General features: G+C 32.8%; 10 protein-coding genes and 2 pseudogenes across 13 annotated transcripts; 5 read left to right on the forward strand and 7 right to left on the reverse strand.

Annotated features, from left to right (window-relative positions):
- The first annotated feature begins 20,034 nt into the window (after window positions 1-20,034).
- On the forward strand, window positions 20,035-23,625 carry LOC133702850 (protein DETOXIFICATION 18-like). The gene is made up of 7 exons (XM_062127172.1): window positions 20,035-20,586; window positions 21,603-22,147; window positions 22,237-22,323; window positions 22,433-22,489; window positions 22,582-22,820; window positions 23,193-23,311; window positions 23,388-23,625. Exons 1-7 carry the CDS (start codon window positions 20,308-20,310, stop codon window positions 23,517-23,519), a joined length of 1,458 nt encoding a protein of 485 aa, XP_061983156.1. The 5' UTR covers window positions 20,035-20,307; the 3' UTR covers window positions 23,520-23,625.
- Window positions 23,626-29,436: 5,811 nt separating this feature from the next.
- LOC133702770 (protein DETOXIFICATION 18-like) lies at window positions 29,437-31,583 on the reverse strand (annotated as a pseudogene).
- Window positions 31,584-41,195: 9,612 nt separating this feature from the next.
- On the forward strand, window positions 41,196-45,031 carry LOC133702851 (protein DETOXIFICATION 19-like). 3 transcript variants are annotated; one of them, XR_009843792.1, is made up of 8 exons: window positions 41,197-41,693; window positions 42,640-43,184; window positions 43,274-43,360; window positions 43,474-43,530; window positions 43,623-43,861; window positions 44,238-44,356; window positions 44,443-44,643; window positions 44,767-45,031. XR_009843792.1 is itself a non-coding variant. In XM_062127173.1 (7 exons), the coding sequence occupies exons 1-7, from the start codon at window positions 41,415-41,417 to the stop codon at window positions 44,572-44,574; spliced, it is 1,458 nt and encodes a 485-aa protein (XP_061983157.1). In that variant the 5' UTR covers window positions 41,196-41,414; the 3' UTR covers window positions 44,575-44,728. The 3 variants fall into 3 exon arrangements, 1 of the variants encoding a protein (XP_061983157.1); XR_009843793.1 differs by lacking the exon at window positions 41,197-41,693 and adding an exon at window positions 41,723-42,157; XM_062127173.1 differs by lacking the exon at window positions 44,767-45,031 and having other exon boundaries at window positions 41,196-41,693; window positions 44,443-44,728.
- A 5,738-nt stretch (window positions 45,032-50,769) lies between these two features.
- LOC133702771 (protein DETOXIFICATION 18-like) lies at window positions 50,770-53,292 on the reverse strand. Its single transcript, XM_062127090.1, has 7 exons — window positions 52,931-53,292; window positions 52,084-52,628; window positions 51,912-51,998; window positions 51,744-51,800; window positions 51,393-51,631; window positions 51,160-51,278; window positions 50,770-50,907 (listed from the first exon to the last, which is right to left on the reverse strand). Exons 1-7 carry the CDS (start codon window positions 53,210-53,212, stop codon window positions 50,770-50,772), a joined length of 1,467 nt encoding a protein of 488 aa, XP_061983074.1. The 5' UTR covers window positions 53,213-53,292.
- Window positions 53,293-62,498: 9,206 nt separating this feature from the next.
- On the reverse strand, window positions 62,499-64,160 carry LOC133703828 (protein CDI-like). The gene is made up of 2 exons (XM_062128525.1): window positions 64,000-64,160; window positions 62,499-63,471 (listed from the first exon to the last, which is right to left on the reverse strand). The coding sequence occupies exon 2, from the start codon at window positions 63,458-63,460 to the stop codon at window positions 62,693-62,695; it is 768 nt and encodes a 255-aa protein (XP_061984509.1). The 5' UTR covers window positions 63,461-63,471; window positions 64,000-64,160; the 3' UTR covers window positions 62,499-62,692.
- A 3,187-nt stretch (window positions 64,161-67,347) lies between these two features.
- On the reverse strand, window positions 67,348-70,155 carry LOC133703173 (cytochrome P450 CYP72A616-like). Its single transcript, XM_062127623.1, has 5 exons — window positions 69,763-70,155; window positions 69,421-69,641; window positions 68,637-68,881; window positions 68,137-68,500; window positions 67,348-68,027 (listed from the first exon to the last, which is right to left on the reverse strand). Exons 1-5 carry the CDS (start codon window positions 70,037-70,039, stop codon window positions 67,602-67,604), a joined length of 1,533 nt encoding a protein of 510 aa, XP_061983607.1. The 5' UTR covers window positions 70,040-70,155; the 3' UTR covers window positions 67,348-67,601.
- A 4,890-nt stretch (window positions 70,156-75,045) lies between these two features.
- LOC133703195 (cytochrome P450 CYP72A616-like) lies at window positions 75,046-77,754 on the reverse strand. The gene is made up of 5 exons (XM_062127653.1): window positions 77,435-77,754; window positions 77,093-77,313; window positions 76,330-76,574; window positions 75,835-76,198; window positions 75,046-75,725 (listed from the first exon to the last, which is right to left on the reverse strand). Exons 1-5 carry the CDS (start codon window positions 77,709-77,711, stop codon window positions 75,300-75,302), a joined length of 1,533 nt encoding a protein of 510 aa, XP_061983637.1. The 5' UTR covers window positions 77,712-77,754; the 3' UTR covers window positions 75,046-75,299.
- A 7,038-nt stretch (window positions 77,755-84,792) lies between these two features.
- LOC133703278 (uncharacterized) lies at window positions 84,793-87,181 on the forward strand (the record flags this gene model as incomplete). The annotated part of the gene is given in 7 exon segments (XM_062127740.1): window positions 84,793-84,881; window positions 85,014-85,161; window positions 85,163-85,174; window positions 85,359-85,535; window positions 85,625-85,708; window positions 86,260-86,341; window positions 86,453-87,181. Coding segments are annotated over 7 exon segments (1,032 nt in total), but the record flags the coding sequence as incomplete, so codon positions are not given.
- A 15,294-nt stretch (window positions 87,182-102,475) lies between these two features.
- LOC133703090 (early nodulin-like protein 1) lies at window positions 102,476-103,732 on the forward strand. The gene is made up of 2 exons (XM_062127506.1): window positions 102,476-102,741; window positions 102,844-103,732. The coding sequence occupies exons 1-2, from the start codon at window positions 102,564-102,566 to the stop codon at window positions 103,572-103,574; spliced, it is 909 nt and encodes a 302-aa protein (XP_061983490.1). The 5' UTR covers window positions 102,476-102,563; the 3' UTR covers window positions 103,575-103,732.
- Window positions 103,733-111,585: 7,853 nt separating this feature from the next.
- Window positions 111,586-123,715, reverse strand: LOC133703953 (uncharacterized). Its single transcript, XM_062128705.1, has 12 exons — window positions 123,375-123,715; window positions 122,461-122,525; window positions 121,344-121,442; window positions 120,440-120,572; window positions 120,033-120,092; window positions 119,224-119,283; window positions 118,024-118,146; window positions 117,408-117,479; window positions 115,966-116,103; window positions 113,733-113,888; window positions 112,566-112,670; window positions 111,586-111,946 (listed from the first exon to the last, which is right to left on the reverse strand). Exons 1-12 carry the CDS (start codon window positions 123,597-123,599, stop codon window positions 111,917-111,919), a joined length of 1,266 nt encoding a protein of 421 aa, XP_061984689.1. The 5' UTR covers window positions 123,600-123,715; the 3' UTR covers window positions 111,586-111,916.
- Window positions 123,716-129,996: 6,281 nt separating this feature from the next.
- LOC133703382 (probable bifunctional methylthioribulose-1-phosphate dehydratase/enolase-phosphatase E1) lies at window positions 129,997-137,976 on the forward strand (annotated as a pseudogene).
- A 2,303-nt stretch (window positions 137,977-140,279) lies between these two features.
- On the reverse strand, window positions 140,280-142,826 carry LOC133703381 (VQ motif-containing protein 4-like). Of its 2 annotated transcripts, XM_062127862.1 has the most exons (3): window positions 141,572-142,826; window positions 141,392-141,445; window positions 140,280-140,619 (listed from the first exon to the last, which is right to left on the reverse strand). In XM_062127862.1, the coding sequence occupies exon 1, from the start codon at window positions 142,334-142,336 to the stop codon at window positions 141,626-141,628; it is 711 nt and encodes a 236-aa protein (XP_061983846.1). In that variant the 5' UTR covers window positions 142,337-142,826; the 3' UTR covers window positions 140,280-140,619; window positions 141,392-141,445; window positions 141,572-141,625. The 2 variants fall into 2 exon arrangements, with proteins under 2 accessions (XP_061983846.1, XP_061983845.1); XM_062127861.1 differs by lacking the exon at window positions 141,392-141,445.
- Window positions 142,827-144,179: the final 1,353 nt, after the last annotated feature.

A 144,179-nucleotide genomic window follows, 5' to 3' on the forward strand; every position in this document is an offset into this window, starting at 1 on the left:
TAAAAAGCTCTCTCAAATCTTGGATCAAACTAAATCCATGAAGGCATGAACTCTTCCCAAATACCAAAAAGGACGCAAAAATTGTTGATACTGCATTGACTAGTTAGAAGCAATAGAGCTCGTAGGATGTTGATTTGTTTTTAGCCATCACACTTGAGCTCAGGCCATGCATAGGATTTGATTTGATCCACCATAATGGATTAAGATTTTAGTACTCATGAATCCTGATGAGTTTTCAAAACGACTTGAGCCTGGGTGTGGATACATAGAGTAGGCCTCCTAGCTAGCCCATTATCACCCATATATTTTTAATGATTAGTCTCCATCTGTAACCTCTGTATTATTATTGTTGTTTCTTTTATATATATATATATATATATATATATATATATATATATATATATAAATTTATTCTAAGTTTTTTTTTACTTTGGGTTTTTTTTTAAAAAAACCATTCATATCTAGATTTATGTATTAAAAAAATATTCCAATGACTTCTCCTTTAATTCAAATCCTAAATAATAATGTGAAAAAATTATTGATTTACCGATCAGATTAGATTTTTTTAAGAATTTCGTATTATTATAAATATTCTATTATGTCATAAATAGAGTATATCAGTGGGCTGCTACTGTTTAAACAATTTTCAGCAAATAACAATATTTGTTAATACTTCCTCGATTTAGAAGGTTTTTTTAACTGTAAATATTGTTTTTTAAAAATTTATTTTTAACATAGCATATTAAAACATAATAAAAAATAAAAAAATAATTTTTTTTAAAAAAACTGTCCTAACAGCAGCTCTAAACACCCCTTCACCTTCTCACTCTAAAATTTAAAACCTCAAGCAAGTATTCATGACTTACTGAGCATATGGTACTACCGAGTCAAAATTATAATTAAATACAAACATATATGATAATTATGATAGTTCAATTATCTAACGAAAGGGAAAAAAAAAATAAAATTTATTGACTATAATTTAAGAAGAAGAAAAATCCTTGTCGGCTTGGCCCTTACACGTTTCTCTCAGTTCTGCTTTAAAATAATTTCATAGATTGAAAATCTTTGAATTGTTTTTCTCGAGGAAAGATTTTAGGTCACAAACTCAAAATCACGCTAAAGACATCACAAAATTATCAATAAATGTTGCTGCTAACCATCTAGAAGATGTTTCAATAATAAAAAGTTTTGGTCAACTAAAGTTTAGAATTAAAAAATTTATTTTTTATATGATTTCAGATTCGAGCCATATAATTACTTATATGATGGTCACTGAAGACTTATATAGTCGTTAACTTCAAGGCTCGTGGAATTAGTCGAGATGCGCGCAAACTAACTTGGACACCCACATTAAACTAAAAGTAATAAAAAGCTTGGAATTAAAAAATTTATTTTCCTTATGGTTTGAAGTTCAAATCCTACAGTTGTTAATATAATAATTACTGAAAATTTATATGGTTATTAACTTTAAAACCAATAAAATTAATCAAGATATACACAAACTCATTCGAAAACTTATATTAATAATTAAAAATAAAACTGCTGGTCTTATTTATTGGTTGCATGTGCTCCAATAAATGAATGACTTGAGGAATTGATGGTTGACGTTACTCTCTCAATAATTTTAATGTTATTATAATTTTTTTATTACTGCTATTTAAATTTCTCCACTCGATGTTCATATTATGTTTTACCCTATAATATTGTTGTTGACTTTCTATTTCTATATATCTAGGCCACCATTTAAATTATAGAGTAATTCTTGACAATTATATCACAAAATAGGAACAAGGAAATAAAAAATATAAAAAAACGTTAAAGAGGATGGTTTATGGAGAGAGGCTTTTACTTTAAGGAAGAACTCTGTGATGGTTTTTTTCACTTATCATACAAATTCAATTAATCTATGCACATTTATTTTTAGTAATGGTTTTTTTTTTCAATTTTCCTAAAACATTTAATATAAAATATAAAATTGAAGGAAACATGTTTGTTAATATAAATCGAAACTATTTTTTCAAAACATGTATTTTCTATTTCTTTAATTCTCTAGAAAATTTGAAAAACACTAGAAGGTAATTCACTTCACTTGACTGTAGAATATCATATCTGAACATGATGATTGGAATTGATTTTCTATTATAATTAAATTTAATTAATAAATAAATTGAATTTATATATTTGAAAGAAATATAATTCAATTATATATATATATATATATATATATATATATATATATATATATATATATATATATATATATATATTACCATCATTATCTTTATCTTATTCCTTCAAAAGTTTCTTAAAAAATAGAGATGGATATGTAAATATTTTGAGGAAGCTAATTTTAACATTGATTTTTTTCCTTTTAGTGTAGTAAATTAGAGGGGTTGACCTTTAATTTACTTTTATATTATTTTTAGATATTAAATCTCATTTGAAATTTAATTATTCATGCTTAAAATGATATTTCATTAAAATCTTTAAATTAAATTCAATGCAGAGAGTTTTAAATAGTTTGTAAATGAGATAATGAGCTTGCAATTAGTTTAATAAATATTAATGCTAAAATTATATTAATTAATTTTGATAAGTGATTTTTTTATTATAACCATATTTGATAGATATGTGAGATAAGGAGTCTATTTTCATAAAAAAAAAACATGTGAAGATAATTAAGAGTTAAAAGAGAAAAACAATTTTCTTCATCATATTACATTTATGATTTTCATTCTCTCAAAGGGCTTTCTATGGATTAAAGTATGCTTTTTTTAAATAATTGTTTTGAAAATGAAAATCAGGAAGTTGAACATTATGAGTTATTTTTGTTTAAAAATTAAAATAATTATTTGCATGTAGTATCAAAGTATTAAAATTAAAAACTTATATTTTTTTTCATTCAAAGATTACTATTTATCTGAATTTTATTAATCTTAGGTTTTAATTGAAGAATTTCATTTTATTTTTCTAGCCTATTATAATAGTAAAAAAAGAAAATCTTGTGGTGGCTTAAGATTGCTAATTACATGTTGTCGTATACATAAACAAACTGGTATGTGAAGAGTGGATTTAAGGTATTAATCTGCAATAGAGTTCAAGATTATAGTAAATCAAGAGTTTGCGAAGTTGGATCGTTTTGATGGAACAAATTTTATACGTTGGAAAGACAAGATGATGTTCTTGTTGATTGCTTTAAAGATCTCCTACATCTTTGATCTGAATCTGCCTAAAATTCCTACATCTACATTTGAAAATAATGATTAGTTGAAGGCAGAGTGTAAGAAACGAGATGAAGATGAATTGTTGTGCAAAAGTCACATCCTCAATAATCTATCAGATCATCTGTATGATCTTTTCACATCCATAAAGTCTTTAAAGGAAATCTGGAAGTTATTGGAATACAAATATTACATAGAAAAACAAAGTGTGGACAAATTCCTTATTATGAAATATTTTGAATTTTTAATGATTGATAATGTTTATGTTAGGGATCAAGTCTATAAGTTACAAGTCCTAATTCTAAACTTAAAGACTTGAAAGTGGAAGTCCTTGAAGCATTACAAGTAGGAGGAATAATTGTGAAACTTCCTCCTAATTGGAATAAGTACAGGAAGAAGTTATTACATACCACAAAAGAATTTTCTCTTGAATAGATTCAAAAATACTTGTGGATTGAAGAGGAAACAAGAATTCATGTAAAGAAATTCACCATTGAATCTGGAAAAAAAGTAAATTATGTGGAAGAAAATCAAAATGTTCAAAAGATAAGGAAATTTTCTGAAGTAGCAAAAAACTTCAAAAATCCAGGCAACCCAAACAGTTTAAAGAAATGAAACACCTGTTATAATTTTTTAAATTATGTTTAAGACTTTATTGTATCTTGAAGGCATATTGTTTTAATTATGCAACAAATATAATGGGAGTAATTAATACCTTAAAGATAATGGTTTTCATGTCTCAAAACTCATTTGATATACCCCGTGTCATTACATGGAAACGAACACTAGACATATAATTGAGTGAAGATGAAACCAATGAGTATATGAGAACTGTTTCTTTGTATAAAGACGAGTAAATAAGAGATGAGCTTGCCATGAGTAAAGTAGTGGGTTAAGCATTTAATTTTTAACCCGCATGCTTGTGTTTGGCTTGAAGGGCCAAGTTCTTTTGGTAAATTATAAATTTTATATCCAAGTGTTTCATATAGTTGGCAAGGCTTCATTACATGACAGAAAGCCGACACATATATGATTCAGGGGATGCATTCTTTCTTTCTTTCTTTCTCTAAATAATTGAAATATTTCTTTCAATGTTGCAAGTAAATAGTTTAGATCAAACTAGTTTATTACCATCACTATGCTACGAGATGTGTAAACTTAAAAATTAATTGAAGCAATACATTATTGTGTTTGTAATTTAAATAGAAACTAATCTCATACATGTAGTGTGCCAATATTTATAAAAGATATGTAACTATTATACATTTCTTTTAACACTCAAATAAATATTTTTGTAAGGCACTAGCACATTAATTAATTGAAATATATATATATATATATAGAAAATGCATTTCTATGTATGCATGAAAACATAAAAAAATCAATCTCATTTACATTTTTATCGATTACTATAACCTAAGATGATAGATAAAACAAAACCATGGAAAATACAACTCGCACGAATCAAAGATAAATAATGATAAATTGATATTAAGTTCAACTCAAGTCTAAAAAAAAATTTAAAGATCATGGGAGCACAATCTAGGCATGACTCTTGATTTTTATCCTTATGGTCATTAGTTTTTAATTTGCAACAATCATTGTTGTTAGAAAAATTCTCAATGAATAATAAATTCAGTAAAATAAAAATAAAAAAAACTCAAAAGTTTAAAATTTCTTACACTAAAGTAATGGATCCATTTTGCATTAACGAACATTCTAACAAGCTTTCAATTCTGTGGTGATTAGTTAAGCTACTACAATTCTAGTGAAGAATTTGATTTTTTTTTTAAAAAGACAGTGTCTCACATGCCCAAAACATTTTCTCCAAAACAATCCTTAACAGGCAAGGGAATTAGATGCATGGAGTAGCTCAAATGGTCGAGTTCTATTGAGACTAAATTATAGTAAGGGAAATGGATGAATATGATACGTTCCTTCACAAATTCCACTAAAATACGAGGGTTTTTGGGTATATTTATAAGAAAGACCTTTCATTTTGTTGCTTGAATTCCAAATTCAAGAAGACTGGTAAAGAAGTGTTTGGTCCAACTATAAAGCCATACCATGAACAAAAAGCAAGAAACACTTTTAACAATAAAACCAACATTTAAAAAAAATTAATGATGGCCAACAAATCTCCTATTTAAGGGAAAAAGCATAGGAAATAATTATAAAGAAAAAAATGGAAAGTCTAGAAGAGAAGACATGCAAAGAGTCGTATGAAAAAAACATAAAGCAAAACTAGCATGATTTTTTCTCCCTTTGCATTTTACCATTAACTTTAACCGCACAAGGAAAAAAGGATGCATACCTTGAACCAAATTAAGAAGGATACACAAATGTAGTAGTAATCTTGTGATAACAATTGAAAACAAAATAAAATGTAAAAAAGGAATGAAAAAATTAATAATAGTTCGGCTTAAGCTCTAAACACATTGAAGGCAAACTTAAACAGTATCATGCACTCTCACCAAGTACCACTCCTTACCAATAAGTGCTCCAATACCAATTTTTACTAAGTTTAATAGAAAATCTAGATTTGGATTGGAAATACATATCTATAAAAGAACCCAACAGCTAGAAAGCTCAAAGGCTCTTTAGAAAGCATTAGTATTTAGCATAACTTCACTATTGTTGTTAAATTAATATAATATAAATCATATCTTGAACTTTCATTTAACTATTTAAGTTTTTGAGTTGAGATGGTTTTTTAACATTGTATCAAAGTATTGTTGATCAAACGGTTATGAGTTTAAATCTTACCACTATTATTTTATTTGATAAAATTAAGCACAAGGTAATGATGAGTTTATATAAGTTTAAAGTCTAAAAAACTTTCAATTGAACGAGTGAGTTGGAGAATAATATAAATTATATATTATGACTTTACTTAATAGTTTAAGCTTTTAGGTTTAGATAGTTATTTAACATGGTATTAGAGTTTTGTTGACTATAAGTGATAATGAATTTAAATCTCATCATCCCCTTTCTATTTAATAAAATTAAGCACAAGATAGTGGTTGGTCTATGCATGTTTCAAGCCTAGAAGGCTTTACTTGATGTGGGTATGTTAGAGTATAATATAAATCATATCTTGGACCTTCACATAACAACTGAGATTTTTAGGTTTTAATTGTTTTTTGATAATCACAACATTATTCACCTATACATAATTCAAATTTTCTTATAATGCACTTAAAAATTCAATTGTTTAACAAATTACAAGACTTATAATCGAACATATGTGTTATCCTAACAATATATCAAGTTTTCCTAACATGGTCTTAAGGATTAAACCAAATAAGCAATGGTATCATGTTTAACCACATCTAGCTGATAAAAAATTATAAGATCATCAAAGATGACAAAGTTTTTTAGCTTTTAAATAGCTTTAAAGCCCCCTTTTCATATCTTTGATTGTCAAAACCATAACAATCCATGAGAAGTCAACTGCCTACATATTTTTAACCTAATCCCTTTATTTGCTCCTATCATAATTGTATAAATAAGACAAATTAAGAATGTGTGGTTAGTTAAGGGACTTAAAAGTATGATAAAATTTAAAGCAATGCCTGACAATGAAAAGGTAAAGCCACCGAATCATGTAAATTCATATCAAATTGTGAAAGAAAATAAAAAAATCAGCAATGATTGCTACAAAAACCTATATTCTATACAGCTTAAAAAAAGATCTAAAAAATTGGTTTAGGTTACCTTTGAATTTTCCATGACCACACCATTTCCATAAAGTTGTTGTAATGATGTTATGTAGTGATTGACAACTACTTTGGTGGGAAAACTTAGAGGCATTATAGTAAAAAAGAGTAGGTTGTGTATTGATTGCCTTGGAGAAAAAATATTGTGAATGGATTATTAAACTGATGATAAGACACTTATTGAGAAATTAATGGTACTTTGACACCATGAAGTTTGATGGTTCTCGTACCATGCATGAGCATGGCATTAATATGATAAATATTACAACAAGACTTGAGTTTATGGGAAAGATGTGGATGAGAATTCATTTTTACAGTTTATCATCAACTCATTACCTTCTATATATGGTCCTTTATAAATGATCTATAATACTACGGAGGGCAAATAAAATATGCATAAACTATATAATATACTTATTCAGGAAAAAAAATAAGACTTACTAATAAAAGAATTCATTTACTACATTTTTTAAGTAATGAATGGACTAGAAAGAAAGTTGAGAAGAAGCATAAAAAGGTAAGAATGGACCATTTAAAATAAATGAATATTTTTCCAAGTTCAAGGAAAAATAGAAGAGTGATAAGAGTCATTTCTATGGAAAACGTGATCATTTTCAGAAAGCTTGCCTAAAATATAAAGCATGGTTCAGAAAAGAAAAAAAAAGGTAAGCACAATGTTATTGTATGTCAAGAATTAAATTTAGATGAAGTTCCTTATAATACTTGATAGATTGATTTATATTGCAACTTCTTTAAACTATACACAGTGATATACATTGATCCTTTAATGTTACTTTTTTTAGTAATGAAAAATATTTTATCACCTTTATTGATGACTACTCACATTATAGGTTTGCCTATTTATTGCATGAGGAATCTCAATTGATAACCCTAGAGGTGTTTATTAATGAGGTTGAAAGAAAAAAATAATATATAAAGGTAAAAGTTGTCAGGTTAGATAGAAGTTATGAATATTATGAAATATATATAATAAAATTGGACAACACTAAATCCACTTGCTAAATTCCTTAAGAAACATGACATTTATGTTAAACACACGATGTTAGGTACATCATAACAAAATGATGTAACAAATAAGTAAAATAATGTTTTATTAGATATGATTAAGAGAATGTTAAGTTATTCATTTTACCAACATTATTGTGGATGTATGTATTAAAAAATGTCATGTATTTTTTAAACATGGTCCGTAGTAAATTAGTTTCGAAACACTTTATAAATTATGGACCAGTCAAAAACCTTGTTTAAAATACTTGTATATGTAGGGTTCCCTAACAGAAATAAAAATTTATATTTCACATAAAAAAATGGATTCAAGAACAATAAATAATTTTTTTATTGGTAATCAAGAAAGATCTAAAAGAGATTTTATATATATATATATATATATATATATATATATATATATATATATATATTATCCATTCATAACACAAGAATTAGTGAAACTAGTATTACTAGGAGTTAATGAGAGTGAAGCACCATGTAATTACATCTTTTAAAGTTGTTGTTTCTTTAATTGTATAAAATTTAACAATAACCAAGAAAAACAAATGAATGATTACCCTTAAAATGAAGATATTATTGTTAAGATAAAAGAAATAGCATTAAGAAGGTCTTAAAAACAAAACAAAATTTTTATTAAGAATAATGTGGTATATCTATAAGAGTCAAAATTTTACTTAAGAATTAATAATGATTTTGTTTATTTTCACAAGCCACTAATATTGGTAATTTTGATAAATGAGTTGATGACATAAAAGATAAACTGAAGTATATAGAACAAAATAACATTTAGAACCTTGTTGAAATACCTTAAGGTTAACAAATAGTTAGATGTAAATGGGTTCTCAAGACCAAATGAGACTCAAATGGTAATATTGAACAATACGAAGCTAAACTTATTGCTAAAAGTTTTACTCAGAAAGATGGCATTGACTATAAAGAGATCTTTTCACCAGTATCTAGAAACGACACTTAGAATTATCATAGCTTTGGTAGCTTATTATGGCTTAGATTTACATCAAATGAATGTGAAAACTACCCCTCTAAATGAGAATTTAGAAGAATAAGTCTGTATGGATCAATTAGAAGGGTTTTTAGTTGAAGGAAAGGAGCATATGGTACGTAAACTTAAGAACTCAATATACAAAGTTAAACAAGCATCCAAACAATGGTATTTAAAGTTTAATGATATTATTATTTCCTTTGAATTTAAAGAAAACAATGTTGTCTGGTGTATAAATTCAAAGGTCAGTGGGAGCAAGTTCATATTCTTGATTCTTTATGTTGATGGAATTTTATTTGTATCTAATAATCTTGATTTACTATACAGGAATTAGAAAATCCTCTCTAATAAATTTGAGATGAATTACATAACATAGACAACTTATGTGATTGTGATAGAAATATTCAGAAATAAATCACAATGATTGTTAGGGTTTTTTAACAAAACACATATTTATAAAGTTTTATTGAGATTTAGAATGGATAAATGCTTAACAAATATGGTTCCAATTCTGAAATGAAATAAATTTAGTTTCTTACAATGCCCATAGAACGAATTAAAACACAAATAAATGGAAAGAATTCCTTATGCATCAATTATTAGCGGCTTGATGAATACTCAAACATGTATCAAGCCAGATATTAATTTTGCTATTGAAATGCTAGGGAGGTGTCAAAGTTACCTGGGGTTGGATCATTAGAAGGCTAAAAAGAAAGTATTGAGATAATTGAAAAGAATAAAAGTTTATATGCTTATTTATAAAAAAACTAAATCATATTGAGATGGTTAAATATTTAGATTCAAATTTTGCTAGTGTGTGGAGACAAGAAAAGAAAATCCATGTTTGGGTATTTGTTCCTTTTAGTTAAAGAAGAAAACTCATGGAAGAGTGTGAAGGGTTTATTGTTGTTGTATCCACCATGAAAGTTGAATTTGTGGCATGTTTTGAGGCCGCAACTCAAGAAAATTGGTTGTGGAACTTCTTTTCAAGATTTAAAATAGTCGACGGTATCACCAAGCCATTAAAATTTATCATGATAATTCCAGAACTATCTTTTCTCTAAAAACAACAAGTATTTAGAGGGTGCAAACATATGGAATTGAATACATTATTGTTAAAAAGAAGTTCATAAACAAAGAGTACCAATTGAAAACATAGCACCAATCTTATGATTGTCGATTCATTAATAAGATAATTGCTGCCTAAAAGCTATCATGTTGAAAGAATGAGTATTATTGATATTACATCATGATTTTTTATGATGCTTGTATATTTAACACTCAAAGGTGATCTACATACATGTTTATGATATTTTTTGTTTTCTAATTGGATTATATGCTTGAATTAGTATGATGATAATATGAATTATCTTTGATAATGACATTATTGTTGGATCAAGTACATGCTTCTCATTTATATGTCATATTAAGTAAAGACTAATACTTTATAGTACATAGAAAATACTATGTTGAATCGGCAATGCACAACCATCATAACTCTTATTAGTTCTTTGACTTAATTATAATATATAATGTGATCAATATATATAAAATTTTATTGTTACTCTATGCAGATTATGTTAATATATTTATTAAACCAAGAAGAAAAATAATAACATGTTAGTCATGTGAGAGAATGTAAAATGTGGTCTATATAGATGAGATAATGGGCTCTTAAATAGTTTAATAAATATTAATGCTAAAATCCTATTAGTTAATTTTGATAAGTGGTTTTCTATTATAACCATATTAAATTAATGGATGTACGAGATTAAAAGTTTATTAAGAAAATTGATTATTTTTCTATTCTATAATTGTATGTTTTCTTCCATAGAAGAACATATATGAAAATAATAGAGGGTTAGAAACTAATATAATTTGTTTTTTCATCAAATTTTTATTCTCTCAAAAGACTTGCTATGTTTCAAGGTACCACCACCAGAAATTTGCTAAATAGCAACGGATTTACCGACAAAATATTTCTTTCGGTAATTTAAGGTCGAAATTATCGACGGATAATATTCCATCCGTAATTCAGTCGGTAACTATCGACGGCAAATTTCTGTCGGTAGTTATCAACTGAATTATCGACGAAAAATTTTTCATCGTAAAAAAAGGCGGGTCGCAGATGTGGAGGTTTTGGTGGGTTATTTTTTCAGACGAAATCACCAACGGATTCAAAAAGATAGCCCGTACAGTGACAACCATTTATATTGCCAACGGAATCACCGACGGATTTGAAATGGTAGATCCGTACGGTGACGTGTTGATTGTTCCTTCAGAATCATCGACGGTTTCACCGACGGAGTGACCGTCGGTGAAACCGTCGGGAAAAGTTAATATATGTTCGATCTGCCGACCCTCTCCTCCCATATTTCTCCTTCTTCTTCCTAATCCCAACTCTCCCCATCTGCAAACAACTAGCCCCCCCTCCCCCCAAAAAAAAATCTCCCTCATATCAGCACAACAAGTTATATTTCTTGAAGTTTTGTGGTCACAACATCCGTGTTCTGATTTACCGACGGATTTTATCAATTTTTGTAAGTAATTCTATCTTTTTAAATTTTAACATTTAATTAAATGTCAATTTTATTGTTTTTTTAGTATATGTATTTTGTTAGTAGATGTACATGTTTTATTGTTATTTCTCAAACAAACTTGTAGTATATGAACGTATAATTCTATACCTGTTATGGTTTGTTTTAGATTTTATAAGATTGTATTTGTTTGTAAATTGTTAAAACTTTATGGAACTACTGAAGTACATGTGCTGTTTTGAAATAGTTAATAGCTTGCTTAATGGGTCCATTTAAAGTTTTATCAATGGTATTGCGGAGTGGTAATTTCCGTAAATTTATATATTTTAATTTATATGGACGTTGATAAATGATAATGAATATTTAATATTTATAAGAAGTTGTGATTGGTTTGTTGGATAATCTCGAGGTAAAGTAATATTTTTGCAAGTTTAATTACCTAACTTAGTTAATTAATACATGATGTCATCATAATTTTATAGAGGTTCGATATAAATCATGGATGATCGTTCATGGATGTATCGAGATTCACCCCAAGGATTGCGGAGGATGGATTATTGTAACGGGGTTCAGGGTTTTATTAATTTCGCAACATCTATTCCTATAAATTTTATTAGAGGCGGTATTAGGTGTCCATGCAGGAAGTGTCAAAATAAAAAGTATCTGCATCCAGATGTTGTAATGATGCACCTTCTACACAAAGGGTTTATAGAGAATTACCAGTGTTGGTATGCACATGGAGAAGTATTTGTTAGTGAGAGGAGAATGGAAGAAATAGTGGTTGGGTCTATTTTTAGTGCTAGCAACGTGCATGAAGCGGCAAATGACAACACTAATCCTTACAGAAATATGGTTATGGATGAAATGAGAATGAATCAAGGTAATGTCAGTCAATGTCCAATCGTAGAAGAAGAACCTAATGTAGGTTTTTTTAATTTGTTGAAAGATTCTGACGAACCATTATGGGATGGCTGCACGAACCACAGTAAATTATCGGCCGTAGCACAGATGTTCACCATCAAGTCAGATAACGGGTTGAGTGAGGCCGGGTATGACAAGATTATTGAATGGGCAAGAAGCATTTTACCTGAAGAGAACAGGTTGACAGAGAACTTCTATGCTGCGAAGTCCATGATGAAACCCCTCAGTTTAGGATACCAGAAAATTGACATGTGCCCTAACTTCTGCATGTTATTCTACCTTGAAAATGCTGAGATGACCAAGTGCATGACATGCGGGCATTCCCGTTACAAACCTAGAACTGGCAGGGGAAAGACTCTAACGGCATATAAAAAATTTAGATACTTCCCTATCACACCTAAACTGCAGAGGTTATTCATGTCACCAAGGACTGCTGAGCACATGACATGGCACCAAGCACACCATACGGTTGATGGAGTGATGGTTCATCCTTCTGATGGCGAAGCGTGGAAACGCTTTAACAGTGTTCATCCTCACTTTTCAGTTGAATCAATGAATGTGCGTCTTGGGTTGTGTACAGACGGATTCAACCCATTTAGGTCATTTGCTGCTCCTTATTCTTGTTGGCCGGTCATACTCACAGTTTTTTTAACTGTCACTGTCGCTTCTTGCCACTTAATCACAAGTACAGAAAGAACAGAAAAGATTTCTTTGTTGGTAGAGTTGAAAAAGATGTTGCATCCTCGCGTCTTTCTGGTGAAAAATTGCATGATGTTGTCTCAGAGTACGATGACATTGTGTTTGGCCTTCAATTAGGTAAGCAAAAGTTTCCTGGTTTTGGTTTAACCTATAATTGGGTAAAGCGAAGTATCTTTTGAGAGCTTCCTTATTGGAAGACCAATCTGCTCTGCCATAACCTTGACGTCATGCACATCGAAAAGAACATGTTTAAGAAAATTTTCGACACCGCCATGGATGTGAAAGGGAAGACAAAGGACAACATCAAGGCTAGATTAGATATAGCTTTATACTGTAACCGTAAAAATATGAAGTTGGTTTATGATGAGTCACGGGTCGCAAAACCAAGAGCAAGCCTTGTGTTAGAGAAAAACGCACAACTGTTAGTCTACAAATGGCTTAAGAGTCTGTGTTTTCTGGATGGACATGCATCGAACATATCAAGGCTGGTTAATATAGAGGATTGCAGATTGTATGGAATGAAGAGTCATGACTGCCATGTGTTTATGCAAACACTCATCCCATTAGCTTTTCATGATTTGTTGCCAAAAGAAATATGGGATGCACTCACGAAGATCAGTCATTTCTTCAGAGATATATGCTCCAGCAAGTTGAATGTTGATCACATTGAGATGCTTCAAACGAATATCGTCGAGACACTATGCAAACTTGAGATGATATTCCCTCCATCATTTTTTGACTCAATGGAGCATCTCCTTGTACATCTACCGTTCGAGGCAAAAACTGGAGGACTGGTCCAATATAGATGGATGTACCTATTCGAATGGTTAGATATTACAGTTGCAATGTAATTCATATATAAAAGTACTTTATATGTTTTTCTTAATTGAAAATACTTGATTAATATTTCAATGCAGGTACTTGTTTAATCTCAAGAAAAAGGTTAAGAACAAAGCGCATGTTGAGGTTTCGATATGTGAGGCCTATATTGTTGAGCAGATCTCAACATTTATCTCGTACTATTTCGAACCTCATCTGAGAACGAGAATCAATCGCGTTCCACGACATAATGATGGTGGTGAAGTGCCTTCCAGTGGAAACTTATCAATATTCTCCAATACTAGACGACCCACACCTAAAAATGTCATAAGAGGAAGATATTTGTCGGAAATAGAGTTCAAACAAGCACACAACTATGTTCTATTTAACTGTGATGAGTTGAGACCTTTTATTCAGTAAGTTTACACTAATTCAACTTTGTTAGTAATATACTATTAATTATATATTGTAATATCATACACTCATCATCACTTGTAGGCAACATCGACAATAGTTGCTCTCCAATAACTCACAGCTGATCGAATCCCAGATCTTTCAATTACAAGATGAACAGTTTGCCACGTGGTTCAGAACACATGTAAGCACTATCACAAACTCATTCTAGCTTGCAAAATTACTGTACGTATGTATGTCATTACGAGATTCTCGTTCATTTACTGTTTATTGATGTACATTACATACAAGGTTTATCAAATGGGAAGGAGTGCGCCTAAGTCATTGTCTTCACTAAGCCTGGGGTCTGAAAGAAAATGAAAGTGCTACAACGAGTATTTTATCAATGGATATGTTTTCCATACTGAAGAATACAGGCAAGGAAGAAAAACATACAACAACGGTGTTTGTGTTAAAGGATCCACTAGTAGTGAGTTAGAAGTTGACTACTATGGTAGATTAGAAGAGGTCGTCGAACTGCAATATCATAACGAACAAAATAGAGTGTTTTTATTCAAATGTTATTGGTATGACACGACTGACAGAGGAATTAGAGTTTATCTGCACTATGGTCTGGTCGAAATCAACTCAAAAGCTAGACTCCGCAACATAAACGATGTCTTTGTTTTCGCAAGGCAATGTCAACAAGTTTATTACACATACACCCCTTCATTTAGAAAGGATCGATCAAGAGTGGATTGGTTGTCCGTTTTAAAAACGAAACCCCGGGGTCGTGTCGAGGTTGTTCAGGATGAGAACGAAGACACAAGTGTGCGAGATGAAGTCTTTCAAGTTAGTGAGCTGGTTGAACCATATCGAGTTGCTCCTTCGATTGAATTGGAAGAAAATTCAAATTTTCATGTTTTAGATGATAATCTTGTTTATGTTGACGCAGAGGAGTTGAATGTCGTTTTGAGCTCTAGCGGACAAGCAAATGTGGATGAAGAAGACGATATCCATATTAAAGATTGCGATGAGGGTGATGACAATTCAATTGATGACGAAGAAAAAGAAAATTCTGACTAACAATCAAATTTAAGCCCTGTGTAAAACCCTTTCTTTCATGTAATTTAGATTATGGATGATATATTTTGTAACACGAAATATTTATTACTTGAAATGCCACAATCACGAAATAATTACTTGAAATAATTATAGATCATGGATGATATATTTTGTAACACGAAAATAATTACTTGAAATGCCACAATCACCGACGTCCATACCGACAGATATATGTTCGTCAGCATTTCACAGAGTTTGAAAATAATTACTTGAAATGCCACAATCACCGACGTCCATACTGATGGCCTAAGCCGTCGACGTTTCACAGAGAGTTCAAAAATAATTACTTGAAATGCCACAATCACCGACATCGATACCGACGATATAAGTCCGTCGGCGTTCCATAGAGAGTTCGAAAATAATTACTTGAAATGCCACATTCATCGTCGTGCATACCGACGGATTAAGTCCGTCAGCATCTCACAGAGAGTTCGAAAATAATTACTTGAAATGCCACAATCATCGACGACCATACCGACGGATATAAGTACGTCGGCAAGTTACCGGCAGGTACCGACGGACCGTGCAAATTCCAAAGGGTTGTGCATTAAATACATCTCTGACCGCGTCAGCTCGCCGATGGAATTACCGACGGACCACGAAAAATATGAAGGGTCATTAAAACTTTTGGCGCAAAATTCAAAATTTACCGACGGATTTTGGACACTTCACCGATGGAATAAATTAAAATAATAATTAATTTTATATCCGTCGGTGAATCCGTCGATAAAACTGCCATATATGTCCCCCCATCCGCCGCTTCAGTTCATTTTTTCTTCTCCTCAGTTTTTCACCGATTTTCTCCTCAGTTTTTCACCGATTCTTTTCCTCTCTGTTCTTCAAAGGTTTCACCAGCAATCTCTAGCAATTTTTCTGGTGAATCTCCATCAGTTTAAAAGGTATGTATGTTTTTTTGCTTTAAGGGTTTTTTTTTGCTATTTTTTTTGGTATGTTTTTTGTTTTGGTGTATTTTTTGTAATGTAGATAAAGTCTATAGTTTTTTTTGCATAATTCATTGCTAAAGTCTATAGTTTTTTTTTTAATTTATTGAATATTTTTTATTGTTGTATTGGCATAATTATTATTAGTTAATTTGTTGAATATTTATTGTTAATGTTAAATTTACCATATAATTAGTGATTGAATATGTTTGAATAATTATTAATTTTACTCTATTATTGCTTGATTTGTGTTTAATGTTTTGCATTTATTTTGATTGTTATTATAGAGTTTTTTTTTTAATTTATTGTTTTGTTGTATTGGTATAATTATTGAATATTTTTTTGAATTGTAATTGTTAATGTTAAATTTACCTTAGTATTAGTAATTGAATATTTTAGAATAATTGTTAATTTTACTCTATTATTGCATGATTTATGTTTAATTTTTTCAATTAATTTTAATTGTTAGTCTACAGTTTTTTTTTATTGAATATATTTTATTGTTGTATTGGCATAATTATTGAATAATTTGTTGAATTGTAATTCTTAATGTTAAATTTACCTTAGGATTAGTAATTGAATATGTTGGAATAATTAGTATAGATTGGGTCAATTGGTTGTGGTTATTGTTAATATGTGCATGTTTGTGGATTTGGGTAGTATCCGGTATAGGGGAGTAGTATCCGGTATAGGGGAGGTGTTGTCGGATTTTTTTTTAACATTTGAATTTAATTATATAATTATTTGTATAAAATTTTGGAGATGCGTAGAATGAAAACAGAGCTGATCGCTCACGTACGGTCGTAGCTAGTTCGTCTAGCAGCGATGATGATATTTCCTTAGGTGCCTCTCAAGAAGAGGCACTTACACCACCTGCGCCGTCAACCGATGCTGCCTCTTCTAGCGGTACTTCACAGCGCAGAGGCGGCGTGCCTTCGCAGCGGAATCAATTTACCCGCAAGTACAAGGCACAGTGGAAAGACGACCTTTCAATGTAAGTTTATTAAGGTTTAATTTTTTTTTAAAAAAAAATTACAACATAATTTATGAAGTAATCACTATTTAATTTATTTCATTTATTTTCAGGTTCACAAACATTGAGGCCGCCCGAGTAATATCATCGGCGTTTAAATCGTCGATGGAGATTCCATTGTTTCAATGGAGTTAGATATTCAAGCATCCTGAATGGATGCCTCAAATCAATGCATGGTTTGACAGATTTCAGGTTGGTGTTAATTTATTATTTTCAGCTTATTTCTAATAAATTATTAATATAATTGTAAATAAATTATTGTTTTTATTTAAACTTGTTTAATATTTATACACTGCACAAATTCTGCTGGGACAGTGAGCATAACACTGTTGTGAGGAGGGTGTGGGAAAATCACGCGGCAACTAGGTAAGATCGAAAAAAATACAAGAATTTTTTTAGACTAAAATTTATTTTCAAAATGTAATTTTTGGTTGCGTGAAGTAGGTTAGTGATTTTTGGTATGAAGCATAGAAAAGGGCAAAAAAAAACCGCGAGGGATAGGGGTTTCCAAGGCTGGAACGATGTTGTGGTTTGGAGGGATTTCAAACCGATATACATCCCGGAAGATATATGGCCGCACTATATTGAGCACGTGACATCTGAGCGGTTCACACGACGCTCACAGTCCGGTGCTGGCAACCGGAATCGGCCAATCCATGGCTCGGTGACAACACACACTGACGGCTCCATTCCGTTTGCTGCACATGCGAACGGATGGTAAGATTAATTTAAATGAAATATATTGTTAAATTAAGTTGTTGTTAATATATCTTTTTTTCATTATAGGCTGCGTCTCTTGGACGTGAGTCGAGCCCGATGGAGCTGTTTGTGGAGACACACGTGCGGAGTCAAGACCGCCAAAAGGGGGTGCAACAATTCGTTGACCGTGCTCAACATTTTGTGGTATATTTGTTCGACCATTTTATTTTGTAAGTTATTATGTTTATTGAATTGAATATGATGATTATTTTTTTTTTATTTTCAGGAGACCTATAATAATTGGTTGAGGGAGAGATACGGGGACGATATTTTGACCCATGCACAATAGAGAGCGGAGTCTGAGCAAATCAAAGCGTCTCAAGCACAACAAAAAGCGGAGTATGAATAACAAAAAACGGCTTATGAACAACTAAAAACGGCTTATGAATAGCTTCGCGAAATGGTTATGAACATGGCAAATAGTGGAACATGTGCGCCTAATCCTTTTTGGCTGTATAACGACCAGCCTCCTCCTCCAGGATCTCCTCCTCCTTCTCCAGCTCCACCTTTATATTAATTTGTAATAAACATTATTTACCTTTAAAACTTCATTTAATATTTTTTTTGAAACATATTCAGTTTGTAATGAATATTATTTAACTTTGTTTTTTTTTTATGTTTAATATAAATTTTATTTGCATAATTGGTTTGTATTACAATTAATTTATATAGTTTTATATTATATATCCTAAATAATTTTTTAAAAACAAATTTAGAAAAAACTATTACCAAGGATTTTACCGACGGATTCATTATGTCGGTATTTTAAACACTCACCGACAGACTTACCGACGGAATTAATCCATCGGCATTTAACAGTAGCTGCCACACTTACTGATGAATTTACAGAAGGATATATTCGGTCGGTATTTCATACACTCACCGACAGCTTTACTGACGGTAAGTAGCCGTCGGTAAATCACGATATCACCGACGGACTAAAAATTCATCGGTATATTTCAAGCGGGAATCTTTTTTTTGGCGTGCAAATTCCGTCTGTAAAACCATTAGCAAATGGTTTTTTTGTTTTGCCGACCAATATAGCGACGGAATGGGGAATCACCGACGAAAGGAAAGCCGATGGACGTAATCCGTCGGTGATGATATCGGTAAAAAAATCACCAACGAACTTCTAATCACACACCGACAGAATTTTTTCATCGGTAAAACTGTGAAATCTTGTAGTGTACATTTTCTTTTAATAACTATTTGAATGTGAAAATTTATAAGATTTATATTTGATTGTTTTTGTTTAATAATTCAAGAAAGGGATTATATATTTGTAATACAAAGAGCACTTGCAAAAAGCTCACACAAAGCAGCTTACTCAATTTTCTCTCACACTTGGATTACACAGCTCTCACTCACACTTTTCTAATGCACACAGCACAGGGAGCCGGGAGGGATCTTGAAAACACGAAGAAGAACACACTACAACACTCACTTACACAGCATAAGTCGATTTATATGTCCCGCTTACGAGCAAGTTCTAGAGAAAATTCTCCTCTGCGCTCATTGGCTGCAACTTGAATACTAAGATGGCTGCTTTGTCGTGACCCAGGTGGTTTGTTTCCTGTGCTACTGGTTTGAAGCTTGGTTCACAAGCTAGCATTTTATGACATCTCACCCATCTGGCATTCATGTTTGTTGGGTAAGGAGATTGAGTGTATATTAATTAGATTGATCACACATGTAGTAAATAATTTACTTATGTCTCAAGTACGAGGTCATGAACTAAAATCGGTTGATCTAATGTCTCTCACAAGACCTTGCTTTAAATAAATATCGTCCTTATGTCTCAAGTATGCGAGGACACGACCATGGAGCCCTAACCCTTCTCCTTACTGCTTCGACCCATAACCTTCAAATAAATATGTGTGAGGTCATCTGAAATCAAACGACTCTTCCTACACCATAAATGTATCAAAATATTAATTAAAAAAACCTTACCCTTTAAAATATAAAATAAAAGGAACATAACAGGACTGATTCAATACATATAAATCTCCATCATTTTCACCTTTTGTTTAATGAAAAAAGAACTATCAACATAGTTTAAGTTTGAAGATAGACGAGAAGGCTGGAGAAGGCAGGCAAAGATCAAAGAAATGTTATCGAACACAAGTTTTGAAGCTGCCCCTTTGTTGGAGCGTAGCAATAGTAGTGTAGAAGAAGGTGAAAACAAGAGGCTGCGGTGGAAGAAGGTGTTAGATGTAGAAGAGGCCAAGAACCAAATCTTGTTTTCACTGCCCATGATTCTCACTAATGTTTTCTACTACTTGATAACTTTGGTCTCTGTCATGTTCGCTGGTCATCTCGGAGAGCTTGAGCTTGCTGGAGCCACCCTGGCTAACTCATGGGCTACGGTCACTGGTTTTGCCTTCATGGTAACGCAACCTCGCACTTCTTTTCATGATTTTTTCCAAGTAATAAGTCGGGCTCATATCTTAGTTCTTGCCTTGTATTTCTTCCTTAATTCCATCTTCATCCCATTTTTTACTTCTGTTTCTAGAATTGTTTAAAACCGACAAGATGTGTCTCAGTGTCCGCCAGAATTGAAATGTGAGATATTGTCAAGATTTTTGTGCTCCACATGTTGCTGTGTATGATAAAGATAGACCAATTAAAAAACAACAAACGGAGAGCTAGCCTTTATTGCCAAATCAAGACTAGGACTCCATAATATTCGCTTACAATTCTATTGTGGTATGGTCATCATCATTAATTTGTCATGGCAATAATGAATTTGGCAGCACGTTATCATTGGCTTTAGAAAAACAACATGTAAAAGCCCAGCACATTAGCTACATCAAGGATACATGATTTATCGGGCTGGGCTGAGTTTTATTTAGATCGTTGATTGTATAGCCTCTAGAGCAGTAGAAGAAGCCTGTTGGAATGGCAAGAGTCCAGGTGGGTTGCATGTTTGTTCCCAGATCACCCAGTAAATTAAGGACAGAGTTTCCATAGGCACTAGGCAGGTGGTGGTGATCAGAATTCAAATGGTGTTGTAATTGAAGAATTGGTAGTGCATGATTGTGTCAAAACACTGTACAGATCATGATCATATTAGTATAATTAGCTAAAAAAACTATTATACGCTTCATTCAATCATAAGTTGTCCTCCTTTTTTTAATGATCAAGGTATCTTTGGACAAGCTTTAGCTTTTGTATCTTAAAGTTAAGTCTTTTCTCTTTCTGTTCTTGGACTGGTCATCCACATTAGAATTGGTGCATTTACCAGATATTTTTTTTCTGGCAGACTCAGTTTTGATTCCAACTACTTACAACCCTTAATTTAGGTTTTATTTTCATGGTCTCGGTGTCCTTTGAAAGCCTCTTTTGAGACGATGATATTTTGTTGATTCTCGTTTTACCCTCTCCTGTTGTTTTGTTTTTCCAGGTAGGGTTGAGTGGAGCACTTGAAACACTATGTGGTCAAGGATTTGGTGCAAAGATGTACAGAATGCTAGGAATTTATCTTCAAGCATCCTGCATTATATCATTCATCTTCTGTATTACCATATCGGTTATATGGTTCTATACAGAGCCAATTCTATTATTACTCCATCAAGATGCTCACGTTTCTATGACTGCTGCTCTCTACATGAAGTATCTCATTCCTGGATTGTTCGCATATGGCATTATGCAGAACATCCTGAGGTTTCTTCAGACACAATCTGTAGTAATGCCCCCTGTGGTATTCTCATTAGTACCACTGTGCATTCATATCGGTATTGCTTATGCTTTGGTTCACTATACAGCTCTTGGGTTCAAGGGAGCTCCACTGGCAGCATCAATTTCACTATGGATATCAGTCCTAATGTTGGCCATTTATGTGATTTGTGCAAAGAAATTTGAGCATACATGGGGTGGGTTTTCATTTGAGTCATTTCATTACATTCTTCATGACTTGAAACTAGCCCTGCCTTCTGCTGCAATGGTATGGTAAGTGAAAGTGTACAGGATTCCGTTCAGTTCTTGATCCTGACTAATAAAATCTCACTAGCAATCCACTTCCCAAAATGTTTTGCCAGCTTAGAGTATTGGGCCTTTGAGATTCTGGTGTTCCTAGCAGGACTGATGCCAAGCTCAGAAATAAGCACCTCATTGATCGCAATATGGTACGTTCAATTACTATTGTCTGTCTTTACCATCTCTTGAAATAAAATTTCTGTTTTGACGCTAGTTTCTCGTTCTTACTCTGGTTGTCCCTTTTTTTTGAATATTCAGTGTAAACACAGAAACTGTGGCCTACATGTTAACCTATGGTCTCAGTGCCGCTGCAAGGTTTGCTGATAATGTGAATTAAAATTTCGTTTGTTTTGTTATTGTTTCATTTTTCCGTTTTAGATATTGAAATTAATAACTTCATGTAACAGCACAAGGGTGTCAAATGAATTAGGAGAGGGCAATCCAGATAGAGCTAAGAATGCTATGGCTGTGACTCTCAAGCTCTCTGTCCTTCTTGCTCTTCTTGTTGTTCTGGCTCTAGCATTTGGTCACAACATCTGGGCTGGACTTTTCAGTAGCAGCCCTACAATAGCAAAGGAATTTGCATCAATGGCTCCCTTTCTTGCAATCTCGATTACTCTTGATTCTGTGCAAGGTGTCTTATCAGGTTCGAAACATGCACTTTTCTGTAGATATGGGAAGTTAATTATTTGAGGATTATTTTCAATATTTCTCATATTTGCCATCAATGAAAGGGAATCAGATACACTCTTTCTGATTAGAGGACTAATCACAATTTCCTTGATCATTCTTTTCTCAGAATCAATTTGCATAGATTTTAGAAATGGTTTATAGAGTAAAGTTATCATAATTTTTATTTGTTTTTGAAGAATACAAGGCCCTGGAGGGAATATCCTTCAATGATGTGCTTCTTCTATTTTACTAAATTCAGAAGCTCCTTATCATCTGTACACAAACCTTTCCTATCAAATTGAAAACAAAAAATCTTTTTTTACAAAATGCATTGGACATACTGCAGGGGTGGCCAGGGGTTGTGGCTGGCAGCACTTGGCTGTTTATGCGAACTTGGCAACATTCTACTGCATTGGCATGCCTGTAGCTTGTGTTCTTGGATTCAAGTTAAAGCTATATGTTAAGGTATTGTCAAAGAAATGTAACAAGGCTGGAGCCTGTACTAACTTTTATGAATTCTGATGTATTTACTTTGGTGCAGGGTTTATGGATTGGCTTAATCAGTGGCCTTTGTTGCCAAGCCGGTACCCTCTTGATAATCACAATAAGGACCAATTGGACTACAACAGATCTGTCTATAACCAAAGATAAAGAGAACCCCATTGCCGTCTAACAGTATCTTCTCCATTAATTGTCGACAGACAGCTTAGCTGAACTGCAAGTTACTAGCAAGTAGCAAAATGTTAGTCATGAAATCAATATGCGTTTGGTAGAAACAAGCTTTGTCTTATGAGGCAGTGGCTTTCTATAAAGAAATATGTAGATTTTCTATTCACAGACCAAGAACAATGACTCTGTCAAAATTTCAGGCTGGAGAGAGCATTTGAACTTCAGTTGCATGCACGAGGTTAAGCTCAGACGTTTATGCACTTGGTTGGGATTTGTTTCAACTAAATTGCTCCCTCGAATTCTGTCATGGTTGTGATTCAGATTAAAAAAAGTCGGCAAAAACCTACAATCAATTTCTCACTTTTGATGTCCCACGAATCTCGTTGCTTACACCTTCAGAGGGATTTTACCCCAAAAAAGACATAATCTGAACCATTTCAACATATAATTCAAGGACTTATCTGTTGAGACTTGCCAGTGTTTCTTCAGAACTCGTATGTTGAGACATGCTGTGTATTTGTTTTTCCCTTTGTTTCAATGAAAAATTACGCATATAATAAGAAAAAGAAGGTGCAGATTGGCTTGGAGAAGCTGCTGCGTAGCCAAACCAACATACACAATGACTTGTGATAATGTGTGCTGATATTATCCCACTAGAACCACATAGAAAGTTTTGTCTTGAAAAAACACCTCTTAAGGAGAGAAGTTGACCCTTGTGCTTGTAAATGATCAAGACCCTCATCTCCTAGCTGATGTGAAATAGTGACATTATCATAGCTTTGTAGTCGCACATGGCTAATATTCCTATAGATAACGTTAATGATGATGTGTGCCTACACCTGCACATGACAAGCCCTCGAAGATGTATTATCTTACTAGAATCATATAGTGAGTTTGTCTTGAAAAGACATCTCTTACGGAGAGAAGATGAACCTTATGTTTATAAGTAATCAAGGCTCTTGTCTTTTAATCGATGTGGGATAGTGACATCATCAACTTAGAAGGTCATGCTTAATAAGTTGTCTTTCACTAGGAGACCACCCATCTTTCATTACTAGTTTAGCAATGAAGCAATACTAAGGATTTAAACGGGAGCTGAATAAGAGTCATGAGACTTTATACGCCTAGAAACTTTGTCTCTAGCTTCCCATGATTTGGACCTTACTAAATCTTTCATATTGATAACCAACAAAAAAATAGAGACCACTTTCATTCAGATAAATTTCTTTTCAGGAACCTTTTTTTTTGTTTATTTTATCTATCTTGCTCTTAGGAGCATTGAACATGTCATTTACCAAATTAGCTTCTATTTCCTTATCATAATTAACACCTTTAGCAGTAACAATTGCCAATATTTGTCAACAAGAAATGAAATGAAAAAATAAAGTTGGATTTGTTATTTCATTTTTCAATAAGTTTCTCTACTCTAAAAATAACTTAACTTTTAGCGTAAGGACCTTCACTCTTAATGTGGCCCAACTCCATCTAGTAATTACTCCTACCTAACACTTTCCTCGCTAAAAAGTGTTTTTTCTAAGGTATTGTTAAACCAAATAAGAATTTTCTTTATCTTTAATCTCTTAAAGATCCATTATAGCTTAGGCTGTCCAGCTTCAGGAAAAACACCATAAAAACAAGTCTCAATAATTGGAGAGGTCTCTATAGTTGAAATCAAAGGTAGGGGCATTTGTGGTGTCACAAGAGAGGTCTCCGCAGCTGAGGCTACAACACCAAACTCTATAGGGATGGAGACAATTTTCCTCTTAAAGTTTACAACAACACCTACAATCATTTCAGGAGGAGTCATCTGCGTTTGATCCCCAACCAGAGAAGTAGTGGTTCTCCTCATTTCCATGAAAGAGTGGCTCTTGCCATTATTTCATCAAGAACAGTTTCCGCAGGAAAAGAAAGCTCATCTATGTTGATGGGATCATTTTCCATCTTTACTCTAGTCCTAGCTCCACTCAAGTCAAGAGATGAAAATATTCTCCTTGATGTAGACAAAAGCTACTCTGCAAACCTTATTGAAGTTTCTCATTCTCCTTCAAATGTTAACCCAGCACAAAACCAAAGTCAGAAATTAATATTTAGATTAACAAAAACAAGAGATAAAGAAGTTGCATACTTTATAACAAAGCATGGTAATGCCCTTTGAACATCTTTTAGACACCATACTCAGTTAAGGTCGAGGCAACATAGCACATGTTTTTTCCTCATCTGAGCTTATATGGAGCCTATTGTTCACCTTAAGGGGGGGTCCTCTTTAATAGTAGAAACAACCCTAAATTATTTACATCTCATTTATGAGGTTCCTCATCTCATTGTATTTCATTATGATCTACCTCCCCCCTTTATTTCTTGATGTGTGCAGGTTTGCCCTAAAAGATCCCCTTTCATTAATTTAATGAGTTTGTTAGTGAAATTAAAAAATGAACACACATAATTGTCATCATCAGTACCAGCAACTAAATGGTAACAAGTTCTAAATATATTTACGATAGGCTTGATTCCTACAAGCTTAAAGAACTTGTCAAAGGCAGATAAAATTATTCATCCATTGGGGAAGTAATCTCAAAGTTATACCAAAAAACTTTCCTCACAAAACCTTTGAAGAGAGAAGTTATACCCTAACTCATACATACATATTAGGGAAGTAATCTCAAAGTACCACTGAGTAGAGGTCAAGGTCAATTGGCTAATTCTTTCATTCTTGGAAGGCAATTTAGCCACGTACTCCTCTAGTTATTAATTATTTACAAATATCACCTCATTTATGCTTAATGTACTAGGTGCATCGTCCTTAGGAGTTTGAGGTAGCCTCCCCCCTGTTTACAAATACCACCTCATTTATGCTTAAGGTGCTAAGTGCATCATCCTTGGGAGTTTGAGGTAGCCCCCCCCCCCTCCTCGTGGGTTCTCTAAAGGAAATAGGGGAAGGAATTCTTCGATGTTGAGAACTACCTTCCCCCCTTCTAGAGGTGAAAGTTGGATTTCTACCCTCTCTAGTTTTAGGACCTAATCTAATGGACCTTTGTCCCCTGCGACTTCCTTTAATTTATGGTTAGAACCTAAACTCATCACCAAAAGAAGCAACATTCTTATTTTTAGGGCCATATCTAACTTTTTTAGAGTCTATTTTTTCTCATAAGAATAGAAAAGAAGAAATTTTTAGGGGCGGGGAATACTTAAAATGATAGTTTCTTCTTAACAAACAAAGCAAATCTCGCTCAAGGCTTTTTCAACAATTTGTTTTTACAAAGAGTGAAAGTAAAAGAAAAATACAAGCAAGAGAAGCTAGGGTTATAAAGGAAATAATTTTTATTCTCTCAGTATTTATACTTTAATTCTCAGAGCATTTATAATACAAAAACAAGAACAAACACTATTATTCTTAGATGACTTTATCACTTGAGAGTCCACACTAAAACGAATTATTTTATAGGTGTTAAGCCTTGTACCATCAACCACCTATCTCGTGAGCTTTGAAAAAGAGAATATTGACGTGAACATGTGATTATCCACTGTCCAAACACTTAAAAATCTCATTTATGAGCATATTGATTTTAGAACATCATCAACTATTAATTATTATTCTCTTGATTGGCTATCAATTTATTCCTTACACATTAATTAATGCAATGAAGTCTAAAATGCATTACAATTTTTTAATTTTCTTTATCATGATAACCTTTTATTTTTGTGTAAATTAAAATATTTTTCATTCAAAGAAGATGATGCTACAATTAAGCCTTGATTATTTTATTTGTACTCTATAACACCTATTAATAAATATTACAATTGATGTACTATTAATTCAAATTATTTATCAAGGTGGATATGGATGATCTTTAACAGGTGGACTTCATTGATTTTGGAAAACAAATCATTTATAAAATTTATAAATTAACTTTATAATAAAATTTATATTTGATTTAAAACTTATAAAAAAGCTTGTATTATTTATACTTGTGAGATTGTTAATTAAAAAAATTAAACGACATATGAATGCTTAATTGATTATGACTTTAAAACTATAAAAATATTTTTTGATACAACATATTTTAAACAACTTGTTATTACTATTAAAAATTAAATTACATTGCAATTACAAAAAAAAAAAAAACATTTAGGAAAAGTATTGTAGATCAAGGCATAAAATTGTTGTGGATTGTAATAATCATATCATTTATGTTTTTTTTTTTTCACTCAAGTTTTCTTTGCTCTTCTATTTTATCCTTTTCAAATTGGTTTATTTGGGATCTAACGTGATAGTTTCCTTCAATTGACTTCATGTTGGGTTCTTATGATGTCGAGGAAAAAAATCCAGTACTTGTTTGATGCTTGATTTAACAAAATACAATTTGATTTCATTGATTTAGAACAATTGAAGTTTTACGGATCGAGTGTGAAACTAAAATTAATGTTTAGGGACTGGATTGAAAATAATTAAAGAAAATGGTTGGTATATGCAATATATGCATCAACATATGAGAACACCAACCTAATTTGGGTGGTGCATGCAATGACTACCATTATTCATTGACGGCCTTCCTTGATATCATTTGGTTTGTCTCGACAACCTCTTCCCTCCAAGATAGCACAAATGCATAAAGGAGGTTTGGTTTGGCTTTGACGGCCTAATCTTCCTTCCTTTCTTTTTTTTCTCTCTCTCTTCTCTCTCCTTCCCTTGATTTTTTGCACATGACATTATCTAAAATAGCAAAGTGATCTCATTTGTTTTTGGATATCAAACTTGGTCCTTAGTCTTTTATTTTAGTTTTTTTTTTCAATTTCATCCTTAAATGTTAGGTTCTCTAGGAATTGTGTTTTGTAATTTTATACGATTTGCTTTCTATTTGGTTATTTTGATATCATGAATCGAATCACGAGTTTGGCTGAATAACCGAGCTGTTTTTCTTTTTGTTCTTCTTAAATTATTATTTTTTTGCAATTTCATCATTTATCATCAGATTTGTTGAGAATTGAGTTTTATGATTTTTTTTTTGTTTGATTTCCTATTAGATTATTTTAGTATCGAGACTTAGATCATGATTTTAACAGGTTAGTCCGGATTGACTAGGGTTATTTTGTACTTTTTGTTATTTGATTTTTTTTTATCAAATGCATCCTTCAACATTGGGTTAGTTGGGCATTAGGCTTTGTAATTTTTTTTATTTGCTTTATATTGACTTATCTTAGTCTCATAATCCGGGAAAAGATGACCTAGATCTCAAGTTTGATAGGCTAAGTCTGGTTGACTTGCATCTTTTTTGTCCTTTTTTTTTCAAATTAACTTTTTCTCTAATTTCATCCATCAAAATTTGATTGATGGAGAATTAAGCATCGTATGTTTTTCCAAATTCCTTTTCATGGGGTTAATAGGTTCTCATGACCCAAGTTGTGGATTTGAAAGGTTAAATCAGATTGACTTATATTTTTTTTTGTTTTTTTTTTAAATTGAATGTTTTTTTTTCCAATTCCATCTTTTAACATTTTATTGATTGAAAATAGAGTTTCATTATTTATTTTGAATTATTTTTTATAGGATTATCACGATTTCATGACTCCGGTCATGAATTTAAAAGTTTATCACAGGTTGGTACAAGCATGTTGTTATTTAAATATTTTTTTAAAAAATATTATCTAATATACCTATATTTTCATATTTAAAAAAGGTTTCGTACAATATGCATAGAATTTTGAATTCTTGATAATAAAAAATCTATTAAAAAACATATTAGTAAGACATGAGAGAGGCTGGTTCTAGCGGCAAAGGGCTAGTCCGCCCTGTGAGGCAAACGCAGTTTGAATCCTCACTAGTAGTGGAACTCGTTTTAAGATGCCCGACGATACTACCAGGAAGAGGATTGGTCTTCTGGTTTGGAAAGGGTCGGAGAATACCCTGCTACAACAAAAAAAAATAAAAAAATACATGAGCATTTTATTTTTGTGGTAAAAAATTATTACAATCCTTAGCAAAGCGCGAGCGAGATACTTATCCAAGTATAATACTCATGTCCCAGTCAATAAAAAATGGCAGCCTTGGCCATTCATAATCTCCAATATTTATTTAAAAAGTGCTATGAAAAAGAAAAATGAAGTCAGTTTCATTTTTTCAACTTTTCAAAATATTTCTCTGCACTGCAAAATTACCAATTTATTGCAAAAAAGAGAGAGCTTTCATTGACAAAATTCTTCATGCTGTCCCAGTCAATAGAACATTATGGCATCTGAATTTCTCCTATCTGTCCCTCTCTTCATCAAAAGCATGCTTTGGAGATTTTATCAAGGCAAGTTTGAATTTTCCTTACCATTTTCCTCTGGTTCTGAGAGATCCATTCTAGTCCATTTTGTACGCAGTGTAATCAACAACAGAGTGCAGGTTTGGCATGACAGACCGCAGATTAAACCAATCCATAATCCCTGATCCCAAATGGTCCCACAACAGAATATGAAAATCGATAGAAGAAAGATTCAAAATAAGATGAGTAAACAGAGTATGAAAATCCAGAGGACAAAGATTGAGAATAAGATGAGTTACTAGGTGCATTTTCCTCAATTTTGTATGAAGGGAAATTGCTGTCATAGAAGGTGAAAATGTCTAATATGTGTCTGTGAATAGCTGCATGCTTGTGTAAGTAAACGGAGAAACAGACTATTTTTGTTTGGCTTCACCTTAGAATAAAGCTTAAACTTAAATCCGAGGAGGGTTGCCATCGGCATTCCAATGCAAAAGAATGTTGCTCCATTTACAATAACAGCCAGATTCTGCCAACCACACCCTCTTGTTACCCCTGCGTCAAATTAAAATACTTACATTTAAGATCTGAACAAGTCATACAGTTGGCCACCTCAAGGAAAGGATAGAGAAATTAGAGCAGATAAGGAAAGGTGTCATCGAGGCAAAGGCTTTTATAATGGAAAGGTCATCAGTGAAGAAGCCAGCCCAGATATCATGACCAATGACCAGTGCTAAAACAATTAGAAGAGCGAGAAGGACAGAGAGCTTGAGAGTTGTAGCCATGGATTGTTTAGCTTTATCAGGATTTCCTGCTCCCAACTCATTAGACACCCTTGTACTATTAACAGAAATTCGTAGTTTCAATATCTAAAAGCGTATAGGATCAAATTACGGAAATGCTATAACTAAGAAGTGTCAAATTAATTTCCAACCATTTACCTCACAGTAGCGCTTAGACCTGAGGTACACATGTACGCAATGTCTTCTGTGTTCACACTGAAGAGAGAGGAAAACATCACCATAGTCAAGTTAGGAAAACAAGTGCAGAACAGTTACATTTTGGCAAAAAATGTGTTGTGGTCATGTTGAGTACACTGTAAAGCATACCACATTGCAATCACAGATGTAGTTAGTTCTGCGCTTGGCATCATTCCTGCTATGAGCACCAAAAGCTCGAATGCCCAGTACTCCAGACTAGCAAATCATCAAAGAGAGCTTGTAAGATATATGACATCACAAACCTGCTACCAATAAAAATGAAACATTTTTTGTTCTCTTACCACACCATTGCAGCAGAGGGCAGGGCCGGTTTCAAGTTTATTGGCATGTGACGTAATGATTCAGAAGAGAACCCCTCCCAAGTTTGTTTAAATTTCTTTGAATAAATCACATATATGACCAACACAATAGTCGAAATCCACAAAGATATTGAAACCGCCAACGAAGCTCCTCTGAAATCAAGAGCTGTCTTATGAACCAATGCATAAGCTGTACCGATGTGAATGCACATTGGGATTCCTGAAAGCAGGATGAGGGGCATGACAACAGATTGTGTCTGAAGAAACCTCCTGATGTTTTGATGGAATCCAAAGGCAAATATGCCTGGAATCAAATACTTTAAGTAAAGAGCAGCAGCTTTTGAAATTTGAGGATCTTGACGAAAGAAGATGAGTAAAGGCTCTGTGTAAAGCCAGATAATGTCATGATTATTGAGCACAGAAAGGATAAGATGCAGGAAGCTTGAAGATGAATTCCTAATGTTCTGTATAGTCTTGCACCAAATCCTTGACCACAAAGTGTCTCAAGTGCTCCACTTAATCCAGTATGGGAGAAGGAAGAGAAAGAGAAAGAAAATTAGAAAGCAGGATCATATGCATTATACTTGATAAACAAAAAGAGTTGATAGAAGCATTAAGCCCAAAAGGACTAAGACATTGTTCCATGTAGCAGAAAAAGGAATCAATTCAAATTAAGGATGCAAACCACTTAAGCTAGAGCTCTGCCATTCCTACTACAAATCATTTTCCCTGATTGTGTTCATTGTCGCGGGGGGCGTGAGTGTGGCGACGATGAAGGCTCTTGTCGTGCCTCCTGATGATGAGGTGTGATAAGTGTGTTGGGAAGGGTTTCGGATTTAATCATAAAATTATGATTAATGTTTAGGAGTCGTCACCTAGCATTATGGTTACTAGGAACCTATGGTCTGCGAGAGTCTGAGTAAGGAACTAGTTGTGTAAGGAAAAGGCGCATCACCCCCAGTACACCCTACGTAAGGTAAGCTGCATTGCTGTTTGATTGTTTTTCTACGTCGGGTTTCTATTTGTTGATCTTTTTTAAGGTTCAAGGCAGATCTCTCTTCATGAGAAAGTCTCTACCTTATCGGGTTAAATTCTAATTGCATTTTTACACCTTGTATCTTTAATACATGAGGATGTACTTTATCGTGTAATTTTACACCCTACAAATATTAAAATCTACATCTAGACCCTAAGAAAAAAATTGAAAAAAGTTTTTGATATTTTAGCCAAACCCTAATGGATGATTATAAATTGGTTATGATATCTATTTTTTGGATTTTCAAAACATGAGAAAGATGCAATTTGTTTTTTAATGAAAATATGCAATGAAACTTTTTACGATTTGATTGTATGCATGAAAACAAAATATTTTTTTTGTTTTTGAAAAGGGAAATTAATTCAAAAGGTTTTGAGACTTTTTTTTAAAAAAAATGTTTTGAATTTTTCATTTAAAAAACAATTCGGAGAAAACTGGGTATTTTAATATCAAATTTGTATTTTACAATGTAAATATACAACCCGATATTATGCAAAATTGGTAGAAAAATATTTAAGAAAATCACAATTTTTTTTAAATGATTTTTGAAATTGTTTTGGATTTTTTTAAATAATAATATAATATATATTATATTATATTATATTATATTATATTATATTATATTAAATATATGGGCTAAGCCGAGCCCGGGAACTTTGGGTTGGGTTGATCTCGTCCCAACATACCCTTTTCTTTTCTTTTTAGGGTCAGGCTGGACCCAAATGGTTCGAGCCAGGCCCGCATGGTTGCTAGCCCGACCCAACAACCATGCAAATTAATAAGGTTGTATGTTGAACGAGAATTCGTTCTGCAAGTAACAACTTAGTCGCAGCTACGGTAGGGTGGCGCTACCTGATGTCGGAGTGCCTAAATGGAGGCCTGGCTGGTCGAGATGGGGAGAGGCTGACATGAGGACGGTGGTCGAGGCTGTGACAGAGATGGTGGCCGGTGGCAGAGGAAGCAAAAGAAGAAGAAGAAAACATGAGGGGTTGTAGAGAGGAGAGAGAAACCGATGGTGACCCTTGGTGGTCAGTTGGTGGTTGTGTTGGCTTCTTATGGTGGAGCTGGTGGTGGCTCTGGTTGGTGGCTATAATGGCAGAGAGAATAGAGAGTGAAACAGACGGTAGCAAAGGAAAAATACTAGGAAGGTTTGTTTTTGGCCGACTTTGGACCCAATTTTCTCCTCCCTCAGGCCATGAAATCCACCTCTATTTATAGGTGGTGGAAGAGGGCAATCTTGTCTTCATCGGAGAAAAATTTCCAGCCCTTGATTTAATTGGAAGAATCCAAACCGTTGGTTCAAAATATATACCTTGAACTGCCAAATCTAACAGTCTAAGGCTGCCCGAGTTGACTACTTTAGGCTAGTCACCAGAGCTGTTTTGATGTTTATAGGTCAGAACAGACGATACTTGGGGATAGAGGGATTTCAGGTAACCATTTTAGTGCATGTGTTGTCAATTTTGAGGGACATACGAGGCATTAAATGCACCTGCAAAACTGCTACCCGAGCAGCGTTCACGGGGAAGACAATGAACAGTGACCAGACAACATGTCGCCTGGTCTCCCTTTTTTTTTTATACTAAAAAATGCGTCGTTTTAGGTTTGAATTAGGGATTTTGCCAAAGTTCAATGTAGTCCTCTAGCTTTCAATTTGTTTCAATTAAACCTCTAATTGACCATAAACCTTTGATTTAATGCAATTAAGCCCCTGCGGAACTTCAACTTCAGCCCCGTATTTATGCGCCTTTTTCATTATAGTCCTTGGTGTCAGATTTATGCAATTTCACTCGTAATTGACCATTAAACTTTCAATTTCTTCAGTTTAACCCCCGAATTTTGTCAATTAAACCCCTATAGTTTGGCGCCTTTTTGCAAATTGATCCTTGGCTGTGAATTTTATCAATTTAACCCCTAATTGATTCCAAAACTTTAATTTTCTTGCAATTTGGCCCTTAATTTCAATCAATTAACTTGGTAAAAATTAAATTTGGTCTCTTAAAATTCCAATCTTCTCAATTAAGCCCAAATTAGGCTCCTAAACTTAATTTTTCACCAATTAAGCCTCAAATAAAATTAATTTGACCAATTTAAAGTATAAATAAGTCCTTGCATTTAATTAAATCCTTCAATTGGACCCAAATTAATTCTTAAACATAATTAAAATTCAATTTGGCCCATGATTAAATCAAATTGGCCTATTAAAAATTTAATTATGTCCTTGGACTTAATTTTTATGCAAATTCGTTCAATAATCAATTAATTTGACCTTAAATTTGTATTTTTTTTCTTTATTTTTGGGCATAATAGGGTACAACTAGGCTTTGAATTTCCTACAAAATTGTAGCTTGGTTTTTATGTATATTTTTTTGGAATCCTCCTATATCTGCTTGCTTGCTTCACGTCACCAGTCTTTATTATTATTTTTTATTTTTTTATATTTTTTAAAAATTAATTTTTAAAGAATAACCTAGAATTGGATTATGAATGTGCTACTGATTAATTTCTAACCAAATCTTTCACTTCTTTTTCAATTTAAAACCCTTCTCCTTCTCACTCTAAAATTTAAAACCTCAAGCAAGCATTCATGACTTACTGAGCATATGGTACTACCGAGTCAAAATTATAAATACAAACAGATATGATATATAATTACGATAGTTCAATTATCTAACGAAAGGGAAAAATAAAATAAAATTCATTGACTATAATTTAAGAAGAAGAAAAATCCTTGTCGGCTTGGCCCTTACACGTTTCTCTCAGTTCTGCTTTAAAATAATTTCATAGATTGAAAATCTTTGAATTGTTTTTCTCGAGGAAAGATTTTAGGTCACAAACTAAATCACGTGAAAGACATCGACAAAATGATCAATAAATGCTGCTGCTAACCATTTATTAGTAGTTTATAAAAAATTTAGATAAAAAAATATGTATTTTTATGTGATTTCAAGTTTAAATTCTATAATTATTAATATAATAATTATTAAAAATTTATGTAATTATTAATTTTAAAATTTATAAAATTAATTAAGATATATATAAACTAACCCGAACAATTATATTTATAAAAAAAAACTGATGGTATTATTTATTGGTTGCATATGCGCCCAATAAATAAATGAATGACTAGAGGAATTGAGGCAAGAATTGATGGTTGACGCTACTCTCTCAGTAATTTTAATGTTATTTATTGAAAAGTAGCTTTTAATCTTGATATTTTCTTTAGAAAGGGTTGCATCATTGTTTATTTAATACTTTTTATTTAAGATAAGATTATTATAATTAATGACCTTTTTTTATTACTGCTATTTAAATTACTCCACTCGATGTTCATATTATTTTTTACCCTATAATATTGTTGTTGACTCTCTATTTCTATATATATCTAGGCCACCATTTAAATTATAGATTAATTCTTGACAATTATATCACAAACTAGGAACAAGGAAATAAAAAATAAAAATAAAAACGTTAAAGAGGATGGTTTATGGAGAGAGGCTTTTACTTTAAGGAAGAACTCTGTGATGGTTTTTTTTCAGTTATCATACAAATTCAATTAATCTATGCACATTTATTTTTAGTAATGGTTTTTTTTTTCAATTTTCCTAAAACATTTAATATAAAATATAAAATTGAAGGAAACATGTTTGTTAATATAAATCGAAACTATTTTGTCAAAACATGTATTTTCTATTTCTTTAATTCTCTAGAAAATTTAAAAAACACGAAAGGGATTGTTTTCCAAATTTTCTAATATAAAATTAAGGATCTTATTTGATTCATCTAATAATTATTCATGTCGTTTTTGTTTTCAATTATAATATAAGATAAACAAGGCCATTGTTTTTATTTTGAAAAAAGTTATTTAGTAAACATATTTTATTAGATTTTTAAGGTTTTTTTAGAATAAACAAAAACAAATCAAGATGGAAATAAAAAACCTTTGTAATTCAATTTGTAATACTTAAATTTGTATTTAGAGGGGTTGACCCCTTAAACATATTTTATTAGCTTTTATTCTATTTTTAGAAATTGAACCTTATTTTTAGAAAGAATAGAACACATTGATATGCAATGAATGCCAAATTATCTACTAGTTTGTGGATGGAAGCTTTACTCATTGCTTGTTATATATATAATAGAAATCTTTCTATAAAATTAAAAGTTTCTCCATACGAATTGTGGAAGAAAATAAAACCAAACTTAATTAACTTAAAGTTTAGGGCTGCCTTGCCTTTTATAGAGTTTCAGATTCTAAAAGGATAAAATTAGAACTTAAAGTTTTAAAGGAGAATTTTGTTGGCTATGCTGAAAATGCAAAAGCATATAGAATATTGGATTCAAGTTATTGTGGAATCCAGAGATGCTGAGTTTATTAAAAATAAATTTCAAACTGATTCCAACTTAGTTAGTGAATGAATCAATAATTCTGAAATTGAAATAGAGTCAACAAATAATTCAGGTTTTGACCTAAATTATAAAAATAAAAGAGCTCAAATTGATCATTGTATTGAACTTATAAGAAGCTAACGTGCTAGAAAAGAAAATAATTTATATCTGAATTATATATCTTTACAATCTATTGTTTCCTTAGTTGAAGGCAATAAGACTAATGTGCTTAATAAGATGTCAATCTTATTAGTAGTTGTAGATGACTTTAAAACATACAAAGAGGTGATGATGTCTCAAGATGTTGCTTTTTGGAAAGAAGCAGTTAATGATGAGATTGTCTCATATTATATAATAATACTTAGGCTATTGTTGATTTGCCTCCAGGTTTCAAGGTGATTGGATTTAAATGGGTTTTCAAAAGAAAATATAATAATGATGGATCAATTCAAACTTTTGAAACAAGGTTAGTAGCCAAAGACTTTAGACAATAGAAAGGAATAGACTATTTTGATATATATGCTCTAGTGGCTCGTGTAACATCCATAAGAATAATTTTGGCTTTATCATCAATCTATAATTTATATGTACATCAAATGGATGTTAAGATAACTTTCCTTAATGGTGAATTAGATGAGGAGGTCTATATGGAATAACTAAAGGGTTTTGCTCTACTAGGAAATGAGCATAAAGTCGACAAATTGATTAAATCTCTATATAGATTGAAACAAAAACCTAAGCAATGGCATGAGAAATTTTATTATGTAATTTTGTAATATGGTTTTAAACATAATAGTGTTGATAAATGTATTTATTCTAAATTTACAAATGATTTTGGTGTGATAATATGTTTTTATGTAGATGACATGCTTATTATTAATACTAACATGAATGGTGTTAATGATACAAAAAAATATCTTACCTCAAAATTCAAAATGAAGGACTTAAATAAGGTATATTTTTGGGTATCAAGGTAAGAAAACATAGTGGTGGGTTTTACTTTTTGTCAATCTCATTATATTGATAAAGTCTTAAATAAATTTAATCATTTGAATATCAAAGAAGCAAATACTCCCTATGTTGTTTCCTTTAAGTTGACAAAAAATAGTGGTAGATCAATTGCTCAAATTGAATATGCTAGTGCAATTAGTAGCTTAATATATGTCATGCATTGTAATAAACCAGATATTGCTTTCACATTATGTAAATTGTCTAGATCCACAAGTAATCCTAGTAAAGATCACTGGAAAGAAATTACAAAAGTACTTGGTTACTTAAAAAAGACTGTGAATCTTGGATTATTTTATAATAATCTTATATTATACTTAAAGGTTATATTGATGATAGTTGGATAATGAGTGTAAGTGATAATAAGTCAACCTCTGGATGAGTATTTATTTTAGGAGGTGGTGTTGTTTCTTGGGCTTCAAAGAAACAAACATATATAACTCATTTTACAATGAAATCCAAGCATGTAAAGAAGCAGAATGGTTAAGAAATATGTTATTGGATATTAAGTTATGGCCCCAACTGATAGCATATATCTTCTTACATTGTGATAGTCAAGCAACTATGTCTAAGACATTTAGTAAAATTTACAATGAAAAATCTAGATATATCAGCTTGAGACATGAATGCATAAGGTAGTTAATTTCTAACAGGATAATTATCATTGTGTATGTTAGATCTTGCAATAATATAGCAGATGTTTTCATTAAACGTCTTTCAAGAGATTTAGTTAGAAATTTTTTTCTAGTATGAGATTAAGACCATTTAATTAAACTTACTAATAATAGGCACCCAACTTTTACTAGTACCTTAACTAGTTAGGAGTTTCATAGGTAATAACAAATTGTTAGTAAGAATGGTGTATACTAATTTGTGTATGAAATCAAGATTTATAAATTTAGTATTTCAAATAAATAGGAGGATGAATGATTAACACTCTTAATGAAATATCAATATAAGGAGATTTCACCTGTATAAAGTAATGATGCTTCAACAAAAGTTTGGAAAACTTTGTAAATGTTCATGAATTTAGGAAATAGCACAAGGCTATATTATTGCTAAGACAATGGTGAACTTCTGTTTTGGATTAATTGGATCACGTGTGTAGTATTTTCAATTCTATTGAATGAAATCTTGATTTAAGCTTTTTTGTCATCATGATTTCTTTAGAGTTTTGAAATACTTACACTAAGAAGAGGTTTAAATCTAAAGATACCTTATTTTATGTATGAAACATGGTACCACCTAATTTACAAGCTAAGTTGGGAATAATTGTTAAAATATAGCTTGTATATTAGGTAGTTAAAGAGAACTTAATCCCAAATTGAAAAAGTAAGAGGTTTTGTTATATCTTATAATGTGAGAGACATCAAATCAGTTCTTAATAGGTAAGGGAATTAGTTGCACAGAGTAGCTCAAATGATCGAGTTCTATTGAGACTAAATTATAGTAAGAAAAATTGATGAATATGTTACCTTCATAAAGTCCACTGGAATATAAGGGTTTTTAGGCATAATTATAAGAAAGACCTTTCATTTCATCCATATAGCTTTGTTGCTTGATTTTCAAATTCAAGAAGACTAGTACAAAATTGTTTGATCCAACCATAAAGCCGTACCATGAACAGAAATCAAGAAACACTTTTAACAATAAAAACAACATTTAGAAAAAACATGATGGCCAACAAATCTCCCATTTAAGGGAAAAGAATATAGGAAAGAATTATACAGAAAAAAATAGAAAGTCTAGAAGAGAAAACACGCAAGGAGTCATATAAATAAAAAAAAAATGAAGCAAAACTAGCATGATTTGTTTTCCTCCCTTTGCATTTTACCATTAACTTTAACCATATAAGGAAAAAAAGGATGCATACCTTAAACCAAATTAAAAAGGAGACACAAATGTAGCATTAATCTTGTGATAACAATTGAAAGCAAAATAAAATATAAAAAAGAAATGCAAAAAATTAATAAAAGTTAAGGGGGATAATTAAAACGAGGGGAAAATGAATTTGATTCTTAGGAGTTGGACTTAAGCTGTAAACATACTGAAAGCAAACTTAAACAATATCATGCACTCTCACAAAGTACCACTCCTTACCAATAAGCTCTCCAATACCAATTTTTACTAAGGTCAATAGAAAATCTTGATTTGGATCGGAAATACATATTTATAAAAAAAACTCAACAACTAGAAGCTCAAATGCTCTTTAGAAAGCATCGGTATTTAACATAACTTCACTATTGTTGTTAGAATATAATATAAATCATATTTTTAACAGTTTAAGTTTATGGATTGAAATGGTTCTTTAACATTGTATCAAAGCATTATTGACTATGCGGTCATGAGTTTAAATCTCATCACCCCTATTTTATTTGATAAAATTAAGCACAAGGTAATCTCATCACCTAAAAGTTTAAAGTCCAAAGAACTTTCATTTAAGGGGTGAGTTAGATAATAATATAAATCATATATTACAATCTTACCTAATAGTTTAAACTTTTAGGTTCAGATAGTTATTTAACATGATATTAATGTTTTGTTGACCAAGTGATCATGAATTTGAATCTCAATACTAAAATCCTATTAGTTAATTTTGATAAGTAGTTTTTTATTATAACCATATAAAATTAATGGATGTATGTCGACGATTAAAAGTTTATTTAGAAAATTGATCATCTTTTTATCCTATAACTGTATGTTTTCTTCTATAGAAGAAGCATATGTGAAAATAATTTTTATTCTCTCAAAAGACTTTCTATATATGGATCAAGGTACATTTTCTTTTAATAACTTTTTGAATGTGAAAATCATAAAGTTATAAGATTACGAGCATTATATATTTGATTGTTTTTGTTTAAAAATTAAAGAAATATATACTTGGATTGAAAATATCCACGATTCAAGAAAAGGATAGGCTGGTGCCTTCCCTTTTCAGCTTTTAATGGCCCGCTGAAGTTGTTCAAGCAATGAGAGCAGATTAGGTCTCCTGGTGCCTTCCCTTACTGTCAAAAAGTAATATTATGACTGACACGAACAAGGAGAACTCAACTGTTTAACGTAAAAAGAGAATAAATGGGTTGTCGATCTGTTGAACAAAACAGCTGCAGGAACAACCAAAAACAAACACTTTCTAATACAAAGAGCACTTGCAAAACGCTCACACAAAGCTTTCTAATGCACACAGCACAGGGAGGGAGCACTTTACCCACACTTGAAAACACAAAGAAGAACACACTACAACACTCACTTACACAGCATAAGTCGATTTATAAGTCGATTGAGTGTATATTAATTAGATTGATCACACAAGTAGTAAATATTTTGCTAGGAGATTGAAACATAAGTTCATAATTTACTTATGTCTCAAATACTGAACTAAAATCGGTTGATCTAATGTCTCTTACAGGACCTTTCTTTAAATATATTAGCATGTTTGAAAGTTTGGTTGTGGTTGTTTTTTAAAATGTTTTTTATTTAAAAATATATTAAACTAATATATTTTTTTATATTTTTAAAATTATTTTTAAAATTAGTGTATCAAAATAATTTAAAAATATAAAAAAAATAAAAAAATTTAAAATTTTTTAAAAATATTTTTAAAACACAAAACAAAATTAATCTTACTTATATCTCAAGCATGCAAGGACACGACCATGGAGCCCTAACCCATCTCCTTACTGCTTCGACCCATAACCTTCAAATAAATATCGAGATGGGGTGTGAGGTCATCTGAAATCAAACGACTCTTCCTAAACCATTTAAGACCCCTTTAAAATATAAAATAAAAGGGACATAACAGGACTGATTCACCACATGTAAATCTCCATCATTTTCAACTTTTGTTTAATGAAAAAAGAGCTATCGACATAGTAGAAGTTTGAAGATAGACGAAAAGGCTGGAGAAGGCAGGCCAAGATCAAAGAAATGTTATCGAACACAAGTTTTGAAGCTGCCCCTTTATTGGAGCGTAGCAACAGTAGTGTAGAAGAAGGTGAGAAGAGGAGGCTGCGGTGGAAGAAGGTGTTAGATGTAGAAGAGGCCAAGAACCAAATCTTGTTTTCATTGCCCATGATTCTCACTAATGTTTTCTACTACTTGATAACTTTGGTCTCTGTCATGTTCGCTGGTCATCTCGGAGAGCTTGAGCTTGCTGGAGCCACCCTGGCTAACTCATGGGCTACGGTCACTGGTTTTGCCTTCATGGTAACTCAACCTCGCACTTCTTTTTATGATTTTTTCCAAGTATTAAGTCGGGCTCATATCTTAGTTCTTGCCTTGTATTTTTTCCTTAATTCCATGTTCATCCCATTTTTTACTTCTGTTTCTAGAATTGTTTAAAACCGACAAGATGCGTCTCAGTGTCCGCCAGAATTGAAATGTGAGATATTGTCAAGATTCTTGTGCTCCACATGTTGCTGTGTATGATAAGATTGACCAATTAAAAAACAACAAACGGATAGCTAGCCTTTATTGCCAAATCAAGACTAGGACTCCATAATGTTCGCTTACAATTTAGCAGCACGTTATCATAGGCTTTAGAAAAACAACATGTAAGAGCCCAGCACACTAGCTACATCAAGGATACATGATTTATCGGGCTGGGCCGAGTTTTATTTAGATCGTTGATTGTATAGCCTCTAGAGCAGTAGAAGAAGCCTGTAGAAATGGTAAGAGTCCAGGTGGGTTGCATGTTTGTTCCCAGATCACTACAGTCAATTAAGAACAGATGGTGATCAGAATTCAAACGGTGTTGTAATTGAAGAATTGGTAGTGCATGATTGTGTCAAAACACTGTACAGATCATGATAATATTAGTATAATTAGCTAAAAACACTATGATACGCTTCATTGAATCATAAGTTGTCCTTCCCCTTTTTTTAATGATCAAGGTGTCTTTGGACAAGCTTTAGCTTTTATATCTTAAAATTAAGTCTTTTCTCTTTCTGTTCTTAGACGGGTCATCCACATTAGAATTGGTGCATTTACCAGATTATTTTTTCCTGGAAGACTCAATTTTGATCCCTACTACATACAACCCTTAATTCAGGTTCTATCTTCATGGTCTCTGTGTCCTTTGAAAGCCTCTTTTGAGACGATGATATTTTGTTGATTCTCGTTTTACCCTCTCCTGTTGTTTTTTTTTTTCCAGGTAGGGTTGAGTGGAGCACTCGAAACACTATGTGGTCAAGGATTTGGTGCAAAGATGTACAGAATGCTAGGAATTTATCTTCAAGCATCCTGCATTATATCATTCATCTTCTGTATTACCATATCGGTTATATGGTTCTATACAGAGCCAATTCTATTATTACTCCATCAAGATGCTCACGTTTCTATGACTGCTGCTCTCTACATGAAGTATCTCATTCCTGGATTGTTCGCATATGGCATTATGCAGAACATCCTGAGGTTTCTTCAGACACAATCTGTAGTAATGCCCCCTGTGGTATTCTCATTAGTACCACTGTGCATTCATATCGGTATTGCTTATGCTTTGGTTCACTATACAGCTCTTGGGTTCAAGGGAGCTCCACTGGCAGCATCAATTTCACTATGGATATCAGTCCTAATGTTGGCCATTTATGTGATTTGTGCAAAGAAATTTGAGCATACATGGGGTGGGTTTTCATTTGAGTCATTTCATTACATTCTTCATGACTTGAAACTAGCCCTGCCTTCTGCTGCAATGGTATGGTAAGTGAAAGTGTACAGGATTCCGTTCAGTTCTTGATCCTGACTAATAAAATCTCACTAGCAATCCACTTCCCAAAATGTTTTGCCAGCTTAGAGTATTGGGCCTTTGAGATTCTGGTGTTCCTAGCAGGACTGATGCCAAGCTCAGAAATAAGCACCTCATTGATCGCAATATGGTACGTTCAATTACTATTGTCTGTCTTTACAATCTCTTGAAATAAAATTTCTGTTTTGACGCTAGTTTCTCGTTCTTACTCTGGTTGTCCCTTTTTTTTTTTCGAATATTCAGTGTAAACACAGAAGCTGTGGCCTACATGTTAACCTATGGTCTGAGTGCCGCTGCAAGGTTTGCTGATAATTTGAATTAAAATTTCATTTGTTTTGTTATTGTTTCATTTTTCCGTTTTAGATATTGAAATTAATAACTTCATGTAACAGCACAAGGGTGTCAAATGAATTAGGAGAGGGCAATCCAGATAGAGCTAAGAATGCTATGGCTGTGACTCTCAAGCTCTCTGTCCTTCTTGCTCTTCTTGTTGTTCTGGCTCTAGCATTTGGTCACAACATCTGGGCTGGGTTTTTCAGTAGCAACCCTACAATAGCAAAGGAATTTGCATCAATGGCTCCCTTTCTTGCAATGTCGATTACTCTTGATTCTGTGCAAGGTGTCTTCTCAGGTTCGAAACATGCACTTTTCTGTAGATATGGGAAGTTAATTATTTGAGGATTATTTTCAATTTTTCTCATATTTGTCATCAATGAAAGGGAATCAGATGCACTCTTTCTGATTAGAGGACTAATCACAATTTCCTTGATCATTCTTTTCTCAGAATCAATTTGCTTAGATTTTAGAAATGGTTTATAGAATAAAGTTATCATAATATTTTTTTTTTTTTTGTGAAGAATATAAGGTCCTGGAGGGAATATCCTACAATGATGTGCTTCTTCTATTTTACTAAATTCAGAAGCTTCTTATCATCTATACACAAACCTTTCCTATCAAATTGAAAACAAAAAACCTTTTTTTCACATAATGCATTTGACATACTGCAGGGGTGGCCAGGGGTTGTGGCTGGCAGCACTTGGCTGTTTATGCGAACTTGGCAACATTCTACTGTATTGGCATGCCTGTAGCTTGTGTTCTTGGATTCAAGTTAAAGCTATATGTTAAGGTATTGTCAAAGAAATGTAACAAGGCTGGAAAAAAGGACCAATTGGACTAACTTTTATGAATTCTGATGTATTTACTTTGGTGCAGGGTTTATGGATTGGCTTAATCAGTGGCCTTTGTTGCCAAGCCGTTACCCTCTTGTTAATCACAATAAGGACCAGTTGGACTGCAACAGATCTGACTCTAACCAAAGAGAAAGAGAACCCCATTGTCGTCTAACAGTATCTTCTCAATTAATTGTCGACAGACAGCTTAGCTGAACTGCAAGTTACTAGCAAGTGGCAAAAAGTTAGTCATGAAATCAATATGCGTTTTGTAGAAACAAGCTTAGTCTTATGATGCAGTGGCTTTCTATAAAGAAATAGATTTTATATTCACTGACCAAGAACAATGACTCTCTCAAAATTTCAGGCTGGAGAGAGCATTTGAACTTCAGTTGCATGCATGCACGAGACCACTTGATTGGGATTTGTTTCAACTAAATTGCTCCCTCGAATTCTGTCATGGTTGTCATTCAGATTAAAACAAGTCGGCAAAAACCTACAATCAACTTCTCACTTTTGATGTCCCACGAATCTCGTTGCTTACACCTTCAGAGGGATTTTACTCCAAAAAGAACATAATCTGAACCGTTTCAACATATAATTCAAGGACTCATCTGTTGAGACTTGTCGAATGTTTCTTCAGAACTCGTATGGATATATTGTGTATTCACATAGTGGGTTTTGTCCTGAAAAAACGTCTCTTGGGCAAAGAAATCAAGGAGTCTTGTGCTTATAAGCAACCAAAACCCTCGTTTCCTAGTTGATATAGGATAGTGGCATCATCATAGCCCCTCAAACGAGGGTCTTGGGTAGTCACACATGGGTGATGTCCCCATAAATAGTGCCAATGATGATGTGTGATCACACCCGCACATGATAAATCCCAAGAGATATTGTTCAACTGTAACCACATAATGAGTTTTGTCTTGAAAAAGTATCTCTCAAGGAGAGAGGTTGAGCCTTGTGTTTATAAGTGATCAAGGCCTTGTCTCCTAGTCAATGTAGGATAATAGCATCATCAACCTAGAAGGCCATGTTTAATAAGCTGCCTTTCACTAGGAGACCACCTATCTTTCACTGCTAGTTTAGTAATGAAGCAGCACTAGGGATTTGAGAAGGAGCTAAATAAGAGTCATGAGACTTTATACGTCCTCGAAACTTTGTCTCTCGTTTCCCATGGTTTTGACCTTACTAAATCTTCCATATTGACAACCAGTGAAAAAACAAATACCACATTCATTCAGATAGATTTCTTTTCAAGAACCTTACATTTTCTTGTTTGTTTTTATCTATCTTGCTCTTAGGAGCATTGAACATGTCATTTATCAAATTAGCTTCTATTTCCTTGTCATAATTAACACCTTTAGCAGTAACAATTGCCAATATTTGTCGATAAAAAATGACATGAAAAAATGAAGTTGGATTTATCAATATTTTTCAATAAGTTTCTCTACTCTGAAAATAACCTAATCTTTAGCATAGGGACCTTCACTCTTAATGTGGCCCAACTCCATCTAGTAATTACTCCTACCTAACACTCTCCTCACCAAAAAGTTTTTTCCCAATGTATCGTTAAACCAAGTAAGGATTTTCTTTATCTTTAGTATCTTAAAGATCCATTGTAGTCGAGGTTGTCCAGCTTCAGGAAAAGCACCATGAAAACAAGTCGCAGCAACTGGAGAGGTCTCTACAGTTGAAATCAAGGTTAGGGGCATTAGTGGTGCCACAAGAGAGGTCTCCACAGTTGAGGCTACAACAACAAACTCTACAGGGGTGGAGACCATTTTTCTCTTAAAGTTTACAGCAAAGCCTACAATCACTTCAGGAGGGATCATTTACGGTTGATCCCCAACTAGAGAAGTAGTGGTTCCCCTCATTTTCATGAGATAGTGGATCTCGCCATTATTTCATCAAAAACAGTTTCCTTAAAAAAAAGCAAGCTCATCTATATTGATGGGATCATTTTCCATGTTTGCTCTAGCCCTAACTCCACTCAAGTCAATAGATGAAAGTCTCTTTTTTTATGCAAACACGCTCTACTCTGTCGACCTTGTTTAAGTTTCTCATTCTCCTTCAACTGTTAACCCAACATAAACCAAAGTTAGAAATTAATATTTAGATGAACAAAAATAAGAGATAAAGAAGTTGCATACTTTATAACAAAGTGTGGTAATGTCTTTTGGTCATCTTATAAACACTATACTCAGTTAAGGTCAAGGCCAACATAATACTATTTTTTCCTCATCTGAGCTTGGACGGAGCCTATTGTTCACATTAGAGGGGTGCTCTCTAATAGTAGAAACAACCTTAAATTATTTACATCTCATCTATGAGGTTCATCATCTCATTGTATCTCACTATCATCTACCTCCCCCTCTATTTCTTGATGTGTGCAAGCTAGCCCTAAAAGATCCCCCTTCATTAATCCAATGAGTTTGTTAGTAAAAATAAAAAACCAACACACATCATTGTCATCATTAGTACTAGCAACTAAATGGTAACAAGTTCTAAATATATTTACGATAGGCTTGATTCCTACAAGCTTAAAGAACTTGTCAAAAACAGACAAATTATTCATCAATTAGGATGTAACTAGCTTGGACCTAACCTATAATACCAAAAAACTCCCCTCACAAACCTTTAAAAAGAGAAGTTATACCTTAACTCATACATACATATTAGGGAAGTAATCTCAAAGTACCCCTGAGTGGAGGCCAAGGTCAGTTAGCTAATTCTTTCATTCCTTGAAGGCAATTTAGCCACGTACTCCTCCAGTTATCAATTATTTATAAATACCACCTCATTTATGCTTAAGGTGCTAGGTGCATCGTCATCACGGGCTTGAGGTAGCCTCTTTCTCTCTATCTCTCTCGCTTTCTCTCTCTGCTAGGTTTCCTAGAGGAAATAGGGGAAGGAATTCTTCAATGTTGAGAACCGTCTTCCCCCCTTCTAGAGGTGGAAGCTGGATTTCTACCCCCTCTAGTTTTAGGACCCAATCTAATGGACCTTTGTCCCCTACGACTTCCTTTAGTTTATGGTTGGAACCTAAACTCATCACCAAAAGAAGCAACATCCCTACTTTTAGGGTCATATCTAACTTTCTTAGAGTCTATTTTTCTCATAAGAATGGAAAAATAAAAAAGAAACTTTTAAGGGCAGGGAATATTTAAAATGATAGTTTCTTCTTAACAAACAAAGCAAATCTCGCTCAATGCTTTTTCAACAATTTGTTTTTACAGAGAAATTACAAAGAATGAAAGTAAAAGAAAAATGCAAGCAAGAGAAGCTAGGGTTATAAAGGAAATAACTTTTGATCCTCACCGTTGAATTCACAATTTTTATTTTCTAAATATTTATACTTTAATTCTTAAAACATTTATAATACAAAAAAAAAACAAACACTATTATTCTTAGATAACTTTATCACTTAAGAGTCCCTACCAGAAGGAACTATTTTGCAGGTGTTAAGCCTTCTACCATCAACCACTTACCTCGTGAGCTCTAAAAAAGAAAATATTGACGTGAACATATGATTATCCATTATCCAAACACTTAAAAATCTCATTTCTGAGCATATTGATTTTAGAACATCATCAACTATTAATTAATTATTTTCTTGATTGGCTATCAAGTTATTCAGTGCACACTAATTAATGCAATGAAGCCTAAAATACATTATGATTTCTTTTTTTTCTCTTTTATCATTATAAATTAAAATATTTTTCATTCAAAGATGATAATGCTACAATTAAGCCTTGATTATTTTAATTGTACTCCATAACACCTATTAATAAATATTACAATTCATGTACTACTAATTCGAATTATTTATGAAGGTGGATATAGATGATCTTTAAGAGGAGGACTAGAGTCATTGATTTTGGAAAAAAATCAATTATAAAATTATAAAATTAACTTTATAATAAAATTATATTTGATTTAAAATTATATAAAAAACCTATATTATTTATACTTGTGAGATTGTTAATTAAAAAATTAAGCGACATATGAATGCTTAATTGATTATTACTTTAAAACTATAAAATTATTTATTGATACAATATATTTTAAACAACTTGTTATTACTATTAAAAATTATAATTACATTGCAATTATAAAAAAAAAAGATATTTAGGAAAACTATTGTAGATCAAGGCACAAAATTATTGTGGATTGTAATAATGGCATCATTTGTGTTTTTTTTTCTCACTCAGGTTTTTTTTGCTCTTCAATTTTATCCTTTCAAATTGATTTATTATGGATCTGACTTGATAGTTTGCTTCAATTGACTTCATGTTGGGTTCTTATGAGTTAAAGAAAAAATCTAGTACTTGTTTGATGTTTGATTTGGCAAAATACAATTTGATTTTATTGATTTAGAACAACTGAAGTTTTAAGGACCTAGTTTGAAACTAAAATAAATGTTTAGGGATTGGATTGAAAAAAATATAGGGAAATTGTTGGTATATACAACATATGCATTAGCATGTGAGAACATCAACCTAATTTAGGTCGTGCATACAGTGGCTACCATTATTCATTGGCGACCTTCCTTGATATCATTTGATTTGTCTCAGTAAACTCTTCCATCCAAAACAACACAAATGCATAAAGGAGGTTTGGTTTGTCTTTGGCGGCCTAATCTTCCTTTCTTTTTTTTTCTCTCTCTCTTTTCTCTCTCATTCCCTTGATTTTTGCACATGACATTATCTAAAATAGCAAAGTGGTCTCATTTGTTTTTGGATATCAAATTTGATTCTTAATCTTTTACTTTAGTTTTTTTTTTCAATTTAATCCTTAAATGTTAGGTTCTCTGGGAATTGTGTTTTGTAATTTTATTCGGTTTGCTTTCTATTTGGTTATTTTGATATCATGAATTAGATCACGAGTTTTGCTGGATAATTGAGTTGTTTTTCTTTTTGTTCTTTTTTAATCATTATTTTTTTTGTAATTTCATCATTCATCATCGAATTTGTTGAGAATTAAGCTTCAAGATTTTTTTTTGTTTGATTTCTATTAGGTTATTTTAGTATCGAGACTTAGGTCGTGATTTTAGTAGGTTAGTTCAGGTTAACTGGGGTCAATTTTATTTGGTACTTTTTGTTATTTGATTTTTTTTATCAAATGTATCCTTTAACATTGGATTAGTTGGGCATTAGGCTTTATAATTTTTTTTATTTGCTTTATATAGACTTATCTCAGTCTCGTAATCTAAGAAAAACTAACCCAGATCTCAAGTTTGACAAGCTAACCTTGGTTGACTTGCATCTTTTTTGTCCTTTTTTTTCAAATTAATTTTTTTTTCTAATTTCATCCATCAACATTTGATTGATTAGGAATTGAGTATCGTATGTTTTTTCAAATTGTTTTTCATGGGGTTATTAGGTTCTCATGACCCAAGTCGTGAGTTTGGAAAGTTAAATCAAGTTGACTTATGTTGTTTTTTATTTTATTTTTTTAAATTGAATGTTTTTTTTAATTCCATCATTCAATATTTTATTGATTAAAATTAGATTTTATTATTTATTTAGAATTGTTTTCTATAAGATTATCACGATCTTATAACTCTGATCATGAATTTGAAAATTTATCACTAGCTGCTCAAGCATATCTTGTATATTCTCATCTAAATATTTTTTTAAATATATCATCTAATATCGTACTGTCTTCATATTTAAAAAAGGTTTCGAACGATATGCATAGAATTTTGAATTCTTGATAATAAAAAATCTATTAAAAAACAAGTCAGCAGTACATTAGAGGTGGGTTCTAGCAGCAAAGGGCTGGTCCTCCCTGTGAGGCAAACACAGTTTGAATCTGGAACCCGCTTTAAGATGCCCGACGATACCAGGAAGAGGATTGGTCTTTTGGTTTGGAAAGGGTTGGAGAATACCCTGCTACAACAAAAATAAAAATAAAAATACATGAGCAATTTATTTTTGCGATAAAAAATTATTACAATCCTTAGCAAAGCGCGAGCGAGTTTCGCATCTAAGTATATTACTACTTCAACTCATGACAATAAAAAGAAAAAAAGGGAGAAAAAAAAAAAGACGACTCGGGTGTGAAACATGTGGCATAGCTCTTCTGCCTTGCTATTTTATTTCTCCTTTCCCTGATCATAATATGACAGCCTTGGCCATTCATAATCTCCAGTATTTATTTAAAAAGTGCTATGAAAAATGAAGTCAAATTCATTTTTTCAACTTTTCAAAATATTTCTCTGCACTGCAAAATTACCAATTTATTGCAAAAAAAGAGAGAGCTTTCATTGACAAAATTATCCATGTTGTCCCGGTCAATAGAACATTATGGCATCTGAGTTTCTCCTATCTGTCCCTCTTCATCAAAAGCAACTTTCGAGATTTTATCAAGGCAAGTTTGAGTTTTCCTTACCATTTTCCTCTGGTTCTGAGAGATCCATTCTAGTCCATTTTGTACGCAGTGTAATCAACAACAGAGTGCAGGTTTGGCATGACAGACCGCAGATTAAACCAATCCATAATCCCTGATCCGAAAAGGTCCCACAACAGAACATGAAAATCGAGAGAAGAAAGATTGAAAATAAGATGAGTAAACAGACTATGAAAATCCGGAGGACGAAGACTGAGAATAAGATGAGTTACTAGGTGCATTTTCCTCAATTTTGTATGCAGGGAAATTGCTGTCATAGAAGGTGAAAATGTCTAATATGTGTCTGTGAATAGCTGCATGCTTGTGTAGGTAAACGTAGAAACAGACTATTTTTGTTTGATTTCACCTTAGAATAAAGCTTCAACTTAAATCCGAGGAGGGTTGCCATCGGCATTCCAATGCAAAAGAATGTTGCTCCATTTACAATAACAGCCAGATTCTGCCAACCACACCCTCTTGTTACCCCTGCGTCAAATTAAAATACTTACATTAAGATCTGAACAAGTCATACAGTTAGCCACCTCAAGGAAAGGATAGAGAAATTAGAGCAGATAAGGAAAGAAATAGGATCCTTGAAACCTGTAAAGACGACTTGGAAGGCATCAAGTGCGATAGAGATAGCAAGGAAAGGTGTCATCGAGGCAAAGGCTTTTATAATGGAAAGGTCATCAGTGAAGAAGCCAGCCCAGATATCATGACCAATGACTAGTGCTAAAACAATTAGAAGAGCGAGAAGGACAGAGAGCTTGAGAGTCGTAGCCATGGATTGTTTAGCTTTATCAGGATTTCCTGCTCCCAACTCATTAGACACCCTTGTACTATTAACAGAAATTCTTAGTTTCAATATCTAAAAGCGTATAGGATCAGTTTAGGATCAAATTATGGAAATGCTATAACTAAGAAGTTTCAAATTAATTTCCAACCATTTACCTCACAGTAGCGCTTAGACCTGAGGTACACATGTAGGCAATGTCTTCTGTGTTCACACTGAAGAGAGACGAAAACATCACCATAGTCAAGTTAGGAAAACAAGTGCAGAACAGTTACATTTTGGCAAAAAATGTGTTGTGGTCATGTTGAGTACACTGTAAAGCATACCACATTGCAATCACAGATGTAGTTAGTTCTGCGTTTGGCATCATTCCTGCTATGAGCACCAAAAGCTCGAATGCCCAGTACTCCAGACTAGCAAATCATCAAGGAGAGCTTGTAAGATATATGACATCACAAACCTGCTACCAATAAAATGAAACATTTTTTGTTCTCTTACCACACCATTGCAGCAGAGGGCAGGGCCAGTTTCAAGTTTATTGGGATTTGACGTAATGATTCAGAAGAGAACCCCTCCCAAGTTTGTTTAAATTTCTTTGAATAAATCACATATATGACCAACACAATAGTCGAAATCCACAAAGATATTGAAACCGCCAACGAAGCTCCTCTGAAACCAAGAGCTGTCTTATGAACCAATGCATAAGCTGTACCGATGTGAATGCACATTGGGATTCCTGAAAGCAGGATGAGGGGCATGACAACAGATTGTGTCTGAAGAAACCTCAAGATGTTTTGAAGGAATCCAAACGCAAATATGCCTGGAATCAAATACTTTAAGTAAAGAGCAGCAGCTTTTGAAATTTGAGGATCTTGACGAAGGAAGATGAGTAAAGGCTCTGTGTAAAGCCAGATAATGCTTATGATTATGGAGCACAGAAAGTATATGATGCAGGAAGCTTGAAGATGAATTCCTAATGTTCTGTATAGTCTTGCACCAAATCCTTGACCACAAAGTGTCTCAAGTGCTCCACTTAATCCAGTCTGGGAGAAGGAAGAGAAAGAGAAAGAAAATTAGAAAGCAGGATCATATGCATTATACTTGATAAACAAAAAGAGTTGATAGAAGCATTAGGCCCAAAAGGACTAAGGCATTGCTCTATGTAGCAGAAAAAGGAATCAATTCAAATTAAGGATGCAAACCACTTAAGCTAGAGCTCTGCCATTCCCACTCCAAATCATTTTCCCTGATTGTATGTTCCTAACCATATATATGATAATATCATTAAATTATTCCTGTGTGTGTGCGCGGACGGGAGCGGGGGATGAGAGGGAGAGAAACGTACCATGAAAGCAATGCCAGTGACAGTGCACCATGAATTCCCAAGAGTGGCGCCAGCAAGCTCAAGCTGACCAAGGTGACCGGCAAACATGACAGAAACCAAAGTTATTAGATAGTAGAAAGCATTAGTAAGGATCATGGGCAGTGAAAACAAGACTTGGTCTTTGCCTTCTTCGACATCCAATAGTTTGATCCACCAGCATCTTCCTTTGCCATTTTGATCTTCACAATGATGATCATAAGCCTCCAACAAGGGTAAAGCAGTATCTAAACTTGTTTTTGACATCTCTACAGCTATCTCTATGATCCTTCTTTCAAGAAAAAAAGATATATTAGTTTTATGGTTGATTTTACATTAGATATGTATGCCATTATCGTAAAGTGTCAGTGTGTCGCTGCACATTTTTTCAAGCCCAGTTTATAATATAATATTGTCCACTCTTTTTTTTTTTTTCTATGAAGATAACATGTGAAATTAATGCTACCCATAATGTTGTTTAATGCACAATAGGGGTGTGTATAATGATTTTTTTTTCATGTTTTCATATTATTTTGATGTGCTAATGTCAAAAATAATTTTTTAAAAATAAAAAAAATTATTTTGATGTATTTTTAAGCGAAAAACACTTTGAACCGTCATCGCTATCACAATCTCAAGCAGACCTCAAATTAGATCAATATCAACGTGCAAATTAATTGATGGGGCATCCAAAATACATGAACATAACATTCAATCGTTGGAGCCCAACATGCGATCAACCAACTCAATAATTATTTATTAATTTGAGATATTTGGGAATGTGGTTGTAATTATTTTTCAAAATATTTTTTACTCAAAAATACATTAAAATAATATTTGTATTTATTTTTAAAAAATTAATTTTAATATCACCAAATCAAAACGATCCGAAAATATAAAAAAATGAATTTTAAACAAAAAAAAATTTAAAATTTTATCAACTACCTCTTAGAACGCAATGCCAAAACAAGATATAAATCTACCTAAACCAAAAGTCGATCAGCAAACCTAATATCCAATCAAACCACCCAACATACAGAGAGAGAAGGGGGGGGGGGGGGAATGGGTTGGATAGTCCAATTTTGGACCAACCTAAACCTTACACCTATTACTATTGAACTCTCTATTATAAAACCTAATTGAACCTTTAATGGAACCCTTTCCTAACCAAACTCAATAAAAGGTAAAGGGGGGAGGGGGGGATTCAAGCCCAACTATACCCTTTTCAGGCTAGCCTAATTGGACCCTCTCCGATCTTGGTCCAATCAGACCTTGTACCTAGACCATCCTCTCTCGCCAATAAACAACATCTCTTATAACAATTTTTCCATCAATAGTTATCTCTAAGCCTGACTCGATACCAACTCTCCTGACATGGTCATCATTTTTACTAGTTGTTATCTCTACGCCTCATTTTGCATCAACTTTCCTGGCTTGACCATCCTTTCCATTAATGGTTATCATAAGCTTGACTCTGCATTAACTTTTTTGGTCTAACCATCTTTTCTATCAATGACTTACTCTCCTATCAACCAATGGCAAGTATGACATACCAATTATAACACCTCACGTTTTAATAAAGAATTTTGCCAATGCCTTTCAGAACATTAATAAAAATAAGGTAACTTTTAGGTAGATAGATTCATTTTCTTTTTTAACTGAATCCAATATCATTTTTTTTTTCATCTCATTTACTTCCACGTGAATTTATATGTTCCATGTCATTGAATTCTCTATTTTGAATAATAACTTTTATATTCTTCTATTCTCTTTATTACCAATTATTTATTATAATATCTCCATTAAATTAATTTTTTGAATTTCTATATGCATTTTGTATTAAAAGGAAGATGAATTAATATTTCAATTATTTCAATATGGATATTACAACTCATTTCAATACTTGATTTGCATCCATAACATGACCAAATCTTTATTCTTTGTATTTCTTTTATAGAACAACATTCATTTCATATTTCATATTTCACAATATATCTACACATCTATTTAAAAGACTTATCACATTTAACAAAGTTTCAGTAAAGTTTTTTTTATACAGGGCTATATCCAAAAGAATTTGTCCTGTCATATCCTACATTAAGCACATTCTCATATTTTCCACATAGATAATTCAGGCATGCTACCAGTTCATTTATTAATCCATTATAATTTCTCATAGTTCATTCACAGTCAATTTTATCAATACTAGTCTTTCTTCCATTATTACATTATATACTCGACATAATAGATGCATGGATGTATTTAACACAAAAGAATATAATTTACAAAATATTTAAGTAAAAAGGCATAATTAAACACGTCCCAAAATGAAATTATTACAAAAACATAATATTTAAATTACATAAACTATATACCTCACAAAATATAATCTAGTAACTAATGTTAGCGCGGTCCCACTAAATGTGATAGACCCACAAAGACTTTAGCATATAAAAGTATAATTATTTATCAATTTAATATTTTATACATGTATTTCCCAAACAAATACAATCAACTTAATGTTTGTAATGACTTGAAGTTTCCACTACCACATCATAAATTTATTAGTCCATGCATATCAAATAAGTCACTATCAAAGTAACCAAATAAGATTTACATCAATTTATTTAGTTATCGTAAATACAGATGACTAATATTGTATTCTTTAATTTAATCACCATCTACATGACTCACTAAGTATTAGAAATAATATTCTTAGTTACTGTCAATACGATTAAACTAAGTTTTGGGACATCTCTTTATGTTCTGCCAATACAATTAATTAATATCGATAACATTTTTTTAGTTACCATCAACACAATAATCTAAGTATCATAACAACTTATATGTTTGTTAATACAATCGATAACATTTCCTTAGTTACTATCAACATGATCAACTAAGTATTAGAACATCTTATATGTTTGTCAATTAGATCGATTAACATCGATAACATTCCATTAGCTATCGTCAACATTATAAACTAAGTATCAAAATATCTTATATATTTGTCAATAAAATCAATTAATACTGATAACATTTTCTTAGCTACCGTCAACACGGTAAACTAAGTGTCAAAACATCTTATATATTTGTCAATACAATCAACGAGTATAAATGGTTAAACATTTCTACTTAATTCAAATCAAACATATCTTTTACATTTTATTTATAAATTATCATTTAAAATTTTATCATACATTAATTACATCTCAAAACATAATTCCACAATTTCCATTTCAATACTCAATTAACAATGATACAACATTTAAGAAAAAAATACTAAAGAAAAAAATACTAAGATTTAAATAGAACAAGGTACAAGGCACCTACCTGCTCCTCTGATAGACCTAACTCCTCCCGTTGATTGCCAAACTCATGATGCTTCTCCTCATTTCAAAAGGGAGATACAACACCAATTAATATGTCCCTCAAATCAACTTATCAATATTCAAGTCAAACCACTTTTTATTTAATAGTAACATGTTTCACTTTTTATTAGCAAAATACTAAACATGTGTTATATAATCCAACAAATCTCATCTTTATAAAATCCTACAAACAAAAAACTATCCAAAACTATATTTAAAACTTTCATATATAATTTTTAATAAATAAACACACTAATTTCAATTTCAATGAACAAAATCAACTATTTTTTTCCAACTATCACCATCTCATTAATATCACAAGATTAATCAAAATTTCAAAAATTTATTTTCAATTATTAAATTTCTTCCAAAACCATATACTGTGCCGACCCTAAGGCCCCCTTCTTCTTCCATAATTTTCCTTAAATATCTTCATAATTTTAACTAGTAATTAATCCTAATTCAAATCATGCAAACATTTCAAAAAAAAGTTTGATAAGTAATCATTACACATTATTATAATAATACACATCAATTACATTGAGTTAATAGGCATTTATACCAAACAAGCCAATCTCTTTCTTTTCTTCCTATTTAGCCGACCCTAGGCCATGAAAAACATGAAGTTTCTTCTTCAATTCCTAAAGATTTTCTGTCTTTTTAAACCTATTTCATCCTAAATTAATCAATTTACATTAATTTTACATTCCTCTATTTTTAACCAAGAACCCTAATTTGAAAGTTAAGCCCAAATTAATCAATTTACATCAATTTTATATTTCCCTCAATTTTAACCAAGAACCCTAATTTGAAAGTTAAGCCCAAATTAATCAATTTTATAATTCTTCCAATTTTAACCAAGAACCCTAATTTGAAAGTTAAGGGATTTTTACTTAATTTTTCTATTCTCATTCAACAATAAAATAATTGGTGCAAAATACTTTACCCGTAGATTTTGTGCTCAATATAAGTTCTTTGGTGAATTTCTTCCACCCCTTTTTTAGTTTCTCTCTCTAACTCTCACTTTAATCACTCATAAATTTGCTTTCATGTGTTTAAACTCTATTAATCTCAATTATAATGCCCGAAACTTGGTTTGTATACAAGAAAGGAAGAAAATGAAAGGGAAGTTTTATCTTCTCATCAATGGTTGGCAAGTTATAAGCAAGAGAGGGGTTGTAGTTTTTGTTAAAATTATAGTTTTTTCATTATCTTATGTATCTTAAATAATTCCAGGTAATCCAATAAAATTTGATTCTATATTTGAACGAATTTATTTGTATTCCTCGACAAAACTTCATGAAATACTTTATTCTCAATTTATATTATTTATTTATTAATTTTTTAATGATTTATTATTATCTTTTGTCCATTTCCATTATAGTTGAAGATTTGTACTTACATATTTTATCCTCGACATTAAAGGTCCACAACTATTTTCTTTTGTATAATTAAATATTCATTTATGCTTGCTTAAAATATATTCTATTTTTATATTTTTTAAAAATAAATTTAACTTGGGGTTTCCATTAACTAATTACTTAACTTTCTAGGAAAGTTGATATTCCATGTTATTTTTTTTCTCAAGCTTATACCACTCTTGTATATATAAATATCTTGAGTTACTAAAAAAAATAAAAAATCTCTGAAGCCTGCACCACACATTACTCTCCTTGCCCCTAGACATACATTCCACCTCTATTATTACAATATATATATATATATATATATATATATATATGGGGAAAACATTGTAACTTTCCTCACAAGTTATTAGAGATTATTACAATGTTTTTTTTAAAAAAATTATCTTTATTGATTTTATTTTTTTTAATATTGAGCTGATTAAAAATTTAGTTTTGTAATTTTGTTCTTTAAAACACTATAAATTACTATAGTATTTCCACACTTAGGTTTTTTTTGTTTCGATTTTTTTTCAAAATTGTTTGTCAGTTTTATTTTTTTAATATTAAGCTGGTTGAGAATTACAGTTGTTGTTTTTCTCACAAAACATTGTGGATTGTTACAGTGTTTCTCCACATGGTTTTTTTATGATTTTTTTCAAAATTATATTTGTCAATTTTATTTTTTTAATATTGAGTTGGTTGAGGCTTCGTAATTTAGAAAAAAAAACATTGTGGATTGCTACAGTGTTTCCCCACATGGTTTTTTTTTATGTTTTCTTTTTTGTTATGATTTTTTTTAAAATTATCTTTGTCGATTTTATTTTTTTTAATATTGAGCTGGTTAGAATTTAGCTTTATAATTTTTTTCTTTAAAACACTGTAGATTGCTACAGTGTTTCCCCACGTGGTTTTCTTTATGACTTTTTTCAAAATTATCTTTGTCGATTTTATTTTTTTAATATTAAGTTGATTGAAAATTACAACTACAATAAAGCACTGTAGCTTTACTCACAAAACATTGTAGATTGATACAGTGTTTCCAACATGGTTTTTTTCCCTGTTTTTTCTTGTTATGATTTTTTAAAAAATTGTATTTGTCAATTTTATTTTTTTAATATTAAACTAGTTGAGAATTTAGCTTTGTAATTTTTTTTCTTTAAAACACTATAAATTGCTAGCTACTGTGTTTCCTCATTTGGTTTTTTTTATTATTATAATTTTTTTCAAAATTATTTTTGTACAATAAAATTAAATCATATGGGAAAAGCACTATAGTTTTCCTCACAAAACACTTTGTATTGCTACAAATCATTTTATTCAGTTTCTAAGATTTTTATCACCAACATAATTTTTTTTCTGTCATGTAATATTAACTTTATCACATTTTTAGTTTTTATTACTTATCTAATATTTATTTATAATTATAATATTATTAAATACATTTATTTTATAAACTCACAAATTACGATACAGCCATAAAAAAAACAGTATTCAACAGATTACGAGACAGCCTGTATTGGCTGTAAAGGCAATCTCAATGCACTCTCATTTTAATGAGTAACACGTGGAGTAAAGTGGTTCAGATAGCCTCCTCCACAGGGTACATTAATGATTGTTTATATCAAGAAATCCTCAACATTAATTTGGTTGAAATGTCAGAATAAAATATTTTATTATTAATAAACAAACTAAAAGAAATGAGAGATTAACGACTCTTTGGCCATGCTCATCCTCCTGAGTAATCCAAAAAATACATGTGAATCAATTATTATCACTCTCACAATCTGTATTCTATTTTAATTCAATTATTGTTTTTACTGCTTTCTTTCTGGTGTTGCTGGGCATTTTAGATTGGAAATGGCAAGAGAAGGAGAAACGATCCCTCAAGATAAGACATTGAAATAATATAGTTGTTTCTTAAAGTATTTTTTATTCTAAAACATATTAAAATAATATTTTTTATTTTAAAAAAGTTATTTTTAACATCAGCATATCAAAATAATTTGAAAATATTAAAAAAAATATTAATTTAAAACAAAAATAAAATAAAAAACTTTTATTTTTTTAAATTTCCAAATAAAAAAATAAAAAAAAATCAAAATTAATGGTAGTTGATAAGAGTTGGAACTTGAAACTTGGAAGCTTCACACCAGCAGCATTCAAGGGCTGCCCACTTCTGAAGCCTTATTTAGGTATTGAATTTTATAAATTTGTTTTGATTTGATTTTTATAGAATTATCTTGATCTTCTAACCATGATCACGAGTTTTATGGGTTAACCGTTTTGATTCAGGTTGGTTTTTTTTAATTTAATTTTTTCTGAACTTTATATTTTAACATTGAATTGATTAGAAATTGTGCTTCATAATCATAATTATTTTTTATTTGCTTTCTTTGGAGTTATTATAGTCTCATGACTCTAGTCGCGAGTTTTGTTGGTTAGTTAGGTTTACTCGAGTTTTTTCCTCTCTTTTTTAATTGATTTTTTTTTTCAATTTCATTCTTTAATATTGGGTTGATTAGGAATTGAATTTTATAATTTTTTTTTCTATTTGCTTACTATGGAGTTATCTCAATCTCTTCACATTAGTTTGACAGGTTAACCTAGGTTGACTCGGATTATTGTTTTTGTTCTTTTTTATTTGATTTTTTTTTCAATTAATCTTTCAACATTGGGTTGATTAGGAATTGGTTTTTATAGTTTATTTTTTATTTGTTTTCTATGAGGTTATCATGGTTTTATGACTCAGGTTATGGGTTAAGTCAGTTAACCTAGGGTTTTTTTTCCTTTTTTGTTGATTTTATTTTCAATTTCATCTTTTAATATTGGGTTTATTGAGAATTATGCTTTATAAATTGTTTTAGTTTCAATTCTTTAAAGTTATTTTGGTCTCATGAATTAGATCATGAATTTGTTCAGTTGACTCAAGTGTTTTTTTTTGTGTTTTTTTAATTGATTTTTTTATTTTATCCTTTAATATTTAGTTAATTGTGAATTGAACTTCATAATTTTTTTCGATTTATTTTTTATAGGGCTATCTTGATCTTATGACCTATATTTGGTAAGTTAACCTGAGTTGACTCGAATTATTTTTTGAGTTAAATTTTATTTTTAATTCCATCCTTTAATATTGAATTAATTGAGAATTAGATTTAATAATATTTTATTATTTTCTTTCTATAGGTTTATCAGAATCTTATGACCTAGATAGCAGATTTGGCAGGTTAACCCGAGTTAATCCAAGTCAATCTAATATGGTTTTGTTTCAATATTAAAAAAAAAAAGATGTCATCTTGATTTGTTTTAGTCAAAATACATATTTATCGGTCATTTAAATTTTCTTTCAACTTGCTAAGTCAATCCCCATATAGTTTTAGTTTTTTCTGCTAACAAATAAATTAACGACACCTGGATATTTTTTTTCAGTATCTCATGACGTAGATAGCAGATTTGACAAATTAACTGAGTTTATTTGAGTCAATCTAATATGTTGTCGTTTCAATATTTTTTAAAAAAATATGTCCTGATTTTTTTTTGAAGTTAAACTATATTTTTACTCGTTATTTGTGTAGTTTTTAAATCTGTCAAATTGATTAATTTTCATATAATTTTTTTTCCTAAAAAACACATTATCAACACTTGAATTTTTTTTATATTAAAAAAATTAATCCAACTTACAACAAAGAAGCAATCATGTAGTTCCCTCTGAAGGGAGAGTTTATTTGGCGTTTTCTACATGATATTTTACCTGCTAAGGTAAAACTTTTCAAGAGGGGTAGGGTTCACGATCATGGATGCAGAATATGCCACATTAATGCGGAATCAACTCTCCATCTGTTCTTTGAATGTCCTGCAGCGAAATATTATGAGCCAAATTCTCTATTTCTAGGCAACTTTGTGGATGTCTTCAGCTGGTTTTCAAGGAAAGTTCTTCCACTTGAGGTCCCTATGATGGAAAAGATTTCTATGATCCTGTGGGCTATCTGGTACTCCTGAAGTCAAAGATTGTTCCTGGACAAATGCATAAATAACAATGACATTCTTGAAACAGCTGTGTCAAATCTCTCTGGATTCCAAGAGCTAAAATGAAGGTCAATCCATATACTTCTGCTTCCTGCAATCAAGGGCTGTCTAGATGGTTGCCTCCTGCAGACGGTTTTATAAAGATCAATTCGGAGCAGCTTCATCTACACAGTGCTGTGGTTTGGGTGTCATTTTTCGGGATCATCAAACGCAGAGTTATGATATCAGCCATGAGGCATAAATTCAATCACTCTGGGAGAGTTCCTAGCTAGCAGATATATGCTCTTTTTTTAGCTAGAGATATGGGGGGGCAGAAGGGTCGTTGTTGAGACTGATTGCTTCCTAGCTACCAAGTGTATCATGGATTCTAATTTGGACAGCTCTTACCCAGCTATGGTAGCAGAAGATATCGAATTCCTCTTCAACGATTTTCAATATTTTCGTTCGAAAGAACCACCAAGGGCTGAATATCTTCCATGATTTTCAGCCATTTTATTGAAAATCTTGTAAGAAGATTCGTTATTGATCAAAATCATAGAGACCAAAAATTGAAAGCAGTACCCAATTAAGGTGATCTTCAACCCAAGATAGTGTCACTGTGTAATCTAAAGCCTAGAGTGTTCCCCGACGAACCAACAAAAGAAGTGAAAGACGACTACTAATAAATAGATTGAATATAAAAAAACACAATTTTTTTAAAAATGCTCATAAATTTCATCAATAATCAAATGCTAATACGTAGTACAGCAGCAGTTCCTGAAATAAGAGAGGTTTCAGAGGCCAGAAATGGCCATGTACTAGCTAACTAACTAGCTGCTGCAAAGAATTACAGACAAGACTGCACAGGGTGGCATGCTAATACACAATACAAATGAACAGAACACGGGAAAATAAGCCTCGTAAATAAAAAATAATACTCCAGCTGATGAATCATATCTACTTTTGAATTATTTCTTCTCTTCCTTCACGCACTCATCCTTCTCTTTCAACCACAATTCTGCAAACTCACAATTCTTCCATGCCTCAAACCATGGGCCACCACGAGTATAATGTATTGCTTTAGGAAATGTTGTTGTGTCACCTTCCACAACTTTGTTATGACCCTCCAGGAAATTCCACACAAATGGGATGGAACCGATTTCTTCGTCCTCAAGCCACTGAAACCTATGAAGGAAAGCACCGGTTTGGGTATTCACAACCTCAGGTGTCAGAACCTTGTTCTTCGGGTGCCCACAATTGTACAACACCATGGAAGACCAATTCTTCCTTGGATACACGGTTTGCACCGCACCATCCATTTTTGTGGCCTCTTTTGGAGTATAGTCATGTTGCACACACATGATGGCATACTTGTCATCAATCAAATCCCTCAATTCCTTGATGTCAGCTAAGTAAAGGAAATCACAATCAACAAACATTGCCCAACCATCATAGTTAGCCAAATGCGGGGTCAAGAAGCGAGTAAAAGAGAACTCTGTGCTCTCAAGCTGGCCTCTCTCGCGCCAATACAAGCCATTCGTTCTAAGATCTGACTGCACAATGGGGGTGATCTCAACAGGGATCGAGGATCGTTTCAAAATAGAATGGCGACAAACCTCATAGGCAATATCTTCACGTGGATCGTAACCCACAAAGATCTTGAAGGGCTTGTCAATTGTAAAGCCTCCATTGGCAGTCACTGGATGTACCTCCCCATTGGTCACGGTCATGGTCATTCTAGCTGGCTCTGAATAGCGAATCAGGATCACAGATCGGTGTAAAACAACAAACAAACAAGCAAGCAATTACATTAATTTAGACCAAGAGGGCATATCGGATTTTCTGTTTTATATGCTCAGATTAGTTTTCGAAAAGAATAGTAGTATGATTTTATTCTGCCATGGCTTCAATTATCAAAAAGGCTGGCCGGATTAGCGATGTAATTAATAGGTAAAAAAAAAACAGAAATCAAATCATAGCAACAAAGATAACCCCAAGAAAAAATCAACGGTGGCAGTCTACGTTAATGAGAAATCCAGTAATAATTTGAGTTGGAGCTCAGTTTTAATACCCACATTTTGCCAATCAGAGAATCCAAGGCAAAAACTAATCAAGTAATCATTTTATAAAACAAATCAAGAAGAACAAACAGTAAGAGATGTGTTTAACCAAATAGATCTCCAGAAAAATAAAAACAATATACATTGAGCCAGCCAGCCAAGCAAGAATTTCTTAAAGAAAAAATGAAAAAAGGGATCAAATATGGAGAGAGTACCTGGAGTACAGAGGGGCAGATCTTGAAGAAAAGGATAGAGTTGAATTCAATGGTTTTTCTCCCTCTTGTCTTTCTTTCTTCCTTTCGATCTATCTATAGAAGGAAAGGCTAGAAAGAGAGGGGGAACTGAACGGAGGATATTAAGGGGAGAGAGATTAGTATTTATAGAGGGAGGGTAAAATTAGAAAGTCCTGTCACTCACTCATTATTTTCTGTTCAAAGTCAAATTTTGTAATCAATTCTCCAAACTCCAAGAATTGAAAATTAATTTTTTTATATTTTTAATTTTTTTAATATATTGATAAATTAAAAAAAATAAAAAAATATATATTTTTTAATAAAAAATACTTTATCACAATACTAAATATTATCTAAATAAAAAGTACAAAATTATAAGATAACAAATAATAATAATAAATGATTTATTTTTAGCAATTCCAAATTCTGTTGCCGACTTATTCAATCCATAATATTTCCTTATGCCAATGTTTATTACTAATATATTTCGAGTAAATTATTCTACATATTTATATGGTGTGTGGGTGCGGTGACTTTAGAGTTTTTTACCCGAGCTGAAAGTCTAAGTTAAGGGTCTAGGAAGTACTAGTTTATAAATTCACGGTAAGCTGTGATTTAAATTAATATTTTTTAAATATAATAATAAAATTTTTAGTATTACTATTAAATAGATTAGCGAGTCAATTTTAAATCCTTTTAATTTAATTCTTTATCTAGTCTAAGTTTAAAATCAAATTATTCATTTGATATGATTAAATCGACATAGTCAGTTAAAAAACAATTAAGTCATGAAATAAAAAAAAACATTAAGAATGAGATTAACAAAAAAAAAAACATTTAGACCCAACCCCATGTCTAGTCCGGGTTTAAAATTAAATCATGTGACAGTTTTTTTAACATGATGTAGTCTATTTATCCAATCTAAAAACAACTCACCCGACCAATAAAAAAAGTTTGAGAAAAAAATTTAGAAAAAAAAAGAAAAAATTAAAAGAAAAAACTATAAACTCGACTCCTTGTCTAGCTTGTATTTAAAATTAAGAGGATGTTTGGCAGTGTGGTAACGATTGCTTTTCAAATAACTTTTTATGCCGAAATGCATGCCAATGATGCTTTTTTATTTTTTTTTAAATTATTTTTGACATCAACACATCAAAATAGTTTAAAAACATATTAAATTAATGAATGAAATGTAAAAATCATATTAAATTTTTTAAAATCAAACGTACAAATCATATTAAATTTTAACAAAATAAAATAAAATTTTTTTTGAAACACGGTTTGCACCATGTTCCTAAACATATTCTAAAATAGTGTAAAAGTTGTCTCGACATGATTCAATTAACTTGATTAGTTTAAAAACAAGCGAGATAATTGTAAAAACAAATCTGATAATGAAATTGAGAAAAAAATAATGAAATTAAAATTAAAAAACAATGAAAAGAGAAAAAAAAAGAGAGAGAAAATCTAATTTCAATTGTAGAAGAGTCTAGCTAAAAGAAAAGATTTAAAAATTAAAAAAAAAAAAGAAGAAGAGATGTTTCACTATTTATATAAAAAATGCATGAGGTATTTATAGTTCTTCTAGTTAATAAATTAATGAATGAGATGATTTCAAATATCTTTTAAATAAATTTTTTATATATACATGACAAAAACATAAGTGATATATATATTGATTTATCATAGACATATTTTTCACATAGAATAGTCACCGGAATCTTCCCCTCTCACACGCACAAACACGCGGCAAACCCCTAGTGGAATACAATCCACTTGCAAGAGGACCACAGGCAGGCAGGAAAAATCGAATGGCAGGGACAGGGATCTCTTCTTGTTCGGTAAAACGAGCCCACCGCTTACTATCGGCCAAGCTGCTCACATCAGCTTTGTAATTTGAATCCATGGCATTCCAAGTGAATGATTTCAAGAACATAATTGAGTTCCTTGCGCACCTTCACTGTTCAAATCAACAGCGAACATCCACGAGAAACAAATTTTATGTTTTAAAAATGTTTTTTAAAAATATTTTATTTTATTTTATTTTTTTTACTTCAAATTATTTTATTTTTTTAATTTTCAGATTGTTTTGATGTCGAAAATAATTTTTTAAAAATAAAAAAAATTATTTTAATGTATTTCCGGACGAAAAGTACTTTGAAAAGCAACCCCTACCGCACTTTCAAACACCCATTAAGGTAATAAGTCATAGTTCTAAAATTTAATTGCGAGCAAAGTTCTAGTCATGGACTGAAAAGGTCAAATCAGATTGATTCAATTTTTTAAAAATAACTAAAATAATGTTTTTTGATCCTTTTTATTAAAAAGAACATATAAACAAGTTGAGGACCAGGTCGATTGGGTTTTACCTCGAGTCAACCTATATTTATCATCAGGTCAAACTAATTTACTCCTGTTTTTTTAACCCAATCTAGTCCATGATTCAAGTTAACCAAGTCTCGTGTAAACCTTTCCAGTTCAGATTTTATAACCAGAATCAAAGTTTTGAACTTTCAATTCTTTATTTTCTTTATTTTAGAGTAAAAATTGCATGATCATATCATAACTATTTTGAATCAAAAAATATTATTTTATAAAAAATATATTTTTTTTATTCAAAAATAAAAAAATAAAATAATTTTTTTTTCAAGATACGAGAATATAAGTCCTCGAGTTGCAACAAACCAAAATAACTAGAGTGTGATATTTTGATACAATGAGCTAAAGAAAGACTTAACGGAAAGAGAGTGGACGTTTAAATCCAACTTGACCAATATTAGAATAATTAATTAAATTTAAGGATTTAATAAAACTTTTAATGGGTTTAATTGGTATAATTAAAGATTTAATTGAAAAAAATTAAGTTTTAAAGTCAATTTGATCTAAATTGTAAAAATTAATTAAGTTTAAAAATTTAATTTAAGTTTAAAAATTTAATTTAACTTTTAATAGATTTTATCGATACAATCATGGATTGTATTAAAAAAATATCAAGTTTAGAGATTTAATTTGTATCAATTCTAAAAAGTTACAAAATCAGAGACAGTTAAACTACTTGAAGAGGTTAAATTAGTGAAATCATGGCAACATAAAAAAAACAGAGGACACCCAAAACAGAGTTCCTCGCGCACCTTATGAACAGTGGAGGTCCATATAAATCTCCATTTTTTTTCGAGTCTTAAGATAATAAGTCATAGTTATAAAAAGCCGAATCTTGGGGATGTATCTATCTATTTTACTGGGCACAAAAACGATAGGACAAGTTCCAGGAGGTACTTGTACTCTCTCCCTTGAATGGAAGATGAGAAAGCGGCAGAGAACAATAAAAGATTGAAGGAAACAAGCATCTTTCTCCATTAGGTGGTGCTTTCATAAGCACATACTATGAACAATCATCAGAACCAAAAGAAAGAAAAGGGAATAATCACTTTAATACAATAGCAGATGGCAACATTATGCATAGAAACAACACTCTCCACTGCACCAACTTGTTCCTGGTTGACAACAAAACATTGGGACAACCTGCTGTAACTCATTCAACTGAGTTGCTTCCCTTCCTAAGATACTAAAGTACTATGTAAACCTTATAATTGGTGTAGTATAATAGGAGCTCCATGTTGTGGTTGAAGAGTTATGACATTACAAGGAGCATGCGTGTAAGAGGGTGAAAGCTCAAACCAGAAATTTTGTAGAATCATAGTCAGAGCCATCTTTGCTTCAGTCAAGGCAAAGTTTTGGCCTAGACAAAATCTAGGGCCCCAACCAAAAGGGTAAAATGCAATTTCATCCTTTGATGCTTTTGAAACTCCTTCAGAGAACCTCTCTGGTTTGAATTCTCCAGCGTTGTCTCCCCAATACTCAGGATCATAGTGAAGAAACAAGAATGGTAACAGGAGGTCTACCCCAGCTGGAATGGACATTCCTCGAATGCTTGTTTCCTTCAGAGTATGTCGATACAGAAGATTCACAGGTGTATATAGTCTTAGTACCTCGTTTAAGATCATTGAGACCTGCAAATTTATGTAGTTTCATAAACCAAGGATTTATAATCGTTTCCAAGGAATTGATTGTAACTCACAAAACATGGTAAATTAATGCGTGAACAAAAGAAGTACTTACAATTCTGAGTTGTTTTATACTATCGATATCAGGTGTTCTCTTGCCACAAATCTGCAAAACTTCTTCTCTTGCTTTCTCTTGCCAGTCTGGATGCATAGATAGAACTATCAGTGTCCAAGTGAGTAAGTTTGCTGTGGTCTCTTGGCCTGCAAAGAAGAACAACTTGCATTCCTCGATTACATCTTCAATTTTCATGTCATTATCAGCATCATCCCTGCCCTTTAAAAGCAAGCCTAGCAAGTCAGCATCGCCTAAGTCTCCATTTTGCATGGCCTGCTCCTTCTTATGGATAATATTTCTCAATGCTGCTTTTATCTCTTTGTCTATGCTGTATCTCTTCTTGTTCTTTTTAGAGGGTATGAATCTATTGGAGAAGCGCAAAGAAATGAAATGTTGTTAACTGGGATTTAATGTATTATCAGACATTGGTTAAAATTTTTAACAAACACAAAGAGAAGAATATTTTCTTTTTGAAGGAGATAAATGGCATTAATATGTACCTCAAACCAGGGAAGTAAATGGAATAAAAAGCTTCAAGGACCAAAATGACTTGATCTTTTTGAAGATCAAATATTTTCTTTCCCTCTTCATAGCTGCTTCCAAAGGCTGCTCGAGCTATAACATCACTTGCAAGAATATTAAATTCGCGTGCAGCATCCAATTCACATGATCCCTGAGGACCTGCTAATTTCTTCCATCGCTGAACCAGATCACAACAGCAGGCTGAAAATGCTGGGATCATCCCCTGTTCACATACCAGCACTAATCAGCATATAGACTCTAATACCATATCAAACGTTGATTCCATTCAAAAGTTAAACAGCTTGTGATTGAAGGCTAAAGATTTGGAATCCTAAAATCCTTACAAAACATGTATACAAGTTAAATGGCTATATTAGTTCCCGCAAAGTTTCTTTATGATAATCCAAGAATTCTTTCAAGCCTCCATCTCAAGTTTGACTACAGTACACGTTTTGGTGTGTATAGCGGTACCATCTCCTCATCAAAAAACCATCTTAATCCAATAGAATACCATGTCATAGAAGTACCTCAATCCAATAGCTCAAGCACAGGTTCCAAAATATGATTTATGTAACTCTCTATCACTCCTTCTTGCCATTTGCTTACATTGATGAATGTTTTCTGGATCAGTTTTGCTTATGCAGCACATTGGTCAATTGATAAAATGTAAAGAAGTCCAAATAGATTCTAAACTTTCAAACGCAAGCTGTAAAAAATTCTTAAGAATGTTTAAACTTCCAAGATTCAGGTAGGTGAAGTTACCCTTAATCTCTCAACGTGGAAGGCAGGTGTCATCAACCTTCTGCGTTTGGCCCATTTGTCTCCTTCCAAGGTTGAGACTCCCAGTTGCAATAGACCCACAAGGGCATTTCGCGGTGGCTTTATAATGTGACCACTCGTGTCTGTTAACACCAACCTCACCAGCTCTGGATCAGCTAATAGCAGGCTAGGTCTTGTCCCCATCCAACACAGGGAGACCTTTCCTGTTCTCGTTCGCGTTACAAATCAGGATAATACCAATTACCAAGTATATGTATGAACAGAAATTCCTCAAAATAATAAAAATCTAAAAAAAATGAGATAGCTTGTGAAGCTGCTGCTCACCGTAAATTTGCACCATTTTATAAAAGAATGGAAGGACACGTGGTGCAATTTCTTGATTTAGAGCAATGGGCCTGGACCTTGCTTCTTTAGAAGACCTTGCAAACTCATTCATATCACCATTCAAAATCTTGTAAGAGGTGCCTCTGATCCCTTGCTTCCTCAAACGCTTCTCTTGGCTTTTCGGCTTCAGCCAAAAAGTGTGAGCAACTCTAAACACAACATAGAGAGATAGAAGTAAAGAAGAAGACAGAAACCCTCTGAAAATAAAATCTTCCATTTTTGTTTTTTTGGTTGGAAACTGCTGCTTCAGCAAACTTGGGATCGATGAACTATGATGGAAATGAGACCCGATTGGTGAAGAATTTATAGGGCTTTTGTTAGCTCCTGTTTGAACTTGGACCTTATTGCTTTCCTTTCTTTATTTAATATATATATATATATATATATATATATATATATATATATTATTAAAAAATACTTTAATATTTATTAGATCAATCTAATTTAATTGGATAAATAAGATTTAATAAACTTTTAAATATTACCAAAAAAAAACACATTTGTCACTAGCCGGTGAAGTAGAGAGTGGTGACCAATAATTTTATTTTGCTTGGTCAACACTTAAAAATTATCACATCACAAGTAAAAAATTAATTTAATTTTATGATCTAGGTTCAGCATGTAGTTATTTATATAATGATTATTTAAAATTAATATTAATTTTAAAACTAGTGGGATTAGTCGAGGTACACGCAAGTTAACCCAAATACTCACATTAAACTAAAAAAAAATTATTAGTCACTATTTAGAAATATGGTCCCATGTTCCACAAAATTTTAAAAAATAAAATTTAAATTTAAATGTAATTTTTTATATTTTTAAATTATTTAGATATATTAATATCAAAAATAATTTTTAAAATATAAAAATAATATTTTAATATATTTTTAAACAAAAAATTGTTTTAAAGTACAACTAGATAAACCAGAACCATCAAGATTCCAACACGTCAACCTTTTGGTTTTTCTTGACAAACTTAACACCAAAATCACGTGTGGTGATTTCAAGAACATTTTAATATTTTAATTTTTGAAATATAAAAATAATATTTTAATATATTGATGTGATAATCTCTTGTCTCTTTGTTTCACAAACACCAAAATCATTACGTGTGTTGATTTCAAGGGAAAAAAATAAATAAAAAAGTGAAAACGACAGAACGGGAATATAAATCTTAATTTGCCTTGCAGCCCAAGGGTGCGAAGCTTATTCTCACGTGATATCCGATAATAATAGATTCTTGTCTTGCTGCTGAAGTTATCAATTAACTATAACTAAAACAATAACAGTATTTTATTATAGCGGAATTAATTATGAATTAAAATTGTTTTCATTGTGAATTACACTATTTAATAAAAAATAATGAGTGATTCCACTACAAATTATACTATTTGGTGGGAATATAGTGAGGTTTTAGACCCGCTCTCCTAGGTCAACTCTAGTTTTAATAAGACTGCAGTTACCAAGCTGCAAACACTTGACGCTGGGGCTGGCAAGCCCTGGGTGCTCGCTTGCCAAGTGGGATTGTAGGCCCTAAGCTACAGACATGATGATTGAGCTGCCAAGCCCTGAGCGTCCGCTTGTCAAGTGGGATTGCAGGCCCCAGACTGCAGACATGATGTTGGGGCTGCCAAGCCCTGGACGCCAAATGGGATTGCAAGCCCTAGGCTACAGGAACATGACATTGGGATTGGCCCACACACGAGGTTGCAAACACAGGCAAACGAGTCTAAAAGCCCACGCCCCAGGTCTATTGAACCACGTGCAAGGGCTGCATACCCGGGCAGTGGGTGCAAACTAGCGCAAGCGGGCTGCAGAATTGAAGTGCATGGTTGGAGACCCAGGCGAGCGGGTCTACACACCCACGTTTTTGGGGTCTACAGGCCCACTCACGATTTGCAACCCTCACCTCTGAGGTTGCAGACCTTCTCGCCTGGGCTGCAGAACACCGCACCTAGGTGTGCAGAACCGGGAGTGAGGTGCAAACCCGCCCGCCTAGGTATTTTATACCATGCCTAGGGTCTGCAAACCCCCCGGGGGGGTTTGTAGACCCACATGACTAGGCACGTCTGGGTTTTTCTGTCAAGTCTGGGGTCTGCAGACCCCACCAGAGGTTGCAGACCCATGCGGCTGGGTTTACCTGTAGAGAAAAATAACAAATTTTTTTTTAAAATGAAAACAAATATAATAAGTAATAACAATTATTATTGTTGTTGTTGTTGTTGTTCTTGTTAATAAATTTTATAACAAGATTATTTTTTTTAACTTCAAATTAATATTTTTTCCTTTAATTCATATTAAGATATTTTTGTATTATTTTTTATGTGATTATATAAAAAATAGATTTTAAAAAATAAAAAATATTTTAAGATATTTCTAATTTTATTTTTTTCTCTCTTGATTTTTTTTATTTTCTCTTATTGATTTTTTTTTTCATACTTTAAAGAGAAAATAAATTAATGTGATTTTGTTTTATATTATACAAAAGTTTGGTGATGATATTTTTTTTTCATTTCAGATTGGGTTGAATTTTCTTATTAAAGCATGTTTGGTTTTGCGTTTCAAAAATGCTTTGAAATTTTTTTGAAATTTTTTAATTGTTTTATTTACTTCAAATTAATATTTTTTATTTTATTATTTTATTTTTAAATATATTGAGATTGGGTGTAGTTGCGCAACCACACCCAAGAAAAATATATTAAGTTGGGTCTTTACTTCAAAATAGATTTGGGTCTAGCCGTCACTGGACCCATTAGCCTTGAGTCATGTTCTCCATCAGCGTTGGGTCTTACCTCTAGTAGGACCCATCAATAATTTTTTTTTCTTTCCTCTTAAGTCAGACATTCTTTTCCAAACCCAAGAAACTTGGGGCAGGAAAGAGCGCCTCACCCAAGGAACTTAGGCGTGGCTAGGTGCAGACTCAAATCCCATAGGTCTTATAAACCCGCTTCACCCAAGATTATTGATTCTTCGTCAGGACCTAATCTTTTGAGTCTTGCATCAGAACCCAATTTTTAGGGCCGTGTCAGGACCAAAAGCTCTTGGGTCTGGTGTCAGGACTCAGGGCTAATGAGTCATGCGTCAAGACTCAAGGTTCTTAGGTCCTAGGTTTTTAAATATAATTATTTGTATTATATTTATAACTATTTTTATTATAATTAAAGTATTAATCTAAAAATATAATTATTTTTATTATAATTAAAAGTATTACTATTAAAAATAGTATTATTTATGTTATAAATATCATTATTTTTATTATAATTAATATTATTAATAAAATAATTAATAAATTTGAAAATAAATATTATCAATATTGAAAAACAACCATAGATTTGATTTGAAGTGTAAAATTAATTATTATTATTATTATTATTATTAATAAATTTTAAAAACTATTATTACTATCGAAGAAAAACCATAATTGTTTTTAAAGATTAAAAAAATAAAAATTTTGGAAGACAAGTTAAATATTATTACTAATATTATAAATATTATTGTTAGGTTTGGCGTTGCAGCCAGACTCAATGCTCTTGGTTCTGGCGTTGCAGCCAAACCCAACGTTTTTGGGTCTTAGATTTTTATAATATCTTTTTATTAAAATAAAAGGTGAGCCCGCGGTGTAGCATGGGCAAAGAAGAAAAATTAAAAAAAATATCAATTATTATTATTATTGTTATTATTATTGTTAATAAAGTTTTTAAAAACACTTATTCCTATCAAAACTTTGGCCAGACAAGTTCAATACTATTATTAATATAATCAATATTATTATTATTTGTATTTTAAATATTATTATTTTTATTATAACTAAAATTATTAGTATTAAAAATATTATTATTTGTGATATAAATATTATGATTTTTTAAAATTAATATCATTAATATTAAACATAATATTATTTTTATTATAAATATTATAATTTGTATTACAATTAATATTATTCATATAATAATTAATAAATTTGTATAAAATATTATTAATATTGAAAAACAATAATAGATTTGATTTGAAGGGTAAAATTAAGAATTATTATCATTTATTATTATTATTGTTATTGTCATTACCATATTAAAAAAAACAATTATTACTATCATCGAAGAAAACATAAATGTTGTTAAAAGATTGAAAAATATAAAAACTTAGGCAGAGAAGTTAAATATTATTATTAATATTATTAAATTCATTAATATTATTAAAATTAAAATAAATATTATTTTTATAGAAAAAAACATAGATTAGATTTTAATGGTAAAATCAATTATTGTTATTATTATTATTTATTTATTCACTTCAAATTAATATTTTTCTTAATTTATATTAAGATATTTTTTTTTGATGTGATTATATATAAAATAGATTTTAAAAAATTAAAAATAAATTTATCTCAATATATTTTTTAAAAACTATTTTAAGATATTTTTAATTTTATTTTTTCCTCGATTTTTTTTCATTTTTCTTATTGATTAATTTTGTTCAAACTATAAATAGGATTCAAAATAGATTTGGATCGAGCTACCACTAGGCCTATCAGTCTTGGCTCCATCTCCGAGCATGACCCATCAACGTGGGTTCTATCCTTAGCAGGACCCATCAACATTGGGTCCTGCTCCTAGAAAGATCCATCAATAATTTGATTTTGTTTTTTTTTTTTTTTTTTTAGGCTAAACATTTACTTTCAGACCCAAAAAACTTGGAGAAGGAAAAAAAGATCACATCCAAGGGAGTTTAGGTGTGGCTAGGATACAAACTTAAATCCTTTGGGTCTGTAGCCTCGCCTGGTTTAATATTATTAGTTCATTGTTAGGATCCAATCTCTTGGATTCTGACACAGGATCCAAGGCTAATGAGTTCTATGTTAAGATCCAAGATTCTTAAATATTAAAAATTTAATACAATTATTTGTATCAAATCTAAAAAATTAAAAAATTAGAGAGAATTAAAACTTGAAGAGGTTAAATTATTGCAATCATCATGCCTACATAAAAAAACAGAGGACACCCGAAACAGAGTTCCTCGCGCACCTTATGAACAGTGAAGGTCCATAAAAATCTCCATATTTTTTTTTTTAGTCTTAAGATAATATGTCATAGTTATAAAAAGCCAAATCTTTGGGATGTATCTATCTATTTTACTGGGCACAAAAACGATACGACAAGTTCCAGGAGGTACTTGTACTCTCTCCCTTGAATGGAAGATGAGAAAGCAGCAGAGAACAATAAAAGATTGAAGGAAACAAGCATCTTTTTCCATTAGGTGGTGCTTTCATAAGCACATACTATGAACAATCATCAGAACCAAAAGAAAGAAAAGGGAATAATCACTTTAATACAATAGCAGATGGCAACATTATGCATAGAAACAACACTCTCCACTGCACCAACTTGTTCCTGGTTGACAACAAAACATTGGGACAACCTGCTGTAACTCATTCAACTGAGTTGCTCCTCTTCCTAAGATACTAAAGTACTATGTAAACCTTATAATTGGTGTAGTATAATAGGAGCTCCATGTTGTGGTTGAAGAGTTATGACATTACAAGGAGCATGCGTGTAAGAGGGTGAAAGCTCAAACCAGAAATTTTGTAGAATCATAGTCAGAGCCATCTTTGCTTCAGTCAAGGCAAAGTTTTGGCCTAGACAAAATCTAGGGCCCCAACCAAAAGGGTAAAATGCAATTTCATCCTTTGATGCTTTTGAAACTCCTTCAGAGAATCTCTCTGGTTTGAATTCTCCAGCGTTGTCTCCCCAATACTCAGGATCATAGTGAAGAAACAAGAATGGTAACAGGAGGTCTACCCCAGCTGGAATGGACATTCCTCGAATGCTTGTTTCCTTTAGAGTATGTCGATACAGAAGAGTCACAGGTGGATATAGTCTTAGTACCTCGTTTAAGATTATTGAGACCTGCAAATTTATTTAGTTTCGTAAACCAAAGATTTATAATCGTTTACAAGGAGTTGACTGTAGCTTACAAAACATGGTAAATTAATGAGTGAACAAAACAAGTGCTTACAATTCTGAGTTGTTTTATACTATCGATATCAGGTGTTCTCTTGCCACAAATCTGCAAAACTTCTTCTCTTGCTTTCTCTTGCCAGTCTGGATGCATAGATAGAACTATCAGTGTCCAAGTGAGTAAGTTTGCTGTGGTCTCTTGGCCTGCAAAGAAGAACAACTTGCATTCCTCGATTACATCTTCAATTTTCATGTCATTATCAGCATCATCCCTGCCCTGTAAAAGCAAGCCTAGCAAGTCAGCATCGCCTAAGTCTCCATTTTGCATGGCCTGCTCCTTCTTTTGGATAATACTTCTCAATGCTGCTTTTATCTCTTTGTCTATACTGTATCTCTTCTTGTTCTTTTTAGAGGGTATGAATCTAGTGGGGAAGCGCAAAGAAATGAAATGTTGTTAACTGGGATTTAATGTATTATCAGACATTGGTTAAAAATTTTAACAAACACCAAGAGAAGCTTGAATTTGCAAGAGATAAATGACATTAATATGTACCTCAAACCAGAGAAGTAAATGGAATAAAAAGCTTCAAGGACCAAAATAACTTGATCTTTTTGAAGATCAAATATTTTCTTTCCCTCTTCATAGCTGCTTCCAAAGGCTGCTCGAGCTATAACATCACTTGCAAGAATATTAAATTCGCGTGCAGCATCCAATTCACATGATCCCTGAGGACCTGCTAATTTCTTCCATCGCTGAACCAGATCACAACAGCAGGCTGAAAATGCTGGGATCATCCCCTGTTCACATACCAGCACTAATCAGTATATAGACTATAATACCACATCAAACGTTGATTCAGTTCAAAAGTTAAAAAGCTAGTGATTGAAGGCTGAAGATCTGGAATCCGAAAATCCTTATAAAACATGTATACAAGTTAAATGGCTATATTAGTTCCCGCAAAGTTTCTTTATGAAAATTCAAGAATTCCTTCAAGCCTCCATCTCAAGTTTGACTACCGTACACGTTTTGGTGTGCATAGCTGTACCATCTCCTCAACTTGTCAAAGAACCATCGAATACCATGTTATAGAAGCTCAAGCACAGGTTCCAAAATATGATTTATACAACTCTCTATCACTCCTTCTTGCCATTTGCTTACATTGATGAATGTTTTCTGGATCAGTTTTTGCTTATGTAGCACATTGGTCAATTGATAAAATGTAAAGAAGTGCAAATAGATTCTAAACTTTCAACTGCAAGCTGTAAAAATTTCTTAAGAATGTTTAAACTTCCAAGATTCAGGTAGGTGAAGTTACCCTTAATCTCTCAACGTGGAAGGCAGGTGTCATCAACCTTCTGCGTTTGGCCCATTTGTCTCCTTCCAAGGTTGAGACTCCCAGTTGCAATAGACCCACAAGGGCATTTCGCGGTGGCTTTATAATGTGACCACTCGTGTCTGTTAACACCAACCTCACCAGCTCTGGATCAGCTAATAGCAGGCTAGGTCTTGTCCCCATCCAACACAGGGAGACCTTTCCTGTTCTCGTTCGCATTACAAATCAGTATAATACCAATTACCAAGTATATGTATGAACACAAATTCCTCAAAATAATAAAAATCTAAAAAAAATGAGATAGCTTGTGAAGCTGCTGCTCACCGTAAATTTGCACCATTTTATAAAAGAATGGAAGGACACGTGGTGCAATTTCTTGATTTAGAGCAATGGGCCTGGACCTTGCTTCTTTAGAAGACCTTGCAAACTCATTCATATCACCATTCAAAATCTTGTAAGAGGTGCCTCTGATCCCTTGCTTCCTCAAACGCTTCTCTTGGCTTTTCGGCTTCAGCCAAAAAGTGTGAGCAACTCTAAACACAACATAGAGAGATAGAAGTAAAGAAGAGGACAGAAACCCTCTGAAAATAAAATCTTCCATTTTTGTTTTTTGGTTGGAAACTGCTGCTTCAGCAAACTTGGGGTCGATGAAATTTATAGGGCTTTTGTTAGCTCCACTTGTCACCAACCAAATCCAACTAAAAATGGTGATCAGATGGTGGTCCAATAATAAAAGTTTGAGACCAAAAAATTTATTTTATTTGTAATCTAGGTGGTGATCTAGTAGTAAAAGTTTAAGACTAAGATGTTTGCTCTCTCTGTGGTGTCAAGTTCGAGCCTTGTGGTAACTCATATAATGACCACTAGAGGCTTACATGGTCGTTAACTTCAGGGCCCGTGGGATCAGTCGAGGTGCGTACAAGCTGACTTGTACACCCATATTAAACTGAAAAAAAAATAGTGATTAGTCAAGTGATTTAACGTTTGTTATTTTCAAGTAAGGGTTTGAACTCCAACATTGTAAATTATTATAATAAAAAAAAATTATTTTTTTTATGAACTTAACTTTATTGAATTAATTGGAATTTAGTGGACTTTAGATATCAAAATCTAGAAAAAAAAAACACTTGCCACTAGCTAATGAATTACATGATTAATACCTGTTTTTTATATAAAAAATTGAATTTCTTTAAAATAAATTTTTTTAATATTTCTTAATGGTGTTGATGTGACTGTTTAGGAACATGGTTCAAATCGTATTCTACAAAATTTTAAATTTTTTTATTTAATTATTTTTATGTTTTTAAATTGTTTTGATATACTGACGTTAAAAATAATTTTTTAAAAATAAAAAAAAATATTATTATAATATATTTTTAATTATTAAAAATACATTAATCAAGATTCCAACGAGAAAACAGAAGGAAATTGTATTCGTGAGGATCACGCCACAAGCCCACGCCATCCTTTTGTATTTTCTTGACAAACTTAACCCATCTCTTGACTCGTTGTTTCACAAACACCAAAATCACGTGTGTTGATTTCAAGGACAAAACAAATAAAAAGGTGAAAACGACAGAACGGGAATATAAATCCTTATATGCCTGGCAGCCCGAGGCTACGAAGTTTATCCTCACGTGATGATCCGATAATCATAGATTCTTGTCTTGCTGCTAAGTTATCAATTATGTACTAATATTAACATGTGTTATTAGAAAATTAATAAATATAAATAGATATACCAATAAATTATTAATAAATTATAATAATATTTACCGACAAAATATTTCCCTCACCTTGTATAAACTGATAAAAAATTTCAATTGATGTATGCTTGAGAGAATTACATTGGGGAAAGAAGATATAAAAAAAATAACATATTATTATTACAGACGATATTACCGATAAAATAAATTCATCGCTAATATCCATCAATATTTTTAAGTTATAACCTCGCAATCGACCCCTCTTTTCCCCCTCCCTCATTTCTTCTTTTTTTCTTCTATTTTATTCTACAAAACAAAAACAACAACAAAAGATCTCTAACTACTTAGTTTGTATGATCCTGAAAAAGAAGAAAACTGAAAAGTTTCTCTTACTAGTTAGCCTAGTTATTTAGCTAGAAATTAAATAAGCAAGGCTATCCATTTTTTTTAACTCATTTTAGAAATGTTAATTAATTTTTTTGGTATTTTGATGTGGTATATATAGTTTGTTTATGTGTTTACTTGTTTTATAGATTTTTTTCAATGGATATTTGTTGTATGAATGTATGATTTGTATATGTTAGAGTTTGTTTGAGATTTTTAAAAATAAATAATAGCTTATTTAATGGGTCTATTTTATATTTTATCAATTTTATTGTTAAGATGAAAATTTCTGTAAATGTGGAGGAATTTGAATTTTCATAGAAAATTGATAATGATTTAAGGGTACCATTAAAATAGATTGAATAAGTTTGAGTTAAATCAATGTTAGCTAATCTATTTAGTTGACATAATTAATTATATATAGGTTTGATATAAATAATGGATTATCATTCTTGGATGTATCGAGTTTCACCCGAAGGGTTGCATGCGATGGATTAATGTAATAGGGTTGAGAGTTTTATTAATTACGTACTATTTAATTTGAGAAATATTAGTGGATGTGGTATTAGATGTTCATGTAAGAGGTGTAAAAATTAAAAATTTCTCAATCCAGATGTTGTAAATTTGCATCTTCTACAAAGAAATACTTATGTTTGTTTGGACACGGAAAACCATATGTTCCTTACGATATCATGGTAGAAAATAATGGTTGGGTCAACTTCTAGTTATAGCAACATGCTTGACATTATAGATGACAATAGAAATCCTTATATGAATATGATTATGGATGTGATGAGAATGAATCAGGGTTATACAAGTGAATATTCAATCATAGATGAAGAATTAAATGTAAACATGGCTATTTTTTTATATCTTTTGCAAGACTCTAATGCATCATTATGGAATGGGTGCACAAATCATAATAAATAATCAGTCATTACATAGGTGATCACCATCAAGCCAGAGCATGGGATGGGTGAGGCTGGTTATGACAAAATTATTGAATGGATAATAAGCATTTTACCTAAAAGGAATGGGCTGAAAGAAAATTTTATATTGTTAAATCCATAATGAAATCCATCGATCTAGAAGACTAGAAAATTAACATATGTCCAAAATTTTACATGTTTTACTACCTTGAAAATAGAGATTTAATTGAGTGCAGAACCTGTGGGAAAGATTATTATCATATATATAAAAAAACCCAGAATTGGTAGAGGAAGGACTATTATTGTATATAGAAAACTTAGATACTTCTCAATCACTCTTAGATTATAAAGGTTATTCATGTCATGGTGCACTTATCCGATGGTGAAGCATGAAAACGTTTTAATAGGGTGCATCTTTAGTTTTCAATGGAATCACTAATTGTACATCTTGGGTTATGTATAAACAGACTCAATCCATTCGAGTCATTTGATACTTTTTATTCTTATTGTCCAGTGATATTTATAGTTTACAATTTGCCACTAGGGATGTGTATGAGGCTTGAGTTTATATTTTTATCTACGGGCATACTCAATCCTAATAGTCCGAGTCAGAATATAAATGTTTATCTTTGATCATTGATTGATGAGTTGATGCAATTATAGTCATTCAAGACTTTAACTTATGATGTCTTGATGAAACTAAATTTTTAGATGAAGACAACTTTGTTCAATCATTTTCCTATGTATGAAATAGTTTATGGTTGGAAGACGTATGAAAAATTAACATATTTATATTTTATGAAAAATAACAAGGCCTTCACATTAACAAATGGTGGTAAAACGTCTTTTTTTTTTATTGTCACTGATGGTTCTTGCCAACGAATCACAAATATAAAAAGAATAGATAGGACTTCTTTGTTAGTAGAGTTGAAAGATATGTTGCACCACCGATACAATTGAGTAAAAAATTATATGTCGTGGTGTCGTTGTATGAGGATATTATGTTTGGTTTTCAATTTGGTAAGCAGAATTTTCCTGGTTTTTGTGTGATCTATAATTGGATAAAACAAAGTATTTTCTAGGAGCTTTCTTATTGGAAAATCAAGCTCTTTTACCATAATCTTGATGTCATGCACATTAAAAAGAGCATATTTGAGAATATTTTTAACATGGTTATGGACGTGAAATGGAAAAAAAAGGACAACATGAAGGCTAGAATGGATATACTTTAGTTTTGTCACTGTAAAAATATATATAGAGTTTGTTTATAATGGGTCAAGGGTTTCAAAGGCCAAAGCCATCTTTGCTTTAAACAAAAATGCACAGTTATTTGTTTATCAATGACTTAAGAGTCTGTGTTTTCATGATGGACATGCTTCGAGCAGATCTAGATTAGTGAATTTGAAGGATGACATATTGTATGTAATGAAGAGTCATGATTGTCAAGTATTTATGCAAACACTCATTCCACTTGCTTACCGGGATTTATTACTAAACAGGATATGAGATACACACAAGAAGATCAGTCACTTCTTTAGAAATATATGCTCTAACAAGTTGCATATACAACACATAAAGAGGTTTGAAATGAATATCATCCAGACAATCTCTAAACTTGAGATGATATTTTTTTCTATCATTTTTTGATTCAATAAAGTGTCTACCCATACATTTACTATTTGAAGCAAGAGTTGGAAGCCCTGTTCAATATAAATAGATGTATCTGTTCAAGATGCTAGAGATTACACATGCATCATAATTAAATTTCTATTGTCTTCTTTTAAAAAAATTCAAAACATTCATTTAACATGCAGATAGTTATTTAACCTTAAGAGAAAAGTAAAAAACAAGGTGCATATTGAGGTTTTGATATATGAAACTTATATTATTGAAGAGATCTCAACATTTATCTTGTACTATTTCGAGTCTTACTTAAGAACAAGAATTAACCGCATTCTGAGGCATGCCTTCAAGTGGAAACTTGTTGATATTTTTTCATCCTGGACAACCTATACCAAAAATTATTGTGAGGGGAAAATACTTGACAAAAATCAAATTCAGACATACATATAATTATGTATTATTTAACTGTGATGAACTAAGACCTTTTATTTAGTAAGTATAATAATTAATATGTCATTGAACAATTTTTTTATCGTACTATCATAAACTAATAGATTAAATAATTCCTCGTAGGCAACATCATTAATTTTTACTTCTTTTCTCTTCTCCTTCACCTCTCAAAAGACAAAGGTAACTCTTCTTCTCTTCTCTTCTCTTCTCAATTTTCCTTTTTCTTTTTTACATTATAATGATCCTAGCTTTATTATTATTTTGTTTTTATCTTTGCAAGCAATAGTGCAAGCTTCAGAGCAGGATTAAGATGTAAGATTTTTCATTTTCTTCTTCTTTTTAGGTTTGTTTTCATTATATTTGGTTTTTTTTTAATTGATTGTGATGTTTTTGTTGAATTTTGTTGTTGGATTATTGATTTGATTTGAATACTAGTGTTACTTTTGAATGACAAGGGTTTATATAAAGAATTGTCAATAAAATTTAGGAATTATCATAATCTATTGAGATTATTTAAATTAAAATAATATTTATTTTCAATATTGCTAGTTTTTTTTTTATTTTTTAGTTTCATTTAAAAATTTAAATAATATTTATCCACTTCAAATTAAAATAATTGATTTATTTAAGTCATTTAATTCTCAATAATTATGATAATTATCAATGAAAATAACTAGTTGTAGTCAAATTAAGTTTTTATAGTATTCCTTAATAGATTAGTTGTAGTGAATTACAATTGTAATAGGATTTCTAAAATTAATAAGTTAATTAGTAATTATCTTAGTAGGTTAGTTGTAGTTAATTTAAAACAAAAAATATTTATATTTCAAAAAAAATATTTTTATTTAAAAGTTAGAAGCTATAGAAATAGTAGTATGCAAGCCCATATAAATATAATGATTAAAAGTAAGAATTTTATACTAATAGACTCATGAAACAAATGACTTAAAAGTTGAATGAAATCAACTGGTTATGACAACATATTATTGATTTATATTTACAGGTAAATAAATTTTGGATAGTCTCCCGTATAGAGGAGGTGCAGTTGATTTTTTTTTAAAATATGAATGTTTTTATATTTTTTTCAATCCTTAAATTTATGTAGATGCTTATAAGAAAGTCAGTAGTATGTTGTATGGACAAGATCGTTGCTAGTTCTTCTAGCAAAACTTTTGACGACCATGAGTTGTTATGTGCTAGCTATGATCAAACACCTGAGGCACATGTAGCCTCTCTCGACATAGGCTTATCGAGTGCGATGTTGGCACACCGATGAGGGGTCCTTTTAGAGTATAAATCATTTACCGGGAAGTACATTGCCACATGAAAGCTCGACCACTCAATGTAAGTTTGTTTTCCTTTCATGTGTTATTTTAAAAAAATAAACAAACAATTAATAATTTTTGAAAAACTAATTTCAATTAACGAATGCAATTTTAAATTTACAAATGTTGAGGCTGGCTGCATGAAAACATCAATGATGAAATCATTAATGGAAAACTCATTGTTTCAATGGAGTCAAGTTTTTAAAAATCCTGAATGGAAACCCATAATTGATGCATGGTTTGGAAAGTTCAGAGTTAACATATACTTAAATTTTTTTTATTATGTTATTTTTGTTAGTTTATTAATATTAATGAACAAATTATTTTATAAATTTGACATGTAAGGAAAACTTTTACTAGGATAGAGTTGACAACATTGTTGCTATGAGGGTTTAGGAGAATCACAACACAACGAAGTAAAATTAAAATCAGAATAAATATTTTTTATTTAAATGTTAAAATTTTATTTTTCATTTGTTAATTGATAATTTATTTTTATCATATAAGTTGCATGATTTTTGGTTTGAAGAGTAGGAAAAAGCCAAAAAATATTGAAGATAAAATTTCAGTCTTGTTCTTGATTTATAAAAATTATAGTTTAGTTCCTAGACTTTGAAAAATTATGATTTAACCCCTTAAACATATTTTGAAGTTATGGAGTGACTATTTTGAGGTTAAATATGATGAATGTCAGATTGGTCATTGATTTATAATATTCTCAATCTAACTCCTAAAATTTGAAAAATTATGACTTAACCTCTAAAATTTGAGAAAAATACAAATTGGTCCATGATGGTAAGAGTTAGTTTTTTAGCTAGGACCCAACAAAAAAACTCATATTTATTTATGCTTGATTACCAAGTCTATTTGATTTTGTTTGAATTTGGTATTAATTTAATATTGTGTTTACATATGTTTAGGTATTTTGAAAGTAATATATAAAGCTTAATTGCAAGGAAAGTTGTTAAATAGCATGAAATGAGAACTTAATATGTAACTATGATTAATCAATATAAAATATATATTTAAGAATATTTGTAAAATATATGTGTTCGCATTCATATGATATAATGAAATTCCTTATTTTAATTTAAAATGATAGGTTGTCCTTTTAATTTTTTTAATTTTAGATTTGGTTTTCATTATTTTTATTTTTTTTTGTTTTTTTATAGAATTATTTTTTTATTTTATCTTTTATTATTAATTAATTAAAAATTAAATTTTTTTATTTTTTTTATGAGATAATTCTTGTCTCATAACCTGAATTATCGAGTTATGTTTTTCAGGCTGCTGATAATGGTGGGATTCAAACGGACTCTTTCTCTGTGCGACGTACCCTCAATTCTAAATGCAGGTTAGTTGGCTGCTGTTTCAAATTTAATGTCTTTATGCAAGCTGCTCTTAGCTATGGATAATGATTAGAATTTGTGGGATTTGATTGAATTGGAAAAAAAAAAAACTAATATGGTTGAATTTAATCGGGCAGTTCATCAAAAAAGGAAAAACCAAATCTAGTGATGGAAGATGATTTGGAGCATTTGTGCAAGCTTGTTGAAGTGAAAGATGGAGGTCCTGCTTGGATTCAAATAATGGATCGTTCTACACCGACCATGAACTATCAAGCTTGGCGTAGAGATCGATCCTGAGGTAGGTTTCCTCTTCTCAAATTGGTGTTGATTTGTGTAATATGTGTAATTGGACTTGTTAATGCAGTCTTGGAAATGAAGTTTTAGTTACCGATGCCAGTTCTTGCTTTATAATGCTGCTCTTTGGTAGACATGTGCAACCCTTGTGATTGACATATTGGATTATGTTTTAATGGATTTTCTAGACTGGCCCTCCACAATATCGTACCAGAACTGTTTTTGAGGATGCAACTCCTGAAATGGTGAGGGACTTCTTTTGGGATGATGAATTTCGAGCCAAGTGGGATGACATGCTTGTACATGCTGAAACCTTGGAGGAGTGCCCTATCAGAGGAACCATGGTGGTCCAGTGGGTGCGCAAGGTGGGAAGAGCGTCCCCTTCATCACTTGTTTCTATGAAATGTTTTGTTTGGGGTGGTTTTTTTACTGAAATTTTTTTTTTTGGGTTCAGTTTCCCTTCTTTTGTAGTGACAGAGAATACATCATAGGCCATCGAATTTGGGAGTCAGGTCGATTGTACTACTGTGTTACAAAGGTATGAGTAAGATTGGGCGAATGAGTTGTATATTCTATTTTTCCTTTTATTGTACTTGTAGAGAGACAACTTGATTATATACATCTGCTGAGCAATGTATATCATGAAACAAGGGGATTATGAGTTCCATTCAGGGGAGATCTTATGATGTTGAATTATCAGTCTTATGTAGAATTACTCGGATGTCATATGAACATCAAACTTGATTACCTAGTCTTAGAAGTATGATATTCACGATACTCTTCGTTTTGAATTGTAAAAGACATGCCTGGAGCAGCAATAGTTGTTTGTTAAATGAAGGGCAAGTTTCTAGTTTTTACCCTGTGAGTTAATTGCTGAAGGCACCAGTGAACCTCATCCCACTGTAATGGAAGACAAACCTGGTTGTGTCTGCTCAAGTTGTGAGCACAAATTAACTGTCCTCTTGTTGCTAGTCTTACTTTCTGTGTGGGGTATTCATGTTTCCATTGGGATGAAAGTGTAATTAGTATTTGATCATATTAGACAGGTACCTCTCCTAGAAACTTATTAGCATGTCTCTTATGTTCTAGGGAGTTCCTTGCACCTCTGTGCCAAGGCGTAACAAACCAAGGCGTGTTGATCTGTACTATTCAAGCTGGTGCATTCGTGCAGGTAACTTATACTCTCAGTTTTCTAAGTTACACACTTGTACATTTCTCTTAATAAGAGTTGCCTAGCATGTTCCTTGTGTGATTGAGATGTCTATCTGTTGGAATGAACTAGTTGAATCAAAGAGAGGGGATGGTGAGCTGACTGCCTGTGAGGTGATGCTGTTCCACCATGAGGACATGGGTATTCCTTGGGAAATTGCAAAGCTTGGAGTTCGGCAAGGTATGTGGGGAGCTGTAAAGAAGTTGGAGCCTGGTTTACGTGCATATCAGAAACATAGAGCATCTGCCGCACCACTTTCACGAAGTGCTTTCATGGCTCAGATCAACACCAAAGTGAGTGCAGACTACCTGAGATCTTTGGAGACCAGCATTAGTGATTCATCAGAGATTGAAATTCGAGAAACATCTGAGAAACCTGTTGGGCATAATGTGCCTAAGTTTTTAGTCATTGGTGGGGCTGTTGCTCTTGCTTGTACTCTTGAGCGGGGGTTCTTAACGAAGGCTCTTATATTTGGAGTGGCTAGAAAGTTTGCAATTAGAAGGAGGTCATGATACCGGATTTTTTTTTCTATCTTCATTCTGAAGGCACTGGACGAAGTTGACTGCTCATGCAGTGAAGTGAGAAATAGTCCATTGTTGATCTCCATGCCCCTTTTAGAAGGAATAGAGGCTTCCATTTTTTTTTTCCGCAGTTGAGCTAAGCGCAGCTTCGCTTCAGGACAGAAAAGGCAAAAAGTTCTTGTAATTTTTGTATTCACAAAATTTAGCAAATTGATGTCATCAAATGATACAAGCTGCAGAAATAACAGGAGTTCAATGTTCTTTTCTTGTTCATTTAAAATGCCTTAATTCATTTTTTTTTTTTTGTCTTTTGCTTGATAATTTAGGGCACTGAAGACCCCACTTGGGAAATTGAGAGTGAAATTTTAGCTGAGCTGATAATCCATTCAAGTAGCCACCTTCTGCTAATAGAACTTAGTTAAAGCAGAAGTTTTGCTAATAACCAGGCCGAAGACGACCTCCTGCATGTCTACTCGTTAACTTTCCAGAGATTATTATAGTTGTTATTGCATGATGGAAGCTGGAGAAGTCTTTCTTCTTGACGGATTGGGATATTTCTCCCCTTCTCCCAGAACTCAACATATATGGAGGTTCTTGGCAAGTCTTACGAGTGAAACAGTCAAGGCAGAACAGAAGGCAATTTTCTGAAAAACACTAGTCAACAAAAACCTGCCTCAGCTGCCTTGACATTTTTAGTGCTCGACCAAAATGAGTTCTCACCCATCCGTCTCATTTTTGAAGAAACAGACATTTTGAACAATACCCTTTCGTTTAAAGACAACATAGTGAATGGCTATCCTACTTGTTCGAGATTCTCTCATCAGAATTGATTTAAGCCTTGGAGAGAAAAGGGTGGTTGTGGATCCATATTATATACTATATAGCATATAGGTCATTTATAGTCAGATCACCTTTTGATAGTTCAAAGGATTCCTGGGTGAAAAGTAACAGGCAAGAGTTCTGTCATTCTATGGTATCATTCCTCATCAAAGAATCTGTCATGTCTGAACTAGAATTTGGGATGTCAAGCATTCAAAAGGGTCTTCTGCACTGCCCATGTTGTTCTTCTTGCCCCATATGATACGATCATTTTTCACTCAGAAGGTGGAGAACTGAACCTTTTGAATTAATGGTAAACAAATATATTCTCATTGGGTCAACAATGCTACAATATCTATCTCTGTTAGATTAGTTGAGGCAAGATTTGCTCACGCATTTCCTTCCATTCCACGAGTTTGACATTTTCCTTCCCATAAAAAAGAAAAAAAGTTGATTTCCCAGTTCCTCACGATGCAAACTTTGTACTAAGCATACTTTCCACAAGGTGATGGATACCAAATCCAGTTGTGAGAGACAGCAGAACTCCTCAAATCCAGCCGTATTTGATGATTATTTTAAGCATGTTTATCGACACCCGCAACCACTGGGGCAAGATTGCCTTTTCCCGCGCCTTGGTCTCACTTCCATGCAAGGACCTCGTTCTTTACTTTTCAAACTTGACCATGGAGGGCATGTGCAAGAGAATTGCATCTAGGTAGGATTAACTTTGCAAGCACGAAATTGTATTTATATAATAGTTATTAAACTCAGCTTTGCTGTACATGTTGATCTAAAAAACTTGAGATTTAGAATCTGATTTGAGATAAAGACATTAATGGTTAATTTAATGGTTAACTCTTGACTTGGTTGAGATGGCCAAATTCAACCAAGTTAAATTTTTTCAAAAAGAATAAAAGGATATTATTTTATAGAAAATCATTGACCCAACAATTCATGGATTGACAATGCCTACATCTTCTTTCCAAGTTAGAACTCTGACACAACTATAATTCAAATAATGTTAATTTTACCCAGAGATTTTTTGAAAAACACTTTCTTAGAATTTGAACCACTGGTTTTATGGGATCCATTATACTTGATGCATGCAAAAGGAAATTTCGAGAAGAGTATTCAGCAAGATTAGTGTTATTTATTACTGTTGTAGTTGAGTTGGATTGGCATTAAAACCCATCTTTATTTCAGATTGAAAACAATGTTCAGAACTTGGAACATGAGATTGTCAAAACAGAAGATCGAGAAGGAGTGGGGCACAATTCTGTAATTCTCAGGCAACAGCTGGGATGAGCGGTTCCTTGGGTAGAAAGCATCCAAAAGCAGCCAAGAGGTGAAGCTAGGCATGAGCTCATTCCTTAATTTTGGATCCCCACATGTAGTACCTTCCATGGGGGCCAATTCCAAAGCCCATAGGATCTAGAAAAAGCTACTTATAGATTGAAGTGGCCCTCCATTGGCAAATTCCACTAATTGCACTTGCAAGCAACTAGGAAAAAGCAAAATTCACTCAATGGAGTGATGGAAGAGGCACGCATGAGGAAGAATTTGCGTACAAAACAAGTTCATTGGACTAAAACAGTTTTAATTGAATGGAGCATTGAATCCTCCTCCTCTCCTCAAATTTTTATATAGTTGCTGCGCTCAATCAAGATAGAGAGATTTATGAGGTCTCATAGACATAATCCATGTAGTAAACTCTCCTGTGAAGGAGGAGGAAACAAATTGTGTCGGTGGTGAAGGCAAAGCTAGAGCTAGCGTTGTTTAAAGCTAATGCAAAAAACAATTATATGGGCTAACTATTCACCAGACATCTAAAGACTAGAGGCTAACTGTTAGGGCTCTAGGCGCGGGGACGCGCCAACGAAGGCACACTGCCTAGAATTCGGCAGCGATGGACAGCGGCAGCCTTGCATAGGCAGAAATGAATTCGGCAAGCAGCGTGCAATGATCTATGCGAGTCTTTGAGCTACGACTTGGCATGGATGTGGGGGCTTAGATACTGGACCTTCTAAGTCAGCAGCTGACGCAGCAGAACAGGCAGTTGGGACTGCCAAGTAGACAGCCAGGAAATGGGGGAAGTGGCAGCTTCATGGGAGGCAAAACGTGGGAGCATAACTGGGGTGTTCTCCATGCCACTAAGTCCTGGAAACATGGGATCATGGGTAAGAGGTAGTGCTCCACTATGTCCTGAAAACATGGGATCATGGGATGGAGGAAGTGCTCCACTAGGTCCCGAAAATGGGGGATAATGGGGGGGAGCCTGCAGCTCATGTATGTCTATAAATAGGCTTGCCAAGCCTCTGTTGTGGAGCTTGCGATTTTGTGCATAGCACACACACTCTTGTTGTGTATTCCTTTGTTGATGAGATAAATAAAGGTTGAGAGGGATTCTTGTAATCTTGTTGTGCTTGCTTGTGTTGGTTTCCTTGTTTGCGACGAAGCTATTGTGAGAACCTCTTTGGGTGAGCGAAACACATAGTCGTAGGGAAACACGAGCGAAAAGAGTGAGGCAAGGCTGAGTCTAGTCGGGACTAGACTGCCGCATTGGGTTGAATTTCGTTGCGAAAAATTTAACCCCGTGACAATTGGTATCAGAGCACGGTTGATTCTAACAACGTGCAGCAGAAGTCATGGAAGCTATTCGGGAACGGTTGACGCGTCTTGAGACTTTGATAGGGTTGGATGAAGAAGACGAAGAACGTTCTATTATGGATCGCTTGAAGGAAGCTATGGAAAGCGCTGAAAGGGCTGAGAGCCTGTATATTTCTCTTGCGGCAGAATCGAGTGAACGATTGGCTGCTGCCGAAGAGACGATTGCCATTCTAAAGAGGGCTGTGACAAACGCTCCTATTGGGGTAAGTAATTTGAAACCTAAAGTGCCTGAACCAAAGTGTTTTGGTGGAGCAAGAAGTTCCAAAGAGCTGGAGAATTTCTTGTGGGATATGGAGCAATACTTTAGTGTTGCGAAGATTGGCGCGGCTGAACAAGTGGATCTTACCGTGATGTATCTCACGGGTGATGCGAAGCTTTGGTGGCGAACGAGAACCAAAGAGGACTTAAGTGCTGGACGTCCAAAGATTGAGACGTGGGATTGTCTCAAGCAAGAGCTGAAAGAGCAGTTCCTTCCGAACAACACGTCGTGGATTGCGCGGGAGGAACTTAAAAGACTCAAACATGACAGGTCAGTTCGTGATTATGTTAAGTCTTTCAGTTCTTTGATTCTCGACATCGAGAATATGTCCGAGGAGGACAGGCTATTCAACTTCATGTCCGGATTGCAAACTTGGGCGCAAGCGGAACTAAGGCGACAGAATGTAAAGGATCTGTCCTCCGCTATTGCTGCTGCGGACAGTTTGATTGATTTTAAATCAACTACTAGAGAGGGCTATACATCAACCTCCTTCAAGTATAAGGGAAGAAACAAGGAGGAAAGAACGAGGAAGAAGTTCGGTGGGGGTGCATCGAGGGCTACTGCCGCGGAGAAGGGCAAGGCCAAGTTTATGGGTGCCCAAGGTAAGAGTACTAAACCGAATTTTACTTGCTTCATTTGTGATGGTCCTCACTTTGCGAGGGAATGTCCAAAGAGGGAGAAGTTGAATGCTATTCGGGCTGGGGATAGCGATGAGGGGGAAGGGGTAGTTACGCACGTCAATCCTATGCGTGTGATAAACTGCCTGGTAGCTAAATCAGGGGATGGGGCTGCCGAAACCCGCCCTGTCGATAAAGACTTGGCGAGAATTGATGCACTGCGAAAAGGGAAGTCAGGGGCTACGGACAATCTAATGTATGTGAAGATTGTGATAAATGGCAAAGACGTGAATGCTATGCTGGATTCAGGCGCAACCCACACATTTGTGGCAGATCGGCTGGTGAAAGAACTTGGCCTGCGGCTGAGTGACAGCCACACATCCATGAAGGCAGTAAACTCGAAGGCACAGAGGATTGCTGGGATGTCTTACGATGTGCCGATAACGCTGGATCAGTGGAGAGGTAAGCATGATGTGCTGGTCGTAAATCTTGATGATTACGATATTATTCTTGGCCTTGATTTCTTACGAAAAGCCAAGGTTGTCTTGATGCCTTATCTCAACGGAATGATGATTGCAAGTGAGGGATGCCCATGTTTCGTCCCATGTTGTAACGTCGCAGCTGCGAATGTGGTGAAAAAGGGGAAGAGCTTGGTCTCGGCAATTGCTATTGATAAAGCATTGCGGAAAGGAGGGGAAGTGTTTCTGGCAACAATAGTTGACGAGAAGGCAGACCATTGTGGTGAGGTGCCGAAAGAAATTGCTAGCGTGCTGCAACAATTCGAAGATGTGATGCCGCCTCAGCTACCCAAGAAACTCCCGCCTAGGAGGGCCATTGACCATCGAATTGAGCTGGTGCCAGGGGCGAAGCCACCTTCTCAAGCCCCTTATCGAATGTCGCCAAGGGAATTGGCAGAATTGAGGAAACAATTGGAAGAGCTGATTGACTCAGGATTTGTCCGGCCTTCCAAGGCTCCGTATGGTGCTCCGGTTTTGTTTCAAAAGAAGGCGGATGGAAGCCTTCGCATGTGTGTGGACTACCGAGCACTCAACAAGGTAACAATCAAAAACAAATATCCTGTTCCTTTAATTCAGGATTTGATGGACAGATTGTGTGGAGCCTCAATCTTTACGAAATTGGACTTGCGATCGGGGTATTGGCAAGTGCGGGTTGCTGATGGTGATGAGCATAAAACTACTTGTGTGACAAGGTATGGCTCCTATGAGTTTCTAGTTATGCCATTTGGCCTAACAAATGCTCCAGCAACATTTTGTAATCTAATGAATGACGTGTTATATGATTTCTTAGACAATTTTGTTGTAGTCTACTTAGATGACATTGTAATCTATAGTAGAGGCATTGAAGATCATGTAACTCATCTCTCTAAAGTCCTAAGTAGGTTGAGAGAATATGAATTATATGTAAAGAGAGAAAAGTGTGAGTTTGCAAAAGCTGAAATTATGTTCCTAGGCTACTTGATTGGGGAAGGACAAGTGAAGATGGATCCAAGGAAGATTCAAGCCATTGTTGAATGGACAGCACCAAAATCTGTCCCGGAATTAAGATCATTTTTGGGGCTTGCAAACTACTACAGACGATTCATTGAGGGTTATAGCAAGAAGACAACTCCTCTCTCGGATCTTCTCAAGAAGAGTCGGAGATGGGAATGGACGGTTGACTGTCAGCAAGCTTTTGAGAAGCTGAAGACAGCGGTAGCGTCAGCTCCAGTCTTGGGGCTGCCTGATTTTGAGAAGCCATTTGAAGTGCATACGGATGCTTCGGATAGGGCTATTGGTGGAGTGCTAGTGCAAGATGGACATCCGGTTGCTTTCGAGAGTCGGAAGCTAAATGACGCGGAACAGAATTACTCAACGCATGAGAAAGAAATGACGGCAGTAGTGCACTGCCTTGGCATATGGAGAGTATATCTGTTGGGGCCGAAATTTGTTGTCAAGACTGACAATGTTGCCAACACATTCTTCTGGACGCAGAAGAAATTGTCGCAGCGACAAGCTCGGTGGCAGGAATTCTTGGCCGAATATGATTTTGTATGGAAACACAAACCAGGAAGCCACAATCAGGTTGCGGATGCACTTAGCAGACGCGAAGTAATCGCTACTGTTCTTGCTATTGTTCAGGTGGAGTCGGACATGCTGTGCCGACTTCGTCAAGCTGCGGGGGAGGATGCAGCGTACAAGAAATTGGTTGAGCTTGTACAAGATGGGACAATACGGAGATATTGGTTGGAACAAGACCTACTCTATGCAAAGGGGGGTCGAATCTTCGTGCCAAAGGGAGAGCTGCGGAAACACTTATTGATGGAGACTCATGATCCGCAGTGGGCTGGACATCCAGGTAGAGAAAGGATGGTTGCTCTCCTGTCGCAGACTTATTATTGGCCGAAGATGGAGGAAGACGTAGAACTTTATGTCAGGACTTGTCTAGTGTGCCAACAAGACAAGACTTTACGGCAGCGTGAGGCAGGCTTGTTACAGCCGCTGCCGATTCCAGAAAGGCCTTGGGTGTCGGTCTCAATGGATTTTGTTGTTGGTTTTCCAAAGGTGGATGGCATGAACACAATCATGGTTGTTGTGGACAGATTCACTAAGTATGCGGTGTTTGTCGCTGCCCCGACGGTGTGTACAGCCGAAGTGGCCGCTGAATTATTCTACCGCAACGTGGTGAAATACTTTGGAGTACCTTCAGACATTGTAAGTGATCGTGATGTGAGATTCACGGGCAGATTCTGGACAGCATTGTTCAACATGATGGGAACAAGGCTGAAGTTTTCAACTGCCAATCACCCGCAAACTGATGGACAAACAGAAAGGATAAATGCTTTGCTGGAGGAATATTTGAGACACTACGTGACAGCGACGCAGCGAAACTGGCTGGAGTTGCTGGATAGTGCGCAGTTTTGCTATAATCTTCAAAAATCCTCGGCAACGGAAGCAAGTCCGTTTGAGCTGGTTTTGGGAGCCCAACCCCAAACTCCTGCGGAGATTGCAGTGCAGATATCGGGTGGGAAGAGTCCAGCGGCGTACAGGTTTGCGATGGAACGGCAGGAACTATTTGAGCAAGCCCAAGATAGCTTGCGTAAGGCAAGGAAAAGGATGCTCAAATATGCCAATCAAAAGCGAAGATTGCTGGAACTCAGTGTGGGTGACAAGGTGTTACTCAAGTTAACTCCGCAAATTTGGAAGAAAATTGTGGGGACGACGAAGCACCGAGGGTTGGTGCCAAGGTATGACGGGCCTTTTGAGGTCATTGAAAAAGTAGGGGCTGTGGCATACAGATTGGAGCTGCCCGAACGGCTGAAGCTTCATCCTACTTTTCACGTAAGTTACTTGCGGCCCTTTTATGAAGATCATGAGGATCCAAAAAGAAGTAAGTCGCAACGAGCTCCTCCTACGATTCATAAACAATTTAACGATGGTATTGTCAAGATTATGGATCATCGTAGACTCGGCCAACATCGAAAGAATCGGCGGACAGAATTCTTGATAAAATGGAAGAAAAATGAGGAGGTTTCGTGGGAAAAGGACACAGACTTATGGCAATTTGAGGACCAAATACAAGACTATCTCACATCTATTCCGACGAGGGCGTCGGACTCTTCTAGTGGGGGTGGTTTGTTAGGGCTCTAGGCGCGGGGACGCGCCAACGAAGGCACACTGCCTAGAATTCGGCAGCGATGGACAGCGGCAGCCTTGCATAGGCAGAAATGAATTCGGCAAGCAGCGTGCAATGATCTATGCGAGTCTTTGAGCTACGACTTGGCATGGATGTGGGGGCTTAGATACTGGACCTTCTAAGTCAGCAGCTGACGCAGCAGAACAGGCAGTTGGGACTGCCAAGTAGACAGCCAGGAAATGGGGGAAGTGGCAGCTTCATGGGAGGCAAAACGTGGGAGCATAACTGGGGTGTTCTCCATGCCACTAAGTCCTGGAAACATGGGATCATGGGTAAGAGGTAGTGCTCCACTATGTCCTGAAAACATGGGATCATGGGATGGAGGAAGTGCTCCACTAGGTCCCGAAAATGGGGGATAATGGGGGGGAGCCTGCAGCTCATGTATGTCTATAAATAGGCTTGCCAAGCCTCTGTTGTGGAGCTTGCGATTTTGTGCATAGCACACACACTCTTGTTGTGTATTCCTTTGTTGATGAGATAAATAAAGGTTGAGAGGGATTCTTGTAATCTTGTTGTGCTTGCTTGTGTTGGTTTCCTTGTTTGCGACGAAGCTATTGTGAGAACCTCTTTGGGTGAGCGAAACACATAGTCGTAGGGAAACACGAGCGAAAAGAGTGAGGCAAGGCTGAGTCTAGTCGGGACTAGACTGCCGCATTGGGTTGAATTTCGTTGCGAAAAATTTAACCCCGTGACACTAACCATGATGGTCTTGATTCTTGTTTATAGCATCATAACTAACATGGAAGACATGCCAATTAGGCATTTTTTTATGCCATGGAGGAATGCCTCATTGGGGTATAGATGTAAGAATAAAGTATGCAGACTGAAATTTGTCCTCAGTGATTATCTGTGTAAGATAATTGCTAGCAAATTATAGCCTTTGTTGTTTCAAGTTGCTGGCCAGAATCGAACCTTAAGCCTAGGATTAAGTTGCTAATCTGAATTTAGAATAACCATCTTGCTAATTGAACTTCATAGACGGGCAGATTAGAGCAGCAGCTATATACAGAGGGGAGGGGATCTTGGCTCTGATAAGAGGAACATGATTGCCATGATTTGCGAGCATCCAAAAAATCATAGCTCACAGTATGCTTAGAGAAGTTAATCCAGGATTCATCAATTAAGAAAAAATCAAAATTATTTCAGGAAATTGAGATAAGATCATCAAGAAGAACAAAGAGTATATTAGTCATGAAAAAATAGACTGGAAATAGATTTTCTCATTACTATCACAGCCTCAGATAGATCAATCAAAGAATAATTCCTATCCTTTTCTTCTCTGTAAATTTCCTACAAATGATCTCAATAGTTAACAACGGTCTCAAAACAGTTGAGCCCATCGAGCTCTGGCGCAAACCTTGGCATCTTCTTCTCTTGTTTCCTAGTTAATGATCTCGAGGAGCTTCCTTGTTGATTCTTGATCAGCTTATCTTCAGCCACCTTACTACTCAAAACCCTCTTGGTATTGCCATCCATGGTTGTAAGAGCAAAAGAAGACTTCACTTTTTGGCTCAAGAACTCATTACACAAAGCATCAAAAGAACTGAACATAGAATTCATGATCTCTTCAACAAAATCTTGATCACCCCAAATCTCAAGAAGTAGTAGAGGATCTTTTGAGAGCCAAAGAGCAAGATTTTGTTGGGCAATTTGAGGAGGAGCAATGTCAAGAAAAGCTATATATAGTGGTAAAGAAAGGAAGGAATCTTGATTGCCTTCTAAAACAAGGAAGGTTTCCAAGATGGTTGTCGTTCCTCGTAGGTTTCAAAGGCGTGGAATAGTTAATGGCGGCTTCTTGTGGAGCCTCCTGGAGATGACCATGAGATGAGACCATGTTCAACGATCAAAAGCCAGCCGCCTGCATGCGTCTTGTCAAAAACCATGTTGACTTGCTTGGGAATTGGAGATTGCTTAGCTAGCAAGTGCTTGGTCTCAATTCACAAATTTTCTTCTGACCTTGCTTGAAAAATATCTCATCATGCCTTGCCACTTTTAACGGTCGAGGATTAGTTTGTTTATGTTTTTACACTCCATAACGTCGTGTATGTGACATTTTTTTATTTTCCATGATAACTTGAAATTTTTTATCTCATGCTTAAACCCTTCTTTCAATTTAAAAAAACCTTGTATTTCTTGATGGTAAGGATTTAGAGTGTGTTTAGAAACGCAGTAAAAATTATATTTTTTTAAATTTTAAAAAGTTTTATTTTTTTATTTTTGCTTAAAATAAAAATATATATTTTTAAATCGTTTTGATGTGCTGATGTTAAAAATAATTTTTTAAAAAATAAAAAAAATTTATTTTAATATATTTCTAAATAAAAAATATAATGAGCTCTATATTATAATACTAAACACGTTTTTAATCTATTACTCGAAAAGCAGCCTACGATATACACTGTTTTTTTATATATATATAAAATAATTGGTGCATGTTTTATTTAAATTGATGATGGTAAGATGATTGTTGTATGATTGTCGGCCCAGATATTCTTTGCTTGGTTTTGGAAAAGTTAAATGAACCAAGACAAATTGTGGCATAAATCAGCTCAGGAGTTGATGGGAGGCAAGAGTTCAGAGAATTAATTAAGAATATTGACTTCAATTCTGGCTCTCTGCTGTTCCAAGACAACAAAGAATATTAAATTAAACATGTAGCTATTTATGTAAATGAAATCAATTTGACTAATTGGTGTCATGAATCTCATGACTATATAATATTATATATCAAAAAAATATAATTTATCAAACTTAACTTTAGAGGTATAGCCCAACTGGTCAGATCCTGAATTTACTCCTAGAAATCACCAGTTCGAGTATCATAAACCTCAAGGCTACTGAAAACTTTCTTGGTCATTAACTTCAGGGTCTCAGAAGATTAATCAAGGTGCGCATAAGCTAGCCTAAACATCTACAATTAACAAAAAAAAAAACATTTACCAAATCTACAAGATCAATCTCTGGAAAAATTGTCACAGGATATAAGTGTTGATATTTATAGCCTATGCTGGCCATGTAGCAGTATACTCATCTATACATATCTCTGTTTAGGCGGATTAGGAATATATTTCATTAAGTACTCTTACAATAATATTATTGCAAGAAAAATGAATAATAAATATTTATGTCCCCTCACCATATTTAAGGAAGAAAAATAAACCATGGCCAATCCTAACCACCAAAATGAAGGTTTTTATTAAAGTAGAGTTTTGATGTAACACCCTTAAAGTTTCAAGTATTTTATCTAGAATTTATTAAATATTTTTATTATTTTTATTATTATTTAATATTTCACTTACTCTATCGTATCAACACAAAGAATAATCATTTAACTAAAATGAAGAAAGACAATTATCTTAACCATGATACACAAAACTATAAATTATAGATTTAATATACTTCCTTCAATCATATTTAATCTTTTAAGTACTATGGTTAAACAAACAATATTAACTATATGCGCAATATTAACTTTCTTGTTTTGTTTTAAAATCATTTGGCTCAAAAGTTTGACTTATTTAATTTCATCATTGTCCAACACTAACCTCCTTATATTAATTTCTATTATTATTATTTACCTATTTAATTATCCATCTCCTCCTTTTAAAAAAAATAAATTAAAATACAGGAATTTATCGGAAAGTTACACTTGAACTTTTTATTGATATTTATTCATAATAAAAAATAAAAATAAAAACTAATGGACATAAGTGGTTTAGATGTCTAACCTCCTTAGATAATAATATCTACTCCATTAATTTCTATTATTATTATTTACCTATTTAATTATTCATGGCTCATTTTCACTCCCCACTTGTTTATATATTTACCAACCCCCCCCCCCCCCTCTCATTTAAGGACTTGTTTTGTTTTAAAATCATTTGACCCAAAAGTTTGACTTGTTTAATTTCATCCTTGTCCAACATTAACATCCTTGGATGATAATTTCTACTTCATTAATTTCTATTATTTCTATTATTATTATATACATATTTAATTATTCATCCCTCCCTTTAAAAAAATAAATAAATCAAAATACAAGAATTTATCCGGGAGTTACACTTGAACTTTTTATTGATATTTATTCATAATAAAAAAATAAAAATAAAAACTAATGGACATAAGTGGTTTAGATGTCTAACCTCCTTAGATAATAATATCTACTCCATTAATTTCTATTATTATTATTTACCTATTTAATTATTCATGGCTCATTTTCACTCCCCACTTGTTTATATATTTACTAGTGCCCCCCCCCCCTCATTTAAGGACTTGTTTTGTTTTAAAATCATTTGGCCCAAAAATTTGACTTGTTCAATTTCATCCTTGTCCAACATTAACATCCTTGGATGATAATTTCTACTTCATTTATTTCTATTATTATTATATACCTATTTAATTATTCATCCCCCACCCCCCTTTAAAAAAATAAATAAATCAAAATACAAGAATTTATCTGAGAGTTACACTTGAACTTTTTATTGATATTTATTCATAATAAAAAATAAAAATAAAAATAGGTTGGTTTCTATGTTATAGTATCCAGAACCTAGCTAAAGTACTCGTTTTCTGTTCAATTCATTTTGGTTCTTATGTTTTAGTATCCAGAGCCTGGCTAATGTAATTTTTTTGAGTAAATTTTTTTAGTTTTTGTCTTGTCCTCTCTACATCATTTATCAAATCTCGAATTTCTACATCATTTCATCTATTTATATATTTTCTTAACTTAAAATAATTTCAGCTACACTTTAAACTTTTTTTCATTAACTCAATGAAAAATCAGAAATAGTAAAGTTAGGAATCTCCTAAATAATGCAACTGAGAAATAAAAAAAATTAGAGCTAAGAGAGCTTACTAGAATTATAAAGAACAAATCAACGATTCCCACAACAATAAATAGGAATACAATTTCGACAATGAATAAGATCTGATTAGATTCAATATTTATAAGAACATGCATAAATGAGAAATTAAAGATATATTGAAATCAAAATTTATCTAGATTTTTCTATAAAAAAAAAAACTTGTTTGTATATAAAAAAAAGCTTATAGGACTTAAGGAAAACAAATATGATAGTGGTTTTTTGTAGATTTGGTCTATGTTGGTTTGTATATATTTAGAGTTAGTTTGTGGGTTTTGCAATCATTTGTAATGGGCATAAGTGGTTTACATGCCTAACATAAGGTGTTTGTGTTCTAATAAAATATTTTATAAAAGCATATATTTTTTTATTATTTTTTTGTGTTTTTTTGTAAAATATTCCATAATAAATCAATAAACTTACCTTTTTTCTTTAAAAGATAAAATATTATATAATAAATCAATAACATATCTCTTCTTTATTATCACCATAACCATCAATGGCAATCACCAACATCATCATCACCATCACCATCATCACTATTGCAATTACCATTATAATTACCATCATCATCATTTAAATTATCATCATTTTATCATTCTATAATATTATCATCATATTTTTTATAACATTCTAAAATTCATGACATTAAAATATTTTAGAAGATATTTTTTATTTTTAAAATAAATTAAGGAAAAAAAAGTTTTATTCTTGTCCAAAGGTTTGGAAAAACTATCTTCTTAAAAGGTAAAATGCTGGAATTCATTTTCCTTTGCAGCTAAAAAGAAGGTTATGCTAAATCTAAAAGAAGAAGAATGAAGAATAGGAATATAATGCTTATGCCCAAAAGAATTCCAACATAGAATTTTGCATAGAATAAAAGATTGCATGGAATTTTCTTTTATGATATAATTTAGTAATTTACAATTCTTTGATCACACTCTTCAATGGAATATTTATTGGTAATTAGATATCGATTTTGTCAACATGATTTTTATTGATGGGTTCATATACAATTATTATTCATTAGCAAAACGTTTCTCGGTAATTTATGTTATGTTAGTAATTTTATTGGTAATTTAAATGCCGGTAGATTTATAGACAGAAAAGGCACATCAAACAAAAAATATTCATGTTTTATTCCATCGATAAATACAATATATCACCGAAAAGAAAAGTAATATATAATTCCATCAGTATTTTTTTAATATAACTAGTAGAATTGATTAAACAGTGACAATGAATACCTATAACTATATATAAAAATATAAATTATATGTTGTAACATTTGATTTGACTAAAATATCCTTAAATTTTTATTAACTTAATAAAAAAATTATAAATTTTAATACTAATTTCCATTCTTTTTTTTATATAAAAACTTGATTATTATTTTTTTCATATTTTTTTATTAACTTCCCTTGAATTTTATTAAATTGATGACTAAAATAATAATTTTAATACATATTTTAGTTCCTTTTGCATATATAAAGTTAATTATTACAAGAGAAAAGCTAACGGGTGCCCTTAAGCCTGTTACGAATCATCTGAATGTATTTATTAAACTTAATTTATTGTTGAATTCTCTTAAAAAAGTAATAAAAATAAAATATAAAATAAAAAATCAATGATATTAATTAAATACATTAGATAATTATAATTATAATATAAAAGATAGATATAAAAACAGTTTAATTCCAAGATTTTGTCATTCAATGGCCTGCTTACCATTCATAGCTACATCTCAGAACATTGCTTTGTTTTTTTGGGGTTTTGGTGTGATAGTGCAGTTGTCAATATATTACATCAAAGACTCAGAATTCAGCATCTAAAATAGGCAGTGACCCGATTTTCACATCTATCATGTCTCGCCCTTGCCGGCCTCCAGCTCTGAAACAATGTCCTAGACATGAAGGGGCTTCTTCCAAGGCATAATACATGCAAGTTTCCACATCATGGCATCAAGACTATTAGCAAGATATGTCGTCTTTTGCACCAGAGCATCTAGCGCAGCGGCAGAGACAAGGTTTTGTTGCTTCTGTCATCTGGATTCGAGTCCTAGCGTGCATACCTATCATCCCTGTAGTGTTTTATCTGTTTACTGGGCTTGTAGGGTATTTAGTGGATCTGGAGATTAGTTGTGGTGCGCGTAAGCTGGCCCAAACACCCGGAATTACAAAATAATAATAAAAAAAAAGATATGTGATCGAAACAAAGAAGAGATTAAGAGAGAGAAGGGAATTAGGAAGAAGGAAAGGGAAAATATTGGAAAAAGAAACTGACAAGAACAATTCATTTGCCATGAAATAAAATAAATTATTATTAATGGAATAAAGAAAAAAAATGAAAAAGTTATGCAAAAAGATAATTAAGAACTTAGTATCCATTTTCTTTTTTGTTCTTCTTTTTCACTAAGATGATTCTTTATGACTTTATAGTTGTAATGCCACCAAAAATAAAGGGAAAAAAGAAGAAGAAGAGAATAAATCAAATTAAAGCCCCTTAATTTAATACACTTTTCCATAATGTCACCCTTATCCCACTTTCTATTGCATTTATGGAAGGTTCTTTATATCCTTCCAAGGCATCTTCCAAGGCATTATTTACGTTCTTCCTTTCTAAAAGCAAATTCTCCGATAAATAATCCCGAAAATCCTCAGCTTCCATTTTCATTTTTCCCTTCACTATATAGAGAGAAGGCATACAACAGGAGGCTCTCATTTGTCTTTAATAATTTCCCTCAAAATGGAGTCTCAAGGATGTCTCTGCCTCTTGTGGGCTTTGCTTGCTTGCTACCTCTTCTCTTCTTCTGTGGCCTACAATAGCTTCGACGTAGGTGGCAAAGATGGCTGGGTTATAAACCCCTCTGAGAGTTACAATCACTGGGCCGAGAGAAACCGGTTCCAAGTCAATGACTCTCTTGGTAAGTCCTCCTGTTTTGGCAGTTGACTTTCTGTTTTTAATTGACAAGATTCAGTTTGTTTTTTTAATTTCTTGTGCATTGGTTTCTGGGTTTGTGGCATAGTCTTCAAGTACAATAAAGGGTCGGACTCTGTGTTGCGGGTGACAAAAGATGATTACAGCAGCTGCAACACAAAGAAGCCTCTCAAGAATATGGATTCTGGTTCCTCTGTGTTTCAGTTTGACAAGTCTGGTCCTTTCTTTTTCATTAGTGGAAACGAGGATAATTGTCGAAAGGGACAAAAACTGATTGTTGTTGTGCTTGCGGTCAGAACAAAACAAACCTCAACACCAGCATATCCCCCAGCTATATCCCCTAAAGCACCATCCCCAGAAGGTCACAATCCAGCTCAAGCGCCATCAAGATCCTCAGCACCGATTGCTAAACCTCCAACCTCGTCTCATGTGCCATCAGTGTCACCTGTATCCCCATCACCAATTGCCAATGCTCCGAGCAGCAATGCTCCAGCTGGGGCTCCAGGGGCGTCACCAGTGCCATTAAAGTCTCCATCTCCACTGGCTAATACTCCTTCACCATCATATCATCCTGTTGCCTCTCCAACACCAGCAAGATCACCATCTCCATCAAGTCCAACTCCAGCAAAACCGCCATCTTCATCAACTCCATCCCCGACACCTGAGTCCAGTTCTGGGCCATCATTATCACCCGGCACCAATGAGGCGAACCTTGCCCCCACTCCAGCTCCAGCTGCTTCTTGGGTTGCAACTCCTTCAACTACGATGGTTATTGTGGCCTCTCTTCTTATTAGTTCTGCTATTAGTGGATGGCCTTGAGGAGAGAACAATTATTTCTATTTTAGGTTGAAGTTTTTTTTAAGTTTTCGGGCTTAATTGTTATTGCTGAACTTTATTAGAAACTATTTTCTTTTGTTTATAAAATTCTCCGTACATGTGCTGTATCGAAGATTTTATAATACTGATATTTTAATTAATTTGCAGAATCAAATTGAATAGTTTGTTGGATTTTGCGTGCAGTGTTATTATCTTTTCTTGGATGTATTTGGAAGTGGAGTTTAGTCATATTTTTTAAAAAAAATTATATTTTTAAATTATTTTAATATTAAAAAAATTTAATATATATATATATATAGTAACGTATGCAATACAAAAGGTGTACTGTAGTTATTTTCATGATACATAAATTACTTATCAAAGTATTTAAAGAAATTAAATACGCATAATGGGTTGATAAAAGAAGAAAATTATAACATTAATACCGAGATGAGAAAATATTAGATTAGATTCTTGAAATATTAGAATAAAACATTCAAAATCTCTTAATTTGTGATAGATTGGAATATTAGAGAAGTTCTCCAATATTTAATCTGCTGAAAATCATTGCTAATCAATGCATTAACTCAGTGATTCCTCTAACTAAGTGAGGTGATTCCTTGTTGCGGAATATTGCTATATTTAAGGGTATTATTAAGAGGGACCATAGACTTTGGTTGGTTCCATCTCATACTCCCAAGACTTTCCCTTTTTTTGTTTTTAGATGAGCTCTATCAATACTTTAATTTCTCTCTTTTTCCGATTTTTTCCGCCAATTTATTACCTTTCCTTTTTGGGTTTCAAATCGGCAAAACCTGAGCTTGAAATTAGCTCGGTCAAATTCGAGATGAGACCCGGTATAAATCGGATGAGACATGATTTTTTTATATTTTTTTAATACACCTAAAAAATATAAAATTAATTTATGAATAATTAACTTTACATATTTTTTTATAGTTTACATTCATATAGAATGTTTGTTAACTTTTCGATATGGGATAACACTATATATAAATTGACTACTATACTCTTATTCAAAAACAAAGTAAAAATTGATTGGTATTCAATAAAATAATATCTAAAATATATTTTTAATTAATTAACTTTAAAAATGTAAATTTAAATTAAAAAAAAAAACAAAAATAGATCAAGAGTGGGAGTCTGACCTGAATTAAAAAGCTTAAGCGCACTTATGTTATTTTTTCCTCAAAAGCGAACGACACATTATCCACTTCTTTTTTTATTGAGCGGGAAACAAGTCGCATATTAGCTACTGCCTATAATCTAGCTATAATCACTATGGTGGTCAGAAAATCAGGGGGGATTTGCCTTTAAAATATCTTTTTGACCTTTTTTTAACTTGAAAACATCATAAAAATCTATATAAACTATCCAACAACCCCAAAACACTTTCAAATCTTTCAAAAAAACACAATTAATCGAATTTCAAAAATAAAAACTGTAAAGGATTTGCCTTCCTCGCAATGTTTAAAGGGAAAATCACATTTAATAAACTCATCTCAAGAAAAGGAATTCATTGACACAAAGATCCTCTATTTTGGTGGTCAAATCATGGCTAGATAACAACCTCGTTTTTTTCAACAAGTTTCTCTCTCCTCTCTCTAACTTAAAGACTAAAAATTAAACAAAATGAATTTTTAGACGAGAATGAGAATTCCAAAAACTTTGAGATTAACCATGCATGTCATACATGTTTTACACTGTGGTCCTCTCACTTTAGATTTTATCTTTCTAATTTAATTGAAAACTATATCTCATGAAATTAGGCCAAAAAGTAGTCAAATTAAAAAGGCAAAAAAAAATGTAAGGAAGAAATTTGAAAAAAAAATATGAAAACAAAAAAAAAGAGGGGCAACTTTATTATTCATATGAACAAAAAAACGAATTTTAATTGTTTTAATATAGTAGGTTAACTCATCAAATCTGTAACTCAAGTCTCAAGACCAAGATAACCTCATAAAAAGCAAGTCAAAAAAAATTATAAAATCTAATTACCATCAATAAAATGTTAATGAATGGAATTGGAAAAAAGATCAATTTAAAATGGGATGAAAACCTAAGTCAACCGAGTTAATTAACCTATTAAACCAGTGACCTGGGTTATATAGCTGAGATAATCTCATAGAAAGCAAATTAAGATAAACCATGAAGTTCAATCTTTAATAAACTAAATGTTAAAGGATGAAATTGAAATTGAAAAAAAATATAGAATAAAAAAAGGGCAAAACACTATTGAAAATGAATGAAAAGTGTGATGCTGAGATAATCCCATAAAAAAATAAATTATGAACTCTAATCCTTAATAAACCAAATGTTGAAAGATAAAATTAAAATTAAAAAAAATATTGTATAAAAAAGTAAAGCACTATTAAAATGAATGAGTAATAATGTGTAAAGCTTGCAACCCAAGTTTTGAGGCTGAGATAATCCTATAAAAATAAACCAAAACAAACTATGAAGTCTAATCTTCAAGAAACCAAATGTTAAGAGACAAAATAAAATTAAAAAAATATATATATAATAAAAAAAAAGTATAGCATTATTAAAATTAAATATATATAGTGATATGTAAAGTTGTGCTATGTTCCATTTGATGACAAATAACTTTAATTATTGTCTAGTCTCTTCTTAATGTGAACCAACCACTTTTTTTCCCTCAAGCTTTTTTCATTTCTCATTTTCTTTCATTGTCGTGAACAAAATATGGATCATCGGTGCATGGGACAACACCTGAATATTTAGTTCGTTTACATATGTCGTCAAACTGAAAAGAGCTTTGAGGTTTACATGATTACTAACCAGTGAACAAGGACTGCATTTATGTGGTGCTTAATTTGTTATTACTCTCTTTTTAAAAAATTCCTTTTATCCTTAGCCAGCTTTTGCATCAAGAATAAGTTGCTCTGATTAGGTTTTGAGTGTAAGAAAACCATGAAAAATAAACTTCTTCATTTAGGTTTTAAATAGGCAATCATTTACACCCCACTGATACTGTCGACATGATAAAAACTAGCCATGGAATAGAGACTAGCTACAAGGATAAAATGTTCATTCACTAACCTAATTGTTGAATGAGAAGGTGTTTATTTTTGTGGTAGAAAGTATAGTGTGGTGTGACCATAATTAATGATTGTTTGGAAAACATTAAACCATTGGTTAAGGAATATGGGACCTATATAATAATTATGGTCCAACCACAAGTTCATCAAAAGCATGTCTTACTTGTTTTATACGATTCTTGTGCAAAGTTATTGAACGTTGAAGATTGTTCAATTATCTCTTGACCAAAAATCCCTACGCTCATTTCTTCTTTCATGTTCGTCCTAGCTTGCTTCTTATCATCCCCTTGTTTCTATCAGCAAGTTTTTTCCACCAACTTTTTCCCTTCTTGAAACATTTGTTATAGACGTCGTGTTTCTTTCTTCTTCTTTTTCTAGCCAGAAACAATTGCAAAACCCATAAAAATAACATTTCAACAACAACCACCATCCCTATACAAGATTTACGTAAACCACCACCAAATTTATTTTTCTTCTATCCTCTAATCTCGTCTTCGTGTATAATCGGTATTATCTGCATCAAAATCTAGGTAAATTTCAATGATTGTTCATTATCTACTATGTATGTTCGAATTCATGAAACTAATCAGACCTTCTTCACTCTTATAACTATATCCCTATTTGTTGTTGCAAGAACCATTAATTTGGTCTTTACAACCTCGATAAGCATTCATAGTTCTCATCATCTTGTTTCTTAATTACATTAGTTATGAAATTGAAAGTTGGTTATAGTATGTCCTATTAATTTGATTTTTTATGAATTTTAATTTAGTGTTGATTAAAAAATTATACCTTTTTTATTATCGACTTCATACAACATGCTAACAATATTTAATACCCATTGAACTTATCATTGTTTTTTTGATTTAATCCTCTAATACCAAGCAATACTAACAAAAATAGTGGGTTAACCATGTTGCCACAACAAAGAAGTTGTTTATAATTAAATTAGATTTGGATAGTTTCTATTTTTTTTCTTATATTAAATGTATCTCATTTGATCCTTATTGATTGTAATTTAATTATTCAACTATGTAACTGTTGTTACAAATATTTGTATGTATGGAAAACAAGCAATTATGTTGTATAGAGAAAAAAACTAATGAACTTTGTTTAAATTTTGATGCATGATTATGTACTTGTAGTTTTTATTTCATATTTTATATTCATATGGTGAAAGGAATATATAATGTTAATGGTAGAAACTATTTATCATAAAGCATGACATATCTTTACTCATTCATGTTATGAAAATATATAGACAACACTTAAACCATTATTTGACCTATTAAGATAAAAGAATTGATATTTATGCAATTCATGTAAGGAAAAACTTACAAAAAAAAAACATATGTTTGTCATACAAAATAAAAAAGCTAAAATGCCTACTCGATATATCTTAGAAATGAAATACAACATTGCTTCCTTGTCTATTAATTAATTTGAGAATTCTTCGTTCAATAAAAGTTTATATAAAGTAGAACATTGTTGTATTACAAATAGTAATTAATTACAGCTTCATTAAACATAGTCATACTTTACTATCCTTAACCTTTCCCTACCATCACCATGTTTTCATCACTATATTTTGCTAATTATAATGTACTCATAAAACATAAAACTTCATTACAAAGTTCCTATGTGTGTACTATAACTAAATTTGAGCTTCATTAGTTGTCGTAAACAATATGAACTTTAATTTATTAATATTACATCTTTATGAAAGGATGTAGCATTGAAGAGGGGATGACGGAGTTTTACTTTATGGATGAAGTTGTTTTTAGGAGTGAGTTGTATAGTTTTGCTACTGAATTTTTCATGGTTAGAAGTAGGAGGGAAATATGAGCAGCAATTGAAAGGAAAGAGAATTTGAATGGTTAAAACCAATGTTTAAGAGGAAATAAACCCTCAAACCATGAGATAAGACTTAATCTTTATGGTTATGTTGAATGTTTGTGAGAGACAAATTAACACATCACTGTCATTACAAATATAGAATTATCAGTGTTGTTGTCTTTTATAATGTTTTTTTTTCATTGTGTGAAAGAATGTTGTGGAACTGGGTCTATGCTTCTTCTTGCCATTTTTTCTTTGTTATATTTGGAAGGACCTACCATTTGTTTATCATATATTGTATGCTCTTTATGTTAGATGTTTATGTGTAGGTTGTCAAACACTTGTAATGTGTACCCTATAACAAACATAATGTTAACTTTTATTGCAAATCTTAAGGTTGCCTTTATGTTGTATTGTATTGTATCTTGTTGAACATAAGATTATTATGTAGAGATAAATTGCTTTGAATTTCCGGTAGAGTGTGCTTGTATTATATGCTCATATGTGTTTGTATTCCTCCCTGTATAATTCATCATTTCAATTAAGTTTAACACATCACTTTCAATATCATTTATGGAATAACTTAACTTCTTTCACTCTCTCCAGGAATTCCAATTATAATATATTAGCCTGTATCTCTTATTCTAGTAAGTTGTCTTCCTTTATTTTATATTCTTGTTTTATATACATAAAATATATAAATAACAATAACTTTTATTTCAACCCTAATAATAAAAAATATTGCCTAATTTCATATAGGTTTGAAGACATATATAAATTCTTAATGGTTAGAGAATGGAATGAGTTTTAATATAATGATATCTTTGGATAGATTAATGAAATTGACTACTATAATGTAAAAGGTGTAAATAATTTTCAATTTAGTAGGGATTTATCAAAAATTAAAATTACATTTTCTATATAAGTAATGTGATTTATTGAAGAGTGAAGGTAAAGCTTGTAACACCTCTACATTTATATAACAACTGATTTACAGTTCGTTGCTCATAAATATTTAATTGACATTGTAGATATGAACGTGGATTGGTTTAATGATCTTTTTTATGAGGAATATGAAAATATCATGAACAATGTTGTTTAATATGTCTCACATGGCTATAGTGGTAGGAATAGTGGTAGTTAATTCGGTTGTAGTAATGGTGTTTTTTATGACAATAATGAAGACGATGATGATTATGATGATGGCAATTCATTTTGATTTAGAGAATTTGATCATCGTAAACTAGTCTGATGCACAACATGCACATTTGCAATCTATTACAATAACTACATTTATATGGAACCATGTATGATTTCATACATCACGGTAATGTAGTGGTTGAATGAAATTTTAAATAAGCATTGGATACGTTGTGTAAATATGTTTAAGATTGATGTAACGATGTTTTAGAGTCTTGTTTTGAATTAGAAATACAGTACAGACTGAAACCGTCAATGAGGATGAGTGTTATAGAGAAGGTTGACATGTTTCTTTATACTTTAGCATCGGGTGCTTCTAATAGGGAGGTCCATGAGAGATTTCAATATTCTGGTGAAACCGTGAGTAAGTATTTTAACGAAGTTCTAAGTGTTATGTGTTTGCTAGCAGTTGAAATAATCAAACCGATTGATCTAGAATTTTTTACTACATCATGAGAAATTGCAATGGACCCGAGATATATGTTATATCTTAAGGTAACATTTAAAATGATTTGTGATTGTATATATTTGTGGTTCAAAAAACATAAAATAATGCATATGGTAGTTCATTTCCAATAATGTTTTTTTTTTTTTAGAATTGTATAGGAGCAATCAATGGAACAAATGTGTGTGCTTGTGTATCATTGAAAAATCAAATACCATTTATTAAAAGGAATGGAGTACTGACATAGAACATTATAGCAATATATAACTTTGACATGCAATTTATATTTGTTTAAGCTAAATGAGATAGTAGTACACATGATACAATAATTTTTCTTGGGGCCATAAATAACCCAAATATCAATTTTCCTAAGCCACTAGAAGGTATTTGAGATTGAAATGTATGACTTGTAAAAAAGTATATTTAATTAATTTCTTGTCACATGGTTGAACACTTTTTTTTATGAATGCAGGGAAGTATTATGTTGTTCACTCAAGTTCTCCAAATAAATATGAATTTCTGGGTCCATATAGAAATAAAAGATATCATCTTTTAAAATTTCATTGTTGAGGCCAACCTGGAAGTCAGGAGGATTTATTCAATCGGTTTCATTCTTCAATTTAATATGTAATAGAGCGAACTTTCAAGGTGTGGAAAAAAAAATAGAGAATTTTGCAAAACATGTTAGTTTTTTCATGTAAAGCACATGTTCGTATTGTTGTTGCATCAATGGCTCTATATAATCATATAAAAAGAAAGTCCGAACAAGATATTATATTTACCGAGTTTAACCATCATTCTAATCTTGTGCCTCAGGAATTTTTTATATATATATATTGTTCCACGTTCACAAACATATGACGACAACAACAAGCCTTCGCATATGAATTATATTCGTGATGAAATTACTTTAAATTTGATGAAAGAATTATAAAAGTTTTTATGTTACAAATAGTTAATCTTACATATATATTAAATGTTTAATGTCATGTATGAAAAAAAATTAATATCTTTTTTATCATTTCATATCCAACCACAATTTTAACTAAAAACTAATATACTTTTAATAAAAAAATAATTTCAATTATAATTTTTACTAAACACATATTTCATTTCTAACAGCTATAAAAATATTTCATCTCTAACAACTACAAAAAATAATTTTTTTTAAATAATTTTTCTTAAACAGCAACTATAAAATCAACAACAATACCAAATACAATATGTGTACAACATTCAGGCAAAGAGATTTTTCTCGATAATTGCAAGGACAATGACAGTTTCTTTTTTCATTTTTAATTTTTTGTTATCCGGCAAATGGAAAATAACATGTCTCGAGTTTTTTTTTTTTTTTTTCAATTCTCTGTCTCAACCTGTTTATGCTTATCAGAAGTCAAATTTCCAGTATCATTTTTTTCCGTTTTATAATCAAGTACTTCCAATTCCAAAAAGCAAAAGAAAAAATAGCGTTTCCTTTTATTTGATTGGTTAAAGCATTCAGGTGAAATTACAGCACTTGTTTGACAGCTAAAATATTGAGATATATTGCATTCAATCAAGACCGACTCTAAGAGAACAAAAACAGACAGAGTAGATATAGTAGCTACAGAATATCTAGGATAAGGGTAGAAGTTAAGACTGATCCAAGGATAGAGCTACAAAATTCTCAGAGAGACTTAGGTAGGGTAGGAGAGAAAAATGTATAATTTTGAAAGAAAAAACTTGGCAAATACAACTTATGAAATGTGTCACCCACCTACACGGGAATGCTGGTTAAAACTTCTTCAGAAAAACCACCATCTCCTCTGCCTCCTCTGCAACAAATAAATAAACCAAAAGCTCCAAATGTTACCGGGGCACCATGATAAGCATTGATAGTGCCTAGCAAAAGCTTCACATGATTATATCTAAACCAATAATGACTTTAGGTGCAACTACAGTACAGAATTTAAAGTTTGGAAATGTGCTTATGATTAATATGTGTGCGATTCCCGAATGTCTAGTTTCCACTTGGATCTCTAGAAGGCAATTATACATAAAGATAACATAGAACTTTAAACTTGAAAAATACAGCAAAAGACCGAGGTAGAATCATCAATTATATATTTAACCTATTGACAGTATTCGACTATACTCAGAGCAGTCAACTAACTGAATCTCCATTACCAAAGAATTGTAGGCATCACAATCTTATTATTTGAAACCCTACTCCATTACCACTTTGAGTGAGTCGATTGTATTAAGAATTAGCTTTGGTTATCCATCTTTCCACCATGAATGCATGTGCATACAAGGCATGTTTTGTGTAAAACATAGATCCAGTCCTCTTCACCAACAGAAAAGAAATTGAAGAGGTAACACTTCGCTTCAGAGCTTATTGATAGATGTTACATTACAATAAAGTCAAAGCAATAAGGGAAAGGAGGGTGAAACCTTTTTATCCTGATTCTGTGGTTGTATTATGATAGGACGGGGAAGGGCACCACTGTTGATGTTCTGAATGTATGGCCGCACCTTCTCTTCCAACAGTTCGTTCAACTGCAAATCAAATTGTATAGGATATTGATGGCTCATGGTATTTATAAGATTACAAACATGTAAACAACGGTGGCATCTGACAAATAGTGATGGAATGTTGTAAGAATATTCTCAGAGGGTATCTACATGCACGGAGAGACACCTGCACATTTGTTTCTTAAAGGAATAGCAGAAAAGCATTAAGAGAGTTTCTCATACATCCACGCAAAAAGTTGACAGTTTCTCCCTCCTTTCAAGTACGCTTACAAGTTATTTCCATTGGTCAAATATGGATGCAAAGCATCAGTTGACATATAAATTTGCATTCTTCCTCAAGTACACTCTGAGATTTTTAGAGGAGTATTTTTATCAAAGATGAGACTACAAGCCCCTCATCTTTGAATTGTTAATTCCAGCACTCATTTTGGAGGGTTTCTTCTCCTATGTTTAATATTTTTTTTATCTTGTTTTCTCTCCTCTTTCAATAAAATGTTCCTTTTTCTCTTTAAAAAAACATTTGTAGCCTTTAACATTAGACTTGGGAAATAAATCTAGAGGGAGTGACAAAGAAGAAAACATATTTCTTTATCATGTTTTGTTGAGAAGTCACTGGTGCTAATGATAGCTATTCCATGATAGCAAAATTCATCTTACAAACTTGATGCCTGACTGGCTTTGTAGATATATTAATTCAAGAGTGACAGGATAGCAGCTTTACTTGGAGAGAATACCCCCAGCCATGATTAGAGGGGTTTTATCCAAAATATATTTTTCATAATTTTCTCACGAAATTAAAGTCCAAAACAATTTAAGGGATTTCTTTTATCTTTCTAGTTATTTCAGTCAACAGATCCCACCTAAAACCGCAGCATTTCAAAATGGTTTAACTTCTTAATGCTTATTAAGCTTCACACATGTTATGTAGCTGCCATCCACCTTGCATGTTTGTCAAGAAAAAACAAACAGAACATTACATATGTAGTGTGTCACGTGTGTGTACTTACAAATGTTGCATGCAATATACACAGGTTTGGAGAGATATGAGACAAGTTAAATGGTAGAAGTAGAGGCAGCTTTACCAACCTTTTCTTGACGCCATTTAGTTTCCCATTGTGCATCCAAAATTTTATCAGCAATTTCTCTTTGTGCATTAAGAAGAACAGTCATCTCATAGAATTTTTCTGGTTTTTTAAGATCCTCCTCGCTCCATGATGATACATTTAGTGGAAGATCCAGCTCCTGCCAAGGAATCATGGTTAGCTAAATCACCCTTCAAAGTAAAACAAGGCACTCCACATGCATCACATCTCCAAAGCATGCATGGGTATTGCCTGCCAAACCAGCATTTACTTTTCCCTTTTCAATAAAAATTCATATTCAAAGAGTACACATTGGATTAACTTCCGTATACATTGACAAATTCAAAAGATGTGTTAACTTGCCAAATGAATTAATGCTTGAAGTTGAGATGGGAGCATGATACTTAGCATTAGAAATATCCAGGAATTTTATCTCTGGAAATAGAGCAAGCTGAATAAAAATGAGTGTATTGGTCTATGGTAAGATAATATGACAACTATTAAGTTGAAGGGGATACTTTATATGAAATCAGTCATAGTTATCAAACCCGGCCCAAGGTTGACCCAGCCAAAGGGCCAGGTCCCGGGTCACACAGGTCAACCCGGGAGAATTTTTAAAAATGTTGTAAATGGATGCGATTTAAAAATCAAAAGCAAATTCAGAATTGATTGTACTAGCTGTAAATTTGTTGTTTCTTCTTCTTCTTCAAGACACCAGCATTTTAAAAGTTCCCACACGTGTCATCATCTCCTTTGCCATGGAAATCCATCCGCCCACTTCCCCGAGCATGATCTCAACTGTTCATTCCCACCCACTTATCTTCCCGAAACTTCTGTTTTCCTTGTGTGTGAGAGAGAGAGACGCTACTGCTTCACCTAATTCCAGATTTGTTACAAAGTGTATCTGTCGTTTTGGTCAACAAAAAATCAGACCACAAGGAGAAGGAAAAACACAGACGTTGAGGTTCTGAAGCCTTTTTTATTCAGCGATGCCAAATGAAAATAATGGGTATGATTCTTCTATCTCCAACCACTCCAACTCCATTTCTTCTTCTAGCACTAGCAGTCGAATAAATATGCTATAAAAAATTAAAAAAATGCTAGATGAATCAAAGATTAGATTTTCAGTTTGTTGCAAAAATGTTGGCAAAAAAAAAAAGATCTCTGCCCGGTTTTGCCGGGTCATCCAGGTCAAGGGTTGACCCAGCAAGTCAGACAGTATTCACCGGGCCAATTGCAAGCCCAATTTTTAACTCTTCAGGTCCAGCCAGGGCCCTGATCACTCGGGATACAGGTCAACCTGTCAAGTCAGGCAAGGTTTGATAACTATAAAATCAGTAAAGGCAATTATGCTACGTTAAAATGAGAACATCGATATGGATGAATGGTAATATAAGAAAAGCTAGAACAATCACATTCTACAAAAGGTATAGATCCCGTGAAGGTCAATTAAGGTGATTCAGCCATGTTCCATGCAAACCTTTAGTTGTGCTAGGGAAAGAGAGTCATTTAAGGAAAAGGTGAAAGGGGTAAAAGATAAACCAGAAATTACTTAGGTTGAACATGACTACACTTGAGTAGAAGGGATAAAAGGAGTAGGATTGCGAGACAAAAAAAATGACAAGTTGAAGTTTTATAAAAGAATCCGATTTCAAAAAGCTAGTTGAAATAAAGGTCTAACCAACCCCAACTAGTTTAGGAATAAGTTGAGTTGAGTTGATTTGATTAATAAGATCTAAATTAGACATTTTTTTCATGGATGTTTATTAAGTTATCCTTGTTAAAGAATCATCTCAACCTAAAAACTTAAGCTATTAAGTGAACCTCAAGATATACTATATATTATTCTCTAATACATCTTCTTAAGTGAAAGTCTTTCTAGCTTAAAACTTACGCAAGCCTACACTTGTGCTATTAATTAATTTTAATTACAAGAAAGAATGAGGGTGATGAAATTTAAACTCGTGACTATTTGATCAACAAGACTTTGATACAATATCTAAGAATTATCTCAACTTAAAAGCTTAATTTATTAGGTGAAACCTCGAGATATAATTTATGTTACACTCTAATAACCATCAACTAGTGAAAAAAGAAACTTATTAGAGGATTATATATGTCATTGTCAATGTTTTAGATACTAAATGACTCGTGTTCTCTCCCAGTTGAAATGAGATATTAAAAAGTGCACGAGCATCGAAGAATGCAACCATAGGATGAAGACAATGAACACTCACACCCCAATTCTGTGGCCGAGATGGTGGATCAAGTTTCATGACCTCTGCCTCCAATGCCTTCTTGGCTTTGTAGTATGGGATATTTTTCACAACAATAGGATCATCCCTGGCACGAATAGGATCTATTGAGATCAAGGCCTGCAAATGATTATTTAACTCAAATGAAGCTTTTGGCAAAACAATGAACTATATACGATTCCACCAAGTAGATATTTAAATTCAAAAGAGTTTGATTAGCAAGACAGTCAAAGAAATTAGGAAAGAAAAAAGAATAACTACCATTATGAGCATATTTTATTAGATCATATAGAACCCACACCTTATGGTAGACTGATATAACAGTTCATGATAAATGTCAAATATAACTCTTCATCATGGTTAATGAAAAGATAACAATTACTAAAAAAAATAAAAAGACAAGAGTGCCACGTTGTAGGATGACATTTTAAACGACAGCTACTAATTTTTCCCATGGATGAGCTTTGGGCATCCTTTCAAAAGCAGAGATTCAACTTCCAAACTTTGACATCAAACCTAATCAATCATTATGTGAATACTGGATAGATAAAATGATGGGCAGGTCCGCTATTTGTTCCATTCAAAAATTATTTGAGCTTCTATCAGTTGAGGCAGTCAGTAAATTACAGCAAGCTATACTTCTCAATATGTTTGCTAACTACGTCACTATTGTCCTGAACATTGAAGAGACATGGAGTTAATGACTGGATAGAAGAGCAGGATATTATTTGAAAAGCTTGGTAGGCAATTCTATGAATTTGCTCGACTAAGGACCCTATACTAGCATGCCAATGAAACTCACTCAACAGCTAGTTGAAATGTGCAGGAGTGCATTTCAGGTGCTCCAAGCACTTGCTAAGTTGTGGAACATCAACCTCACATAAATTCAAGCTGATTATAGAAATTCCATCATTCAGCTAAACTAGATAAAAATTTGAAATGTAGTCAACATATTTTTTTTCCTCCTAGGTTTGCAGTTATTTAAACACAAAACATAAGCCCACACGAGCTACTATAAAATAAAAATTTAAATAATAACAACCACATGTCATTTACAAATAAAATAGGAGTATAAGCTTATAAGTTCTTGTCCCCCCACTTTGATAAAATATTTATCAATATGGAGAACCACAAATTGGAAAGTAGCAAAACAAATTGAAATTTGCTTCATATGATGGATTCACTGAAAAAAAGTGGCTGCAACACACGGAATAATTACAACTAATAACAATCTTTTCAGTTTACTACGAAACCCAGAAGGGTGAGTATAACAAACACACAGCAAGGATTGGAAGCAAAGTATTTGACTGCATGCTCTCATTGTCCTCTTAAATGGACCAAATAATCTCATAAACAAGATCACACTTTTAATGTGTCAATGCATTTCATGATTAGATTCTTTAAATATAAGAAGATGGTCTTACTTCCTGCAAGTGCTCCCAACCAGGTTTTCGCTTGGCTACCATATCTCGTAGTTGATCGTATCTCATTGATTCCTAAACCCAACACAGAAAACCAAGTTGTTAAAAGAGGTACTGTGACACTTGTGCTTTGAAAACTCTAATAAATGTAAAAGACCTGCCAGTTTGACTAATTGCCCTATAAGGTCTTAATATCTTGAATGGATTGGATCATAATTTTTTACAGGGTTCTGATTCTGTTTTCAAGGGGAAAAAACAAAAAGGGTAGGCATGAATGGCTAAAGGACTGCATATAGAGATCCACATTAATCACTTATTTATTTAGCATGTATCATTCAATGAATATATGATATGCATGTCATCACTTATTCATCTAGCATATGCTAAAGTAACAGAGTTCACGTCAAATAAGCTTAGACTTTTCAGATGGATTATGAACCTTTCAATAAATATAGCATATGATGTCAGCACTTTATTGCTTAGCATGGACTAAAGTTACAGAAGCTTAATCAAAGCAGCTTGGACTTTTCCAGGAACAGTGCCACAAGAAAATGATGAATGACATAGAAAATAACATCAACAAACATATGAGGCAAAGGAAGCAAAATTGACTAGATACCTTGTACTGCCACCAAATTTTCTGCTTGATATCACCATCATAGTTGAAGCCACCCATAATCTCAGGAAAGGAAAACAACCAAAATGCAGCAATGCTGGGATCTTTCATGCTATCAACTATATGCTGAAACAGCAAAAAGTCAATACTATATTATTTTCTATGAACATGATAAATTGAAATCAGGTAAAGATGCCTCCACTTTGAAAATCATGCTATCCTCTAATTTGTCAAATGACAGATCAAAGCGATCACTTTCCAATGGATATCTAAACAACAAACATGAGTGGATTCCCAAATACAGAGTTTATCAGAAAGAAAAGAAATATAAGTAAAACATGAAGATGCTAGACATGTATGGTTCTTCCCCACATGTCTACATGAAGCTTCTGGGATAAGCTGGTGGAGTCATGGTGTGCGGCAAGAATGTCATAGCAGATAATGAAATGGATCAATGAGAAGGTGAAGAAGTGAGAAATCTTAGTGGGGTATAATATACATGGCTTGTAAGGAGAGGCGTAAGGAATCTGCATGGTAAATGCTCCCAAACTTAGGATAAGTATGGATACTGTAAATTGAAATATCCCTTGGTTAAGGGGGTATGATGTCAGAGCTCTTGAAGGTTTATGATTAAGGAATATAGACACTTAAAAAGGGAGTATTACCCAAGGATACAATATCAAGCCAAATGTAGTAAAATTAGATTAGAGAGAGGTGACAATTGGTATGTATTGTAACTAGAATGCAGAGTCAACACTAAGCCAATCAGAAAGAAATTGCAAGACAACATGTGCCCAAGAGGGCTCATACTTGCATTTGATTCAAGTAGGAAAGAACAAGAATGCACAAGACACCTCTAGCAAGGTCCCAATTTGAGCAAACCCATGTCTCCAAAGGTACCATCCTGCCAATCCACCATCGATCCTATATGCACAGGAATAAGACATAAAATGTCCTAAATTGCTTGAAATTCATAATGGGTATTTGTTCTCCATGGAAGCATTGTCCAATTCATGCAAGACTATGTGTGGAAAAAAAGGATGACTAGTTTGACTAGCTTGATCATGATAATATTAGAGTACTTCATTGAGATGAAGATGGGCATGTAAATGGCTTATATTTCATAATTATGATGGTTGGCTTCCAATGGGCAAAGTAAAGTAATGATGCTACAAGATTTCGTAAAGGTGGCATGATACTAGCCTCATAAGGATATTCCATCTTGCTCAAGACATTGTAGGCTTGCCATGGGGGCTCCATTATCTGCAGAAAGTCAAACCATTACAAGAATTGACAAGTTGATTAATTGGACTAGAAAGTAAATCACAAAGGGTAATCCAATAAGCACCAATGACTAGATTTTTCAAAAAATAAATAATGGAAACTGATGAGAACATAGACCACATCTGAATAATCTCAACACACTCTTACAATTTACTACTGTTGCTGCTATTATTTTGTTTTATCACCCATGGTGCTACCAGATAATTAGCCAAATATACTTGCCATCAGTGACATTTTGTTTTTGTGTTGCTGAATATTCCTAGGTTGGCAACCATTCAGAGTCTATCTAGGATTATTGATCTTCTTCTTCATTTTTTCCCCTTTTGAAGAATTTCCAGTTGATCCAAATGGATCACAAAATCAATACACCGGAAAACAGATATTCCACTGCAGTGTAATGCCATTCAGTTCCATTATGGAGCATAGCTTTGATGTTTAAAGCTTTTAGTTCAGGAATCTTCACTTTAGAACAATCAAAGACTTGGGTTTTTAAAGTAGTTACACTGCCATGCATAGCAACATAAAATGTTAGTTACAAGGATTGCTTCCTAGCAATGTCAACCATGTTGTTCATACAAACTCAGCAGATGCCAGAGAGAGATTGAATCTTTAAATTTTGGTTGTAATGATCACATTGAAAGTCTGGAGCTACTTGACTGTATTCATATTATGCGGTCATAAACAAAAACCTGCATCAGCAAATTCACAAAAAAAAATGAAAAACTTACATCGTCCGCAGAGATCCTGACTTGTAATTTGTTTTTGCATTCAGGGCAGCTCATTACACCCTGCAACATCAATAAATATTGCACCCAAAGATCATAACTGACATTTTTCATGCATGGAAAAGTTGTTCAGCTTATGCTCAAAGAGAGGCAAAGCATGTGCCATGGACACCACTTCCTCAATTATTGCAACAAACATAGAGTCGGAAGAATAGTAAAAAGCATATTTTTATTAAACTATTTGGTAAGGTGAAGATGTGCATTTCTGATCAAAATAGACTGAAGTCAGACTGTCAGAGAGAAGCTTTCAGAATATGATATAACAGAACATCAGGTTCAAACTACCAATATCAATACTAATGTACAGGGATGAAAACTTGGATAGACATACTTGGCAATACAAGTCTTACCGTTCCATCACAAGTTGGACAGTCTTTAGATGGCAAAGGCATGTTAAGATCCATGGAGGAGGGAAGGTGCACCAGCTCAGCTCGATTGTCAGCAATGGCATCTGCAATACATTCAGCTGTAGCCTTCTCACCACTGCAAAAGTATCCACAGAAGACAAAAAAAAACAGCATATAAACAATTCAAGAGCACTATACTTTTGGTTACAGAACTCATTGGAAAGAGTAAATTATTCATTAAAGATAACATGTCCAGCAAAAAGAACTTTCAGTACATGCTGATTTTGCTTCGCAATGTACAAAATAATCTCTAAAAGATTCATGTTGAGGCAACCAAAAATCTCTATAAGATTCATGAAGAGGCAACCATGAAGACAGGAACTACAACAAAAAAGGCCGTTATGTTTCTCGAAACAGGATTCTAGGAACTAGGAAAGGGACGCTGAGAAAATCCTGCATTACAACATTTTCATGAAGTGACTGCTCTGAAGCCCCGAACCATCAACATGTTGGTTGAAAACTCGAGATATTTTACCATAAACTAGATGATGGTACTTGAAAATTACGAAGCATGCAGCTTATATCAGACAAAGGTATCAGCTGACCACATTCTAAAATGGAGCTCGACAAGCATGTACAGTTTTATCATCAAAGAAGACAAAAACAATCTAGCAAGTACCAAGTTATGTGTGGTCTGCTATAGTGATAGAAAATTCATAACTAGAGTAACCCTGATTTATTGGAGTGGCGCTCTTTATGGTACAGTAGTACTGATGCATACATGCACTAGCAGTTTTCAAATTCCAGGCTGGTTTAGATGCATGTTTGATGAATTTTTCTGTCTATGAGAGTCTGGTTTTTTCTATTAGCATGATTTTATTTTGGTGAGCTTTACCCCATTAACTACCTTCTCAAGGTGTAATTTTTAACTTGGTAATGCACCTTCCCTGCTCCTTTGCACATATGACACCGCAGTGCCTGCCATCCATTGCAAGTCTGACAATTCCTGCATGCACAAGCAATTAAATGAACAACACGCCAATCTTAACAAGACATGTTCTTTCCAAGGAGACTAGAAAGATTAAAACAGTAAGCTATATTGGATACAATTCTATCCTCCTTTGGATTCAAAAAATTTCATCATCGTCTTAGTTCATTTTTTTATAGGAATAATTTTTAGTCCTTTGAAACGACACTGACAATAAATAGGCACTCTCCAGCTCTCAGCACAAGTTAAAACAGAATCATGACAACATAGGGGGCAAGAAAAGGAACAAAGCTCCGCAATTCACGCACAGAATATCTTCACCACACAGTCAAAAATAAATTTGTAGGCAATTGCTCAAACATTTCAGCTCAGCGTCCCTAAAACTTCAATGTGAACAACATGACATTTATGTTATTATGAACAATATGAAAAGCAAACCAAATATGATGTACTATCACCCTTTAGTCAATTTACATCGTTCCGCACTGATATAATATAAGTTGAATCTTTGAGTTTCCTAGAAAGAAAGCTCCTCATAGAACTTCATGTGGCCAACTATAACAAGAGTTTGGTTATCAAGTGAAGGACATCACAACCAAGAAAAGGTTATTAAACACGACAAAAATATAGCAATTCAAAATGCCAACAAATGGGAGAAAGCTATCCTCAGTCACACATCATTTCTAATTCATTCTGACAGGCGAAAAGGCAAATTTGCATGACAAGCATTTAGTGTATCATTTAGATGACAGTCTTGGGAAACCACTATGTAAGATAGATGTATTAAAAATACCGACTTCCAAGGCTGCCTTGGTAACAGTTGTTCCCAAAGTGACATGTTTTATATTAAATTTTTTAAAAAAAATTGACTTATCAGCAGTCACAAAATCATAATTTAGCAGCGAGAAAGATATTCAACTGTATAGATAGAAAAATCAGCATCAAGAGTTCTGCACAATACAATGGATACCATAATATTATCAAGAAAAGATCATACTGGAATAGAACAATTATTGACATAAGCAAGGGTCAGTACCTTTGACATATCACCTTCTTTCCCATCTCCAATGCAATATCATAGGTCCCCAAAGTAGCAACAACCTGCAAAGAAGATAAGAAAACAATTCGGTGACATTTCTATCAATACCATTCCGAAATCCAAAAAAAAAAAACACTTATTATGGAAGAGAAGCGAGTCAGCCTAACCAAATGAGAAGTGTAACTTAAAAGAACCACTAGGTCAACATGAAGGTAATCAAAATCTCAAAGCTAGGACAATAGCATATATGCTGCAAGAAGAACATTTTGGGTACAAAAGGTGAAGTACTGTAAGTAAATTGCAGAAAAGTGAAATGATCTTCAAAATTAGTGTTACACCCAAAATGACCCGCAAGTAGCAAAAAAGAGGAAGCAGATAGTAGGAAATTGTGCTAGCTCTGCATACACAAATAATTGCATAAAAAGCAAAGATCTCTAGAATGTTGTTCCCAACCCATATATGACATGAAAAATTGCTTACATCATGAAGTGCAAGAAATAGATGACTTTAGGTTATATCCCGCAACCAAAACTTTTTCATAGAATTGCAAATAATAGGAAGATTGCATAAAAGTACAATGATCCAGCAAAATTGTTACAGTTGCAGGAAGCCATCAATGTAGCACTTTAACCAAATGATTCGAAATGCCACCGAATTATCATCAAGGTTTAAACCACCACTATGAAACCCTATGTCAAATGCCATTTGATACTTAAGTGAACAAACACCGGGTGTCCCATTTAAGCCAAGGAGAAATGCAACTAAAAAAAAACATGAAAACCCATGTGTGTAACGATAAGTAAAATGAAAACAGCCCATAAAGTCTCTGGCTCTGCAAAAACCAACACACAGTGCACAGGACATACATGGCACAAAATTACAAAAGACCAGGAAAGGTCGAGAATTTATACAAAGATAGAAGCATAGGAGAGCTTGGAGACGAGCTCAGGGACACCAAAGCCACGAGGAGCGGAGCCAGCAATGTCAAAAGCAAGAGTGAAAGGAGACAAGACAAGTTTTATTGGGAACTCGAAAATATCAATCACTTGTTGGCCATAACGAGCAGTGAAGAGCTTGTATTGTAAGTCAGCGAATTGCTTCACACTCTTTATCAGACGGTCTGTTCCTCTCGACATGGCTAAGGTGGATAGAGAGGATAGAGCTTGGAGCTGGAGATGTATTCGTGGGCGCCCTACCTAGCTTGCACTGCTGAAGTAGTGGGTGGGTCTGAAGCCATGGGATAAAACCGAACCAAAACAGGGTAAGGAATTTTTTACAGGATAAATTGGTTTCATTTTTTCTTTTTCTTTTATTATTAAAATTAAATTTAAAAAAAAAACTAAAAGAGCTAAATAAAGTATTGCATCCTGTGATTTCCTTTTTCATTTTTTTTCTTTGTTAATTATTTTTTTTAATTTATTATTTAATATTGTATCGATTAATGTTATTAATTTATGTTAATTTATTTTTTATATAGTTACGATAGTTTAAAAAAATCTTAGATTGATGCTCAAATTTCATGAAAAATTTTTGATTTTATTGTTTACAAGATATTAAAAATAAAAAGACTAAAATTAAAAAAAAAATAACAGCTCTTTTTATAAAAAGAAAATATGGTATCAACTATGGTCCTTTTTTTTTGCTTTGTATTTTTTTTAATGAAATCATATGTTGTGTGGGTTAGGATTTTGGATTGATAATTATTTATTTTTTATATTGTTATCGTGGTTAACGCTTAATTTTATAAAAATAAATTCAATTCTATTATTTAAAAAGATAAAAAATAAGAGGATCAAAATTAAATCAAAGAAAAAATAGGACCTTTTTAAAAAAAAAACATTGTTGTATTAGCGCTTTTTTGGTTAATTTTGCATTAAATATTTTTAATTTTTTTTGTCTATTTAGTTTGGTAATTAAATAATTTGGTATAAAATTTTATTTTGTTCTATTTTAGTTTTTTTAGTTTGAGTTGGGATAAAGAAAGCCGGCAATAAATATTAATTTAATTAATTAAGTAATTAATCTGAAATTTTATATATATCATTGGTTTAATTAATTAATTACACCCTCTAATGACAAATTTATTAATAAACAGTCAATCAATCTTCTATTATTTTGTTTTTCTTAAGCCTGACTTTTTCTTTTTTTTTCTCTTTTTGGTTTGTGTTTTTTTTTTTACAAAAAATAAAGATCTCTCATTTCTTTCCTTTAGTCCCGAACAAGAAAACCCAATAAAAATCAAATCAAACATGTTTTTCCATAAAATTACTGGACATTATTCTCATCTCTTTCTTCTTTTCTTCTCTCTCTCTCTCTTTTTGTGAAAATAATAAATATATGTTGTGTGATTCTCTACACTTTTATTAACGTGGCTAACAATTTTTGAGTTCTTGATAAATTTACTTGGATTTTTTTAAATTTGATTTAGAATCCATAAGTTTAAGTCCAATTCTAATGAGCACTACCACCAAACTCGACAAATATAAACAAAGTAAAGATGTAAAAATCAAAAGATATCGAGGTATGATAAGAAACTTACTTTATTTAATGGCTAGTAAATCCGATATCATGTTTAGCATTTGTTTATATACTAGATTTCAAGTTAGTCCTAGAGAGTCTCACATTCGTGCCGTTAAGCATATTTTTAGATATTTAAAAGGCATAATCAAATTGGTTCTTTAACACTTTCAGATAGATAATTTTGATTTGACCTATTTTTTGGACTTTAACTTGGCTGGTTGCATAATCAATACGAAACGCAGTAATAGAACTTGTCAATTCATAAGACATGCCTTAGTTTTATGGTCTAGCCAAAAAGCAAAATTCAGTGGCAAATTCCATTATAAAAGCTAAATATATTGACATTAAGTCATGTTGTGCTCAAATATTCTAGATGAAGAAAACTCTCATGGACTTTGGTCTTAAATGAGACCATATTCCAATATTTTGTGATAACACTAGTGATATTAATTTGACTAAAAACCCTATCCAACATTGTAGTACTAAGAACATTGAAAATAGACATCATTTTATTTGTGATTATGTTTAAAAAGGTGATATTATTCTTAATTTTGTGGTCACGAAGAAACAAATCACAAAATTTTTAACAAACTCATTAAGTAAAGATAGATTTTATGCTTTTTTACTTGAACTAGGTAAGGACAATCCTCCTTGAACTCTATCTTATATATCTTATAATATGCATATGCTTTGTGCGTATTTAATATATATATTTGAATTTTTGGTATGCTTGCATGATAATGTAAATTCATACATGTTTGCTTGAAAACAATAAATTGATTGCATATTCATGCACAAATTGATGAAAATAAGTCTATTTGAAAAGGTTACACTCTTTTAATCCTTTGAAAAAGAGACAAGCTTTTGGACTTAATGTTCTTGCACCCTTAGTTGAATATAAGAGAAGCTTAAAGAAGCTTTTGGATATAAATAAGATTAAAAAAAAGATTTGGTTTACAATCTTTTAACCAATAGATATTGGTTTTAGCTATGTATGATTATTCTTTTCATTAAAGAGATGTGATTAAATTAAGAATATTGATTCTCTCTTCCTTGATTTAAGGTTTCTTTACATAGGCAAATGTTAGCTTGTAGAATTTCTTATTTCATCATTTCTCTTTTTTTTTTGTCTTCTCTAAAAATTAAGTACAATTTATTATCCCATATTCTTTTATTTTTTTCAACTCTTGAAAGATTCACTCAACTTGTAAGCCTTTAATGCACTTAAATATTATGTTGTTGCATGTTCAAAACCAAAAATCTACACTTAAACATTTAAAGAAGCTCTTGACCATTTCATTCTTTTTCTTCACCAAGAGCTGTTAGCCATTCCATTTTATGCACTAATATGTCCTATATCTCTATTTGATTTCACAAACATTTAACACATTTCTCTACCTCTCCTAACAAAGCATTCATCCTCTTTTAAAAACAAACACCTAAGAAACTTCAAAATAGTTCCTAGAAGAAGACTAACTTTCTTATCCTTAAACTATAAGGTGATCAAGACTCCTCCTCTTCAATTACCACCCATTTGTCTTGGACAATCTTCTCACTTTTCTATTCCATAAAATATTCTTGAGTTTCCCTTATAGGATAGTCTATATTATCCCAGAGATTTTTTTGTTACCTAAAATTCACACGAGAAGAATTACACATAAAAGCTTTATAAGAGAAATATTGTTAAAGGGTGTCAGGTAACTCTAAATGAGTTAGGTGTCTTTTCTAAAGTAAAGGAATTGTTAGTCTATGCTTATGGAATAGAGAAATAAGGTGTAAGAAAATATTTTATGAAAAATGAGATCTAAAAAGTCAATGTTAATATGGTGAGACAATTCTAGGTCAGTCTTGAGACTAATTCTAGGTTAAATGACAACCTCTAGACATATGAACACATACATATACATTCATATATATGCATGCACATGGTTGAAAATACGCTCAGAAGGCTCCTTAAAGTTTGAGATACTAAATTAATTAGACTCTTTTTTCTTTCCTTTGACTACTTAAAAGTGTAATTTTTTTTCTTGTACATTAACAAAAACTAAAGCTTTTGGGTAAAACATTATAGCCATTTTTACTGTTTATCATCTCACAATTCACTATGGAGTATAATAGTATTTTTTTTAATTTTTAATTTGGTCCTCAAGCCTCTTTTTTACACAAATAAGCCCAAATTATAGCCAAATTTCATATTTGTTTTTAGGGGTGAGGGCTGAATTGAAAAACAAAGGATTGAAGTGGAAAAAATAGGTAAAATAGGTGGCAAGTCTATAATTTTTTGAAAAGTTTATTTTAGTCCCCTATATTTTTAAGCCAATGGTAATTAGTCCTTATAATTTTTAAAAAATATATTTTGATACCAAACTTCATTCTCCTCTTTTTTCGATCATTTTTTAGGTGGAGAAGAGAGAGGGGTTTGTCGAATTCCAACCTAGAGAGAGAAAGTTGTCACTGAGAAAGATTTCGGCCACCAAAACAGTCAATTTTTGTGTCAAAACATTACATATGATAAGGGAGATTAATATTAGGTTTTTTTTACCTTGAAAAAACCTTTTAAAAAAAAATTTGAGCTCAAGAAGATTTTTGGTTTAAGGTTGAGTTTTTTTTTTTTTTTACGTTTTTAGGCCATGGATTAGTTTAATAAGGTTCTTATGGTGTTTCCTAGGTGTTTTGGATAAAAAAGAGAGTTGAAAATAGATTTTTAAGTTAAAAAAAAACCCTATTTTTCTGGCCACACTAGTGGCTGAATTCTTGGATTTTTAGACGACACATCATTTGTTTTTTTGATTGAGCCAAACGTTAAGTCTGACTTACCAGACCTAGCAGCACCTAACCTAATTTTTTTTAATATTAATGGATTTTTTATATGTGTATTTTAAAATTTATTTATTTTAATTAATATCCTTTTCTCTATGATTTGTTTTAGGTTTTTTAGCTTTTGTTGAATATCGATTATTTTTTTTAATTTTATTGAATGTGTTTAATTTTTTTTATAAGTTAGCATGATTCATCTATAATTTTTTTTTGTATTCTATATAGATTAAATATTTATTTTTTATAATTTTTTTAATTTGTTGCATAATATTTTTTTTCTTTTATGTTATTCAATAAATTTTATATAAATGTCAATCTCTATTACAAATTGATTTTCATAAAAAAATTCATTAAACATAACCAGATAAATAACCCATTTTGAGATATTAAATATCTTGATTTATATTGATCTCTTTATTTTTCCAATAATATTTTTATGTATCGTTAATTATATTTTTTTCATTTATTTATACAATGGTTTGTTACTTATTTAATTGGATACATGTATAAGTTTTTCGAATTACATTTATAATTTTTTATGTAAAAAACCAAGTTGAAAATTTTTACATGTTTAGGTTTTTTTATCATGTATTGGTGTTTTTAATTTGATCATTTTTTTTATGATTTTTTTTTCTTAACTCTTTTATAAAAGTTTTTTTTTAATTTCACTTTTCAATTTAAGTTGATAATGTATTATTTTTTTTTGGTCCTCATTGGATTTTTTTAAATACATTAATAATATTTAAATATTTTATTAAAAAATAATGCAGACCACAATAACCTAGTTATGTATACTTGAGTTACAAACAAGTTATATTCGCCTGGAAACGCAAAAACATTTGGTATTGGGATTTTATGCTTGTCCTTCTAAAACATTTAATGGTTTCTTTTTCTTTTAACTTTTTAATTTAATGTTATAAAATCAATATAAAGTGAAAAGGCTCCTTAAAAACTTATAATTACATGTTCTATCTGATGCTTTAACAATCCTTTACATCTTCCAGGATTATAAAAGCATATTAAATAAAAAATTTGCATGAGAAAATACTGATATTCGTACAAGTTTGAATTTATAAGCATATAAAATAAAAATTTATAGCAAATATAGTTCCAATACAAATATAATAATAAAATTCTAGCATACATACTAATCACATCTTCTAGCATGCATACTGATATAAAATCAATTTCCTAGTATAGATAGTAGAATTCTAGCATGTATACTAAATATATATTCAAACTTACAATTAATATAAAATCAAAGTCTTAGCATGAATACTTATAATATAAAATATCTATTTTTAAATTAAAAACAAATAAGAGTACTTATTTATTAAAACACTTTAAAATGTTGAAGCTTTTGTTTTTGTTAAGGAAAAATTGTTTGTACTTAAAGTTTTATTGTTCTTCACTTTGAAAAATTAGAATGTTTGCAATAAGTTTCTTAAAATTTCAATAGTATCATTTTATTTAGACACACTTCTAAACAACGGTCCAATAAACCAAGAAAATAACACTCGATTATCTCTCTATTAAAAAAAGAACCTAAACTCTTGGTAAGGAGGGAATCTTAGAGATTAAATAAAGCTTTTTTTAAAAAAGTAAAGAAGTTACATTAGAAAAATAAGTGAAGATTAATCATGAATTTTTGAGAAAATTTCTATCCAAAATAGTATATAAAAAAATAATCAATCTTAAATATTTTTATTCAATCCTTTTATATAAAGAATGTTATGAACCATATGTGGATGAATTTTTTTTAAATTCAGTCCAAAATAGTGCAGAAAAACCACCCTTAAACACTCCTATTTTTATAGAGAATATTAGGAATGCTAAGCTAATGACTTTGATTACCCTTTAAGTACTATTAAAAAAGTTCTGAAAAAATTAAAAAAATTAAGCAGAATCTAATATTGATGAGTGAAAAAAATAACTACACGAAAAAAAAATTGTAGCAAAAAAAGTAAGGCCTAGATGAGTTGCCCCGAGCTTAAAGTCTATTTTACTTGAACCTCTCTCCCCATCTAAATTTTACTTTTAAAATTATATTTCTTTTATATTTTAATTTTACTGGAAAACTTCGTGTGGGCTTAGCTTGGATAGCTAGAGTTTGTGGGCTCTTTGTTTTTCTCCATTAATTGATTTAATAACACTAGGGCAAAGTTAGACCATTTTCCTTTCCCTTACATGGGCCCTTTCTTCTTCCTTTTCTGCTTCTTTTATGTGGTGGGCTAGTGATCTCTTGACTGGCATGATTCACAGGTTAGAGGACTTTCAGCAACAAAAATGGTGTGATACATGCCTATTAATTAATAAAAATAAACCAAGGGCAAACTCCATGCACTAATGTAATAGTCTGGTGAAAACTATAAATGATTACATTTACAATAGTTCTTCAATGACCAGATTGACTCTTACAATTTCTTCACGCTAAGCCCACAAATTGATTAACTCTATGCACTGATTATATTTAAAAAAAAAGGCTTTTGAAACATAAAATTAAACAGAAGCAGCCTTGGAATCACAGGAATAAAAGCAGCAGTCTTTCTCTCTCTAGAGTCCTTGTATTTATTGTCCCTCTCTAGAAAGAGAAAGCAAGCAAATGGCAGCAGCCTCACCAGCAGTGGCAGTGGATGGAGGAATGGCAGCAGCAAGGGTGGCATCACAAGCTTATTTAGAGACCAAAGCAGTTAAAGATACAAGGGTGTTAATTGCTGATCTTTGCAAACAATTCTACAGCCTTGGATGGGTTTCTGGGACTGGTGGTAGCATCACCATTAAGAACCATGATGATTCTATCCCTAAGCGCCAACAGCTTATTCTCATGTCCCCTTCTGGTGATACTAATATTCTGGTTTTTAAGGGTTGGCTTATGTGTTAAAAGTTTGTTTTTTTTTCATGGATTCTTGATTGGTTTAGTTAATGTTTGTGTCTGGTTATGTGGTTTTGGTTTCTGGGTTCCCTTTTTTTTTCTTTCTTTCTTTCTCTCTCTTAGCTTAATTTGATGGTATGTTGTGCTGCATTGCTTCTTTATTATTGTTTATTTGATACTGAAGCTTAGTTGTAGGTATATGTGCTTAGTTCCTTGTGTGTTTCTATCCATTTAATTTTCTTTTACTTGGTGTTAGTACTTGATTGTATTTTTTTTTGTGTATTTTTATGGCTTGTTGTTGACTAATGGGAAATTTATTGAACCTAAGTTGAATATTTGTTGTAATTGGGCAGGAGTGCAGAAGGAGAGAATGGAACCAGAGGACATGTATGTCTTAGCTACAAATGGGTCTATATTGTCTTCGCCATCTCCGAAACCTTACCCACACAAGCCTCCCAAATGTTCTAATTGTGCTCCTCTTTTTCTGAATGTATTGGTTCGATTATGTCCTCCACTTGAGAGCACATGAAGAATGGAGTTTGAGTTGTTATCAATAGCTTTCAAATCTGAAACAATGATTTATTATTAGTGCAATATTGCACAATAATTCTAAAATAGTGAGTTCTTATTTGAATTGTTTTAACATTTGCTATATGGGAGTGTTCTAAGCATAATTTTTTCTTACATTAAGTTCACAACTTTATTAATGCAAATGGCATGTCTCTTTGAATTCTTTCTTGTGATGGTAGTTATGATGCTATATTTATTTTCTAGTTACGAATAGTTAGTGATTGATCGTTGTTAAAATGGAGAAAAAAATATAATGAAATGGCAGATTTCATGTGCTTTTTAGGAGTTGCAGCTTCCATAATCTCATATCCGGACTAACATGATAAGATGAAATTTCACTTTTTCTTCAGTGTCACAATTTACAGTTATTCCGGTGTAATGCAAGCATATGACATGCGTAATGCAGGAGCTGTCATTCACAGTCATGGGATAGAATCTTGTCTTGTAACAATGGTCAATCCATTATCAAAAGAATTCCGGGTAGCTCTTTCTTTTTGAATTTACAAGTGATTGGAATTTTTAAAGTTATTCCTGTTGTTTCTTTAACATAGCAACTTCTAGTTCCCACAAGCCCTCCAAAAGAAACCACCTACCTTGATATTTTCAAGATCAATATTGTACATGTAGACACAACTTACACTCTTTATTACATGGGGAAAGATGACACTTGAGGATATTATCTTGGTTGAAAGTATTGGCATGCGATACTTGAGCTGGATGAATCATCAATGGTTCAAATGCAGGAGGATACAGATTAAAATGTAAACAAACAATTTTATATCATGGAACATTTATCTGTTAAATGATGAGTGTTCTCCAATCCGAGAGCCTACCTTGATCATACTAAATGATGACATTAGCTAAGCATGATCCACTAAGTTATAAAAATTCCTTAGTTTTTTGCTGTTGAGATGGTTTATTATTTGTGATTTGAATGTAAAAAGGCAGGACAAATGGAATAAGTCAGATATTTTTTTTATTACTTTTAGTAAAAGCTTTTAGACAGTAGAATCAGAAATGGATTTATTTAACCTCATATTTAAAGAATTCTAAATGGAGTAGAAGCAAATGGGCAGTGGGCAGGAAACATCAAATCCAACCTAGTTGGTGAGATACCTGGGTGATCGGCAGTTACGAAACAATTGCCATATGGTATCATTAGATTTCTACTAATAGAGTAAGTGAAATTAACTGAGTAAATATCTCTTATATATATATATTATGGGTATTTAGATGGGTGGTATTCTTGATGTCGTTATTACTGAAAAAGTATCAGTATTGTCATGTCAGAGAATCAACTATTAGCTGTACAAAGTCGTTAGAAGAGGTTTTGCATTGTGTTTGGTTGTTCATGCATCCTGAAAAACCAATCTTGTCGTCATGCATCATTAAAAATTGTACACAACATCCCCTATGATTTGTTTTTTCAACTACTACTCTTTTCTCACTGCTTCATTTGACTTGCTTCTGGTTTTTTTTTTCTTGTTTTTTTTTAAATTTACATATCACCCATATGGAGATGATAAAAGGAATTCAAGGGCATGGCTACTATGACGAACTTGTTGTCCCAATAATAGAGAACACAGCCTATGAAAACGAGCTTACTGATTCTCTTGCTAAAGCTGTATGTTCTTTTGTTTGTTGACATCTATAATTTGTAGCTTGGCTTCTAACATTTGACTTTCTGTGCTCATCTGTAGAACAAAAGATACCGTGGGAGCAACCAATCAAATATTCCTTGTGAGCTGGAACTCACCATGTGTAGATCTGTTGTCCCATCAAATATTTGTTGGAGAAATTTGTGCTCGTCTCCTCATGCCATTTTGCTTGATTATTGTTTCAATGTCTCTTGACTATTATTCTTTAGTAGCTAACTATCATAATGATGGGTGGCATAACCAAAACCAACCCTTGCTAATTAGAACATGCCTTCACTGTAGTTACTGGAGAATGAATGCCTTTTTTGGGAAAACTTTTCTTTGATATCCAGTTCTTTTGTTTATTCAGTGGGATATGCTTTAGAAGACTTAGAATGCACTCATATGTTTCAGATTGAAGCGTACCCAAAAACAACAACTGTGCTTGTTCGCAACCATGGCATATATATATGGGGAGACTCATGGATCAGTGCCAAAACCCAGGTTTGTGTCTGCTTTTGAAGGATCTGAATGAAGTTGGCAACTGCACAGAAAATTCATTAGTTTTATTTGTTGTTGTTATTTGACTGTTCTGTTATTTAGTGTCCACTATTGCTTAAGTATGCTGATTAACATGATCATCATTGTAAATTTTAGTGATAAAGGGCCAGATCAATCATAAAAGTTATCTGTCATCAATTGATCAATCATAAAAGTTATCTATCATCAGTTGATTTTAGCTAGCTATTTGTGAAATGCTGTGAATCTGAAGTGAATCTCAAATTCTTAATCTTTGAATCACATGTTAATTTCCTTCTCTCAGTGAAGGTGAAGAGAAAAGTTAACATGGGCAAAGCTTAGGTTGCTGCAAGTATTGCACTGATACTTGCCATTGTTTCTAGAATTCAATAGATATTTGACTTGGGACGCCATTCAAACTATTGATAAAATGTTGAAATAAATTTAGCTATGCAAAGGGGTTCTATTGATCTCTTGTTAAAAGATTTCTTTTCCAGTTTCTTATTTTTTTATACTGCTCTTAATCGTAACAATTTCCCCTCTGACTCCTTGTTGCTATATGTTTTCTCTAATGCACTATAGCAGAAACCTTAGGAAGTTTGTTGATTGAACCCTAAAATTGGTGTTATTTTGCCAAGCAAGGAAAACCTCAGGATATACATCAGCTTGAAATTTTTTTCCCCCTCAAAATTTAGAACAAAGCTCCTACATATATGACAGCTGATATGTGCATGAATGACTTTTTTTTTTAATAATCACCCACTTTCATGGGGTTTCTTGCCTTTTTTTCTTGATTTGGCTTGCATATTCAACTCTTTTACACCTGGAAATTTTGTACTAGACATGATAATGCTCGGCACAATATCTAATAACGTTTCACACCTTAAAAACAAAATGTTGCTTGATCAATGCAACATATATCTACTCCTGCTCTATCTATGTGGTTGTATCATCCTCTGTACTAGAAGATGGTATATTTGAGAGAGAATATATTTGTATGGTTCTAGCCCAAAACTAGCTGCGTGTGTGTAATCTTGTATCCTCAATTCCTTACAGACAAGTTTTGATTTTACATAATTTTTTATATCTCCAAATGATCAATTCTTCTTTTTTATCTCACTGCTGTTTGGAGCTGTACTTAAATTGGTCTCAAATCTTTCAGGCTGAATGTTATCACTATCTGTTTGATGCCGCTATAAAACTTCATCAAATGGGCCTAGATTGGTCCACCCCAGACCATGGCCCAATTCAAAAGGTCAAAGGAGTTTTAGGTTGTAATGGAAACGTAAAAATGGTGGTTAAGGCAGGCATGAACAATTCTGGACCATTGCCAGTAAGTTCTTAAAACGATGCCTTCATCATTACTGATATTCTCCCCATCTTAATTTTGATGCATGTTACACTGGATTAACAAAAACTTGTGATTTATGTTGGCCCCAGACCGTTGTGGTTTGAAATCTGCAACAGTTTTGAATTTTTTTCTGTTATCAAATATTTTTGTCGTATCAAATAAACTTTTTTTATTCTTCAATTGTTTTTGTTGCAGCGTTGCATTGTTCTTGACATTGAGGGAACTACTGCTCCAATAACATTTGTTGCTGATGTTCTCTTTCCATATGCCCGTGATAATGTTGGGAGGCATCTGTCTGCAACATATGAGACTGCAGAAACTCACAATGATATAAAGTTATTGTGCGCACGAGTAAGAATCATTATTAGAAGTTTTGGTATGATAGCAATTAATATGTTGTACCAGATTGATTATGGTTTCTATTGCATGCTGCTGGTGGAATTGTAACATTGATCTTTTGAAATTTGAGTGCAATGGTGGTAAATATTGCTATTCATTTATGGGAAGTGTGTTAAGAAGTTAGTTGCTAATAGTTTTTGAAACTTAACGCTCCTTATTCCTTTTGAACGTCAATGGTAAAATGTCTTGGTTTGTTGTGAACAAGAAAAAAGAGAGAGAGAAGCATACCAAAAGGTAGAACTGGAGAGAAAGACGGCAACTCTTTCTGTATTGGACAAGGACTTTGTTAGGAACATAATCACAATAGATGGCCCTAGAATTTTGGATGTTCCAGAAAAAGTGCAAATATGCTGTCAATCTTAGAAAATGGAAAATTCAGCTAGTAGAGATGGATTTCCGGACTTGTAGCATGTGATTGTGATGTAGTCAATTGGCTGATGGAAACTCTCCCTTGCAATGCTTGTATTTTTACCATGTCTAGTCAGCGCCCAACAATTTGTACTTGAATTCCTTTTGTATTGCTCAAAAAGGTATAAAGTGGATTTGGATGGCCAAGCTTAGCACTTCTTGGTCTCTTTTTTGCTCAAGGAGTTGATCGTTGCCCTTAATTTACGAGTTTAGCAGTTCAGGGACTTTGGAAATATGTTGACATGAGCTGTTAAATCTGTTTTTGTAGGTTGAAGATGACTTGAAACAAGGTATTGATGGTGCTGTTCCTATTCCAACAGATGATGCTGGGAAGAGGAGGTAATTGCAGCTTTGGTTGCTAACGTGGAAGAAATGATAAAAGCAGATCGAAAGATCACTGCATTAAAACAATTACAAGTATTCAGAAACATATAGTTGGTAACCAAAAAATATGCTTGGTATAAAGTTTATCTCTGTGATATTAAAATTTATTGATGCAGGGTCATATATGGAGAACTGGATATGAGAATAATGAACTGGAAGGGGTAGTTTATGGTGACGTTCCAGAAGCATTGGAGAAGTGGCATGCTTTGGCATAAAGGTTCTTCCTATTTCTATTTTTCAACATTTATCCATTTAGTTTTTGTTTATGCTAGCATGAAATGTCACAGTTGCAGTTTGGTTTCCACCTGTCAATGTAGCTAAATACCCATCAAAGCAAATTCTCACTTCTCTTTGAATGATTCAAACAGTAATTTCTAAAGATCACATGCTAATTTGCTGCCCATTTTTATCCTGAAATACTCCATTACTGTGAACTGTTACTGTTGTAGACAGAAGAGGATGTTAGTGCTGCATGTCAAATATTTCTTTTTAATAACTAGTCCCTAATGGTATTTACATCTGAAGTGAAGTTGCAACATAATGACTCCACGGACTGTGTTAGATAGCAATTCAATCCAGTTGTAAAGAAGGTGTTACATAAAGTCTATTAAGCTAAATATGAAGTTCCTTGTAAGAATAACTATAATGGATACTGGGTGTAAAAAGTTTTGAATATTAAGCAATCCGTTACATGAAAAATACAATGCAATTGCTATCTGAACATAAGGGATGGAAAGCCCACCCAAAAGTAGAAATAGACAAATGAGAATTGGAATATATGAATAATAGTTGTTAGTGGTACTGAAGAGCTAGAGATTCATTGTATAAATGCATGAGAAAGGATGGACCTTGAAATACAAATACCTAGTTCCTTGAGCTGATTGATTGTGACTCAAAGGCTTTCTGTTTGCCGGATTGTAATCAACTCCTTGACTGTGTATATTCTCTTTGTGCCATTATGTACCGTTTCTATGTTGCCTCAGGTGTATATATATTCTAGTGGAAGCAGGCTGGCGCAAAGACTTATATTTGGAAAAACAAACTATGGAGACCTGAGAAAATATTTGTCTAAATTCTTTGACACCAAAGTGGGGTAAGTTTTATAGATGCTTCCCAAGTTACATTTCCACTTACTTTGATAACACTCTTTACTCCTGTTTCTTGCAGGAATAAGAAAGAGACACGCAGTTATATTGAAATCTCAGTCACTTGGAGTTAATAAACCATCTGACATTTTGTTTCTGACGGATGTCTTTCAAGAAGCTGTAGCTGCAAAAGCAGCAGGTAACAAGTTGCTTTTAGTTTTCTATTTTATAAAGTGCTGCAAGACCAGTAGCAAAATCCTCCTAGTGCATCGTTTCACTACAAGTCTCGAGTTAACCAGTTCAATGGATTTCCTTTCTTTTTGTCACCATCGTTGTTTTGAGCATTAGGAATGAGACAATGTTAGTTGAACCCCTGATAGCCCCTAATAACAAACCATGTCACTGCCAACAAGTTGTAGCTGAATTGCACGGAGTGTCCCAATTTGCAAAGAAAACACTTTCATGTTGCTTCAGCGTGTCAAAAGGAAGCTAATTTACTCCGGTGCTAAGTGTTATGAAATGACATCTGTGGAAGTTTACTCATCTCCAGCAATGAATCTTGAGCTAAGAGCAGATTTTTGTTCTGTAAACTGAGTTCTGGATCTTCAGCGCCATGCTTGGAAAAAGAAAAGGCCATCCTTTTCTTTCATGCTATCATTTGCGTTGATATTTGAATTTTCATGCGTGTTTCAGGTTTGGAGGTGATGATTTCTATCCGACCAGGAAACGCACCTCTTCCAGATGATCAAAGTTTCAAGACGATCACCTATTTCGCTGAAATCTGAACAGATTTGTACAAAACATTTTTCATGCTAAAAATCAAGTTTTGATTGGAAATCTGAAAGAAGATGTGCACAAGTATTGTTGCAAATGTATGATGTATCATTCATTACTCGCGCACATAAATAAAATCAGTTGTTTTTAAAATCAAAGGAAGCAGTTTCCTTTGCATCATCTCTCTGCTTTGCATCACCATGTTTCGCCCGCCCGCGCCTGCCCGAAGGGAGTGTCCTGCATGATCTGACTGTATTTCAATAAAGGAAAACAGGCTTGAGAGGTCAACTTGGGTATCTTGGATAATGTCTCTCGTAATCAAAGCTGCTGCTAGCACGCAGTAAGATTAGTTTTAAAATTCCCAGCAGCGCTCCACAAACTGGTTTCATCTCCACAGCTCGATTTTGCACATTGCCATGGTTAGCACTTCAACTGCAGGTTGAGGGAATTGATTTTAATTATTGAAACTGGCAAGAGCTGCAAATTGAAGCCTGTCATCTGGAAGGAAATAAAAGAAGTGCAGATTGTGTTGGAAAACAAAATTTATTATGAACTATTTCAGAAATTAACATACCTAATTGAACACAATTCATATAAGAAAACAGCAAATGGATCATTTGATCCAAGTTTTCCAGCCAATTATATAAACCAGATTAGAAATTATGTTCTGTCCTGGTTTGCAACCTCTGTCAATCCACCCCCAGATAAATAAATCAGCAACTGTTACTAAAAATCTACTAAATTGATCATTTGATCCAAACATATGTACGAATTCAGCGGCCATAAAAAAGAATATAAAAATAGAATTTAATTATAATGTCGAAATAGAAAAATAATGCTTGAGAAAGCTGCCATCATCTCAATGATTTTTTTTTTATTGCAAGTGCTAAATTCAATTTGTTTCTAGCTTTGATTCTAATTATTATTGTGACCACTTGATTTTTTAGAAAATTCAAAAGGGATATAAAATCATATAATAATATTATTCTGACGACTAGGCAAGCATGATCCTTTACCAATGCCAAATACTGGATTACGACAAATTCAAAGTTCTTAGAAGATTGGAAGAAATCCAGACCCTTTAAATTATTAAGTCTGTCACCATCTGTGAGCTGAGGTCATTCCCTTCGTTGTAGTCGCAACTTCCTGTTGAAGGATTCAAAGAATGTTTTATTAATCTACATGGTGGTTACACATTTGCTACATTAATTTCTATCTTTTTCAATGTTAATTTTCACTTTTTTTTCTTATGAAATAAATATAAATAAAGGTTACTATGAGATCATAATTGCTGGCCCTTGTCACATGTAGGATTCTAAACACGGATGTACTGTAATGCCGGACAAAACCTAAGTCAGCAGCGACCGGAGAAATATGAGTAAAAAACAGTTGGGACCATAAATTTTAGATTATTTTGTGGCTGAAGTGCTCAAAGGTATGGTTGGCCTAAGAATTCAACGGTGTGCTCCGGTCAAACACAGCCAAGAAAGTAATTATTTTGCGGTCATGAACTACACCATGCACAACATGTCTTGAATACCTTCAACAATACACAACATGCCCTGAATACCTTTGTGCTCTGTGGTGGCCCAAAACAGTGACGGCACACAACCACACAGCAGCACGCAATTGACACCATCACCGAAGAGATGCGGGTACAGCTAGTGTATGAAGCTGCAGTTGGTGGGCCAAAGGTTGCTCATCTGAAGTCTTGATCAAATAATTTATCCACCATTCAATCATACATGTGAGAGGGAGTGGATGTGCTCTGCTAGTTTTTTCAAAGAGACAAAATCATTAAGACCTGTTGACGAACACCGTGGAAAAAAATCAATATCTCATTGAGATTTCTCCTTTCCTTTTGTCCAAGAAATACTACTAGCCTGGAAGCATTATAGATGTATAGTTTTTCCAAACTTTGAAAACTAGGCCAAGAAAAGTGGACTCGGCGGTCTGATAATTGCAGATATTCACCAGTATGCATGAGTGGTGCAAGCTCTTATTTTGCTTTCGCGGTGAACAGGATTTGAGTCTTTTATGGCTGGCCGGCCAGTCACAAGAATTTACATCTGATGTGTATTTGTATCTTTTGTTGGAAATTAATATCAAGTTTGAATTTATGATGAACAGCCACAGAAGCTGCCCTTTGCCAGGCACCCAAAGAAGGTGCCAAAAGTTGCTCAACTTGCAACAAAACCAGTACAAAAAGATCACGGCAGCTCTTTGTCAAACAATGCCCTAACTAGACCATACAGACATAATGAATGACTAAGTAAAACTTTAAGAGAAAGTCCCTCACATTTTCTCTGCTTTTCTTTTGTTGTTCGGCTCATACTCCATCTTTCCCTTCCTTTTCAATCATCATCATCATAACCAAGTCCACTTTCTCTTCCCTTTTTTCTATTTTTTCTACCCTTTTCTTATGCTTTTCCCCCACCATAATAACAGGGTCTCTTCTTAAGTCAAAAAACGACGACACCTTAAGCTCAACATATTCAAATTTAAAAAAGAGTAAGAAACGAAACAATAACATTGCATGATACCATATTTGCATAGCAATTGAAAGTTCTAGCTAAGGACAATGACTTCACTTCCTTCTTGAAAGAAGCAAACTGAGATAGTTCATTAACTTGTCTTGTTCCCTTACACGCACTTTACAAATTGTGCTAGATACCCAAAATATCTAAGGATGCCTCGAATTCATTATCTCTCAGTTCTCTTGGTGGGGGTACTGATCAAGAATCTGAGCACTCAGACTGCAAGAAAATCTTATACCAAGTAGTTGTTGGCCAAAGGATCCAGGGCAGAAATCACTGTGTCCTATAATGAGAGCATGCATTAGACCAAAGAAAAAGAAACTAGAGAAGGAAAAGAACAGGAGACCAGTAAAAAAATAGCATGCTGCTGTATTTATGACACTAATGGTAAATAATTTGAGCTATTCAGCTGTTCTGATCTCAATTCTGATCCCACACCTTCTCTTTGTATAAGTTCCTTTTCCACTGTGTAATCTCTCCCTTGTACTTTTTTTTTTGTTCTGTCAATAATATAAATGTTCAAAAAACTGTGGGTGAACTTAATTGTTGAACATCTAGTTTGTGGGCCATTTTAGGACAAAAATACCTTCATCTAAGAGAGCTTGATCAGCATCCCAAAGTGGAAATCGACCTGATTAACTAACTTAACAGGACCAAATCAAGCATTACATATAAAAAATTGCAGAACATCTTTATACTCTATCTCCACGCAAGTTGATTAATTTGCCACTAACATTGTTAAGCAGTCTGCTCCAACAATGATTGAGCACACCACATACTTTTTTCTTTTTCAACTCTCTTAAATATTTCAGTGCAGCTTGTAAATGTTTACCCTATTTTTGGTGATTAAAGTTTAATTTTATATCTACTATTCATGGGTCAATAAGAGAGAGGAAAAGCGAGCTCATATATACATGTAAAAGAGAAGAAAGAACACTATAGTTCCTATAAAAATTCTTGAAAATCAGTAATGTACGCACAAATACATCCACAGTCAAATTCATTTACCCATGTTGATAGTCCTAAGAAACAAAAAGGGAAGAAAGGAGATTCACCTAAATAATTTTATATAATGATAAAATATAGTCCCCAGTTATTAGAAAATTTACCTGAAAAAGGAAAGGAAAGGAAAGGAAAAGGGAAAGGGAAAATGGTTAAACAAATTAATTAAAGGCTTTACCAATATATGATGAAAAGAGAGATCAAATTGTACAATTGAACACAAAGATTTCTACCTCTCCCTCAAAACCATCCATAGCCCATCATCAATCCTTTTGACTTGAATATTTTCATGAAGAAGAGCCTGAGACTTTCGGTGAGGTTACAGGAAAAAGCGACAGCAACTGGGGCTCTGAATCTCTAGGGGTAGAGATAGGCGACGGATGCAAATAAAAACCTTTCTCTGCTATTGCTCTCTCCTCTTCTGATGATGAATTCCCTAAAGAAGGTGAGCACTTGTTAAAAGGGTCTTCATTTAATGGGGTTACAGGGCTAAGTGTAAGTTTAGGGAAGTCAAGCAAGCTTGGAGACAAGATCTCTGGTTTGTTTCTTGGCGAAAACCCGGTAACTGGGGAAGCGTTACTACTGTTTGCAAAACTAGGCAATAGAGTGTTGATCATGAGACTGTTTTTGAAGCTGTTGTTTCTTCTTTCATAAAGTTTGAAGCTGTTTTGTTGTCTCTTGGCCGGCATGTTCTTGATAGGAGGGATGGCGTAGTTTCTTGAAGTTTGAGTCGGTGTTGTTGGTGGATCTTGGGTTGTCTTCGAGGAAGCCTGTTTTGCTGTCTCTGTTGAGCCAGTGAGCATCTGGACAACTTGTTTGAAAGTAGAAGTGTCTGCTTGGACAAAGGTTGTTGGGTAAGGGTTAGTGTCAGATCTGGAGATGGGTATTGGAGTGACTGTTGAGGTGTGACCTTGGACCCCATTGTTGCTTCCATTGCCATGAGGCGAGTTTATTGGAGATGGGTTTCTGGTTTCTTGAAATCTTGCTGAGGTTTCCATCGAGAATTGTTCTCCTAACAACCAAGCTTAGCTAGCTACCCACCTCCCTCCCTTAGCTCTCTTATTGATTTCCTCTTCCACCACCACAACACCTTTAGAGAGAGAGAGAGAGAGAGAGAGAGAGAGAGAGAGAAGGTTTGAAGAGAGAGGAGGAGGGGGAAGTAAAAGGGCTGGTTTCCTTTCCTTGCAATGAGTTGGTGTTGGTGTTGTTGTACTTAAAGAGTCAAGACACGAAAAAAGAAAGAGGATGGATATATCTAGTACCTCTCTCTCTAGACTTTCTGTTTTCTACCTCAGGGTTGGCTATTTTCACTCAAATCAAAATGTTTTGTATGCTCTTTTTTGGGATTGATTGGCCATGGCCTGGGAGAAAATGGCCAAGTCTGTGTTTTGGGATTATAAAAAGATTGCAATGGTATTGGTTGTATTTGGAACTTTTGGGCACCAGCATCAGTGCCAAGTTTTCCTTTGGAATCTCAATGCGCAAAGCTCAGGATAGTTTTATATATATATATATGTGTGTGTGCGTGGCATTGACTTCAGCGCCCTGACTACAAGGACTCCTTGTGTGATGGGATTGGAGGTGATGGCTAAATTTCAGCAGGAACAAACAACTGTGAATTCAAGACATGTAGCCTCTGCGCGTGTCTTCACGCTCCGCCCAGATGGGTTTGCATTCTTTTGCGCACTCCAGGAAGTGCCTCCACTTGATCGGGATCCTTTTCCCTCCTGTCAAGTGTGCGCTAGCTGGTAGCCAAGTACTTAGCTATCAATATATATCTCTAAATTTGCGTTTTTCCGTTTGGATAAAGTTTTGGAAAAAACCCACAAATTTCGTGGTTTTCAAATGCAATATTTTAAAAAACGACGCTTCAAACTCAAAGAAGATTAGAAAGAATAAAAGAATGATATACATAGACGTATGGAAGTTTTAATGATAAAAAAAAAAACTCAACAAAACAAATCTATAAATATTAAAAAAAACTACTAACCATGATCCGTATAATTCACTAGCCTTGTCAAAAAAAATTATATATATATAAATAACGCTCTTTATTATTAATAATAATTTTTTGATGTTTATAGATTTATCTTGTTAAGCTTTTTTTAATTATTCTAGAAGTTTCGTTTCTCTTCTTTATATTTTTTTTAAATACCACACTTGAAAATTATGATATTTTTCAAAATCTTTTTCGACCTATGCTAATTTTTCAAAAAAGTTTAAAATGTGTGGTTTTTCAAAAAAATCTAACTACTTTGCAATTTTTTGTTATTCTTTCATGCCCCTTTTGTGTATTTAATTGTTTGTAAATACAATTTGGTGTAATAATTAAGTCATTTAATTTAATCCCAATGCTATTTCTGCTATAGTTCTTGCATTAAACTCCTGGGATTAAATAAGTAAAATAATTAATCATGATAGAGCTAGCTAGGACAGCATCAAAGATGCCCACGATTTTGCTTAGTTATTTAGATGTTGAGAGAACAAAATACTGCGGTGAAAGTCGAACAACTTAAGATCACCGAGTGCCTTCACTTCTCCTGTTTTCCATGCACAGTTTCGATTAGGAAGAGAGGTCTCTGTATATTTTCTTCCTTTTCATGCAGATCTCCTAATTACCAAACGCACAGTGCTGAGTTGATATGATTGGCCCTTGGATCCATGAAGGTTAGGAAGTTCTTTCAATGGCGGTTGATAGCATAAACACTGTTTGTGGATATATATCTGCTAACATGTTATGGAAGGATTAGATTAGCCACCTAAATTGAAAAGAAAGAGGTGAGTTGAGCCACCATCTGATGAGAAAGAAAGATGGAGAGTGAGTTGATACATTTTAACAAC

This window comes from Populus nigra, chromosome 9, assembly GCF_951802175.1.
Source record: "Populus nigra chromosome 9, ddPopNigr1.1, whole genome shotgun sequence".
Taxonomy (NCBI): Eukaryota; Viridiplantae; Streptophyta; class Magnoliopsida; order Malpighiales; family Salicaceae; genus Populus; species Populus nigra.

Bases quoted from the DNA above. Each gene is read 5' to 3' on its own strand.
- LOC133702850 (XM_062127172.1), top strand. From the start codon at position 20,308: ATGTTATCGAACACAAGTTTTGAAGCTGCCCCTTTGTTGGAGCGTAGC. The intron at 22,821-23,192 runs GTTCGAAACATG...GACATACTGCAG, and splicing joins TGTGCAAGGTGTCTTATCAG to GGGTGGCCAGGGGTTGTGGC. The intron at 23,312-23,387 runs GTATTGTCAAAG...ACTTTGGTGCAG, and splicing joins AGTTAAAGCTATATGTTAAG to GGTTTATGGATTGGCTTAAT.
- LOC133702851 (XM_062127173.1), top strand. From the start codon at position 41,415: ATGTTATCGAACACAAGTTTTGAAGCTGCCCCTTTATTGGAGCGTAGC. The intron at 43,185-43,273 runs GTAAGTGAAAGT...ATGTTTTGCCAG, and splicing joins CCTTCTGCTGCAATGGTATG to CTTAGAGTATTGGGCCTTTG. The intron at 44,357-44,442 runs GTATTGTCAAAG...ACTTTGGTGCAG, and splicing joins AGTTAAAGCTATATGTTAAG to GGTTTATGGATTGGCTTAAT.
- LOC133702771 (XM_062127090.1), bottom strand. From the start codon at position 53,212: ATGTCAAAAACAAGTTTAGATACTGCTTTACCCTTGTTGGAGGCTTAT. The intron at 51,999-52,083 runs GTAAGAGAACAA...ATGATTTGCTAG, and splicing joins CCCTCTGCTGCAATGGTGTG to TCTGGAGTACTGGGCATTCG. The intron at 51,801-51,911 runs GTATGCTTTACA...GTCTCTCTTCAG, and splicing joins ACATCTGTGATTGCAATGTG to TGTGAACACAGAAGACATTG.
- LOC133703828 (XM_062128525.1), bottom strand. From the start codon at position 63,460: ATGACCATGACCGTGACCAATGGGGAGGTACATCCAGTGACTGCCAAT.
- LOC133703173 (XM_062127623.1), bottom strand. From the start codon at position 70,039: ATGGAAGATTTTATTTTCAGAGGGTTTCTGTCTTCTTCTTTACTTCTA. The intron at 68,882-69,420 runs GTAACTTCACCT...GTATGTGAACAG, and splicing joins TCCACGTTGAGAGATTAAGG to GGGATGATCCCAGCATTTTC. The intron at 68,501-68,636 runs GTACATATTAAT...CTTCTCCAATAG, and splicing joins ATTTACTTCCCTGGTTTGAG to ATTCATACCCTCTAAAAAGA.
- LOC133703195 (XM_062127653.1), bottom strand. From the start codon at position 77,711: ATGGAAGATTTTATTTTCAGAGGGTTTCTGTCCTCTTCTTTACTTCTA. The intron at 77,314-77,434 runs GTGAGCAGCAGC...GAACGAGAACAG, and splicing joins TAAAATGGTGCAAATTTACG to GAAAGGTCTCCCTGTGTTGG. The intron at 75,726-75,834 runs GTAAGCACTTGT...ATAAATTTGCAG, and splicing joins GTATAAAACAACTCAGAATT to GTCTCAATAATCTTAAACGA.
- LOC133703090 (XM_062127506.1), top strand. From the start codon at position 102,564: ATGGAGTCTCAAGGATGTCTCTGCCTCTTGTGGGCTTTGCTTGCTTGC. The intron at 102,742-102,843 runs GTAAGTCCTCCT...TTTGTGGCATAG, and splicing joins CCAAGTCAATGACTCTCTTG to TCTTCAAGTACAATAAAGGG.
- LOC133703953 (XM_062128705.1), bottom strand. From the start codon at position 123,599: ATGTCGAGAGGAACAGACCGTCTGATAAAGAGTGTGAAGCAATTCGCT. The intron at 122,526-123,374 runs GTATAAATTCTC...TCTTCTTTGCAG, and splicing joins TCTCCTATGCTTCTATCTTT to GTTGTTGCTACTTTGGGGAC. The intron at 120,093-120,439 runs GTAAGACTTGTA...TTGATGTTGCAG, and splicing joins GTCCAACTTGTGATGGAACG to GGTGTAATGAGCTGCCCTGA.
- LOC133703381 (XM_062127861.1), bottom strand. From the start codon at position 142,336: ATGGAAACCTCAGCAAGATTTCAAGAAACCAGAAACCCATCTCCAATA.